The sequence below is a fragment of the Aotus nancymaae genome, unplaced genomic scaffold, assembly GCF_030222135.1.
Source record: "Aotus nancymaae isolate 86718 unplaced genomic scaffold, 86718_ANA_hifiasm-v0.15.2.pri h1tg000002l, whole genome shotgun sequence".
Lineage (NCBI taxonomy): Eukaryota > Metazoa > Chordata > Mammalia > Primates > Aotidae > Aotus > Aotus nancymaae.
The window spans coordinates 4,004,549-4,148,727 of record NW_026988413.1 but is presented as its reverse complement, the minus strand read 5'-3'; the positions used below and the strand labels follow the sequence as shown (position 1 = coordinate 4,148,727).

Sequence of the window (144,179 nt, the reverse complement as noted above, 5' to 3'; positions counted from 1 at the left end):
CGTTTTGCAGACAGGAAATAAAAGGAACAGAGAGACGCAGTCGCCGGCCCCAGATAACAAAGCCAGTCGGCGTGGGAATGAGCGCTGCCACCCCCGCCCCCCTCGAAAGGGAGGCTGATGCCAAGCCCGAGTCTACCCACGTTTGGGCACAGTGGATGAACTGTGTGACCTCTGTGAGTTTGAGTTATAAGCTTGGTCTTGGCAGGTTGATTTGTTTGGACTGGAAGAGAAGAAAGAAAGGCCTTCTGCCCAGGTGCCTGGAGAGGTGAGCAGGGCTCGCTGGTCTGCAAGACGCCCTCCCACAGGAGCTGAAGAACTGGCCTTCTGGGAGACAGAGGGAGGGCTGGCTTGGCCTGGGAGACAGGGAGCACTCTCCACAGCCCATAGGGAGCTCCATGCAGTCGGTCCAGAGAAGCTTTGAGATCTGGGGCCACCTGGGCAGCCCAGGGCCTGCAGCAGCCTCCTGCTGGTCACTACGGCTGGAACCTGGGGGCTGTGGAGGGCTCTGAGGTGGAGGATGGTCCCGTGTGTCTAGGTGGACAGCAGATACCACAGGAGCAGCTGTCTGACCTGAGCCAGTCACACGAAGGAGCTGATTCCCAGCTGTGTGGGAGCCTCTGGGTCCAGGCACACTTGGCAAGGAGCCCTCGGGGCTGGCAGGGGCCTGAGATGGCAGGGGCAAAGTCCATGAAACGTAGGTCATCACCAGTGATGAGACCCACTGGCACCCGAAGGCCGGCAAGTCAGCGAGCAAGGCTCTCCACTGGAGTTGGTTCAGCTGGATTTCACTGCCAGTATTCTCTGTGGGCAAGAGTGGTATTTTCAACTTTTTTTTTTTTTTGAGATGGAATCTCACTCTCTCCCCCAGGCTGGAGTGTAGTGGTGTGATCACAGCTCACTGAAACCTCCACCTCCCAAGTTCAAGTGATTCTCCTGCCTCAGCCTCCTGAGTAGCTGGGATCACAGGTGTGCACCACCATACCCAGCTAATTTTTGTATTTTAGTAGAGACGGGGTTTCACCATGTTGGCCAGGCTGGTCTCAAACTCTGACCTCAAGTGACCCTCCCGCCTCAGCCTCCCAAAGTGCTAGGATTACAGGCGTGAGCCACCACACCTGGCCCATAAATATACAAATATGATGAATTCATTGACTAGTAGTGAAACAGGCCCCACGACTGTCTCCAAATTCTGTTTTCAAATGCACCAAGACTACTGCAGTTTTATGGCTCAGACGTATTAGCAGATGTGTGGTTTTCTAAATAACCATTTTTGTGGAAATCTTAGTATTGTCTAAAAGTCAGAAGGATTGTTCTGTGAATTACATGTGTGCTTGCTGGGCAGAAGGAGGCAGAACCAGGCCACTGGCTGGGGGTGTCTTCTATGACTCCAGCAGCCGAGGGCTTTGATGACCTGCAGCTGGACTTAGATGACCGCCTCAGTGGCATGCTGGCATCTGCCTTCCTAACAGTAAAAAAAGGAGAGAAAAACAAAAGAAAAGAAAACCCCGATCCACAGAGTTTGCGGATCTCCGTGGGGCACATGTTTCCACCATGGCCAGCGTCAAACACCCGGGCTGCCATCACTGAAAACGGAGTTGGGAATCGAGGGCCAAACCCCTTCCCAGATTCTCCATTAGGGCAGCACTAACTGGGGCGAACACGGGTTCGTTGATGGGGCAGGGCTTCCAGAATGCCCAGAGACTGCAGCCCAAGGAGGGAGGAATCCCACACCCTCCATCCCAGACACTGTTTCTTCTGTGGCATTGGGCAGGCATGTCCACAAATAAAAACAGGCTTTTTCCCACCTGAATGACAAGCTCCCGGGGTCAGGGAGAGTGTGCATTTCTCCTGTACCTCACCCCTCCCTCCCCCAACAACAGCACCCGGCTCACGTGGCAGTTCTGAGCACCTAGAGAAACGTGGACAGAATGAGTTGCAGGAGGACGTGGGGTCCTAGCTCCACATTGGGCTGGAACACCCCGCATTTCCTTGCTCCTGGAATCCCACCCTGAGGCTGAGCTCCATGCCCCCACCCCAGAGCACTTTCAGAGACTGTGGCCTCAAGGGGTTCTGTTGAGTTCAGTAGGACTTTCAGAGATTGCAGGCTCAAGGAGTTCCACTGAGTTCGCTGACCGGCAGAAGCTGTCTGGGGAATACATGGAAGCTAAACACCGTGAAGAGCACAGCCAAGGCCCCCAGACTCCGGGGTCAGGAGGCTCACACCGCCACGCAGGCTCACACCGCCACGCAGGCCCACACCGCCACGCAGGCCCACACAGGCCCACACCACCACGTAGGCCCACACTGCCACGCAGGCCCACACCGCCACGCAGGCCCACACCGCCACGCAGGGCCACACCGCCATGCAGGCTCAGGCATCATTTCTCAGGCTTCATACATACCAGAGCAGGCCGCAGCTGCCAGCACTCCCTGCAAACATTTCTTCAATTATCCAGTCACCGGGCACAGGGAGGTAACCCACAGCTTCAAAGTTACATTGTCATAAAGTATTAATTACAGCAGGGTTAGGGCAGAGCTCCCAGGCCTGGACACTCCACACCCACCACCCCGCCACCCCAGTCTTTCTCTCTCCAGTCTCTCTCCTCTCTCTCTTCACTCTCTCTGTCTCTGTCCCCATCTTTCTTCTCCCCTTCTCCCTCTCTTCCTCTCTTTTCTTTTCTCCTCCTCCAGCCCTGGAGAACCCCACTCTCCTCCCTACTTCCATATGCTTGACAGTTTCCGATCTATTGTAGAAGGAGACCGCAGTGTCTGCCTTTCTGCTTCCTTCGTGTAACATAACATCCTCTGGGTTCATCTGTGCTGTCACCAATGGCAGAGTTTCCTCTTTTTCATGGCTGCATAGTGCTCCCTGGTGTGGCGACGGCCCCTACTCTATTCATTCATCTGTTGATGGACATGGAGGTTGCTTCCACAATGGGCTATTGTGAATAGTGCTGCAACGAACTTGGGGTGCAGATACCTCTTCAAAATACTGACTTTAACTCCTTCGGGTCAATACCCAGAATTGGGACTGCTGAGTGGCAGGTAGCTCTATTTGTAGAAGTTTGAGGAGCCTCCACAGCGCTCCCTGTGGTGGCTGCACCGGTCCACATTCTCACCGACAGTGCCCACAGGGCACACCTGACCCCACTCTGGGAGGCTGAGGCGGTGAATCACCTGAGGTCAGGAGTTCAAGACCAGCCTGGCCAACATGGCGAAACCTTGTCTCTACTAAAAGTACAAAAACTATCTGGGCATGGTAGTATACAGCTGTAATCCCAGCTACTCAGGAGGCTGAGGCAGAAGAATCCCTTGAACCCTGGAGGTGGAGTTTGCAGTGAGCCAGAATGGCACCACTGCACTCTAGCCTGGGTGACAGGGCAAGATTCCTTCTCAAAAACAACAAAAAAGAGGGAAACCTGGAGGGGGTGTGAAGATCAACCCCTGCCCCACGAGCAAGGAGGCCAGGATGGCCTGCACAGGTGGAAGAGGAGAGCGGACGGAGCCCAGCCCAGGGCAGAGGTGGGAGTGCACCGAGGTGTGTAGGGACACGGGACCGGCTGGAGTCGCTGTAGTGAGGATGTCGTTATCCAGAGCAGGGTCCTGACGGTCACCCCTGCTGGGTGCTAGGAGACAGGGCGGGGCAACGGTGACAGTGAGTAGGCTGCCTGGCACACACTGCTCGGTCTGAGGCTTCCAGGCCCTGTGGGAGGGGGGCACTCCCTGCCCCTGTGGCTGAGGAACCAGTTCCAGACACTGCGCTGTGATGGGCATCGTGGGACCGGCCCTGAGCTGGAACATCTCGGTGGTCTTGCCACAGCCTCCAGTATCTCTTTCTCTCAGCCACAAAACTGTTGGCCATTCCGATTGTGACTCGGTCGGTCTTTTCCAGAGGAGGCGTGAGCGGAGCCCCAGCCAGCACGCGGGAGCAGGGAGCCCGGGAGAGAAGGAAACAAGCCCGCTTTTGTTAAGGCTCCCAGCCCTGCGGGTCGCTCGTTACTGCAGCATTTGCTAGGTTGTCCTGACTGACACAGCAAGTGTGGGCATGACCTGGGAAGCTGCAGACAGCGGCAGCTGTCAGGTCACCGAGGCATTCCCCAGCGTCGGAAGCAAAGAGAGTTCTGGAATCTCATAATTACTCCGCAGCCCTGCATACTCAGGAACACTTGTTGCCAGGTGAAAACAGCAGCCGGAGACCCCCTGCTGGGATTCTGGGCCACGTGGCATCCTCACCGTGTGCAGCCCAACCTCCTCGTTTTGCTGTGGGAAAGAGCTGAGGATACAATTCAGTGTCCCTTATTGTTCATTCATTGATTCAGCAGATATGCATCGAACATGTGCCCAGAGCACAGCACTGTAACATGAACTAGAAACAGACGGGCAAAGGTGACAGTGGCCTTTGCCACAAGGAGCTCGGAGGCCACTGGAGAAAAATCACACCAACGGGATAACCCTGGACTTCCGGGCAGGAATGAGCCATACAGGCAGGGACAGGGACACAGGCAGAGAACCGGCTCGCTCCGGCCACGCGAGGGCCCAATGGGGCAGTGAGCTGGAGGGCTAGGGGACCAGACCCCACAACCCAGCCACCATGGGACAGCCTGGATTCATTTCTGTTGGAGAAGAAACTTCTTTCTTCCTCCAGAGCAGGACTTTGCCGTCACTGTGGGAAAAGACCCCATCCCTCACTGACCCGCGCTCGTGGAAGGCAGACGTGTAGATGGGAGGAGTGCAGTGCTGGGTGGAGGCTGTGGGGGCTGCTGGCCTAGAGCATCCTCAGGAAGACAGGGTTCTGCGGACGTGTCTCTTTGCAGAAAGGACTCTGTCCAGAGCTCATCCGAGGCAGACACTGATAAATTGGGTTAATCAAGAGTCATAACATTAGCAGAGCTTATCTGGGGCCGTCTCTCTGCTGAGCACGTTCAGAATGTGATGCTTGGTTTGCTAAATGTCTTTCCTGCTTTGTGTAAATTGAAAAAAGAGTCAAGTGATGCCTCTCCCACCCCTTCTCCTCCAAGATTGGAAGGTGTCCAGGGCCCTCGCTCAGGCCGCACCCGGGGTGAGCAGGGCGTGCAGGGCTTGGCCTCTGCAGAGGGACGGTGGCCCCGTGTAAGCTTCTTTCCTCCAGAGACGCCTGGAGGCGGAGTCTTAATGACGCTCTTTGGAAAGGTGCTTTCTCACTTCGCTGGCCTTCATAACTCACCAATCCACCGGCAATCGTGTGGCAAAGGATTTAAACACAGGAACAAAGAGCCGGGCCTGTGGTGCTCCTGGGCCCTACGGCTTCACACAGGAGCCCAGAGAGCCAGCCTCTCCGCTCATGTAATTCTCTGATCTAATCCTCAGAGCAAAGATGGGTCTGGAGCCAGAACGCTAGCCCAGGAGGCCCCAGACCTCTCCCATATGCCCATCCCCATCAGTTCTCAGACGCTGGTCACAGACGCACAGAGGGATGCCATCCATTTTCAGGGAAACTGCAGTTACCCACATAAGACCAATGGCCAGGTTCTTTCCTGAGTCAGCCTTGCTCCTGCCACTGGGGTAGGACCGGAAGACATCACAGGATGCGCAGCCTCAGCCCTGGTCCTGCTGCTACCTGGCGTGGCAGGGGCTGGAGAGGGCCAGCAATGGGAAGGGTCTGTGTCACCTACTCGCACATCCCAGTGGGATGATCACGGGAGGTGGCTCCAGGGAGGCACTGCGTGTCCAGGAGCAAAAGGCCTAGGTGTTTCTCAATGGGTGTTGGGGTCTCTGAGGCCCGGAGCATGTGGAGGTGAGGGGAAGTGGATGAAGAAGGTCCCACAGCTCCGTGTACGGCGGCCATGCTAGGAGTCAGCAGCAAGAGAACCGCTTTTCAAACAGGATCCTGGTGGGGCGCGATGGCTCACGCCTGTAATCCCAGCACTTTGGGAGGCTGAGGCGGGAGTTTGAGACCGGCCTGGCCAACGTGATGAAACCCCATCTCTACTAAAAATACAAAAATTAGCCAGGCATGGTGGCATGAGCCTGTAATCCCAGCTACTCAGGAGGCTGAGTCAGGAGAATCGCTTGAACCCGGGAGGTGGAGGTTGCAGTGAGCCGAGATCATGCCACTGCACTCCAGCCTGGGCAACAAGAGCAAAACTCTGTCTCAAACAAACAAACAAACAAACAAAAACACGAGATCCCTGGCATTGGAAGTCAGACCTCTGCACAGATCCTGGCTCACTGCTTCTCCTGCATGATGGGGTCTGGAGAAGTTGCTTGTGACTTTGTACCTCAGTCTCCTCATTCGGAAAGTGGGACTTATACCCCCTGATGCGCAGGGTTCCTGCTGTGAGAGTTCCTCAAATCATGACTAACCTGAATGTCACCTCTTGCCACTTGTCAGGTGCTTTGGAGCTGGGAGGCCAGCTCTGCCTTCCTGAGAGGGATGATTCTCGCTCTGATGCTAAAAATGGGGTCCCCGAGGCACCATGGAATACCAAGACCTGGGCAGCATGAGGGCCAGACTGGCCCCCCCGCCCACCACATGCCAGTGCCTGTTCACACCCCAGCATCTGTGCCAGGCATGGCCCTGGGCACTGAGTACAGGGTGGCAGCACTCAGCACAGAGAAGCCAGGCCTGGCACAGCGGGATGCCAGTGGGGATGGACTGACAATAAATATGAGAAATCTGCTACCTGAGAGGGTGACTCACAGATGGAGGGCAGAGCGTGAGCAGGGGCTGGGCAGGGCGGGGCGGGGCATTGTTCTCATGGAGGTATCGGAGAGCCCTGCGGAGAAACTGGAGTCTGCACAAAACCCTGCCAGGAGAGAATGAGTGGAGCAGATGCCTCCTGGAAGGGGGCTCCAGGCAGAGGAACCCCAAGTTCAGGGGCCTGAGGGGAGCACATCTCCAGCGCAACCCCAGAATGCCAGGGAGCCCTGTGTGGCCAGAGTGGGGCGGAGGCTTAGGGAGAGGCTCTGTCCACCCGCCCAACCCTCCTGCTGGGCGGGAACCCCTCAGAGGCCACAGGGCCACATGGTCTCCTGGCTCTGTGCTTGTCAACCAGAGTTTCCTGTCGTCTCAAGGGGCCAGCACAGAAGCCCTTGTCCCTGTGGGTTTGCCCAGATGGACGAGTGCTTGGTACCCACAACAGGCAGACAGCAGGACCCAGGTCGAGCAGTGTGGTCAGAGAAGGTCTCTGCCCCTTCTCAGCATGGGCCAGGCTCCGTCTCCAGCCTGTACTCCATCCCTGCCACCCAGGAGGGTGCACCAGCATCCCACCTTCCTCTTGGCCCAGGCCCCGCTGCAGAGCTCGGACTGCTGGACCCTGGATTAGCCACCCAGTCAGGAACTGTCCCGATGAACTTTATAAAATTCATCAGGGACGAGGGAGGAGGAGAAAGAACAGACCAAACTGCAGCACACTCAGCATGGATCACTGGGTCAGCTTGCTCCGTGGCCCCTTCCTCATAGCTGTTTGCTGCCTCTCACCCTAGAATTACATAAAGCCTGTCACAGATTACAGATGCCTTGAACAAGTTGAACACTATGAAGTGTTAAGTTTTCTGAATATTTCTCTGAGCTATCCTTTCAGGTCCTGTGTACCAGTGTAACTACTGACGCCGGCTGGTCTGAAGGACTCCACGAGAAGCTGACTCCCCACCAGAGAATGCAACTTCCACCTCCTGACCTCTTCATCCTCCTCACCCTGACCAATCGACCACCCTAGTTTTCCAGCCCCTCACCCTCCTTAACAACAACCCCAGCCCAGAACTCCTCAGGGAGATGGATTTGAGGGTCTCCTCTCATCTCCTCACTTGGATCCCTGCTGCCGCTAAACTCTTTCTCTGCTGCAAACCCTACCCTCTCGGTGCATTGGCCTCTGACTGCACAGCGGGGCGAGGAACCTGGTGGTCTTGTAACAGTCAGTCCTGAACTTCAGTCCTATCCTGTAGCTTGGCCCAAGATTCCTGTGGTGTCCAGCCTCCAAGCTGGTCCCCTGAGATACCCCTCCTGTTGCTCGCCCTTGGGGAGGCCCCTTCCACACTGCACAAGGGCTGGCTGGTATGACCAGCAGTGACCACACATCAGTGCTGAGATGAGGTAATAAGAGACTGTGCTTCTAAGGCTGCTGCTTGGTCTTCCTCCATCTCCTCTCTTTCTCTCCATCTCTTCTTTTCTTTTCTTTCTCCCAGTCTCTCTGTCTCTCCTTTCTGTGTGTGTCTCTGTCTATCTGTATGTCTCTCTCTCTCTCGTCACTCACTCTGGGGAAACCCAGCTGCCACTCAAGCAGAGGGCCCTGAGCAGTGTGTCTTGTAGAGGCCGGAGACAGCTACAGCCCCTGCTGAGAGCCTGACTGCAGACTCCAAAGAGAGCCTGGGCCAGAGTCACACAACCAAGCCTCAGCCAGATTCCTGGCCTTCAGAAACTGGGAGATAATAAGTGTTTGTGGTTTTAAGCTGCTAAGTATTGAGGTTATTTGTTACACAGCAGTAGGTAACTAATACAATCCCAAATGCTATTCACCTGCCTCCCCTAACACACAGGAAACCATCTGTCTGAATATCCTCATCAGCCCCATGAATTCCCTTGGCCTGGCCCAGAAAGCTGCCCTCAGGAGCTGGAGAACTGAGACCCTTCTGCAGGTCTCTGTGGGCCTAAGCACATCCTTGAAGCTCCAGCTCTCCCTCAAATTCCAGCCCAGGGGTCACACAGGCAACCAAAGGCCTTGACTTTTAATTTTAGAAAATTGCAAAATGCAGCTCAATACCGGCAGGACAGCAGCTTGATACCAGATAATGGAATCTGAGCAGCAGCTGATATTGATCTGATTGTTCCTGACAACCTGGGCAGGGCCAGAGAAACAGGCTGCTGGTCCCTGCACCTTTTATCTGCAACACAGGGTCAAGTTTTGTTCTTGTCACTGAGCCATGTCTTCCCCGTGTCATCTGCTCAGTGCCTCATGGTCAGCATGTAATGACATTTGTTTTTCTTGCTAATTGCTCTTGGAGTGGTTTCTATTTCCCCAGCTAGACTGAAATCTCCTTGTGCCCCCAGAAACAGTGTGTTTCTGTGAGTGTCACACAGAAAGGATTGCACGGTGGGCTGCCTCTCTGTTTCACCCTGTCTTGTCCCTAACCAGCTGTGCACCAGAGTACAATGACCACAGAAAAATAACCTGCCATGTGACAGCAAGTCGCTAGATTCACCAGCAATCAGTCACTCACCCGTTTCCTGCGTAGAGATCTCTGGCTAACAATTCCACCCTGCACACTAGCAGAATGTGGAGCAGGCCAGGCACTTCGGGAGGCTGAGGCAAGTGGATCAGCTGAGGTCAGGAGCTCAAGACCAGCCTGGCCAACATGGTGAAACTCCGTCTCTACTAAAAATACAAAAAATTAGCCGGGCCTGGTGATGGGCTCCTGTAATCCCAGTTACTCAGGAGGCTGAGGCAGGAGAATCGCTTGAACCCGGGAGGTGGAGGTTACAGTGAGCTGAGATCACGACTCCAGTCTGGGCAACAAGAGTGAAACTCTACCTCAAAAAAATAATAGTAAAACATAAAAAAAGAAAAAAGGAGACGAATGTGGAACCATGAGCATAAAGAGTGAAGCTGACACCGGTAAGTGCTGGCATCCTCTCCGGAGGCCAGGTGTGGTTCGTCAGCACCCTCGGGTCTGAGCTTTTGAGCTGAGGCCTTTCCAAGCCTCAAGGGAGCAGATGGTAGAAGAAAAAAATGTTAAATCCCAAGCTGGAGGAAAGCGGGTTTGCCAAGAAAAATCCTCCAAAATTGCGTCTCCAACACGACGCTGCTGTCTTTGACGGTGAAGACATTTCTGTCCAGCTTCCCTCCTGTTTAGACACACAGAGATCTCAGGAACAGCCGAAGTGAACTCGACATCGGAAATATAAAATCAGCGGGGGAGCGGGGCTGAATCACAGGAAAGTTAGTTTTTTGAAGTACCAAGGACAATTGAGAGCCCCTGCTTCTGAACTTGTCAGCTGGTACAAATTGGTTTTTGGCAAAAACAGAAATGGGACAAATTTCTGCAGCTGCGAAAACCACCTCTATGCAGCGGGACGGAGACAGAGGGCGCCCGGCATGCTTGGGTCTGCTCTGAGCCCCGCTCCGCGCTGAGACTGCGCCTGGCTTCACAAGGCCCCTCCTCGCCGCGGTCTCTCCCGACCCGGCATTGCTCTCTGTCTGCCGACTCGCGTTTCTTGAACGGTCTTTGGAGAACATTTCTGGGCTGGAGGAGGGGCATCTCTTCCCAACTATTCAAGAACCAGTTCTGTGACCTTGGACAGGTCACTGGAACCTCTTGGGCTCCAGCCAATGGGAAATGAGACGGTTGGCCAGAGAGTCCCCAAGAGGCCAAAACTGTGAATCCCAGAGCGGGCCATGTGGCCACAGGTTCCCAAGCAGCAGGAACTGTTAGGCCGGCCTCCGCAGTCCAGAGCCGAGCTCAGCGGAACTGTCACTTGGCCAGCACCTGCGCTTCCCCCGGAGCTGGTCGGGAATGCAGAGTTCAGGCGTTGGCCCTCAGGCCTTCAACCTGCCATCTGAGAGCTGCCAGCAGATGGCAGCAAAGGCCAGCTCTGGCCAGGTGGGTACCCACCCCACCGTGGGCTCTGAGGCCTCCCGGCCGGGCTGGACCTAGTTTCCCAGCTCTGCTCGAGGAGCCCCTCGGGGTGAAAACACTCCCCGGGATAACGTGGAGCCGACAGGGACTGCAAACCAACTCTTTAGAGGAGAGATAGAGCAGGGTTGCGGGGTGCGGGACCCACAGACAGGCTTCCAAGGAACCAGCGAGCCGAGGGCAGCGATGAGCTGAGCGAGCTGCGTGCAGCTGGCCGGGAAGGGGGCGCCGGGGTCAGGATGGGGAAACCTCCGGGGTCGGGGGCTGTGCTCCCCGCATTTCCACCATGGTTAGGTGTCAGCTACCCTGCCCAGCACCCTCCACCCAGGCCCGGGCCTGCCTCGGGAACCCCCACGCATTCTCTGGGGACTTTGGTTCCATGGGACCCAGGAGGACAGCAGCTTTTTCTGTGTGGGTCACAGTAATCTTCCCAGACACAGAATCAGTGCCTAGGAGTTGCGGAGTGCCCCCTTGGCACACGTAGAAAAGGTGGCATTTGTGACCTTTGTGCAGCTCGCTCAGGTGGAACAAAGTCAGCTCGGAACCCTGCCCAGCCCCGGCCCCAGCCGCCTCCTCCCAGTAGCTTCCAGGGCTGCAGCTACTGCAAGAAGCCAAAGGGCACCCGTCCCCCGGGGCCTGAGGACCCGCAAGACAAGGCTGGCAAGTGGGGCTGGTGGGCGGCCGCAGGCAGAGCCAGGAAGGACCCCACATGCTCGTCAGCTCGGGTTTGGCTGCCACCACACAGCACCGCTGCCAGAGCTCAGCAGCGGGTCTGTGTCTCCCAGCCGTGGAGGCCACTGCCCGAGACCTCGGTGTGGGCAGGGCTACTCCTGCCTGGGGCCTCTCCCCTCGGCTTGCAGATGCCGTCTTCTCCCTGTGCCCACCTGACTGTCCCTCCATACACGTCTGTGTCCTCATCTCTTGTAAAGACACCAGTCCTGCTGGATCAGGGCCCCCCAGCCACAGGACCTCATTATACCGTAATGACTGCCGTTGAGACCCCAGCTCTGCAGAAAGCTGCATTCTGAGGTCCTGGGAGTTCGGCCTGCAACTTATGAATCTGGAGGACACAGTTCATTCAGCCCACAACCATCGCTGAGGCTTTGCTCCGGGCACAGCCAGCAGTGTGTGAGATGCCGCGCGCCAGCACCACACCGTGGTGGTCGGGGGTAACACCCGGGACTCCAGGGCGGGTGCCGCTGAGAGCTGGAGAATGCTGGGGAGACCGGGCTTCCCAGGCTGGCTGGCTGCACTGGCCGCCCCCCACCAGGAGGCCTGACTTAGCAGGTCTTAGGGGTGTCCAAGAGCCTACTTTTAACCAGCCCCCAGGTACCTTAAGACCAGAAGAAGAATTTGGAAGATCCCACTCTGTGCTAATTTCATCTAATCCTTGCCATAGGCCTATTAGAGCTAAGAAAACGGAGCTATAGAGATTGAAGAAAAATTCTCAAGATCACATTAAAAGCAAATTTACCATTCAAACCCAGGGCCATGTGGCTTCAGAGTCCTCGCTCTGAAATCTGTGCCTGCATTCCATTTCTAGACCGGGGTAGTGAGCACCGAAGCCAAGAGAACCCGTGGGGGTTCCAGAAGGAGGCCCGGCCCTGGGGGGAGAGGCAGTGCTGGGATGCCTGACACTGCACAACCTCAGCTCAGGACACCTGCAGCCCAGCACACCTGCAGCCCAGGACACCTGACACCCCTACAACCTCAGCCCAGGACACCTCCAGCCCAGGACACCTGACATTCACACAACCTCAGCCCAGCACATCTGCAGCCCAGGAGACCTGACACCCCTACAACCTCAGCCCAGGACACCTCCAGCCCAGGACACCTGACATTCACACAACCTCAGCCCAGGACACCTGACACCCACACAACCTCAGCCCAGCACACCTGCAGCCCAGGAGACCTGACACCCCTACAACCTCAGCCCAGGACACCTCCAGCCCAGGACACCTGACATTCACACAACCTCAGCCCAGCACATCTGCAGCCCAGGAGACCTGACACCCCTACAACCTCAGCCCAGGACACCTCCAGCCCAGGACACCTGACATTCACACAACCTCAGCCCAGGACACCTGACACCCACACAACCTCAGCCCAGCACAGCTGCAGCCCAGGACACCTGACATTCACATGGCCGAGCCCAGGATACCTGATGCCCACAACCTATCCCATCACACCTGACACCCACAAGCCTCAGCCCAGGACACCTGCACCAGCACACCTGACATTCACACAGCCTAGCCTGGGACACCTGACAACCACAAACCTCCCTGAAGAACAGCTGCAGCCCAGGACACCTGATACCCACATAACTTCAGCCTAGGACACCTGCAGCCTAGGACACCTGATACCTTACAACCTCAGTCCAGGACATCTGCATGACACCCCTACAACCTCAGCCCAGGACACCCGACACCCTACAACCTCAGCCCAGGATGCCTGCAGCCCAGGACACCTGACACTGCACAACCTCAGCCCAGCACACCTGACACCACATGACCTCAGCCCAGGACACCTCAGCCCAGGACACCTAACATCACACGGCCTCAGCCCAGAACGCCTACAGCCCGGGATGCCTGACACTACACAACCCCAGAGCAGAGGCGATGCTCAGAGCACTAACAACTACAGGGCACAAGTCACCTGCTGGGGCTGCCCACGTTGGGCTGGAACAGCTCCCTCCAAGCTCCCCCGTGCCAGGTGTTTGGCTCCCCTGGTGCCGAATTATGAGGTGTTACTGTTGGGCGGGGACCCCCAAGAGAGGGGCTCATGCAGGGCTGCTACACACTCGTGTGGGAGGGTTTCTGTATTTCAGCAATCAGGGCTCCACAGCCATGCTGCTGCCTCTCAGCCATTCTTATATCATACGTCTTAGGCTCTCAGTGCAATAAAACGCAAGTGACAGAAGTGTCCCCAGCGATCCCCCGCAGGGCACGGCTGGGGTTACGGGTGGATCCCGAGTCTCCTCATCCTCAAAATGCCATTTTACCAGGGCGCCCCCACAGCGGACTGCAGCTTCCCTTCTCCTCTCCTGCACCCTTAGCCTTCCTAGGCCACCCCTTCCTACCACCAATCCACAAAACTACGTGTGGCGCAGGTCCCTGTGTCTTGGCTCAATAGGTGACTCCATAGCCAAAGCGTTGCATCTCTAAAGGTGCCATCATTTCCTCTCCGTGTGTGCCAGTAATCAGGCTGGGAGGCTGGGATCAGGGCCTGGGAGCAGATGGGCCGAGTGGGGGGCAGGTGGGGGCAGGCGGGGCAGGCCCAGCAAGAGCAGGGGACACTTACGTAAGAGGAAAGCTGTCCTGGGCACCCAGGAGGTCCTGGCTCAGGGCCCTGCGTGTCACCGACAGAGAGAGATGGCCGGTGGGTGGGGAGTGTCACCAGAGTCCCTGCTCTGTCCACAGGCCCAAGTAGAGAGAGACCCAGCACCACCTACTGTAACTCACGGTGGCTAAGGGCGCGATGTTGGAGCCTGTGCCTGGGACAGACCCGGGCCACGCTACTGAAACCTCTGTGCTCTGCCTTCCTCCGCTGTGGAAGCGGCGTTCTGAGGGTAAAGTGGGCATGCATATGCGTAGGACTTAGCTCAGTGCCTGGCACAGGCAAACACTCATCTTAACTGTGCACTGTTTTCCATCATTACTATTTATTATTATCACTCCTCTCCTTGGCTAAGCTGGAACAGGGACAGAACGCATCAGAAGAGAAGCGCGCTTGCTCTGGCCTCTGCGTCTGATCGCGAACTGGCGTTTCTGAGATTCGACCTCTGGATAGTGCTCTGTGCACTAACCCATCTCCACGAGTCTAATAACCAACCTTCAGATGACCAGTAACCAGGCGATGACTAGCAACCTCCAGATGAGTACTAGCCAGCCTCCAGGTGAGTAACCAGTCTCCAGGTGGCTAGTAGCTAGTCTCCCCAGATGACTATTAATTAGTCTTCAGATGACTAGTTACTAGCCAGTCTCCAGATAACTAGTAACCAATCTCCAGATGACTAGCAACCAGTCTCCAGATGACTAATAACCAGTGTCCAGATGGCTAGTGACCAGTTTCCCGATGACTAGTAACTAGTCATCAGATATATATATATGTAACTAGTAACTGGTCTCCAGATGGCTCCCCAGAGACCACACCTTCAGTGTCATGCCTGGGAAGTTCCCCCAACACTGAGCTGCCTGTCCCTGTGACATCAGTAGCACCATGGTGGTGATACACGTCGCTTCAGATACTCGGTGATCAGAAGCCCTGAAGCATCCATCTTGGTGTCTGGGAACGCACAGTCCAGCCCACACCAAAGAGAGACGTGGGCAGAGCAACACTGGTCAGCCCCCAGCCCTTCCCGTGCAACCCCGGCCGACACGGAGAGGGGCCAGCTCACATCTTCCAGCCCAGGAGACAGGGCTGGCACGCAGAGGTCATGGCACCCCCTGGGGCCATCTCAGTCACCTCAAGCCAGGGAAGGGACAGAGACTTGTGGAACAGGCTCGGGGAGCCCCAGCTGTGCCCCGCCCACAGGATCCTGAGCACAGCGAAATGGTTCTTGTTTTAGGGAATTGAGTTGTGGAGTATGTGTTCCCTATCTAGCAATAAATATCCCAAAAATATCCTGGTGTTCAGGCCACTGTGCCCGTGGAAGAGGGCAAGCCCTTCACATGGGTATGATTGGAAAAGGAATTTCATTGATTTCTGCCCCGCCCTCTGCAGGCCTGCCCCACAGGTGGCAAGGGGAGGGAGCTGTTGTTTCTCAGCCTCCTCCCCACAGGCTGGCCCTCACCAGGCCTGGTCTCCAGGGGGAGTGCCCAGTCCATGGCACAGCTCTCCACTTCCCCACGTCAGGCTGGGGTACCTCCCCTGAGTGTCCACCTTGGTCCCCGCAATCACACCTTGCCATGGCATGGGCCTGGGACCCTCTGGTTTCTCTCCAGAGTGCTGTGCAGGGACCAGTGGCGCACTGGCAATTGCTGGGGTCCCACCAGACCAATGGGGTCCATTTTAGGACGCCCCCCAGGAGTACAGACGCACATTCAGATTTGAGCTGCATGGCTCTAGAAACTCCCAGAAACTCATTCCAGCTCAGAGTGTGTTCTGGAAACTTTGCACCTTGACAGCCACTGCCAGCTTCTGGGTACCTTGCTGGTGTTTGCTGAAGGAGCGAGGAGCCTCTGAAATCCCCCACAGGGGCTTCTGCTGAGAATGACTGCGGTAACAGCTGACATTTGTGTAGCACCTGTTACAGTCTAGAGTATCTGGATCATTCCACTGGGATTATTATCTCCATTGAGATGAGGAAACCGAGTCACCAAGAAATTAGCCATATCATCCAAGGCCACAAGCAGGAAGTGGCCATCGGAATTCACACCCAGAAGGTCCGATCCTGGAGAACAATCACCCTGCGTCTTGTGAAAATAGGTCATTCAAAATCTAAGCTGTTGGAGCTGGAAGTTATTTTTGTACCTTAAAAGAATGTAAATTGTAGGGCCTGAGTCGCTGTGACAGGCAGCTATAACCTAGAAAGCTGTAAGCTTTTGCTTCGCTGATGACAGAGAAGCCTTTTTCCTTCACCTGCATTGTTTCCTAAAATGTTGTCAATGGCGTAAGGCGGGGGTCCCCCACTTCCAACCCGTAGACCCATACTGGTCATCCCGAAACCATCCCCCACCTCATCCATGGAAAAATTGTCTTCCACAGAATCCATCCCTGCTGCCGAAAAACATTGCAGACCACGGGCCTAAGGGCACCAGGTAACACCTCTTTCCTCTCCACGGTTGGCTTTTATTACAGATGAACCCACCTCTTCCCTTTCTCACCCTGACTTCATGGCTGTCACATGCCTTAAGATAATGCTAAGTACACTCAAACGGGAAAGGAAATGAAAACCAGCTATAAGGAAAAGAAAACAAGCCTCACAGAAAAAAAAAACAAAACTGCAACGCATTCATTTGCTGTAATTTGTAAACCAGCCTTGGGTAGAAATCTTGGGATCCCAAATTCATCAAGCCAAAGGGAAAAGTCAAGCTGGGAACTGGGTCGCACAAGCCTGCCTCCACTTTCTACTTCCTAAAAAGATGGCTACAAGTTGAAAAACTACACATCCTTCCCATATTCTGCCTACAAGGAAGTTCCTAGTGAGCTCCAAGGTGTTTACCCTAAGCAAGTCTGTGAAAATGCACCATGGCAATGTAAATAGACAGCTTATCTTCACAAATACCGTCACCCCTCTGCCCACCTGGCATGAGTGCATGTCTGATTGTCCCCCTGCCCCCTTTCTTATGTAAAAGTGCAGATTTCTTGCTTGATCTGTCCATGTTACTTTCTGTAAAAATGCTGATTTACTGAGCCAGACAAAGGCAAGAATGACTATTTTCTCCCTACCTCCTCTTACCTGAGAATTGTGTGCTTCCCGATGTCCCACCCTTTCCCCTTTAAATTTGAAGCCCTCAAAATCATCTTTGGAGAAAGGCATAGACCTGTCTCCCAGGCCCATGTCCTTAAATTTGGCAAATAAACCTCCTAAAGTGATTGAGGCTTGTCTCGTCATTTTTCCCGATTGACGCCCTCAAGGACTCTAACTGGGGCTGTTAATGGTCAACCTGAAATAATCAAAAGGCTTGGGATCCATTTAAAAGAGTTTATTCAGGTATAAACTGAGGGCAGCTATCTGGGACACATGAACACTGAACAATGGTCACCAGTGCTCCTGGAGTCAGGAATGGTGAGGATTATTTACGTAGGCAAAATGCAGGTGAATTATGTTTTTCGTAGAAAGGCTGACACACAGATAGGAGATTTAGTTGGACACTATTGATGTCCATCTAAATGGACATCAATAAATATTTACTGGCAATCTTTACTTTCCGCAGAAAGGGGGCACCTGTTAGTCATCTTGCTTAACTAGAGTACAGTGAACAAAGGAAAAGCAGGCCTATTCATCCCTTACACATTTGGGGTCAGCCTTACTGCTGTGCCTGATCTCTGTTTGTTGGAGCCAGACCACACAATCTAAACTAAAACCTGATTGGCTAACAACTTAAAACTTTTCTAGACAGGTAAAAGCAATGGAGAACAGAAGAAAAAAAGGAAGTCCAAATAAGGGACAGGAAGTTGCTTGCAAAAGGACTTAAAAAAGTAATAGCATAAATATCTTGGTTAAAGTACAAAGACATAGAATGTGCCACGTGCCTGTGAGCATATCCAGCACAAATAACTTGGTTAAAGCACAAGGACACAGAATGTACTTGTTCCTTTATATCTAATAGCTACATAGGACAGGACTTACCCAAGAGTCACTAGTAAGAAGCAAGAAGGCTTTGAAGAAAGTCAGTCTTTAAAAGAGACTATTATTTCTAACATTTATTATTATTATTCTTTAACAAGAAAGGAGATTTTGAAGAGGAACTTTTCTACTTCCTACACTAGAATTTCTATACATCTCTGGAATGCATGCATGCCAAAACTTATTGTGCAACCCTTGCTGACATTGAGGCACCAAAATGTCTACAAATGTAATAATTTATCATGCAAATCACCCTTCAGCCCCTGCATTGACGTCCATAAATACCCCTAAGGAAAAATCCACCGCAGTGTGCTCAGTGCTCTCCAGCCGAGGCACCCGAGCATTATTTCTTTCTAACAAAACTTTCCTTTGGCTGGGTGTGGTGCCTCACACCTGTAATCCCAGCACTTTGGGAAGCTGAGGGTGACCTTGATCACAAGGTTAGGAAACTGAGACCAACCTGGCCAACATGGTGAAACCCCATCTCTACTAGAAATACAAAAACTAGCCACGTGTGTTGGTGTGTGCCTGTAATCCCAGCTGCTCAGGCTGAGGCAGGAGAATCACTTGAACCCAGGAGGTGGAGGTTGCAGTGAGCAGAAATTGCACCATTACACTCCAGCATGGGTGACACAGCAAGACTCTGTTTCAAAAAGAAATTTTCCTTTTTCAAACGTCTACTGTTGTTGGTAAATTCTTACCAACCCATGAGTTGACCACTTCCCGGTGCCAGGCATTTGTCCTTGTGGCAAAGAACAGGAGCCTGGCTAATGTGTCACATCTCAACACAGCAAGGCCAGACAGCTACAGTCATGTTGCCAAGAAGAAACACAGCTGTTATCTGACTTGGTTTCTGGACCATAACGTTGCCCCTTGGCAAATACATTTAGAAGGTCCTGAAACTTATTTTATGTGCCGTGTCCCACACTGAACAAGTGTTCAAGGACCCAAGAGGAACCAAGGGTTCAAGGACTCCATCAAGGAACAATGGGGGATAAATAAAGACATAGACACAGACGTGGAGAAAGCTGGGCCAGGCAGTCCAGGAGGTGAGGACGTCAGTCTCTCCAGCCCCGACCTGTCTCAATGTACTTTACTTTATATGTTCACAGAGCACATAGCAGAGGGAGGGTGCAGTTACTCAGAACAGCCTGTGGTTATTATTCTCATACTTCAGTTCACATACTTCATCTAAAAACTATCTTGCAGCGAGGTCAGCGAAAGCTGGTTCTTTCTCTAGGTCCGTCTGTTCTTCTCCAAGACATACACATCCTCCTGTTATGGTTTCACTTCCCTGAAGTTCAACCAAAGTTCACAGCAGCCTTGCTGCTGATCCCCCCAGAGGGGCTATGTTACTCCAGCTCCCTACAATTTTACTTTCACATTTCTCCCTTTCCTTCAAAATTGTTCAGAGAAAGCATTTGTCTTAGTCCATTTGTATCAACATAAAGGAATACCTGAGGCTGAGTAATTAATAAAGAGAAGAGGTTTATTTGGCTCATGGTTCTGCAGGCTGTACAGTAAGCATGGTGCCAGCATCTGCTTCTCATGAGGGCCTCAGGAAATTTCTCCTTGTGGTAGATGGGGAAGGTGAGCTGGCACATTGTATGGCAAAAAAGGAGGCAAGAGAGGGAGGAGGAGGTGCCAGCCTCTTTTGAAAAACCAGTTCTGTCGGGAACTCTTGTGGGAAGCCATAGAGCAAGAACTCACTCATTACCTAGAGGACACAAAGCCATTCCTGAGGAATCCACCCTCATGACTCAATCACCTTCCTGTAGTCCCCACCTCCAATATTGGGGAATCAAATCTCAATTTGAGATTTAGAGGGGACAAACATCCAAACCATATTGGCATTGCAGAGGAAGTGTGCTCAGGCCCTGTATTTTATCAAATCCCACATTGCTAGGGGGGCTCAGAAGTCACTTCCCCAGGAGGGAGGACTGGAAGGGACCAAGGTAAAATTTCAAATGAACAAAGGGAGAGTAGTCCTGGAGCCTGAGTCAGGCTGCACAGTTGCCTCTTCAATCACAGCAATTCTCTGAACAATCATGCTTCTAGTTTTCTCAGCTGCACATTGACTCAGTTGCAGACAAACACCATAGCAGTGCTGTGGAAAAGGGCAGGATGAAACACACCATGATGCTGATTCCTAGGGTGAGCAGCCACTTTTGCCAGCAAGTTCCCCAACAGCCAAATCAACTACTTAGCCAGTCCCAGAGGGAGGGTTTTCAATCTGAAATTCTGGTTATTCAGGTTATTGTTGGAAATAAAAGCTCAAAGTTTCAAAGAAAATGAGCACACAAGTAAAGGATTTCTCAGCAAGGCAAATTTACTTCTGCAGAAGGGTGCTGCTCACAGGTCTGGTCGCCACAAGAGGACACTGAACAAAGAAGGGAAGAAGTTTTTATTTCTAATGCAGTTTGACCCTGCTACTGTGTCCTGCCTCCATTGGCTGGAGTTGGACCGCAAATCTAAGCTGAACTCGATTGGCTAACTTGAAGAGTGCAGGGATATGCATGATGAGGAGGGAAGGGCAGTTTGGGTGGGAAGAACCATTGTGGTAGGAGGGATAACCTAGAGTGAATAACAGATGTGGCTCTGTAGATTCAGAATAGCAGGAAAGTTGTTTACCGAAACCAGGGCAGGGAGGCACAAGAGGTAAGTGTCTGGCCTTGAAAGCGGGGAACAAAGAACAAGGGAACAAACCAAACCCTTTGAAGAGGAATTCTTTTTTTGTATTTGACAGTTATCATATGAGTCATGAATTTGTGAGGTTATTTGATTCATCTGAGGGTAGGCACAATATTCAGTTTTTATGATGGCACACACTTCTCCTCGGGCCACGCTGAGTGTGTCTCAGCCACACGGCTCTGTAATACAGCCTTTCTCATGACAGCCACATCATGATTTAATAACAAAATACCCATGCAGCTCTGACTCAGGGTCTTTTGTGCACAACTGGGTAGGGCCTCTATATGCCAAATGACAACTTTGATACCCAGCTGTGGTAGGATGACAGAAGCCAAATGATCACACCAATGGAACACAGAACACAGCCACCGGAATTGTAAATGAGGACAATTTACCAGTTTTGACAGGGTATGAACTACACAGCCTTGTGCCCAAGCATAACCCAGGCAACATCGTCCTTACCATCCTGGGGGCAACAATAGCCATATGTCAGTGCCACATAGCCAAGATGTTCCATCTGGAACTAACCAATAAATACCAGTCCTTGTGTCTAACTGGTGGCAGGGCAATCCATCTTTTGTAAGACAAGGTTGCAGGCACACTGCATTTTTGGTATCCACCCATATTTCTAGCACAGTTGGGCCATTATCTTTGGTGTGATTTTTTTTTGCTCCCAACACAAAAGGGGATGCTGCCTAAGCTGGTCATAACAGGAGAAGAGGCCAGGCACAGTGGCTCACACCTGTAATCCCAGCACTTTGGGAGGCTAAGGCAGGTGGATCATCTGAGGTCAGGAGTTTGAGACCAGCCTTACCAACATGGTGAATCCCCATCTCTACTAAAAATACAAAAAACATAGCTGGGCATGGTGGCACATGCCTATAGTCCCAGCTAATCAGGAGGCTGAGGCAGGAGAATCGCCTGAGTCTGGGAGGTAGAGGTTGCAGTGAGCCAAGATCATGCCACTGCACTCCAGTCTTGGAGACAGAGCGAGACTCCACCTGAAAACAAAAGGAAGTGAGCTAAGTAAACCCACCCCAAATTTGTGTTATACCGTCCTGAAATCCTGTTGTCTATTAGGTATCATTATTGTTTTCCCTTTCAGTTGGGGTGGGGCCTGACTAAAAGCCAATCAACTTCTACCAAGAAGCTCTTCTTGTGTTCCTCATTCTGTAAAGTGTCATCAGTAGGTCCACGGTGTGCCTAGTGAGACAGTGTATCCTTAGACTAGTGTGAAGGACACCAGGCTGATTTCATGTCCTGATAGTTTTGATAAGTTTTCCATCCAGTCTTGCTCTTGGAAGAGAGAAGCCCACCGTGGTAGGCCAGAACCACTGGAAAGAGGTCACATACCCAGCAAGCATCATTTTGTAATCTACCAGCACAGTCTGGGACCCATCACAGAAAGAGGTTGATAGTCATGCCCTCACGTAAGGACTAAGGATACAAGAAGGAAGTTCAGTGGAAGTTTATAAAAGATCTTCTCCATAGATTAACAACTTAGTATTAAATGTCTCGCATTTTGGGTTTCAGCTATGTTAAATGCTATCTTGTTCTCTGCCTGGCATAGACTATTTTGAGCCAGAGATTACCTTCTGGGGAAAGTGTCTAACCTGGAGTCTCAGCCTTTGATATGGCTTGAATTTGTGTCCCCACCCAAATCTCATGTCAAAGTGTAATCCCCAGCTCTGGGGGAGGGACCTGGTGGGAGGTGACTGGATCGTGGCGGTGGACTTCACCGTTGCTGCTCTTGTGATAGTGAGTTCTCACAAGATCCGGTTGTTTAAAAGTGTGTAGCGCCTCCCGCTGTGTTCTCTTCCTCCTGCTGGCCATGTAAGACATACCTGCTTCCCCTTCGCCTTCCACCATGATTGAAAGTTTCCTGAGACCTCCCCAGCCATGCTTCCTGTACAGCCTGCAGAACCAAGAGACAATTAAACCTCTTTTCCTTATAAATTATCCAGTCTCAAGTTGTTCTTCATAGCGATGCGAGAACAAATAGTCTTCTTTAGATGAGAAGTGTGAATCCACAAGCTTTAGCAAGCTATGTTCAATAAGGCCCATACCACTTTGGTTGAAGAGAGTTATTTAAGAAATGTTGTTTCCAATAGAGAAAATCTCATGGGTCAAGTCCATGGTCCTTGAAATTTTCTTCTCCCACAAGCTCAGTGTGAAAAGCTTCTTCTGCCAATTCGTAATTTTTAGTTAATTGCTTCCTGAAGCCATTGCAATAGCTAAATATGTCTCCTTTACTATTAAATGCTGTAGATACACCTGTTGTGACTTTGAATGGTGGTAACTGGTGTTTGCCAAAAGGGATTGACCTCGGATTAAGCAGAAACAGTAGAAAAGCTTTTGGCCAAGGAATTGAAAAACCTCCATACATTTTTCCAGTTGAGCTTTGATTATTCTGTTGGTGTGGTCCACTAACCCAGATGACTTGGGTGGTCAACATAATGGGAATGCTGGAGAATGGGCCAAATTTAACCTACTGGCTGGATTATTTGTCCAGTGAGCCAGGTGCCTCTGCCACTACGAAGCTCCAGAGGAACTCCCCAGGCTGCAATAATTTTTTTCTGAGAGAATTTTGCTCACCCTGAGGTAATTGCTCTTCTGCTTAGAAACCCCTGCACCCAATGAGAAAGCATGAAAACCATTACTGAAACATATTTGTATATTTGTGAGGGCGGCAACTGGATGGAATGAAATTGCCGTACTTTGATAGGCGCCTCCCTGGAGTATCTTGGGGGCAAACGTAACAACTGTACACTTTTTGCGCTACAGTCAGAGAAGGTTTCCAAAGTATCGTTTCCCTCAAGCAATTACTCTGTCAGGCTCCGGGGAGTTACACCCAGAGATGGTGACAGGAGAAGCTGAAAGAAGTGAAACTCATGTGAGGCTCACCTTTAGTAGAATAACACTGAGTGTGGCGCAGGTTTAGCAATGCTTCCACAGAATGAGGGATTAAAATAGTAAGGGGACTTCCCACCACAGTTCCTCCTGCGACTGGCCCTAAACGTTGGCTGTAATGCCTTACGGGTCTATTTTGGCCTTCATGTTTCTCAGTCAGATCATCAAAAGCATTTCCATCGTTTTCATGGACAAACAATGAAAATCTGAGGTCATAATTTACATGCCCCAAAAAAGGAGCCCTGGCAAGGTCATTCTTAGTCATTTCTAATGTTAGTTGATTTTCTTCTCTCCAGTCCAGAGGGTTAGAAGGTCGCTTTTAAGAGGATATATAAAACTGGCCAGTGAGACTGACCATACCATGAGTAACAGTGTAAGGATTGGGCTTTTAAACCAAAATTTGGAATTCAATTTCTACGATATCCTGCCAGTCCCAAAACCTACTCAACCGTCTCTTCGTTCTTGGTGATAAAAAGCCGAGATCCTTTCTAGTGTGTCTGAATTAATAAAAAGTCCTTCCTTGGATATTAGGTGGCCTAAGTATTTCACTTATTTTTGACAAAATTGAAATTTATCTTTAGAGAGTTTATGTTTTCTTAAGGCTGTCTTTTGTAATAAATGTAGCCCATCATTCACAGAAGCCTGTTTGCTCTCCAAGAGGGAAGTCATCTATTTACTGGATGAATGCATGCATTTCAGGAAATTAACATCTGAGAGGCCTACTTTTAGTATTTTTGAAAAGTCAGTCAGGCTTTCAGCATGTCCTTGGGGGCATATGTGACCCAGTGTATTGTCTGTCTTCCCAAGTGAAGGCAAAGAGAAGTTGGCTATTTTTATCTACAAGAATGCTAAAGAATGCACTACATGAGTCCATGACTGTAGGGAACCCACATTAGATGGAAGGGCCGTGAGTGACACAGGCTCTCAGTATAAAGTGCCATGGGATTACCACGCTGTTTATTGCTCTCAAGTCTTGTACAAACCTCCATTCTCTACCATTTGGTTTTCTTACCAGGAGGATTGGGCTATTACAATGGCTTGTACAAGGAATGATTAGTCCTCTTTCTATATAATCTGACATTACAAGCTTTATCCCTTCCAGGGCTTTAGTTCTCAAGGGGTGTTGTATGATACTTGGAAGATGTTTCCACGGGTATATCTGGATCTTTATTGGAGTGGCTGAGATAATAGTTCCTATAGCAATGGAGGACCTTGACCGCAATGGATCAGGTACTGTCTTTAGGACATTTTGTAATTCTTCCTTAAGCAATAATTCATTGTCTTTCATGACAATATAGATTGCAGTTAGATTAGATTCTGAAAATTTATTGAACTATCTGTTGTGTCTGGTGATTGAGTTTTACCATCTAATTTTAAATATATTTCCTTCCTTTGGGAGAAAGAAATGTGGGTATAATATAATTCCAAAAAGTCTCTTCCTATTGAATGGGTGGGGGGGCTGATGGAACAAAGAGGAGGGCACGAATTCCTTGTAAGGAACACAGTTGAAAGGTTACAGGCTGAGATTTACACGCCAATGCAGGAGTATTGTGATGCCCACCATCTGAGTTGTTTGTTCACTGTCCTCTTATGAGGATTCCTAAGAGATTTTTCCAGTGGGCCTTGTCTAGCCAGTCTTTAGCTTTACTTTCGCTATTAACATGTGAATGTGTTGCTAGAAGTCAGAACAACTAGGGTCATGAGTCTGGATATTTAATTCAAATTTCCTAGCAAAACCAATAGGCCCCTGGTGAGGATCTGGGTATTCTTTTAACTATGCCTTTAAGTTGGACCATGATTGATAAACAAAGCAGGTTCCCCCCTGCCAGATGCTGGATGAAATGGAGCCAAGCCAGTGGGAGCAGGAGGAGGGGCCGGGGGAGGAGGAGAAGGTCGATCAGAGCTGGGTGGTTCTGGTAAGAAGGCTTAGAGAGACAGGGACATTTCAGTGAGTTTTGAAATTCAGTAATGGTTTTAGAAAGCTTTTCATTTTCTTCCTGTAAGGGAAGAACTCTGTCAGAACCTCTTCTGGATGCTTCTGGGTCCACTGGAAGTAACTCTCCCAATTATTTTGATTCTATAGCTGGCTTTTAAAAATTGTGCACGCAAATAAACTAATCTAGGCATTTCAAAGACACTCCTCTTTGATCATTGTAATTTAGGATCTTCTTAGGTCAAATAAGACCATTTCTCCAAATATTGGCAGGAGGTGGCGCCATAAGCCTTGTACATAAACCCCGCTGGCGTTTCCAAAGGCGCATCCTTGCTTAATGAGGGCGTGGTTATAGATGGATGATTGCTCATAATTTGGATTCTCTTTTAAAATGCCCAAAGGCTAAAAGGGAAAGATGTATGGAGTCCAGTGTACTGCTCAGTAGGGATTATTCCTGGAGGTGTCAGTACAAGGAGTTTCTTCCCTCGTACCTGGGGGGTTCAAGGCACTGGGTGACCAGCCCCTTATGTGTGCCCCGGGGATTAAGAAACTCTCCCTGTGCGTTCTTCTCCAGGGTTCGTTGTGTGACCTCCGTTGCCTAAGGTGCCTTTCAGCTGGGAGAAAAAGCGCTCTTTGTTTTCAGCTTATCACGTCCCCATTCCAAGCCTTTTACAAATTTTTGGTCACTCAAGAAGACACTTTAAATCTCATTGTTAACAAAGATCCAAAGCCTGGCTAGGATCTTAAAGCCACACACACATTTAGCTTAAGCCACAAACATTCACTTTCTCCTTTTCAAAAGAGAACTGCTTTCTCTTTAACCAAGTGTCAAACGAGAGAAAAGTTTGCAAACCTGAGCAAGATGAGTGAAAACTTAACCTAACAGAAAAGTGGAACCACAAACCTGCCAATGGCAGAATCTTCAGAGAAATAACAAATGAAACTCCTGCCTTAAAGCCCTGAATTACAGCTTCAGTATCAGCCCCGCTGAGAAGGAAATTCGTTTACTTAAATAAAGTCTGAATCCCAGCCCAAACCCAGGAGATCCAAAACCCGAGAGCAGACTTACCAAAGACGCCCGCTACCTCTGGGATGCAAGCAGTGTGTGCGGGAACCAGGGCCCCAGCTGCTGATGAAGTGCCAGGAGTCCGTGGAAGCCTCCTTCAAAGTTCCTGGGGCTTCTAGGGGAGGTGAGAACACAAGTGGTGGGAAAGCCTGGGCAGGGAACGTCTGGTGAGTAAAGGTTGTGCCGTTGTGCAGATCAAATGTCTCCGAGGTCGTAAACGTCTCGTGCCACCCGCACAAGAACAGGTGATAGTCGTCTGGGCTGATGTCAGCCTCCAGGGTCCTCTCCTGTGATCTGTGTTAATCTTCCCAGATTGGTAAGATTCCTTCCTGGTGAGGGGATTCATGACAGCTGAGTTCCTTGTGGAGAATGCGTCTTCAGGCAGATAAGGGGAGCTCAGAGGAAACGCCTGCCTCCATCCGCTGATCGCCAAGTGCCCTCAGCTCACAGGGATCAGCACTCCAAAGTGTCATGGGGGTGGCATTTCCTGAACTCCTTCAAAGCAATAACAACAGGCTGGGTGCGGTAGCTCAGGCCTATAATCCCAACACTTCAGGAGGCGGAGGCGTGAGGATTGCTTGAACCCAGGTGTTCAAGACCAGCCTGGACAACATAGGGAAAACTTGTCTCTACAAAAAATTAAAAGAAAACCTAGCCAGGCATGGCAGCGCACACCTGTGGTCCCAGCTGCTCGGGAGGCTGAGGTGGGAGGAGTGCTCGAGCCAGGGAGGTTGAGGCTGCAGGGAGCTGCCATTGACCACTGCACTCCAGCCTGGGCAACAGAGTGAGACTGTCTCCAAACAACAAAAAGTGAAGCAGTCACAATAACTTGTACAAAATGGACATTTGGGATCTACGTGCCGCACTCCTGAATGTGTTTCTTTAAGAAACAGCTGTCACAGCCTTAAACCTGGTTCTTACCCTCTACGTCCTAGGCACCTGTTTCATTCCAGGTGAGGCTACCTCCTGGTTTCCTAACTCCACAGGTTGAGACGGACAGCAGAGAAGGACACTGCTCACCTCTACAGGGCCCCCTCTCTGGCTCACCAGCTCTCCCTTCTCCAGAGTGAAGACCTCACTGTGTCATCCAGGCAGGAATAATATAGGCAGAAACCCCAGAAGCCCCAGAGCTCTGAGGCCTAAACCACAAGCCCCACGAAGTCCCACAGGGCACAGCTGGGCATAATGGCCTGAACCTTCAGGGTTAGCGTGGTTTTGTGAACTAGGTACGCATTCTTTCTCCTTCCTCCCAGGTAGCACTAAAATACATTCTCAGACTCCCAGTTACATATAGGGGAGAGGGAGAGGGGAGGATATTCCTGACTGGAAAACAAACAAAAAAAACCTGCCTTTACTATTCTCAACATATAAATTAAGCTAATCAGATTAAATAATTCTGAAATTATTCAAAATTTTGTTGTTAGTTTTTTTTATTATTTTAGAGAAGGGGTCTTACTCTGCTGCCCAGGCTGGACTCAAACTTCTGGGCTCAAGCGAACCTCCTGCCTCAGCCTCCCGAGGAGCTGGACCACCATGCCTGACTGAAATTGGTTTTTATTGAGGGTCTTGATAAGAAAAAAAATTTGAATCTTAATGTTAAGTTTTCATTTCTTCTTGGCAACCAAAGCATCCCTATTTTAATTTTTATTTGTTTATTGTTGGTTGGAGAGTACTGTCTTCCTCGGCTGCTATGCATCAAGCCCTCTCCCCAGCCTGAAGAACACCATCTTCATCTTAGCGACCATCAGTAACAAGGCATGCCACTCAAAGAACTACAAAGGTAAGGGTTCGCGGTTTATGCTGGGGGAAGCTCATGACTCTAGCTGCAGAAATAGAGGACTGAGCCTCCCCGGTTCTGGAAAGCAAAGGGAGGATGCCCTGCTCTGATTTCCTCCGCGTCTTTGGCCTGCAGGCCTGACTCACCCTCCTCTGCGCATGAGACGTTCTGCGCTCTGCTCACCTCCTCTCATGTGTACCGATGTGCGGCAGCTTCAGCCCTCCATCCTACGTGACCTCGCAGCTTCGCGCCCTACAACACCTAACCCAGACGGTTTCCATGTTCTACTTCAAAACTGCTGGGAGGAAAAAAAAATTGGCATTCGAGTTTGAGAACGAAAGTTTGAAGAGTCAATCTGAAGAGTGGGAGCATGGCCTGGCTAGAGCAGTGGTCAACAAACTTTTCCTGTCAGAGCCAGGTAGGTATTTTAGGCTTTGCAGGGCATGAAGTCCACTCTGCATTGTAGCGGTGTGCAAGCTGCCATAGTCAATAAGTAAATGAGTGAATGTGGCCGGGTCCCATTCGCGTTTTATTCCCAAAAATAGTGGATGGCCAGATTTTTGGCCCATGGACTAGAATTTTCCATTGCCTGAGATACTAGAAACAGAAGGGTTTTGTTGCTGTTTTAACTAACTCTTTATTGAAGTAAGGCAAACAGACAGAAAAGTGTACACATCATTTTATGAACTATCAGAGTGATTGCACCCACGTAACTACCAACCAAGTGAAGAAAACGTTGCCAGCATCACAGAAACTAGGTTTGTGCCCTTACTAGTCACTAATCTCACCCTCCTCCCCCAAAGTAATTCACCTCTAATTTTTACTGTCACTAATTTCTCCTGTTTTGGGCTTTATAATAATGAAGTCATATTATATGTATATATTTTCTGTCTAACTTCTTTGTACTATATTCTCCCAGTGGAATTCATCTGTACTGTGGTTTGTAGCAGTGGTTCATTTCTTTTTATTGTTATTATAGTATTTTATTGTATTACTATAATACTATTTATTTCATTCTACTGCAGATGGATGTTTGACATTGTTTCTAGTTTGGAGCTACTGCATATCTTTGGATCAATATGTGTGCACATTTTTGTTGGAAGTAGAATTGCGGGTCCAACATACGTGATAGATAGATAGATAGATAGATTTATTATTGAATATATGTAACACAATTTTCTATATTGTTCATCATAATTTCCAAATGACATTTTTTTCTGGTTGGTGAGGAATCACTTTCATACCTTCCATTGATTTTTTAGACATAGTTCTTTTATTTGTTTGAAAGTATTTTTGATACCTTGTTTAACGTCTGTCTAGTAAGTCCAACATGTGGGCTTACTCTGGGACAATTTCTTTTGACAACTTTTTCATGTTTATAGGCCATACTTGCTTGTTCTTCTGTGTGTTTCCTAATTATTTGGGTGAAAACTAGACACTTTAAATAACATATCAACTCTAGAAATCAGAGTTGTTGCTGTTTTCGTGATTGCTGTTATGGTGGGTGGCTTATTTGTTTAGTGATGTTTCTGGATTGGTTTTGTAAAGTCTGTATTCTTTTTTGTGTGCAGCCACTAAAGTATTTACTTGGTTAGCTTAGCGGCCCACTAATGATTGGACAGAGAATTCTCTAAACGTCTTCAACCAATAAGCCTCCCCTTGCTTATGGGCTGGTTATTAGGGTATGTCTTCAATACCCCTACAATTCACAACTCCACCTTAGCCTTCACTCCTGCTTGGGCAGAGCCTCAAGAGCCACTGGAGACAGCACTTAGGGCCTTCCTGGTCTCTCTTGGGCCTGCATGCAGCCCTGCACACAGGAGGCCTTCTAACCCTCCAGGAATAAGTTGAAGCTTTTCAAAGCCCCTAAGAACATCTCTCTCTCTAGACTTGCCTATAAGGTTTTTGTCCAATTTCTTATCTGCCCTAAGTGGCACCACCACCTCAGGCATCCAGGATGTTGAACAGTTAGTGCTGATTGATTTTCACCAACACTCTGGGGATGTGGCTTTCCTTGCTGGGAGATCTGAACCAGGTCAAATAAAGGTGAGCCCTTTGAATGGATAGGAGCCACCAGCCCAGGACAAAGAGTGATGATTCGCTAAGAATGAGGTTTCTGGGACTCCAAAGCTGTTCTGCCCCTCTAGTATCCATTAGGCTATTGTTTTTCACCACTACCACAGTTCCAAGGCTGCTGTTTTTCAAGGCCACTGCAGGGCAGATGGTGGTGGAAGGGGTAGGAGTGGAGAAGAGGCAAAGTTAAAATTCCACAAAGTTTGCTGTTTACTGTGTTGCAGCCACTTTGTGAATAAACACTCTGAACTGTTGGAATCCTATTGTTAATTTCCAGAGTTCTGAAAAAAGTGGATTTTTACAGCTTATGCTGTGTCCCTTTTCTTATGGAGGCACAGATTCTTGGAGGGTCCTCCTCCATCACTCCACACATCCTTCTGTAGCCATTATGGGTGGTGTTTTTTAATTTTTTTACTATTAAAAATATTAAATCTTTTCTAGGCCAAAAACTTTTTGGGGTATAATAAAAGAACAGGAAAAAGAAAAGCATACACACACACAAACACACACACACACACACACACACACAGAGGTACATTGGCCTATTATTTCATTCTACATGTGGATGTTGGGGTTTGTGTTAGTTTGTTCTCCTGCTGTTATAAAGAACTGCCAGAGACTGAGTAATTTATATATATATAAAAAATGTTTAATTAACTGCCAGTTCTACAGGGCTGGGAGGCCTCGCGAAACTTACAATTACGGTGGAAGGTGAAGCAAATACGTTTTTCTTCACATGGTGGCAGGAAGGAGAAGTGCTGAGCAATGGGAAGAAAACCCCTATGATCTCATGAGAACTCAGTATTACAGGAACAGCATGAAGGTAACTGCTCCCATGATTCAATTACTTCCCACTGGATCCTTCCCCCAACATGTGGGGATTACAATTCAAGATGAGATTTGGGTGGGGACACAGAACCAGACCATATTGTCCACCCTGGCCCCTCTTAAATCTTGTCTTTCTCACATTTCAAAACACAATTATGCCTTCCCAACAGTTTCCCAAACTCAACTCATTTCAGCATTAACCCAAAAGTCCAAGTTCATAATCTCTTCTGAGACAAGGCAAGTCCCTTCCACCTGTGAGCCTGTAAAATCAAAAGCAAGTTAGTTGCTTCCTAGATACAATGAAGCTACAAGAAATGGGTAAATATGCCTGTTCCAAATGGGAGAAATTGGCCAAAATGAAGAGGCTACAGGCCCCATGCAACTCTGAAATCAAATAGGGCAGTCATTAAACCTTAATGTACCAAAATGATCTCCTTTGACTCAAGGTCTCACATATGGGTCACACTGATGCAAGAGGTGGGCTCTCATAGCCTTGGGCAGCTCTGCCCCTGTGGCTTTGCAGGGTACAATCCCACTGGCAGCTGCTTTCACAGCTGGCATTGAGTGTCTTTGGCTTTTCCAGGTGCACAGTGCAAGCTATTGGTGGATCTACCATTCTGGGGTCTGGAGGATGGTGACCCCCTTCTCCCAGCTCCACTAGTCAGTGCCCCAGTGGGGACTCTGTGTGGGGGCTCTGATCCCACATTTCCCTTCTGCATTGCCCTAGCAGAGGTTCCCCATGAGGGCTCATGGAGACAACCCCTGCAGCAGACTTCTGCCTGGACATCCAGGTGTTTCCATACATCCTCTGAAATCTAGGTGGAGGTCCCCAAACCTCAATTCTTGTCTTCTGCACACCTGAGGGACCAACACCATGTGGAAGCTGCCAAGACTTGGGGCTTGCGCTCTCTGAAGCAATTGCCTGAGCTTGTATCTTGGCCCCTTTTAGCTGCAGCTGGAGCTGAAGCAGCTGGGATGCATTGCAACAAGTCCTCAGGATGCACACAGCAGCAGGGCCCTGGACCTGGCCCATGACACCATTTTTCCCTCCTAGGCCTCCAGGCCTGTGATAGGAGGGGTTGCTTCAAAGGTCTTGGACATGCCCTGGAGACATTTTCCCTAGTGTCTTGGTGATTAACATTTGGCTCCTTGTTATTTATGCAAATTTCTGCAACTGGTTAAATTTCTCCCCAGAAAATGAATTTTTCTTTTCTACCACATTGTCAGGCTGCAAATATTCTAAACTTTATGCTCTGTCACCTCTTGGATGCTTTGCTTTAGAAAGCAAAATTCTAAAGCGGAATTCTAAAGAAATTTCTGAAATTTAGAAATTTCTTCCACCAGATACCCTAAATCATCTCTCTCAAGTTCAAAGTGCCACAGATCTCTAGGGCAGGGGCAAAATGCCATCAGTCTCTTTGTCAAACTATAGCAAAAGTCACCTTAAGTCTACTTCCCAACAAATTCTTCATCTCCATCAGACACCACCTCAACCTGAACTTCATTGTTCATATCACTATCAGCATTTTGGTCAAAACCAGTTAATAAGTCTCTATGAAGTTTCAAACTTTCCCATATCTCCCTGTCTTCTGAACCTTGCAAATCTCTAGGAAGTTCCAAACCTTTCCACATTTTTCTGTCTTCTTCTGAGCCCTCCAAACTGTTCCAACCTGTGCCTATCACTCAATTCCAAAGTTGTTTCTACATTTTTGGGGTACCCTTATAGCAGCACCCCACTCTCTGTCGTTCCAATTTACTGTATTAGTCTGTTCTTACACTGCTATGATGAACTACTGGAGACTGGGTAATGTATATAGAAAAGAGGTTTAATTTACAGGGCTGGAGAGGTCTCAAGAAACTTACAATCATGGAGGAAGGTGAAGCAAACATGTCCTTCTTCACATGGTGCCCAAAAGGATAAGTGCTGAGCAAAGTGGGAAAAGCCCCTTATAAAACCATCAGATCTCATGAGAACTCACTCACTATCACGAGAACAGCATGAGGGTAACTGCCCCCATGATTCAATTACTTCCCACCGAGTCCCTGCCCCAACACATGGGGATTACAATTCAGGATGAGATTTGGGTGGGGACACAAAGCCAGACCATAGTGGGTTTTTAACATAAGGTTTAAGAGAAGTTCAAAGAAAGTCTTGTGGAAGAGCAAAATATGAATTCACAACAGAATCTCCCCTTGGCCAACCTCCTTGTCACCAATTCACTGGCTAAACTAGTGCTCTGCATTTCCTTGTTTTTAAATTGTGATGAAATATACACAACACAGAACTTAACATCTTAACCATTTTTAAGTGTACATGTTTGTGACTTTTAAGTACTTTCACATTGTTGTGCAGTCATCACCGCCTCATCTCCGTAACTCTTTCCATCTTAAAACTAAAACGCTATGCTCATTAAAAAATTCTCCATGCTTCTCCCAGCCCCTGGAAACCACCATTCTACTTTCTGTGTCTATACATTTGACTACTCTAGGAACCTCATGCAAATGGAATCATACACTATCTGTCTGTTGTATGATTTATTTCACTTAGCATTATATTTTGAAGGTTCATCCATGTTGCAGTGTGTGTCAGAATTTTCTTCCTTTTTAAGGCTGAATGATATTCCCTTGTATGAATATACCACATTTGTTTATTCATTCATCTGATGATAAACACTTGATTTGATTCCACCTTTTGTCTATTGTGAATGTTGCTGCAATAAACGTGGGTGTATAAATATCTTGAGGAACCCCTGCTTTCAATTCTTTTGGGTATATACCCAGAAGTAGGATTGCCAAATCATATGTTAATACTATTTTTAATTTTTTGAGGGCATGCAGTACTATTTTCCATTTTCCATTCCCAACAACAGTGCACAAATTTTCAATTTCTCCAAATCCTCACCTATGTTTTTTTTTTGACAGTAGTCATTCTAATGAGTGTGCAGTGGTATTTTATTGTGACTTTAATTCACATTTCTCTAATGACTGGTGACACTGAGCATTCTTTTCATGTGCTTATGGTCCATTTATGTCTTCTTTGGAGAAATTTCAAGTCTTACCCATTTTTAAATCAGATTCTTAGTTGTTGAGTCATAGGATTTCCTCATATATTCCAGATATTCTCCCTTTATCAGATATATGATTTGCAAACATTCTCTCCCATCTGATGGGTTGCCTTTTCAGTCTGTTGTCTTTTCATATATAAACATTTTACACTTTGGTGTAACCCAATTTATGTTTTCTTTTGTTGCCCATGCATTTGGTGATGTATTGAAGAAGTCATTGCCAAATCCAGTATCATGAAGCTTTTCTATGTTGTCTTCTAACAGTTTTATAGTTTTAGTTCTTAGCTTTAGAACTTTGATTGATTTTGAGTTCATTTTGCATATGGTGAAAAGTAAGGTTCCAGCAACATCCTTTTCCATGTGGATATCCAGTTCTTCCAGTAGCGTTTGTTAGATTCACTGCCCTTTCTCCCATTGAAAAATCTTAGCACCCTTGACAAAAATCCTTTGGCCATATATGCAAAGGTTTATTTGTAGACTCTCTATTTTATTTCAGTGGTCAGTAAGTCTTTATGCCAACATCACACTGTCTTGATTGCTGTCACTTTATAATACTTTGAAATCAGGAAGTGAGACTTCCAAATTTGTTCTCTTTTTTCAAGATTATTTTGGCTGTTCACTCTTGAGATTCCATGTGAATTTTATGGTCAAGTTTTCTATTTCTGAAAACAATGTCATTGAGATTTTGATAGGGATTTCACTGAACCTGTAGAATGCTTTGGATGATATTGACATCATAACAATATCAAGTCTTCCAATCCATAAACATAAGATGTCTGTCCATTTGTTGGTATCTTAATTCCTTTCATCAATATTTGGTAATTTTCAGTATACAGATCTTTCACTTCCTTGGTTATGTTTACTCCCAAGTATTTTATTCTTTTTAATCCTATTGTAAATGGAATTGTTTTAATTGCCTTTTCAGACTGTTCGTTGTTAGCGTATAGAAACACAACCGATTTTTGTGTTGACTTTGTATTTGCTAGTTAACTATTTCTGTCAGGTTGGTTTTTGTTTGTTTTAGTGGTGTTTTTAGGGTTTTCTACATATAAGATCATGTTAACTGTGAACTACCACATTGTTTCATATTTTAATTATATTTTATTTCTACATGTTCCTTTTGAACTTTTTCAAATCTGCTGGGTCACTCTTCACAGTTTCTTATTTCTTGCTAATATTTTAAGCCTGTCTCAAGAGATATTAACTCTGTTGTGTTCTCTCATAATTCCAAATTATGTGGCTCTATTTCCTATTTGTATCTTTGGTGTGTGTCCATTTTTGTTCCTCATACTTTGCTTCCTTGCTACTTTCTCTGGGGCATAAGTATATGTTTAGGCCAAAAGGGGGAGGGGGTTTCTCCAAGGAGGATTTGTAATTTCTTATGCAATTGTTTTAGGGTGCTACTAGCTGAAATTCTGAGCCTGAGGGGTTTGGGGACCATCCATGTATTGTGAGTTAGTGCGGTGGTCCTAAGGCTCAAGACTGGCAGTGACTCCCAGGGTTGTTGGGGGCAGATTTAGGTTTTCTATTTCATATGTATACCTAGGGTATAGCCCTTTTGGGTTGCAGTCTTAGGGAAGGAGGATCTTCTATTTGACTCTTCACTTTGGGCAGGCCCTGAGTACTTACCTTCTCCACGGTGAGGCTGTGAAATCTTCAGCAGCTTGGAAAAATGCTCTCAAGGCACTGCCCTCAGTGCTTAGCTAGTCCCTGAGTTTTCATCTTTACTTAGTTCTTGGCCTGAGTACTCCTGTCTTGCCAGCTCATGGATTTATTTTCCATATCTACCTAAGGTCAGCATTTTTCATTTTCAGAAGGAGGGCTAGTCAAGGTAGCTGCCCACCACATTGCTAGAGATATTTTAAATGTCTCCTCAAATCCTGAGCTCTCATCCCATCAAGATTCTCGTCTCATCTCGCCAACCATTCCTTTGGTATCTTCCACTGACCACTAAGAAGTGGTCTTCAAGCCTCAGCTCTTGGCAGTACAAAGGGCAATTAGGGAGCATTGACCTACAACTATTTAATGCCATTCTCACAATTCCCCAGTAATAGAACTCAGCTTACACCTCTTATCCAAACTGCAGCCTTAATTTCACCAAAAAATTCTCTCTGGTTGCCTTACCAAGCTCCTTGCTTACATCAAAAGCACTACTTTCTTTCTCCAAATGTAAAATTTTTAGCTTAAATCATGAACTAAGTGATATTGTCTTCCTTTGAAACAACCTCTTTTTTTCTAAGTCTGTCCTAACTTCATGTCTTATTACTTCTTACAGAGATGAATCCAACATGTTTTGTTCACTTACCTGCCTTCACTGTGTCTACTTTCAAATTCATCTTTCTGGAATAGTTTTTATTATATTCCCCCAAAACTTAAAAACTATTCCTTACCTTGCCTCGATAATTTTAGTTCAACACATTTTGAGCAAATGCCTATTAACTGCCAAAGAGTCTACAAAAATTTGGGATACTGTCAGTTTTCCATTGCTGCTGTAACAAATTGCCACAATTTTAGTGGCTTAAAAGAACAACAAAAATCTATTGTTTTACAGTTCTGTAGGTCAGGTCTGGTGGGGTCTCATTGGACTAAAATCACTCTTAGTTCCTCACATCTGTGGGACTAAGGTTCCATGCTCCTGCTGGCTGTAACTGAGGGCTATTCTCAGTCCCTTGAAGTGGAGGCATTTCCTTCCCTCATCTTCCAGGCCAGAAATGGTCACATCATTTCATGGCATCTTTCCGATCCACTTTTCTGCCTTCCTGTTTTGCTGTTAGGGGTTCATGTGACTCGATCGGTCCTTCCTGGATAATGCAGGCTAATCTCCCCATCTCGAGGTCACCTTAATCACACCTGCAAAGTTTCTTCTGCCAATGAGCTAACATAGAAGCCACAGGTTCTGGGGATTAGGTCTAGGACAGGGGTCCCCACCTACCAGGTCACTTACCAGTACCAGTTCACGGCCTGTTAGGAATCGGCTGTGATTCACAACACAGCACAGCACAGCACAGCAGGAAGCAAGAGGTGGGCAAGCAAGCATCACCGCCTGAGCTCTGCCTCTTGTCCAATTTCTATTTCTGAAAAAAACATCCTTGAGATTTTGATAGGGATTTCATTGAACCTGTAGATTGCTTTGGATGGTATTGACATCTTAACAATGCCAAGTCTTCCAATCTGTGAACATAGGATGTCTTTCCATGTATTGGTATCTGCCAATTAGTGGCAGCATTAGATTCTCACAGGAGCACGAACTCTATTTTGAACTGCACATGCCAGGCATCTAGCTTGCATACTTCTTATGAGAATCTAATGCCTGATGATCTGAGGTTGAAGTTTCATCCTGAAACACCCCCTAAACCCCCACCCAGTCTATGGGAAAATTGCCTTCCATGAAACTGGTCCCTGGTGCCAAAGAGGTAAGGGACTGCTGGTCTAGAACATCTTTGAGGGCTCTAATTCTGCCTACCAGATACATAGGTGAAGAGGGCCTATATCTGTCTCTGAGGCTTTAAGGCAGGGAGAAACAGATTGCAAACAAGTAACCACTCACCTCTAAGACATCTATTCCACTGTCTCAGAGAGGGTTGAGGACACAGAGGAAACTAGCAAGAATGTCTGCAAAGGTCAGGAAGGCCTTACAGTCTAAATGAGGGGAGAGCTTGCTAGATAGGAATGGGAGTTCTTCTAACAGGAAGAGAGGGCATATAAAGTGTGAAAAGCCTGTGAAGTGTTTGGCAGGCTTACATAATCACAAGTGATTCCATGTGACTAACTGGAGTAAGGCGGTGGATGGTGATGTTACAAAAGATTAAGAAGCTCGCCACTTGGGAAGCTGGGGCATGAGAATCACTTGAGCCCGGGAGGTGGAGGTTGCAGTGAGCCGAGATCACATCACTGCACTCCAGATAGTGCTACAGAGTGAGATTCGATCTCAAAAAAAAAAAAAAAAAAGTGAAACATCTCATCATCTTGGACTCTGTTTTCTTTTCAGCATTAATATCAGAAGCAGAATCTTATTTCAGGAAAATAACTCTTGGAACAGAACAGCGGGCAACCTGAAGGGAAGATACGGGAGAAAAGGAGACAAATTTAAAACCTTGCTAACACTTACAGGAGGAAAAGAAATGAACACCGTGAGCGCAGGGACAGCTCTGCAGTTGGAGGAACAAACCTTGCCAATGAGGAGACGTGACCTGTGTTTAGCTGCACCCCTGGAGGGTGGAAACTGCTGGGGAGCGAGCCCAGCAACACCAGAGTTTAGGGATGAAGGCTGGGCAGTGGGCAAGAGAAACTCTTCGGGGACATGTGGTTCATTTTAGGAGGTAAACTTCCTACAAAGTTTGTACGTAATTACGCACCTATTTCTTAATTCAACAAAAATAAGTAATTTGGGAGAGGTTTATGGGGAGCAGCACTTATTAAAGAGTTGATGATACGATTATCTTCATTTAGCTTATTTCCTATGCTAAAACATTGCTTAAAAATAAAGTTGTGCAGCTATTACTATTCAAATATTTTTAAGTTACCAAATATTTGCTAGATTGACATAAGTTGTTTAACTTTTCCTAGTGAGACTGTAAACTCCTATAGCTAGGATACTCATTATTTCTTCCAAGTTTCCTCTCAATACTTAGCATCTAGATAGGTTAAAAACACACTTGTGACCTATCATATAGATCATTTTAATTATCCTACACAAAGAATCTTGGTCTTCATCTTTGGCGTTCACATTGCCTGCATCCTTACTTGCCCGTGTTACAGAATTCAGTGTAAATTGAGGCAGCAGCACGGTGACAGACGGCTGTTCATATTCTCAATGATCAGCCACCCCGGTCACTGTCCACTGGAAATGTGCATAGTGCAAGGGAGGACCTTGATTTTTAATTGCACTTTATATTAACTTAAAAACTGGCACTAATTCAGTTACTGGAAGACACAACGATGTTTTGAATAACGTGCATATATAAACATATGCAATATATTTTTTCAACTATAAGAGGTATGAAATCTAAATACAGATCAAGTGTTTCCAACGAAAATTTCAGAATGGAGATATCATCTAAGTGTAAAATACACACCAGATTTTAAAGACTGGGTACCCTTCAAATAGTAAAAATACCTCAGTAATTTCTAAGAATATTACTTCTGACAGAAGTAATATGTGAGTGTATTGTCTACATATTAAAAACATTTGTTGTAGCTATTAAAAATTTTCAAATTATACGCAATTTTCCCATTATATTTCTATTAGATGAACTGAGCCAGATGAAAATAGCAGGGTTAAATGAAAGATTTCCTTTGCTTGTAAGAAATAATTTTTCTGATCTAATCATTTTATCTAAGAAGCATTTACTTGAAATCTTTTTATTTTTATATGTTCATCTAAGTCCCTCTTAGTCACCAAACCAATGCTTAACAGCTGTGCAAGCCAGTTGGCTTTAGACAGCTCCTAGAGTTTTAAAGGATTATTTCTTGGCAGCTTTTGAAAAAACAGCAGTAATTGAAAGGTTAATCAAATCAGTCATATTTGTATGTTGGTTATATAAACACCCTGCCTCCACCAAAGATTAAACAGACGCATTATACTCTACCCAGAAGGCCCATTTATTCTGTAATTATCATCACTTTCCTTCAAGCTTCTAAGTAGTAGGGAAGTACTTTGAATACTTTGCAAATGAAAATTCTATTCTGATTTACGAAGCACTTCTGCACTTGCAGGATTCTATAGAATCTAAAATATTTTAGAGCAACCCCAACTCTACCTGTGGTGCATGAGGGGAAAAGGTCAGTTCTACCTCTACTTAGAGATAAGTACGTATCTCTCAGTTTATTTAGGCACAAAAATATAAGCTTAAAAGTAGATACAAAGTTTGTTAAAAACAACTGGCTCTGAATGTTGATGATAGCACTGGCCCGCAGGATCTATAGGTATTAGCAGTTACTGCCCTGCTCATCTTTAATAAACCGGCAGTCTCCCACTATTTCATTAATCTATAATCCAACAAGTGTACCGCAACAGGATCTGGAAAGAAGCGGGATGGATGGAAGTTATGCAGCGTCACTGTCACCGGTTCTCACTGGTTGCGCCTGTGCTTAGTGACTGAAATAATCTGAGCCCACCCCTGCCTGGGATGGAGTTTATTACAGTGACAAAAAATGGCTGGCTTCCAGAAATTATTACTTGAGGTAAAAGTTTACTAGAAAATAGCTTGTCTTGAAATCACTTAAAATGTGATCCAGTTTGATGTAAATTATAAGTTATGCAAAACAATGTGGAATGATAAAGGATTACTCAATTCTAAGTTCAAAAGTACATTTATTTAAAATGTGGGCAAGATATCAATATAAAAGAAAACAGAGTATAAGAAATGAAAATAATCAAAGTACAAAACATTTCAAATCTTATCAACATCCATAATTTAGAGATAGCAAGGTCTTTATTTACACCATTTTATTACTAGTTGAAGTCCTGTAACAGTTTTGTGAAAACATTTAAAAACCTGGCAAATGAATCATAAAACCTAATGTGAGCTCTTAAAGTCATATAATAAAAAACATAATTTATGTTTCCTCAGAATAAAATTGCACATCTTAAAAAGATGCAGTATATTAATTATATCTGTCTTCCTGGCTTTGCAGTCTGATCCCCCAAGAAAGCAGCTGGAAAACAAGAGCATGTGAAGGAAGCACGCAGCTCCTCGCCAGCCAGACAGCCGGCTGCGCACCGCAGGAGTCCACACACACGGCAGTCTAGACACCATCAGTTAAACTTATATGTAGGCTTGTTGAGGAAAACAACTTCCAAACACAAGGCAAAAGACAAATGTGAAACCGAGGGTTCCAACATTCGTCACTCAGGTTCAGGCACACCCTTGTAGGAATGCTACAGCCTCTTTCTTACCCACTCAAACCAGCCGCTCTGCTGCACACCCACATCACAGACGACTTTCAGCCCACTCCCGACAGGCTCACTCAGCCCAGGGACATCAGCCCCTGTGCCAGCTCCCCAGAAGATCCACTATGCGGCTAGAGCTGAGGCCCAGCAATAGCTGCAGTGTCCTTTAAATTAACATGTGCAACACACAACCCCAAGAGCTGACGTCCCCAAAGCCCCACTGCAAATAACTGACTCCTACCTATACCTTCAGGAGCAGATGCTGACCTCTGCAATTCTACACCGTCCACTATGGGCAAAATTAATTGAGCTATAGCTATGAAAAAAGGTCCCCAAGGTAATTAATACTCACAAGTCACCCGTATGACTTTTAAAGCAATTTCTTCTGAAAGTAAAAGTTGTAAAGAATAGGCTTTCACAAATATAAATATGAATGCCAGAAAAAAATCTGAAAAAAATGCAAGGGTATACACTGTATACAAACCAAATGCTTATAGCATATCTAAAAATGTAACAGGCCTCTTACCATTTTTATCAGTAGTGCAAGCAATAATTTCCTAATAGATCGAGGTATGGAATACACTAAGCTCTGGTGTGAATAAGAGGTTTCTGCACCAAGCCTCATTCCAACTAGACAGGTTATTTATGGCTAAACATGACATTGGCTTCTGGAACCGAGGCAAATTTTACTTTTTTTTTTTTTTTTTGTAAGACAGAGTTTCACTCTTGTTGCCCAGGCTGGAGTGCAATGGCACGATTTTGGCTCACTGCAAACCCTGCCTTCCAGGGTCAAGTGATTCTCCTGCCTCAAGTCTTCTGAATAGCTGTGATCACAGGTGCCTGCCACCACACCTGGCTAATTTTTTCTATTTTTAGTAAAGACCGGGTTTCACACTGTTGGCCAGGCTGGTCTTGAACTCCTGATCTCAGGTGATCTATCCGCCTCAGCCTACCATGTAGGGATTACAGGCGTGAGCCACCGCAAGACGTCAAATTTTACTTCTTAAAAGTGCTTTTCTCTCAGTGATAGCATCTTCTATCTGACATTACAACCATAAGCTCTTTAGGGTTAAAAGGAAAATGTTTGACAAATGTAACTGACTGGATGAATGTCAATGTATTTAAATGTAAATATACTTAAATGTAATTACCTGGATGAAATAGGCACATATGAAGAGGAAAAAAAACTCAGCAAGGATGGATGTCATTCTGACCTCTGTGCTTTACTGAAGCAGTCCTACCCCAAACACAAAATTCCCCTGCATAAGCAATGGTTCACTGAGGCTGACGTTGGTCAGGGGTGACAGAAGCTCCTGCTCTCACAGAGAGGAGGAGCTCAGCCCTCCAGCCCTATTGCACCAGCCCCAGGGAGAAGTCCTGAGAAACACCGCCTGAGAGCAGCCCCCTGCAACAGAAAACGGAAGTTGAAACAGAAGTGTTCCCATAAGGACCTGGAAGGCATGTTTTGCTTCACTGATGGGCTGCTCATACATTAAAATAGTAATTCAGAGATTTTTAGTAAGGGCTACACATACAGATGATGAGCTTTATTTTTTCCTGAATGTCTGAAATAGAAAAAACCGTGTGTCATTATTCTAAATACTGACCTTTGCATTTTTCCTAACATGTTAATATTCATTCTGCCGCTTCTATTAAGTAGTTTTTTTATTTTCCATCTCAAAGTTATACGAACTAAATTTCATTTTGAAAACTACAAACTCAGAAATGAACTGATAAAAAGAAACATGTAAGTTTTTTTTGCAATTATTTTCTATTTTATCTAATTGTCAAATACTTTAATGCCTACAGATAAATAGACAGCATAGATTCTAATAAACATCACCTATTAAAACTGAACTCTCAGTAAGTTCAGGGAAAGTTTTTACTTGCAACTCAAATGAATATTCTGAAGAGAAAGAATTGTTCACTGTATAAATCATAATAGCAAAGAAAGGAAAAATGGCTTGTAAAACAGGAAAGGTACTGCCTTATTAATCTGGAAACTCCATTTCATATCCAACCCACTTACTTTTTATTCTCTTTTGAAAAGGATATGATTCGTAGTCCAGTGTTTGTGTGAGCACTCCAGTCAGAACAAACTCCGCATTGTGAACATCTGAACGAGATGGAAGCAGAGACTGTTAGAGGCGCACTGCTGTGTGTACACACACTCACACACACAAGCGGGGAAACGTACCTATGCCTCTGGCAAAATATTCTCGGCATAAATGAAGGTCATTTTCACAGGATATTAAAATTATTTCCGACAAACTCTAAGGAAAAGAAAATGAGCTTCTCAGTGACCAAACACTGAATCTGACATAGGACAATGATGGACTCGCTGGCAGACTCCACTCTACCCACCGAGTTCTGCTTGTGCTCCATGAGCTTCCGGAAAGATGGCTGCTTGGATAACACCTTTCCTCCTGCACACTCTACGATTGACCTCATAGTGGAAAGACTTGGGCAGATTCCAGGTGTGATGTAAAAATACTTTGCCTAAAATTAAATGAAAATGTATGTATTATGTTCTTAAATGCTTTTAACTTTTAGAGTATGTAATTTTTCATAGATTCTGCCCTGAGATTTTTGACAAAATTTCTAATTTTATGAAATGATGAAGGTACTATTTATTCTCCTACTAGCACTCAATCTCAAGTGGAAGAGGAATCCAGCTATGTAAATTTGGAATTTAAGCATTTTCACGTTAAGTATGCCGAAGATGATTTAAAGTAACCAGAACTTAAGTCCCTAAAACAAAGTGTTTTGTGAATAAGCAAGAATATCACAAATATTTTTCACAATTTTTATACAATTTTAAATCAGCATTATATTTCACCACACTTATCTGCCTAGCAATAGCCTCTGGCACGGCGCCTGCCTGCTATCCCTTTTCTTTATTTTCTCTGTATTATTTGGACTCAAACAGAGCAGGAAATGATATTGATGCTTAAGATTGAATTCTCTAACAAGCTTGCTCCTGAGTATACCACAAAATAAGATTGTCTTAAACTGCTCACAGAAAAAAATCAAACATTTAGAAAGACTATTTTAGGTAAAATATATCTTAACTCAGTATTCCAAATCATTTCTAATTCCTCCTGACTCCTTAAGAAGTTTAAAGAACTTCTTAAGATAAAGATTATCTTTATTGATTTACTTCTTTGATACAAAAAGAATTCCTAACTCTTCTAAGAGTTATCTCACATTTAAAAATCTTTTATCTGAAATTATATATATTGAATTAATATTTTCCCAAGTATCTTCTCCAGTTGAATACACATCTATTGACAATAGTATGAAGTAAGCAATGTCCCCTAAAGATTCATTAAAAGCAAAAAAATAAACATGCCTTTTAACCAATTAAATTATTCAAAAACATACTCTTTGAACACCTTATTTCTCCTAAATGTATTTATTAAATTTGTGTACCTATTTTTAAACATTACAGCAAAGAAAGTTCTCTGGAGATGTGCTGTGGTTCATAGGAGGAAGCCCTCCAGTGGTCATGTCCAAGAAGGAAGACAAGTGGTGAATGAGATGCAGGGAGAGCCCAGCTCCCCTGGAGGCGCACTTCCCAGCAAATCACCTGTTCGTTCCCTTCAGTGGGTCCATGTGTTATGCTTACTTGGACTGATTTACTTTTCCCTTAAAGTGTACCTTAAAGAGTGGAGAAATGTGTGCCCGCTTTAAGGATTCTTCCAAGCTGAAAGAGAAAAGGACTTCCGCCTCAGCATCTCGGAGAATGTAGTTCTGCTCATCTGGAAAACAGAACAGTACATACTCTGAAAGTGTGGACAGGTGAAATGTGGCAGGTGTGACCCACAAAATTCTCACCCTTATTCAGTACATAATATTCACGGTTACATTTACCTGTATAGCCTTCGGACATTTAAATCTCACCATTATATTTCATTTACTTTCATGTAAAAGCCAGACCAAAAAAAGACAGGCAGGTATTTTTTTGTCCTTCAGCAGTAGTTAACCATTTGGGGTCATAAACTCTTGAAAAGAACAGGCAGGGTGTGGTGGCTCATGCCTGTAATTCCAGCACTTTGGGAGGCCAAGGAAGAAAAACTGCTTGATGCCAGGAGTTCCAGAACAGCCTGGGCAACATAGTGAGACCTCATCTTTACAAAAAAATTTTAAAATTAGCTTGGCATGGTTGTATGTGCCTATAGTCTCAGCTGCTTGGGAGGCTGAAGTGGGAGGATTGCTTGAGTCTGAGAAGTTTGAGGCTACAGTAACCCGTCACTGTACCTCTGCATTCCAGCCTGGGCAACAAAGTGAGATCCGGTCTCAAAATAATAATAATAATTTTTTTTAACAACAAAAATGTTAAAAAACAGTAAGAAAATTACTGAAAGTTAGGAACCCTCTTCCCATAGCTGCCCCTCCCCTCTTTACTCAACTGTAATCTCATACAAACTTTTAGGGAGCTCACAAACTTTCCAAGCCTGCAGATCTCAGGTTAAAACCTCCAGTCCTAGAAAGACAAGCTTTAAATAATCCCATCCAAGTATTTATTTATATATAATGACTAACTCTGCAAGGACTTATAGGACATTGGAGTTATTTGGCTGATAATTAGGTGAATTTACCAAAGTTTAAAGATTCACCAAGCATACATTCATTTTAAGTATATAAAAGTATACAGCAATTTATAAAGGACAGTTTTATCAATTTTTAAAGACTTCTGACAATTATTATTAATTGACAGATTTTCAGAGTTCTCATAGCAACATTTCAAGAAATGTGTCAAAAGTTAAAGATCACAAAATGTTTCAATCTTCCTATAAATACGTGTCATATTCAGAAAAGCATTTCTTCTCCTCCGTTTCCTACCGACCATACAGCATAATACAGGCAGCTCAAATCCAGTAATATATACATCAAAAACAGAAAACAAGGAAAGTGATTTGGGATTGGCAAACTGAGGTTGACAAGATGACACGTATTTCAGGATTTGTGGGCTATGTATTGTTTCTCTTGCACATTCCTCTTCTCATTTTTAAGCAATATTTTAAAAATGTGAAACCCACTCTCAGCACATGGACCACAGTTTGCTGACTCCTGGGCAGGAGCAACCACACTATGACAAAAATGTGGGCATCTGTTCACCAATGGCTAATCTCTGAGCCAACCAGCAGATAGAAAGGCTGCCTTTTAGGTGAAAGAAGATAAAAATGTCTAAAATTTGGAGAAACAAAAAATGATGAATTAAAAAATGAATAAAACAAGTACTGCCACACATGAGATGGTATATTTGAAGTGTTACTTTCTAGGGGAAAAATGAAGGCTGATATGTCTTCTGAAGAACTTGTGTGAGATCACCAAGAAGTAGTTAATGTTTATGATAGAGAAAATAACACCAGGCATAGTGGCTCACGCCTGTAATCCCAGCACTTTGGGAGGCTGAGGTGGGCGGATCACTTGAGGTCAGGAGTTCAAGACCAGCCTGGCTAACATGGCGAAACCCTGTCTCTACTAAAAAATACAAAAAAATTAGCCAGGTGTGGTGGTGGTGGGTGCCTGTAGTCCCAGCTACTAGGGAGGCTGAGGCAGGAGAATAGCTTGAACCCAGGAGGCGGAGGTTGCAGTGAGTCAATGGCACCACTCCACTCCAGCCTGGGCAACAAAGTAAGACTCAATTAAAAAAAAAAAAGAAAGAAAGTAACATTGAAAAACAAAAGAATATACAGCTAAGATGATCCTGTCACAGATGAGATACTGACATTTTGGTTTTTTCAAATGAAGGAACAGGGTTAACTTAGTAGTAGCTAAATAAAGACTCAACCTGAACATTAAACTTTGCATGGAAGTACAAAAGAAATGAGTATCCCAGAAAGTGATAATAATATCGATATCTCACATTTTATATAAATTACACATAAATATAAAAGTCCCAAAACATGCACCTACCAAAACAGGTGGAGAAGAGAGTCCTTCCAACAAATGATGCTGAACAACTGGACAACCATATGAAAAAAAAAAGGAATCTGGACATAGACCTTACCCTCTTTAAAAAAAAAAAAAAAAAAAAATCAACCCCCAAACGGAACACAGACCTAAATGTGAAATGCAAAACTTTGAAACTCCTACAAGATAACACAGGAGAAAATCTAAGGGACCTTGAGTTTGGCTTTTTAGATACAACACCAAAGACAAAATCCATGAAAGAAATAATGAGTAAGCTGGACTTCACCTATTAGAATGGCCAAAACCCAGAGCACTGACACCAGCACATGCTGAGGAGGATGTGGAGCAACAGGAGCTCCCATTCACTGCTGGTGGGAATGCAAAACAGCACAGGCACTTCAGAAGACAGCCTGGCGGTTCCTCACCAAGCTAAACATACACTTACCATATGATCAAGCAATTGCACACCTTGGTGATTTACCAAAAGGAGTTGAAAACTTGCGTCCACACTAACACCTGCACATGGATGTTTACAGCAGCTTTACTGATAACTGCCAAAATTTACAAACAGCAAGAATGTCCTTCTGTAGGTAAGGGGCCAAACAAACTGACACATTCTGACAATGGAATATTATTTAGTGCTAAAAAGAATGCGCTCTCAAGCCACGAAAAGACATGGAGGAAGCTTGGATGTATATTGCTATGCAAAGGAAGCAGATCTGAAAATCCTATATAATGAATGATTCCCAATGTGTAACATTCTGGAAAGGGCAAGACTACAGAAGGGATAAAAATATCAGTGGTTGCCAGGGGTCAGAAGGCAGGAAGGAATGAGTGGGTGGAGCGCAGAGGATTTTTAGAGCAGTGGAACAACTCTGTATGATGCTGTAATAGCAAAAGCACGTCCTTTGTTAAAACCCAATGACTGTTCAAGGCCAGCAGTAGGCCCTATTCTAACTATGGACTTTGGGTGATTATGACCCAAATGTCAATGTAGCTTCATTAATGGTTAATAAACATTCCACTTTGGTGTGGGATGGTGACTGTAATGGGGGTGGTGGTGTGTGTGCATGGGTGTGGGCTAGGGGTACATGGGAACTCTGTGCCTTCTGTAATTTTGCTGTGAACTTAAAACTGCCCCAAAAAATTGAAGAATCATTACAAACTGGAAAGATTCTCTTAGGAAATCCTAAAATTTGGAAGACAAAATACAAAATGTTTTCTCAATATTAAATGTTTATAACTAAACCACCTCCTGACTCTCACAGAGCAACACAGCAAACATTTATTAACAGTGCTATAAATAAATCAAAGCCAGTCAACCAAACTTCCCATCAAATATGAACCGTAAACTTCATATGCAGATAAAAGAACCAGATTTTCACAAACTGAAACTGGAAAAATTAAGTAAATTGGTCATTCACTAAATTGGCTGCTTGGCAAACTAATTTTCAAAGAATTTGCATGTTCTTGGTTAGAAGAGAAAAGAAATCAGCTAAGTCCAAAAGTAACAGTAAAGATCTCTAAAGCCGGGTGTTGCCCAAAAGCAGCCGATGGGGCCAACAGAGGCTGGAACATGACAGACCGTTTTCCCCACCGCCCAAGCTGGTGTATGCCATGCTCCGACTGCAGAGCCTAAGAAATTACACTATTTCTATTAACGAACAGATCATCTCCTAAATTTTATAATGTTAACATTATACGAAATTGGAAGCTAAAATGTTTGTAGTAATTGTTTCTATGATGTTTTTCTTCTGCCTTCATTAAGTTTTATGTTTCATTAATATTTTTTAGGTTTGAAAAAATTTCAAAATTTCAATTAAAAAAATTTCTAAATACCACTTAATACATGTGAGCCTCATTATTCACAGATTCTGTATTTGCCAATTTTCCTTCCCCCTGAAATTTGTTTATGAACCCACAATCAGTGCCTGTGGCACTTCGGGGGTCATTTGTGGACAGGCATAGACTGGAGAAGAATCAGTCAGCTACATGTACATTACTAGCCAGGAGGAACAAGGCCATGCCCTGCCTTCCGGTTCCAGCAGAAATGGTGAAGAAGCATCCTCTTTGTGATCAATTTAGTGTCACTGTTTTCAAATGTGTGTGCTTTATGTTGGTGATTATGCTGTTTAAAATGTCCCCAGTCCTAAGTGCAAGAAGGCTGTGGTGTGCCTTTTGGAGAAAATATGTATGTTAGGGAAGTTTCATGCAGGCATGAGTTACAGTGCTGTTGATCATGAGCTGAATGTCCATGAATTAACAATATACACTAAATAAGGCGCCTTTAAACAGAAACACACATAAAACAAGGTTATGTATGACTGGCTGATGAAAATGTAGTGAGCAGAGGCTCTCAGGAACCTACCCCCGTGTTTACCCAGAGGCTACAGTACAGTATTCACTCTGTGCAACTTCATGGGCATAACTAACTGAATGACAAGAATTGCCTGAATATCGTAGTTTAGGATTTAGTCTTTTCTTCATATTAATGATTTATTTTTTCCTATGTCTTACTGCCTTAGATACAGAATTGAAAAATTTTAAGTTTGTTTCTAGCTTTGCTATGAACAGCAATCTTAAGTTATCTTTATTTTTCTGGATCTCCTCATCTGTAAAATTAGACTACATGAACTTTAAGACATATATACTTCTAATTTATTTACATAAACATGAATTATATTTAAATGCCAGTGGCCAAAAAAGTGACATGAATCTAAAATATTTTAATTTTAAAAGATGGATTTAATGACAACTTGTGCCCGGAAAGTGGTAAGTAAGGTTTGGTCAGCCAGAAGAGTGTAACGGGGACTAGTAGCTCCTCTGCAGGCCTTGCTTGCCACGGCCACACACCCTGCTCTTCCCTTTGGCAGCTGTATCTTTCTGCTTAAAGGGTGGGGTGCAAGGGAGGCATACGTGAAGAAGTGTGAGAACACGTCAATACAGGGCAAACTACTGGCACAGAAAAATAAGCATGTGGATGCTCTAAATCAGGGGTTGGTGATCAGTATCATCGCTATATGGTGGAGTAGCCGGGGAGTTCAGTTTTACTGCCAGTGTGGCTGGGGCAGAAAGACCACATGAGAAAAAAGACCGAGAATTCAGTGAAGCTTGTCATGGGGCATGTGCCTCTAAACCTTTCAACGCAGACAGGGCCTAGGGGAGGATGGAGGACACAGCTGGGGCAGCTGAGAGGTGCCTGGCTTCGATGATGCAGAGGACACCAACCCCGCAGACAGGGTGACAGCACTGCTATGCAGGACAGGAAGGGCACACAGCTGCCTTGGCTATCCAGTTTCCATGAAGGAAAAAAAATCATTTAGAATTTATAACTTATTTTATACATAGCAAGATTCTAAAAACATTTAGATGTATATCAATCTATCTATCCTTTATATACTATCTCTAAATGTGACTGTTTTTTAAAAAGAAATTCTCTTTTGGAGCTCTGAACAATGGAAGATGGGCAAGAGGACGCAGACCTCTTTCCCTCCTATATAAACCGATATTCAAAGTGTATTTGAGTAGGACATTTGCATACACCTGCTCTCTTTCCAAATAAAGACAAAAATTATACTTTCCTGCACTTTGAAAAATCTCATTTTACAGCCAGATTTCCAAACAAAATATACTAACAGGAAAATAAAAAGAGGGATATAGAGCTTGTTTTCCCCTTAATACTGTCCAAATTACCAAAACCTTCACACTTAGGGTAGAATGCAAAGACATCAATCAAAGGAATCACTGGGGATATGAAATAAATTCATAAATTTAAATAAATAAATATCACATAGTTAAAAAATAAACTAGGTATTTGTTGGGCTGAAAAGAGATGAATTCAAGAAAAAAAAAAAGTGTATTTGGCATTAAAAATAAGGTTACTAGCGCTGCTCCTTACCAATGAACTTCTGGCACCTGAAGCATTCCTCCAGCCACTCTGGTGTCACTATGTGCTTCACGACAGAAATCGCCGTCAGGAACTTCACAGTGCGAGTCACTTTGCTGGCAACGAGGTGTGTGCACTTCTGTGCCGACCCTGCAACCTCCCCACCAAGAATGTAGAGCTTCTGAAGGTCACAAACACAGGTGAGAAATGAAAAAGTTCAGCATTCATAGAGCCACACCGACAGAGCGTAACATAGAGGAATACCTATCTGAAGGTAAGGTTTATGACTGTAATTCTCACCCACAGAAAACAGTGTGACAGGTAAAACAAAACCTACAACTCCAGGAGAAAAATAAAAAGGACAATGTATCATTCACACTTCTGTAGTTCAAATCCACACAAATCAAGATAAAAATATGAATTCTCCATCAAACATCAATAACATCTCCATGAATAAGTTAAATGACATGAGAATGAGGCAGCTCACTTCACAATGAAGAGTAAACAGCCAAGACTTGCTAGGCCGAAACTGGGGTTAATGAGGAACATTTACCTGCCCTTTGTTTTTTGAAATAATGGCATAAAAATTGACTAAGATATGAACATATAAAAAATCAACCTCCTAGTAACTATCTTCACATTTTAAAGGTGGGGAAATTAATTTGTTCTAAATATATAATAGTAGCATTGATAATTGTTTCTTTTCCTTAAAAAGGAAACTAGGAGGAAAATGTATGAATCCACCATAATACAGGTCAACTTACACCCTTAACCCAAACAAAACAAAATCCCGTCGTCTTCTGGGCTGTTATTTCAGAAAGTATATTTAAAATCTGTGCTCATTTATCATCTAAACAAATATACAAACTCCCTTTGGCCTCACTCTACCCAAGAAAACTAATCATGGGTAGACTGTGTTTCAATCAGAGAACTTGAAAAGAGTTTTCCTTCATGCTGGATGTCTTCATGAATATGACACGGAAGGAGACTTGCAAATGTTCACGTGACGATTGGCATGGAACTTGGCCTCTACTAATAAGAAAGCAAGTATCTAAGTATGAAATAATAGCACAGAACAGGGCGGAAAGTCACTAAACATTTAATGACCAGGATTACTATAATGACTACTAAAAATACTTCATAAATATGCACTATAATAACAAGATATTCCTGACTATCTAAACTATGTAAGTTAACTGCTGAAGTAAATATATACTAAAAGGAACATTGCTAAAAATCCTTTTACAAAGTAGATGAAATTTCACCTTAACATACTGTTGAACCTGGACAGGCTCGAATCCAGTGAAAAGCACAAGAGGGGTCAATTCTGGAGTTAGCTTTTTAGTGGGAGGTGGTATGTCTTCAATTCTGTGGAAGAAACACACATAAAACAGTGGTGATTTAATATTCACTTAAAATGAAAATTTTCTTTAGAAAACAGGGATTTCAATAGTTTAACAAGCTTTAACTGCATGTGGTTTTTACTCTTAAAGGAAAAGTACAATGAGCCTATCTGTCCTTCCTTCCTTTCCACCGCTTCCATAAAGTCACCTTCCAAGACTACCTCTGAAGCCTCCAAGGGATGCATCCAATTCACTTTCAGTTAAGATCAATACTTCCTTCTTCATCAGTCCCCTCCGGATTAATTTTTTTAATTGGCTTTAAGAAGAAAGCAAATATCAAAGTTGCTTCTAAATGTCACTGATTTTGTAGCTTAATGGCTTCATTTTTAATCAAATTTTTAAAATAACCTTGTGTGACTCAGGCCACTCCTTGTTTGCCTGTTCACCATCAATATAATTCAGCCAAGAGGAGCGTCCCTAGAGCTTCCAGTGTCCTTTATATTCTAGCCCTCTTCAACCACCAATTATACAAACGCTGCTTTGCTCAGGCACATGTTTTAAGTGAAACCTGTTTTGTTTTTTCCATAACCCTTAAATTTTTTAGGTCTTTTCAGTTTATTATTATTTCCTGAGACAGTCCAAGAAAAATTTACTTTAAAATTTCTTTGTGGCAAGTTGATGACAGCCTCAAAAAATACAATCACATAATTAGGATTTTATTACCAAAGTCAATAGTTCAGCTTGTGTTCTGAAAGTGGGGAACAGAAGGAGGGAAAGATGAGGAGCAGGGAGAGAAAAGATAAGGAACCTGGTAACTGCAAACAATTCAAGCAGTTATATTTCACCATGTACAGTTTGGAAAGAAGACTTTTCTACAATCAAGGAAGAAAATAAAAGCCCTGTTGGTTTGCTCCTGCATTTGCTATGCCTTACTAATTGAATGACTGAGAGGACTTCATTACTGTCATGTTGGCCGACACAACACTAAAATGATATGCATCTCAATCTGCATACTCCAAGCTAAAACCCAACATGCCACGTGCACTGCACATGTCCTTCCAAGGCTTTGGGTCTGGGTCCTCCTTCCCACCGTGGCCAATACTGCTTGGTCCTCATTGAGAACTGGCAGATCCAAGGAGCATACCTGAGATGACATTATGGCCTAGATGCTTTCTAGGCATCTAGAGCAGGTTCTTCAGCTGTGCCCAGGAAGCCTGGGGCTCTGTGGTATACTGCTGAGCTGGGTTCTAGACCTCCCACCCCATTCCCACTGCTGCAGCTTCTGTTTTACATGGTGGAGAGGGGCTTTTCATAGTATATTGCTTAAAAAAAGACTCAATTTTTTAAAAACTAAAAAATATACTGGCCTATGTCATTATTCACCATTTGTCTCCAGCAATAAAATGAAATATATCACAATAAAGTTGAAAAGCAGAAAGCAAACTCTTTCAAATCCTATTTACTGAAAAACATTTTAGAAACTTTCCTCAATTGCCACCAATTTTCCAAAGCAGACCTGTGAAAGCCAACAATAAAAAATTTAAGGCTATTACTCTTACCTGGCTCTTTTGGAAGAAGGCTGGACATTAGCTACTTCATTCTGTTTCAGTTTGGGAGGTAGTCGTACACTCTGCAATTAAAATATCGTCTACTTTACTTCAATCAATCTACTAAGTAATACAGTAGCTTCCAAAAGATTTATGTGTCAAATAATCAAACTACTTAATCATATAATATACAAGAATCATGCTCTTCTTCACATTAGAACTAGTCTTCACCTCAAAAGATCACTCGGACAATGCAAGCCAGGAGAAGCTAACATTCCCGAGGGAACCTCTGTATTGTGTGTGTGTGTGTGTGTGTGTGTGTGTGTGTTTTTTCCTTTTTGCTTTCCCTCTTTATTCGACAAATCCTTTCAGTGCTTTAAGTATCTTTGTTCCTTTCTTTCCTCCATGTTACATATATGCATCCCTCAACGTTGAACTTCTCAGAATGGTTTTCATTTCAAGTATTTTGTCCTGTGTCTCAATTGAGAATGTGAAAAACATGATCAAAATTACACCTCCACCCTAAAAGACTATTCCTATAAGAGATATTTCACCAATGAGATTTCACAAAAGATGTTACATGACAATCAGATCAACATTGCTACCAACAGCCAGACAAGGTGCCAAAACCCACACTCTGCCTCAGCAACATGATGACCTCCACTAGGACCAGCTGCAGCCCTAACCCTGGAGCAGAAGCCATGCCAAGTGAAAAGAGAGCAGGAAGAAGATGGGATTTCCTTGTGGGCTCCCTACCACAGTCAGATCTCCATTCCACCCCTACTCCTTGTTCACTCCTATCTTCACATTTTAAACTCAGAGGTTCTTTGACTTGTGTGGGCCAACCATGTCTTTCCCACGTTTTATTATTTGAAGGAATTGCTCTCAATCTTATTAACTACAACTTATTTTTTCTAAATATTGCTGCCATATCTAGAATAAATATAAGCATATCTACAGAAAGTATTCAAAATCTATTAGCCCTGTCATACATAGAAAATCAAGCTTGATAGTAATTTGCAGGCAAGTTTATACTTTTTCTTATTATAGCCCTTATAAGAAAACAATCTCTCAACTCTCTATTTCCAAAGATTGCAGTTAAGTCTCCAAATTATCATTCATTGGTATCAAGAACAGAAACAAATGGTGGGAAAGGCAAAAATGGCAAACTGGCCTGTCTCTAAGATTTTTAGCTTTTAATTACTGATACAAAGCCACAAGAGAAGTTGACATCTGGAGCCCCTAACAACTTCAGAATTTAAGCCATGTGGTTTGGGAGGAAAACTCTGATGACCACTTTCCCAGTGTGAGCTTAAAAGCTACCATAAAATTCCTTTCAGTTAAATGAACTGGGAGAATATTTGCTTTTGCTGATGTGTCAGAACGGGTCATGTCATATTAAAGTCCTAACTACTAGCGTAAGCTAGTAGGAAAAAAAATATATCTATGATCACATTATCATTAGCATGAAGAAAACAAGACTGTGGCTTGGAAGGGCTTCCTCAGAGACTTGGGATGATTATTAGCAACTTCCAGATGAGATGTGGAAAACGAATAAGTCAGTAGATGAATAACCAGAAACACGAGCCTGGGTGTTAGCTGCTAATCCTTATGAGACTATTCTCCTCAGCTAAATGTTCAAGTGGCACCAACCCTAAATTACCACTGCATACAAAAGAAATGTGGTGAAAACTTGGTGGGTACATGACATATGGAAATCTGTTTTTCAAAACAAAGGTTAATATATAATGACACGAACATAAATCAAAGCCTTTAAATTACACTACTATTGGCCAACAGTAAAAAAAAAACTGCTATTCTCAAAGTGCTGATGTTCAGTCAAACAGTGAGAAATCACAGTAGACAAAGTCTAAAGTGAAAAATTATTAAAGTGGTCCTGTCTGTAGCTTAGTAAATATGAATGTGGGGAAAAGAGAAAACACAACTGATCTTCCACTCATTATGCTTAACTGATGAGAAGGCAGAAAGCACCTCTTTGTCTGGTAAATGACAACCAATGGCCCTCAAATTTCAAGTACGGCCTACCCTGAAAAGCAGAGACCTCAAGCACTGTGATGTGACTCCCAACTCGAGACACTATGAAAATATTTCCCCTCATCACGAGACCTGGGACTCCTTAAGTTCTGATCTGTAGCCCCAAGTAGGTTACATATCCATTGCTTCTTGCCTTTCATTAACCCTACAAAAAACAAGACGTCATCTTTGATTTTACTGTTCTCTATAAGCAATCACACAGCTCTCTGAAGCAAATAAGCCCCTCACATGTATAAATACGAAAATGACAATCATATCCTAACAATTAAGAGAAAAATCAGTCCTAGGGTTTACTGAACAAGTGAGTAGACACAACCTTCATTTGTTATCATGTTGACAAATTACTAAAATAATTTTTAATTTATGAAGACAAATACATCCCTACTGCATTGTAATAATATAGTAATAGCCAAAGGAAGGTTATTAATTTGACATACCATCAACAACTCTGCATTCACTTTTAAGGGAACTCTCCAAGCATCTAAAGAGAGAAACACATTATTTTTTATGGTAGATACTCTGTTTAAATAATAAGTCCTTTTTGTAAAAGTCTTCCCTGATAACTCGACAGGTGGCTTAGCTGACAATACTTAATAAGGATAAATGTAAGTATTCTAATGAAGTTTTAAAAAAAAACTTTCCGGGCAAGGTGAGGGCATGCTGCTGCTCTAGTTTCACATGCTGTCTGCATGAAGTAGCACTAAGACCAGCGGCAGCAAACAAAGCAAATGTTGTGTCAAAACCCATGGCATTCACCCGCTACTGTGGGTTGTCTGGGTAGGTATTTCTAGGCCTGTGTCCAAGTCTGGGTTTCACATAGTCTGGCCTCTAGCAGGCACAAACCTTCCTGCCTATCACAGGAGCCATGATAACATCCAGGATGTAACAGCAAGTCAGTCAAAGCTCAACAGTGACAGAGGACAGACGTCAATTCTAGGAAAGCAGGGAATGTTCTGGAAGGTAGGGAGCAATTTGGACAAAACATTAACTGGCCTGAGAGACAAGACTATCAAAAAGCTTTCAAGTGCTTCTTCCATCTCTAAGAGTTGATCAAAAGCAAACAAAAACATCAAATCATGGCGCACGCCTCAAGTCCCAGCTACTTGGGAGGATGAGGTGGGAGAACCACCCAAGCCCAGGCAGTCAAGGCTGCAGTGAGCCATGATCACACCACTGCTCTCCAGCCTGGGTGACAGAGTGAGACTCTGTCTCAAAAAACCAACAAACAAAAATCCTTAGCAGAGTGGGGAGAAGAAAGGAAGAATATAGAATGGAAATTGAAAATGAGTCAAAAACTGATCAGAAAGTTCAAGCCAAGCCTGATGATTAGTATGAATAAAAAGATGGTAGAAGCAATGTCAGTACTTTTAAGTAAGATTTGCAGCCTGCAGAATTTTACTTACCTAAAAGATTGAAAACTAAATGCTGGGTCGGGGCAAAGGGATCCTGCAGACTGAACGCCGTGTAGCGACTATACTGAATCTGCCTCAGTGCCTCAAAGTTTCCCAGAAGAATGTCACCAAGCCACTGGGCGTTGACACAGGGTATCCTCCACTCTTTGGCTTTTTCATACTTTAAACCAGTTGGTCTTTTTATTTTTTGAGGAGAAAACACATTTATTAAATGTTAGAGATGTCAACTGTCCAAATTTATATTTATTTCCAACAAAGGCAATAAGATATTTCTCCTAATATAAGTGGAAGGCATAGCCTAGCAAACTGAGGGTGACCCTGCATGGCAATAAAATGTCCACCTCAAGGCTCAAGCTGAATTACAGAACCACCTCCGAGTCTTACTTTTACCCTATTCCTATTTTGTTAATTCAAATGTTTTCTAGGTATTTCTATTAAGATTATTATGAATATGATTGTCATACTTTGTTTAACGGACTTTAATTTCCACAAATTTCTACCACAAAACTATGACATACTAAAAAATGCACAATTGACTATACTGTGTATAAATTTTAAAAACGGTTTCAAAAATTTGCTTACTCTTTACAGATGAGGACTGTGTTGCTGCGGCATAGATAACCTGTATATTTGGCGCCTGCCAAATAAGCCATTAATTTTAGGTCATCTCTGTCACTATCAACAAATCCAGTCACAGAAATAATCTAAGAAAAAAAGAGAGAAAATAAGGTAAAAACAAAACAAACAAAAAACCAAAACCAAGTACTATTTCTTCTACTTCTTAATTGACATATATTTTTTCACTATTTCTTTGGCATTATGGAACACATCTGGTAATGTCATTCCTAAAACTGTCAAGACCAGAATTTTATTAAAATACTAAAAAGGTAATACACATAGCCCTTACAGGGAAGAAGAAAAAGAATGAATGTGAGATGCCTTGTTTATGCTACTGCAACACTGCTCAGATGATCCCAACAGTTATGTTATAAAGCGTGTAACCACGAGCCAGCTGAGCCAGCTCCTCCTCCTCGCTGATTCCAATGCAGAGATCATTTGAGTGGAAGGACCCATGACTACTGATTAGTTCCACCCAATAGGGGCTGCCTTTCGTGCAAGACCCCTGATTTATTTTTGGATTTTAAATAGGGTCAAAGACTGAAGAATCCATTTAAATACCTACTATGTACAGAAAGCTGTGATTGTTGCAAGGAACTAAAAGAAAACAAGTTATTTCTTATGAGCAGGCACTTACAAAATGGGCAAAAGTACACAGAGAAGCTCTGACTCGGAAGCCAATGTGGGAGCCTCAGGTAAGTGCTAGCACAAGATTATCTGCCAAGCAGAAGAATGATGTAAACATGGATCATGAGGACTCTGTCTTACATGCTGTGAACACGGCTTTCCTCCTGGTGGGAAGGCCACTGGGAAGTGCAGGGCTCGGTGAGGCGGTACCATTTTCTTCTTCTTTAAGACCGTGTTTAACCAGTGCGCAGTAACACATCTCTTTCTTTCTCTTATTGCCTATCAAACAAAAAATTAGAGGTTTGTTGTTTTTGTTTTTCTGCCGCAGGATTAAAGAAAATTGTAAGGTTGTATAGGTACAATGCCATTTTCACTGGCAGCCCCATAAGAGAATTTCATGACATTTAGCACTTGATTAAAGTAACAAATTAAAACCATGTAGCTGGTTACTTGAAATACAACCTAAAAATGTTACTATCTATCTGCAAACAAGAGTCTACAACTGAAGACAAAAGCAACAAATTCTACAACTTTAAGAATAACTTTAGTGATGAATGAACTAATATGTATGATCACCAAAGTTAAAAGTGCAGCTTAAGAACACAGAGGGCTCCACGTAAGAAAAGTATAAAAAACCCATCTGCCTAAAATGAACCACAGGAAAACAAAAAATGCCTCAGAAGTATTTCCACATTTTTACTGGAGAAGTAGATCCTGTGAATGGCTATCCTCTTTAAGAGGGGTATCTTGGAGGTCATTTGTCACACATATATCAATTGTCTACAAGAAGCACAATTTTATGAAAAGAAATGAAACTTCAGAGAGTACAAGAAGGTAATATTGAGGAGAAAGCTTGCATCCCAGTAGTTTTAGAAAAGCTCTGTAAGGGACCTGGCCTTTGCATGCTTGTGTGGGAGTCACACACCAGTGCACTCAGTGTGGCTAGGATGGTGACTGCAAGGAGTGTCCGCCCTTCTTAACACCACCTGGGAATATCCCTTTGTTTCTCCATTGCTCAAAGACAATGGTGCCCACAAAAGGTATCAATCCCACTAAAGAATCCATCACAGGAAGAAGCAATTTTCCTATCTTTCAAGGCAGAAAAGTCCTTTCCAAAAATAATAATCAATCACTAGCATTTACTGCATGTAAAAAAGGACAGATGTTGCTCCTGGTGGCAGCTAAGGTTGTCTTCCTTACCTGTGCATACACACTGCTGACTTGACTCTCACAGAGAAGGTGCGTGCATCGACTTGTGAACGTGGGGTCAACAGTGCCACCGTGTGCCTGGATTATCTAGACACAAAGACCCGACGACCAATGCGGTCATCAATGTTAATCACTCAGAATAGAGAAGACTTCCAATTTCAAATAAGACAGCTGTCAAAAGACTCTATCATATATTTATATCATGTATTTCCCCAAAGTATCAAGGACATGCAACAGTTATATTTACAGACTTTTCTACCCAGCACCATACAATGAAAATGAACTCCAATACTATAAATTTAATCTGAATTTCCAGGAAACCTAAGAGAACAACACTGGAATGAATGCATCCTGGGGTTTCTCAAGCTCAGCATAACTTCCCTGCTGAATCAGGGGGTTCTGGGATGTGGTGGCTATCCTGAACAGAAGAGGATGCTACCCATCCCATGCCAGCAGCAGCCCCTAGCCACGACTACTTCAGATCTCCAGATATTGCAAAAGGTCTATGGTGGGCAGATCCACCTCCCTTAAAAAGGGAAATAAAAAGCAAATCAGAATGAAATTCATAAAATCCCAACAGTTTCTTCTCAAAACAGATGTGGTTTTCTGGGGGAAGGAACTGTTGTGGGCATTCGTCAGAACTCAAAATACTGTACACGGAAAAAATAGAGTTTGATGGCCTATTAGGTAAAATATAAACTTTAAGAAGACCCACCCCTGGCTGGGCGTGATGGCTCATACCTGTCATCCCAGCACTTTGGGAGGCCAAGGCGGGTGATCATGAGGTCAGAGTTTGAGACCAGCCTGGCAACACAGTAAAACCCCATCTCTACTAAAAATACAAAAATTAGCTAGGCATGGTGGTGCGTGCCTGTAGTCCCAGCTACTTGGGAGTCTGAGGCAGAACTGCCTGAACCCAGTAGGTGGAGAGTATAGTGAGCTGAGATCATACCACTGCACTCAAACTGCACTCAAGCCTGGGCAATGAGAACAAGACTCGGTCTCAAAAAAAAAACACGTGTCTCCTCAAAAAAACAATTGTTTCATTTACTACTTTTAAGATGTAAATGTTTATTTTTCCTATGGCTAAACATCAACATAGTTTAATGAGGTACAGAACAAAATTGCAGCCTCCTTGCCCATCCCTGCTTTTCATTCCCCTGAAACAAGCACATTTAGCACTTTAAAGCTGTTTCCTCTGACAATTACTTTTTTATTTTTTAATATATATACTTTATTGCACTTTAGGTTCTGGGGTACATGTGCAGAACATACAGGATTGTTGCATAGGTACATACATGGCAAAGTGGTTTGCTGCCTCCATCCCCCTGTCACCTATATCTGGCATTTCTCCCCATGTTTTCCCAACACTGGGAAGAGGATTGAGGGAGCCCCCACAGTTCATGGGGACGCCGCCGAGTGTCATCGCTTCTACAATGAGCCGCAAGAGGCTGGCGGGGTGCCCACCCAGCAGGCACAGTAGACCGCAGCCAGCCAGTGCCTGGTGTCCGCCCCCCGCCAACCCTTCTCCAAGCACCGGCAGAAAACAGAGAGTGCTTAGGTGGTGGGTGCTGCAGGTACAGGTTTGGGAAGCGGGGAGAGACATTTTTATTTTTGTTCTGCCACACACATTTGTACTTGGAAAGAGACCAGCACTGAGCTCAGCGCCTCCCCGCCTCTCTCTTCCTAGCCACAGATGCTACGCCTGCCCCTTTTTGCTTCCCCCTGGGGAGGAAGGGAGTCATGGTGGGGGAGCTGGCGTACAGGTTTGGGAAGGGGGGAGAGACATTTTTATTTTTTTAACCCCTGTTTCTCTTTTGCTTATGATTAAAGGAAGGAAAAGTTAAAAAAAAAAAAAAAAGGCAATTATTAATATATTCTAACACATTATATGATTTCCTTTTCTCTAGTTTTATATAACCATCTACTGACAATCCTACTGTGGACACCCTTCCCCCAAATAACACACACACTCCTCAAGTCTTCCTGATTTGGTTATATCAAGACTCTTGTTTAGATCAGTCGTCAGTGACATAACACAATGTATCCTAAGATTAGAGTTCCTTTCTGGTATACACTTTGGTTTTCCCTGGTGCTTATCACTGCCTCATCCCAGCCCCTCCAGAATCTGTCCTTTTCTTAGTTTTCTACATGCCTTTCACTATTTCATTCCCACTATTTGAACAATGTACATGTGGTGGTTTTACAGTATGTCTGCAAATTATTGTATAATCATCCGTCTAAGAGTTGGAGCTTTACTCACTTAGCTTTGAGTATGGACTAGACTTAGTCACTTAATATGGTGGAATTGACAGTGGGAGTCTCCAGGAACTCAGTCACAAAAGACGCTGTAATGCTGTGGCTTTTCTCTCTCTCTATCTTAGGTCATGCCCTCTGGGGAAGGGAGCCAGTTGTCATGCTGTGAAGACATACAAACAGCCCTCACTTGTGATGAGGAGCTGAGGCCTGCAGCCCACAGCCATGTGAGGTAACCATCCTGGAAGCGGCTCCTGCAGCTCCCACTGTCATCCTGACTGCAACCTCAGGAGATGGCTGAGTCACAAGCGCCCTACCAAGCTGCTACAGGATTTCTGACCCATGACCAAACTGAGAGGTAGTTTATTGTTTTAAGTCACTAGGTTTTGAGACAATCTGTTAACACAGCAACAGAAAATGAATGTACTATCACTGATCCTTGAGCAACCCGGGTGCGAACTGCGTGGGTCCACTGATAGCTAGATCTTCTTACACCTCTGCCACTCCTAAGGAGGTAGGACCAGCCCCTCCTGTCCCTCCTCCTAGGCCCACTCATCATGAAGATGACACGGATGAAGACCTCTGTGATGACATACTTCCCCTTAATGAACAGTGCATATATTTTCTCTTATGATTTCCTTAATAACATTTTCTTTTCTTTAGCTTACTTTATTGTAAAAATACAGTACTACATATATAAAATATGCGTTAATTGACTTTATCTCTAAGGCTTCTGATTAACACTAGGCTATTAGTAATTCAGGTTCTGGGGAGTCACAAGTGATGCACAGATCACTGATTGCGTGGGGGTCAGCACCCCTCGGCCCCAGACTGTTCAGGGGTCAACCGTACCTGTCCCTCCTGAATCTACCAGTGTCTTTGTTTGTTTGCTCCCCCAGGAAGCCTCTCTTCTGGTCCCAAGTCTAGTTTTCTCCACAGCTATTTTCTCATCATCTGGCATTTCCCCTCACCTCCATCCTGGCAATTCTCTTTCCATCTCGGAGTCAAATCCCTCATTTCTTGGCTACCACATCTTACTCTCTACTGGCATAGTGGCTTCCTAAGGAAGAATACAAAGGAGGTACATTTTTGACCGTTAGTATACAAATATCCGTATTCCATTTCTTGTGACTAACAGGCTCTATAGATTACTTTAGGTTGGAAATTGTTTCCCCTCAAAAACAAAAGAAGCTGCTCTGTTGGTGGCCCCTGTACACTGCATCGGAGGCTCCTGAAACCACCCTGACTCCTGATCTGTCCAAGTTTCCCTTCCAGGGAACTTGTGTTTGTCTGACAGAAAAGTGTTCTCTCTAGCCTTGTGAACGTTCCCAGATGCCTTATCACAGCTCTCCTTCCATTTCTTTTCAATCTGGGGGCACATGGCCTTCAGCTGCAAAGCTATGTTCTTTCATAACGTTCTTGCCTTCATTTTCTCTATTCCCAAGCTCCTATTTAATGTCAGCCCTCTTAGATAAATCCTTTAACTTGAAAACAAGACAAAAAAACCCAAACTTTTCTCCACTAACTTTCATATCTTTGAGTTTTGTTGTACTTCTCAGGACAGTTTCTCAATGCTGCCTTCGAACATTTCTGACTTTTAAAAAATTTCTGCTGCTGCCCTTCTCAGAACTGCCCCTTCCTCCCTCACCCCAGCACACATCCTCTGCCCAGCCAACCACACAGTCATCTCCCTGGTCGCTCTCAGATTCAACACTTTACTACTTAAAACACACAGCCGATCACTTCACCTGCATCTAAATTCCACCACATGGTACATCAACAAGTTCTTGGAAGACATGGAAGACAGGCCAGCCCTGGCTCCTGTACCCCCTCCTGCCTCGTGGATCCCACTGAGGCACCATCCTTTGCACCCTCCTGTCAGTTTCCCCAATCACATGCCTTTGCCTGTGCTGCACCATTTGGAAAATCCTCCCCGTCTAATTCTCACTCCTAGTCATCCCATAAGCAGTTCAGGATTCACCTCTCTCAGTAGACTTTTCTTAACACATCACTCCACAACACGATGGGTGAAGGTCCTTCTCAGGCTCACAACAGCCTGCACCTGCCAACCTGCCTCTCCCAGGGCTCTTTGGCTTTCTTCGTCTCTGCGATTTCACATACCTTCCCTAGGTCTTGCAGCAGGCTCAGCATATAGCCGGGATTTAAGCACTAGGGATGTTTATGGTGAAGCACATTCAAGATGTATTAGAGGCATATTTAAACTCAGTTTTTATTACAAAAAAAATTTCTTTTGATTCAGTTTTGTTTTGTGGAATGCAAGAAAGAAAAAAGCATTTTTTTTCTTTAAAGGCCACCATGCAAGATAATAAATAGATAAATGAACTACAGTTTCACAATTGGGCTAAAAGACTTTGAGGTTCTAGAGATTCCAGGATTTCCTAACAGTTACCTTTGGAGAAAGAGAAACGACTGAGATGCATACAAATTAATGGTCCTTCTCCCAGGACACCAAAAACCTGAACTTATTTCCATCGTCCCAATTATACACAAATAATTAGTGCCCCTTGGAATTTCCAAGCTGGAAAAAAAAGTCCACCATCTTCATCTAACAGCTGAGAAAACTGATGCCCAGAAAAGCACTGTGCCTGAGGTCAGAGAATGTTAATCAAAATGCCCGTCACACATTAGAACACATGTAGGCGCAGCTCAGCGAATGCAGTCTAATGAACATAGTTACGTCTACGTAAGAAAGAAGCATCTTCAGACAAAGTCATCTTCCTCCAGGCACAATCTTACCCTTTTCCACGTGGCTAGCAGTTGCTTATCAGACATCTGCTCTGGATAATCCGCAATTGCAAACACACATCCCAATAAGAAGGCTTCTTCTGGAACTAGAATAAAATTATATAAGAAAAAGAAAATTAAATCTGATGAATATGCTTGCACAAGTTAAAAAGTGGCACCTTCCAATGTGAACCTGTTATGTTACTCAGTCTTGACCATGTTCCTGCCAGTAATCAGACTGCATGGGGAATACTGCTATAAATATACTAGTTAACTGTCCGCATCAAACAAACATTAAAAACTAAAATGAAAATAAATTATACCTGGCCATTAAATACCCGAATGAGTCCCTGTGGCAACCTAGATGTTCTACGGAACACCAATATTCACTTCAGCATATGATGTACCAAAGTACAAAAGAAAGCATAATTATCCTATGATAACTATATTCTTTGTCAGTTATGAGGCTCACATTCTCCATCTTGTAATAATTGTTTTGATATGAATCCTTACCGACACTCAAACACTCTCAAAGCATTTATGTGGGTACAAGACTTTTAGGAGAGAGGAAAAAAAATCTCCATTACTAACTCTCCACTGCTGGATCATGTCCAAAAAGCTGATGATGCTGAGGTGGTGGTGGCGGTGGTGGCTGCTGCTGCTGCTGCTGCTGCGAGGGCTGCTGAGATGGAACCTGATGCTGCAGCGCCTGCGACGTCTGACTCAAGTGTGGTGCCGTCTGACTTTGCATCTGCTGCTGCTGCTGGTGCATGCGCTGGAGCTGCTGCTGCTGAATCTGCTGTTGCTGCTGGAGCAGGCTGTGCTGCTGCTGGAGCTGGGCGAGCTGCTGCTGCTGGAGCTGGTGCTGCTGCAGCTGATGGAACTGCTGCTGCAGGGCATGCTGCTGCTGAAAGGACTGGAGCTGCTGCTGAGGGCGATGCAACTGCTGTGGAGGATGCAACTGTTGCTGTGGAAACTGTAGCTGTTGCTGTGAAAACTGATGCTGATGGGCTTGCTGCTGCTGCTGCTGCTGCTGTGAAAACGGATGTGACGGCTGCTGGGGGTAAGGCTGCTGAGAAATCTGCTGCTGTTGCTGCTGCTGGAGCTGCATTATCTGCTGGGGCTGAAGGTGTAAAACCGGGTGCTGTGGCTGCTGCTGCTGCTGCTGGGCCTGGTGCTGCTGCTGTAACATGTGTGTCTCTGGAGTCACTTTCACTTGACTGAACAGCACTGCATTGGCATTTGTATGGCCCTGCTGGCTGTGATTCACCTGCTGTTCTAAATTTTTTGTAGGTGCTGAAAGAGTCTGTAAGATCTACAAAACAAAAGTTAGGTCAAACATGATCAATAGTTCCTGAAATGGACGAATGACAGTTTCTTAGTCAAGAGAATAATAGCATATCCTACATATTTATTCTTAATATTCAACCAAGCAGACACAGCAAATGATTAACTTCAAAAACGATACTGCATTTGCTTTTATATTTATTTTGTAACACCAGTATCACAAAGTCAATTCATACATTGAGACCACCAAAATATGAAACTACATCAGTAAAATGGAATAAGCTAACAAATTAAAGTGACAAGGACTCAGAGTTTGCTAGAGCAGGGCGTGTGAGTCTTGTGCACACCTGGAGGCTGAGCCTAGGCGTTCCCTGGGCTGTGCTGCCACACCTCTCCACTGCCCATCAGTCTCCTGTCAGCTCCACAGGCCTTCTCCTGGCCTAGGAATGCACTGGGGAATGACAGGTGGTGAAGGCATCTGGTCATCAGGCTTAGCCTCACCTCAAACCTTCTCGCCACAGCTGCCACTTCCCATTTCCTCCTGTCCTATGGCCCAGAGTCTAGTAAAGAAAGGCTCTCAGTGAATCACCTTCCAGAGGAAAGCAGCCATGACCCAAGCTGTGACTTCAAGAGCCCTTCGCTCCACTGTCAACTTGCTCTGTGCACTGGTACACTACAGAAAAGGAGGCCAGCTCAGATACCACCAGCGCTGTTTAAATGGTGACATTCCCCCAACTAAGAACTCATCATTAGAGCTGGGAAATGACGCTTCCTCAAAAATGACTGAGTTCTTCATGTGGGACAAAAATATTTCAAGCCAGAAAAAAATAATTCAATAGTCAAGCCAGACTATTTCTCTTCTATTTCTTTCTGCTTCACAATGACAGGGAATAAGCTGACAGTTCTGCGTATGCTGAGGGGTAGGAGAAGGATGGTGACCAGCCAATACCCACCAAGCAGAGCAAGTCACTTTTTTAATATCCTATAGGGCACTGAATAAAACAAAAGATACATGTTACACAATGAATTTTGTTCAACATGCTCAAGTTAACAAAAATTTGAAACCAACTTCTTACGGTCATGGAAATCAGTAAAAATAAATTTTACTAAACTCAACCCATACAACTTTTAACCCTATTAAAAGCATTTAAAATTTAAATAAAATTCTAGGAATTCGATTTTAACACATATCAGAACTATACCAAAATCTCAAACATTCTAACATATATCTTTCATTTATACAGACGCTGAAATGCAAAGGTTATATGACCCACAAGGGTAACAGATTTTGGATTTAGTGATAAATAATTGAGTTTAGAAATGAAATAAGTCAAAATTAAGAGCTTGGGCACACCCATCTTTAAAATTGCCTTATGTATGAGATATCTCTATTAAGGAGATTCAAGACTTCAGAGACATCTGAGTGGAGCTCTAAGCAGAAAAATCTCTACAAAATAATAAGATAACTGTTTCATCTCTGTATTTAAAAGTATTTTTAAAAATCCAAAAAGAAGAAGGGAAAATTCATCCTACCACATGCCACCCGCGGAGCCCAGCAGCATCTGGTGCTAGGGAAGTATGGGTGTGCAGGGCACCTGCCTGCCTAGTGGGCACCAGCCATGAGCCCTACACGACAAACTGCTGCAAACAGTGGCTGCCTCCTGAGGGTGAACGGCAATGAGGGATGGGAGGTGGCTGGGAGTTTAACTTTTCACTGTCCTTTGGTATAATTAAAATTTTTGAATTTTGTACACATATTACTTTTTCACCCTCATATGTAAATAGCCCATGGAACTCTGAGGGACAGTAAGGAAATAAACACCCATCTGCACGTGGACAGGGCTGAACCAGTCATTTGCCACATACTGCTCCCTGCCTCTCTGCACCTTCCAACCCCAGGTGGAAGGGAGCTCGGGAAGGGGCAAAGGACCTAGACAAACACAGCAGCAGACATCACGACAGGACACAGGCCAGAGGCCCCGACTTTTCAGATTGGCTAAGAGGACTCAGCAGGGTCAGCCGCCTGCAGAGGGTGCTCCCTCTGATCTCAGAGGGCTGAGGGAGGCCTGGGTAGTACAAGAGGCAATGTACAGCTATTTCTACTACAGGCTTCAGTTAAGATAGGTCCTCGCCCACTGCTGACCCAGCCCGTTAAGGGAAAAGAACAGATGGAGATTCAGGACGACACTGCCAGCTAGGAATGAAGATGGCCATTGGCCTGGAGCCTTCTCCACTTGACGTGGCGAGAGGTGTAGGCTGGAGAGGAGGCATCTGCAAGGCCAGCGATCGAGATGCTGCCCAAAACCCCTACCACATTCAGGTGATCACTTTTTCAACCATCTGATCTGCTTCTGGCTGAATACATGTTAGCCCTGGAGAACGTACGAAAAAGAATCTTAATTGCTCAATTACATAATTGTGCTATACTACAAACAATTCTGATTAAATGTCCAGTTTAAATTTTTCCATTACAACTGTCACAATTCTCCTTTACATTACATTAATACTGAGTTACTGAATGCCACAATATAGAAAGCATCATGCTACACACCACATGGCTTCTAACCAGTACAAATCTGCAATATAAAGAGGATTTTGATGGTAAGTTACAGCCCACCTCCCACAATCTGATGTTCAACTAAATGTCTCATATTTCTAAAGTTTCAAAAAGTCATTTTCTTCATGTCTAGCAGTAAAATGTCCTTATGTTCTCTTGCATTGCTCAAAGTCTCTCAGAAAAATCTCTGCAATTCTTCTCACTAGTGATCAAATCAATTCACTCACTAGAAATGGATGGAGGCTTCTCAGTTTTCCACCTCTAGAGCACACAGCTGAGTATACCGAATTTGTCTCCAATGCAGAGATGTGCCCAAACTCCCTACTGCAGTCAATTATTTCCATTTCAAAGTAAATTATTTTGTCTCTATATCCAAATACAAATGTAAGGAACTTTGTATTTAAACCAACATCCATTTTATTTGAAAAACGAAGTAAGGCCAGGCACAGTGGCTCACACCTGTAATCCCAGCACTTTGGAAGGCCAAGGCAGGTGATCACCTGAGGTCAGGAGTTCGAGACCAGCCTGGCCAACATGTCAAAACCCCATCTCTAACAAAAATAAACACAAATTAGCTGGGTGTGGTGATGGGCACCTGAATCACAGCTACTCAGGAGGCTGAGGCAGGAGAAAACACCTAAGCTCGGGAGGTGGAGGCTCCAGCGAGCAGAGATTGTGCCACTGCACTCCAGCCTGGGTGACAGAGTGAGACTCTTGTCAAAAAAACAACCAAAATATATATATCAGCAATAAGTAGTAACTAACCAGCAGTAACTGATCAACACTTTTTGACACCACAAATAAATGAATAGCTAAGAACATTTCCTATTTCAAATGGATGACTTCTGCCCATAATTTCTCATCTAAAGAAAGGAAGTAATATTTCTCGAAGTACCAGAGGCTTCATCCATGGTTTCGCACACCAGCCCTATGAGAGAGATTTTTTATGGTCCATGTCCTGCATATCCCACTGCTGACAGGACAGGTCTACGGCGTGATCCCAGTCTTCCTGCCAGGACTGGTCAGTTTCTCAATTCCTCCAGCTCAGCAGTATCGTCACTCTTCACATGTGTGAGGTCAAAATTGCTAGAATCCTCTTTGCCTCTAGCCTATCATTCTTTATGGCCTTTACTTTCTACCTGTCATGATGCCCTCTGGCTTTCCAGGACCACTGTGGGACTGTCACTTTGCTGCTCTGTGGCTGAGACTGTACCCTGTGGTTTTATCCCACCCACCTTCCTGGACACGGATGCATGGGGACCAGGGCTGGCACCCTCAGCACTGGGCGATGCTGGAGCTGCTCCTTCTGTGCATCCAAGATTCTCCCTAAACTCAGCTGACCTCCACGTTCACATGGGCACCCATCTGGACAAGCCCTGGCCTTCAGCTCTTGGACCTCCTCATCTTGGTGGCCTTCTCCCCAGTTCCTCAGCCACACATTCCCAACTACTCCCGAGACCCATGGTCAGTCGCAGGCTTGTTTACCTCCAGGACCCAACAAGGCAGCATGGAGCCGTTGGCACCGAAGCACATCCGGGAGCTCCTCTCTAATGGGCAGCTGCTGCTCAGCTTCAAGGCACTGTTGCTACCCAGGACTTGAGGAAGGCCAGCTCGGCATTTTATCAGGTCATTCACCTCTTAAACCAGAAATCCAATGTGTACAAAGAATCTTGTGATTTGGGCAAGTAAATTTTAAAAAATTATCTGGGCCAAACTGAAATGTGTCTGGGTAGAACGTGGCCTGTCAGTTACTGGATTGTGTCTTTCATCACCTAAAACTATTGTGACTCCAAAATGGCTAATTCAAATAGACCAACCAAGCTCCGACCAAACTCTGTCCTGCCAGGCTGCCAGTGACTCCGACATTGGGACTGTCCTGTCTTCACTGCACTTCAATCCCCCTTGCCTTCTCTCTAGGCTAGATTCCATTTTATTCCCTCTTGTTAATATCCTAAGCTATGGTCACCAACCTAAACTGAGTCTTAACCACGTCCAGCAACACTGTCTTCCCTTTCCAGGAATCAACTACTTGAAAATGTATTCTCCTCAAACCCGATGACCTTCTCTCTCTTCTCACCTTGCCCCTCGCCATCTTAACTGTCTGCTGTCTACCATCTAAAGGGAACGTTTGCCTCTGTCTTACTCTGGATGCCAGCCAACCGCTGCAATCATCCCAAGAACTGTGTACTACTAACACCCGTTGTTTAGGTGGAAGGGAGATGAGACAAAGATTTTACCACAGCAACTCTAAACACTTTTTACACCACTGCTATTATCATGCCCAATAAAATGTTGATTCTCAACATCACCTTCTGCCCAGGCCATACTGAATTTCCCCACTTGAGAAACATCAAGCCTTTCCACTGAAAGTGGATGTGGAGAATACTGGATCCCACTTCAGGCTGTTCCTATGTGCTACAGAGCCATTTTTCTGCGACTTTGAGCTGTTATCCAGAAAACAAAAATATGAAATGAAAGTGTCCAGAACAAGGTGAAACAGCAGACCGGGCGTCACCATCAGATGGAATAGCCCATCTGGCTCTCAATGGTGGGGCTCCTCAGAGCCTGGCCCCAGACCCTCCTCTTGCTCTGCCCCGCCTACTACACATCCTCACATCTGCCTCCACAGCATCAGTCAGCCTTGTTTCCTCTGGTTCCACCACTTAGCAGACAGCTCCCCTGCATGTATCAGATACCTCCAACCCAACATATCTGAAAAGAAACTTACATTCTTAAAACCTGCCGCTTTCCCAGTGTTCCTTATCTCTGAAATGGCATCATCTTCTTTCCATTGCCATTGCTAATTTTAAACTAAGTAAAAGTGAAAACCCTTCAAGGGATAGTACTCCATCACAGACATCCTGGTTCTACTCAGCTGTGTTCAATCTTCCACTTAAATGCAAGTGATTATCCTCTTTCAGTAGCCCTTATGAATCTGAAATATATATATGTATATATACAACAGTAAAATAGGTTCTCACACAAATACTGCTTGTAAGTTATTTGGTCTGAAAAAACACAACCGACAAACTACACTCAATAGACTGTGAAAACCAATTCTAAAATCCAATATTAAAATTTTTTTTCTGAAAGAGTGACTTACATGTGCTACATTTGATGGCCGGTTCATCTGCTGAATGTCAGCATTATTAGTAATATTCCTCAATGTCCGTACAGCTGGGCTCCAGGTAGCTATCATTTCTGATCTTTCAGAACTTTGGAGATTTTGTCCAGAAGCCATTAAATTAGCCCGGACCTCAGGGGGCAGAATGTTACCTGGAACGGGTGGGACATTGGCACACAAGTTAATCAACCCAGGCTCCTTTCCCTGAGGCAGCCTGCGTTTTGCTGCAGCTAATTGTGGGACTTCGGCTGGGGTCCAGTTTAAATTTCTCTCTTGTTTTTCTGGTGATGAATCTGAAGAGTCATCAAACATCAATTCCCCTTTAGATTTTTCAGTGTTGGATTTGGGTGAAAACTGCTGGTCACCTGAAGGAGACCCTTCTTGAGAGCTGGCAGGGCTTGACTTCTCATCTGTACTACCCTCATTCTGAGAATCTTGTTCCTCATTTTCTACTTCCTCTTCCTCTTCCTCTTCTTCCTCTTCATAAATAATCAGACGAGGATGATAAGATGCTTCGTCCTTTTTGGTTTTCTCTGATACGCAATCCAGAACCCAGTCAGGAGTCACAATTTTAATACTTGCTCGCTTTAAAGCACATTCGTATTTCTCCTATGAGGAAAGCAGAAACACACACAAAACAAAGCTGTAAATTTCATCACATTTCCTAGAATTACGCGTTTTAGAAAAAAACTCAGGAGAGAAATGCAGTTGAAATGTTGAGCAACTATTATTGCCACTCTAAACATAAGGAAAGTTTGATCTTTTAGACAGTGGACATGAGGCAAAAGTTAAAGCGAACCATATAGCAGTGATTGTAGGAAGGTATGCCTGTAGTAGGAGTCTTAAAATACTTGGGTTAAAATTAACTTTTTTAAATGATATTTTAAGGACAAAAGCAGACCTAGTAATCCTACGGAAAATTATGAAATGAATAATTGCTATCTAAGTTTTTATTGATGGATAATATTTAGAAATCTAGTTTTCCATGACGGTTAAGTAAAGTAAAAGCGTGGCAGAGTGCCGCCAATGTATCTATCACGTGCACTCATGGAGCGTGGCTGACTTGCACAGAACAGCTCTATTCATGATCCAGTATTTACAGGGCTCATGCTATATGCCAAGTAGCACTAAGGGATGGAGACACAAAGAACGCAAGGAGTCTCTGACCTAAAAAGGCTCACAATTTGGTTCTAAAGAGAACTTAAATACGAAATGCAAATACAATGTAAAACCAGTGCTGAATCATGTGGTGAGACATTGGAAGAGGATATCGTCAACATAAGCTGGAGGACACCCGGAAAGCCCCATTGAAAGGTGAGCTTTGGCTGGGGCACGAATGATGACAATTTGCACAAGAAAGCAGAAAATACAGCCCAAAGGAAAATACACATGCCTGGAGTAGGATGTATGTAGGATGCATGTATGGCAAGCTAACAGGGGCCTTTCCTCTGGTAAAGGTTGCAGAATATGGAGGGCCCAGGAGAAGAAATAACAAAGAAAGAGAAAATACATAAAAAATGCTAACTAAGAGTAATACAACAATAAAGCAACTTTAACATAAATGAGTTTGTAAATTTGGCTTTGCTTTAAAAGCCTACACATAACAGCAATTATCTAGCAAACACAAAATCAGGGCCCTAAACTAAACTCCACATCCTGTTGCAGAGCCCCAAGGCAGCACTTGCAATTTATGGGTGGAATAAGAGTCACACGGGATAGGGAAGCACTGTTCACCCAGGGGACACAGATCCTTGCAAACAGTGAGCTGTGCATACAGCTCAGTGACTTAACCTGTTTTTGTGAGGCTGTTCTTTCCGAAACCCTTTTTTTTGAGACGGAGTTTCGCTCTTGTTACCCAGGCTGGAGTGCAATGGCGCGATCTCGGCTCACCACAACCTCCGCCTCCTGGGTTCAAGCAATTCTCCTGCCTCAGCCTCCCGAGTATCTGGGACTACAGGCGAACGCCACCACGCCCAGCAAATTTTTGCATTTTTAGTAGACGGGGTTTCACCATGTTGACCAGGATGGTCTCAATCTCTTGATCTCGCGATCCACCCGCCTCTAGGCGTGAGCCACCACACCCGGCCCTGAAACCTTTTTAAAATACAAGAAAAACCTAATCATGGGAGATACCCATGAATAAGAAGCTAAGCAAAGGAAAATGGATGTAATCATAATCACACTGACTAGAGAGGACCACGATTAACATTTTTAGAGTATAGCTTAAACTATTTTTGTCATAAATATATACGCACATATATTAAAAGGGCAAAGGGAAAAAACATAGTCCTAGTGAACAAATACTTTATGATGTTCCTTTTTCACTTACTATATTGTGAACAACCTCCTCCTATGACAATATGTATACTTTCATGCTCGTCTTTAACTTTTTAACGTACATTTTCAAACACAGACCAAATTAGAGACTAGTGTAATAATTCCCTTGTACTTGTTACCCAGTTTCAATAACCGGCAACCTTTTACAAACCTTGCTTCTCCTTGACTTCGTTTATGAATCTCAAATTGATAAAGGCTTTCTAAACCACCATAATTATCATAGCAGCAAAATGAACTATGATCCACCTCATCCTCAGGTCCTCTTCGCATCTCCCCAGAAGTCTCAAAGGCTCCCCCAGTGTTAGCCACATAGTTATTTCCAGTGTTTCACTACTAGGAAAAACTGGAGTTACATTTCATGACAAATTCTTAGGTTTTGGTGTTGAGGTTTGAAAAGTAATACAGATTTAAGGCTTCATAGCTATAACTACACTTCCCTCCCCAAATAGGCTATACCAATTATACTTCCAACACTATGTGAGATGTAAGAGTGTATCAATTTACCTATACCCTTCATAATATGTTTAATTTTTTTATCCTAAAAACCATGTTGTTCTTAAATATTTAAAAGCATAAAATTTTATAAAGATTTCCCCAGATGATAAATACAGATGATAAATTTCTACTAAAGATTTTCAATTTCTGAACTACCCATCCCAGAAGATACTCAGAGTTATTTTAGGAAAATATAAAGTCCAGGTACACAGCAAAATACTTATGAACTAATTATTGAATACAAAAACATCTGCTTGATTAACATATGATTATATGTAATATGGTTTACATATTACTTTTCCAAGGTAAAAAGATATTTGCTGAAATAATAAAATATGAAGAAAGTTATTTTTAATTCTGTTTTAACAAATACCAACACACACACACACACACCCCAAAACTATTACCATGAAGAGGAGTCACTGAAAATTTTAGATATAAAAGAGAATTTCACACTTAAAATGCTGGGATACAGTAGGCTCTTGAGCTCCTAGTTTGTACAGAATGCTGGCATTTCACATTTCAGAAATGACTATTTTCTAGGGAAATTTAAGTAAAATATTTAGGTAGCCTTACTATATTTTACTCAAGTTTTCTCTCACATTTCACAAGACAGGTAGTTTTTAATAACTGAAAGACAGTAACTGTTTCAACAAAGATGATTTCAGAGCAAAGCAATGTTCAGATGCCTTTGCCTGAGCCAATTTATCAGCTACATTATTTTAAGTTTTGTATCCTCAAAACTTCTAACTCACTAAGGGCCAAGGACCTCGAGAGTCAACCATGTCCCCTCTCCCCAACAACTAATTACCATACCCTGTTTCTGTTGGCTTTAAGTTATAAATTCTTTCATTCTTCTCCGTTTGAAACTTTTAAACTTCAGTAGTGTAAAAGGTAGTTTTATTATGCCATTTGCACAAGCTTTTGCTATGTGCTCATTAAAAAAAAACAAAAACAAACATTTACTTTAAAAAGAAATGTTATTTTTGTGTATAGTCAGCTGGTCTCTAGCACTCGTATAATTTATAAATTAGAAGAAACCATTTAAATTCACCACTATTAGGTTTACAAATTTATGTCTGAATAGATTACAAAATACAATTAATTTAAGAGAATGATAAAAATTCAGTCTTTTTAAAGGGATTTAATTTTTCAAATATTGTGGTTATTTAGTTACATAAGCCACAGATGTAATCAATGAATCAAGAATATAATAGCTAATTATAATTTACATTAACTTAAAACCATTTTAGTTTTATAAATAGACTATGCCAGAATATACAGTTCCTTCAGTTCATTTTATAGACTAGTGCTTCTCAGCCTTTAAGGGGTGAGTGAGAAAGAACCAGGGAAGAGGCGAGGTGAAGCAGCGAACATCAGGCAGAGAAGGGTGCGTGGCCAACCGTGATCCAACAGGAATGAAACACTATTTCTTAAAGACCACAGGCAGACATGAGGACGAAGTCCAATTTGTCTCTTTTTGGTCCTGTGATTTTACCTGAAAGTAACTCAGTGACACTAAAGAGTTGTTACTACTCCCTGAAGTTTTGGAAATTTATGAGAGACTTATTTTATTTGTTACAAAAGCTGGCAGGGAGGAAATGGTTGAGGGAATGCTAAGTCCTACAATGATCAAGACAATGCTGCATAGTTGAGAAATTCTCCTGCAAACATTCTGGTTATGTACCACCACTCATATTAAAAAATACCTGGAGGTATATACTAATCTTCCAGAAAAGCAGCTACCAAAAAAATAAAAATAAAAGGAATTATTTCTTATTCAAAAATTTACTACAAGTTGATCAGTTTTTTTTAATTGAATTTTATTAGAAAATATTACTAAGGGCAATGATCACTTATTACAACAGATATACAACATTAGTCTTTTTCTGTAGCTGCCATATTCATGATTGTAATATATTTTTTAAAAATGCTCATACATGTAAGTTATACATATAAATTTTATTTTTATTTTTTTGAAACAGGATCTCACTCTGCTGCCCAGGCTGGAGTGCAGTGGCGCAATCATGGCTCACTGCAGCCTCAGCCTCCCAGGCTCAAGCAATCCTTCCATCTCAGCCTCCTAAGTAGCTAGGACCACAGGCAGGAGCTACCACGTCCAGTTAATTTTTCATTTTTTGTAAAGCTGGGGTCTCACTTTGTTGCCCAGGCTGGTCTCAAACTTCTGGGCTCAAGAGATCCTTCCACCTTGGCCTCCCAAAGTGCTGGGATTTACAGGTATGAGCCACCACTTCTGGTCCATGTAATGTCTTACTACTTCATTGTCTTCTGCTTGAGCATTAAAAAAATCCTGTATGCTTTTCATTATTAATTGCTTTCTTTCTGTTTCTTTACATGTGGGCATTATGGCTTCTTAAAAATTATCTAAAGCCGGGTGTGATGATCACGCCTGTAATCCTAGCACTTTGGGAGGCCGAGGCAGGCAGATCACTTGAGGTCAGGAGTTCAGGACCAGCCTGGACAACATTTGGTCTCCACTAAAAATACAAAAATTAGCTGGGCATGGTGGCAGGTGCCTGTAATCCCAGCTACTTGGGAGGCTGAGGCAGGAGAATTGCATGAACGGGGGAGGTAGAGGTTGCAGTGAGCTGAGATCGCAACAGTGCACTCCAGCCTGGGCGACAGAGTAAGACTCTGTCTCAAGAAAAAAAAAAATTATCTAGGAACAGTAATGTGTGTAAGAAAGGGGTTAGAGAAAGGAGTGGTGGGTATCTGTGTTTCAGTTTCCTTAAGGGGACAGCAGGACTTCCTTTACGGTATGCCACGAGCAGCACTGTACTGGCACTTAGTAAGTGCTCACTAATGGGTGCCTATTAGTGTTATTTTTATTACCGGCAAATACAAAATCTGCTTTTAACAAATATTTACCAGTGAAGAAGAAACAAAGCAAGCATTACAATAGTAGTTCATTTTTCCCTATGTTGAATTAGTTCATTTAAAACTGGGAAATTAAAATTGGAAAAGCAAAAAAAGACTTATCTTTCTTTTCAAGTCCATAAATGAAATCAAGAATGAAGAACAAATACATTACATAAGACAATATTATAATTCCACTATTGACTTAGATAATCTCTTTATACATGCGTAATATATGTATACATAATATCTTGTTTAATATCAACTTTTAAAATACATGACGTATTTGCTTCATCTAAAAATAATTATAGTAGCATATTTGTTGTCTTATTCACAAGCATGTTTTAGCCAAATAAAATTATTTCTTTTAAGTGCCTCTTTGTTGGGATAAATAAAGCTTAATTAAAGCATTTATACATAGACCTTGCGACTTAGATATGGTTTTCCTTCCAAATAAAAATTTAAAAAGATTCCACTATAAACTTAAAAAATTAGTCTAAAGTCAAGACATACTTTAAAATATATACTATATTGTAAAGCCCAAAGAGTTGCTACGGACTTATCACCAAAATATTTTAGAAGGGGAAAAAACCCTCAATTAAGGCACTAGAATTAAAAAGTCAAAAACAATTCAAAACAGCTTTGACAAACACACTCTGTTCACATATTGCCTCTTAAATTATAATTCTGGCTCAGTTAAAAAGTTAAAGATTTCATTTCCCCTTAAAATTAACTATGTGAAAATCAAATTTGTGCTATAAATCAACATTAATGTAAAAAGAACCCACTATTTTAACCAAAGCATACTGTTTATCACTTAAATTGTTATGCAAAATAGGTTTTTTACTTAAATTTTAAGAGTCACATCATATATTTTCATAAAAAGAGTTTCTGCTTGAATAGTGTGCTTACTAAGTTACTACCGAACTCACCAGCTCAAAATCTCTACTGCTGTTGGGAAACTAGTATAATGAACAGCACACCTTTATGAATCACCTCTGATTAGTTTCAAAGATTGTATAAAATGGAAAGCTCTTGGCAGAGTAAGGCTTCTACCAGCCCTCTACTCTATATCTTTTATCTATATCCAGTGCCTTTGCCAGACACTGCACACTTTTTTCTTCTAGATTTGTGATTGGATACACTCAAATTAAATAATAAGATGAAAATATTAACTCAGACTGAAAGCAATTTAAAAAATGAAGTCAATGACTGATACATGGAAAAAATTAAGTAGTCAAAAGACTTTTCTACTATAAATGTGCTAAACTTGATTCTCAAATGTATAAAAAAAATTGTTCATGAACGAGAAAAATGTTATATTACTTTTTTATAAAAAACTATAGAACAGTGGTTCTGAAACTTGAGTATGCATCAGAATCACCCACCAGAAGACCTGATTACACAGACTGTTGGGCTCATGTGATGAAGACTGGGAAGGGGCTGGACAGGCTGCATTTCTTTTTGTTTTCTGAAACAGAGTCTCGCTCAGTCGCCTAGGCTGGAGTGCAGTGGTGTGATCTCAGCTCACTGCAATTTCCGCTCCCGAGTTCAAGTGATTTTCCTGCCTCAGTTTTCCAAGTAGCTGGGATTACAGGCACCCACCACCATGTCTGGCTAATTTTTGTATTTTTAGTAGAGACGGGGTTTCGCCATGTTGGCCAGGCTGGTCTCGAACTCCTGACCTCAACTGATCCGCCTGCCTTGGCCTCCCAAAGTGCTGGGATTCCAGGCGTGAGCCACCATGCGTGGCCAACAGGATGTATTTCTAACAAGTCCCCAAGGAGGGCAGATGCTGCTGATCCAGGGACCCCACTTGGGGAAACACAATCCATATGACCACACCATTGCTCAGGGATGAGAGCTCTATGCTTATCAAGACAAAAGTCATTTTCATATATTCCAAATGATGAAGAAGGAAATAGATCAAAAACTTCACCAAAGGCATGGTATGAGTTTAAAAAAAAAAAAAATGGTGAAGGGAACTAAAAATACATTTTTTTAACAAATAAAAATGAACCAAAGTTTTACTGGATTTGAAAGGAAATTCTACAGATTAATAAAATTTTCCTATTTTCCCCATGAAATAAAGTCAGATTTCATAGTATTTTGAAACGTTATATTTGGCTTATAATTTACAATCATCTCACATCTTTTGTATCATGAAGCCGGATATAAATAATATAAACCAGTATAATCAGTTTTTGTAAATGAAATATAATAATTTAAAAGAAGCTCAAGAAAGACATGTGATTATTGGAAATTCTTAAATGACACACAAAAAGAAGGTGGCACAAGAAATGCTTACCCCCTTCGGCTCTGGAACAATCAAATGCGTGCATTTCTTATTGAGGGTTAGCTGGCAATTCCCCCCATAGAACGTAACCAAAGCCCACAGGGCATTTCTGTCTTCAGATGACACCTGATAGAAAGGTAGAAAGAAGGCTTTTACCATAAATCTCAACCTGTGCATGACTATATTTTCATTTTAGCAATACACTGCAACAATTCTGTTTCTCCCTTAATAAAATTAACCTAAGAATATTTGTGGAAAAAATAGAGATGCTCTTAGCTATCTGCTTATTATAATAAAAACTTCTATCACAATAGCTTTACAGATATAAATTACTTATTTTGCCTTGTCACCAAATGAATTTAAAAATATTTATATCCACATTCCAAAAAGCGGAATGGAGGATTATTTCAGTCTATTAACAAAAATAGACAGGGGAAAAAAAGCAGGAAGAAGTAGTACGCCATTCCAGCTTTCATTTGTGTCACTTTTGAAAATGTTTAAATACAACAGCAATACCAAAATCGTATTTAGAAATGCCTTTATGCTAATGGTAACAAATACCAATTATGAAATGAATAAAATAAAAACAAAGATAAAAATACGGTGGCTTATAAGTTCAGGGGAAAATGTAAATGTTACTTAACACAGGAAAGAAAGAAGGCAAGCATAAAAGGAAAAATTCTTATGCTTGCACGGTGATGAAGTAAGACTCCAGATACAATGGCTCATGTGGTCAAACAGGCTTTCACTGTAACAATAGAAACAGCTACCATTTATTGCCTGCCTACTATGTGCCAGGAACTGTGCCAAGTGCTTTATCTATGCATCTAACCCTTATAACCACCATGTGAAACAGGAATCATCAGCCCCATTTAAAGATAAGGAAACACTAAATCACACCTAATAATTGTAAAAGCTGGCTTTTAAAACCCAGGTCTGTCTATACCCAGGTCTAACTCCAAACTGGATCTTTCCATTGTTTTCTAGCGCTTCTCTAAGGGCAGTTACTGATGGGAAAGTCAAAAATCACTTCTTAAAAAATGAAATTTTAGAGTCTGAAAAGCAAAAGCACATTTAAGAAAAATAAAGATATGAGCATTATTTTCTAAGATAACCATTTAACCAAGAAAATTTTTCTGGATAAATTTATTGTAAGTTGAGGATTATAGTTGTTGAAGAATCCTGAACTTTGTCTCAAGTTAATTTTTTAACAGTACTGATAATAGCATGTTAATCTCTTTTTAACTGCCGGTATGCAGCTTGACAATAATTTAGCATTCTTCATCTACTCTCATCCATTTTACAAACATTTCTAGAAATTACTTTGTATTACACACTACTCTATGAATATTAACAAGAACATGTTAGCTTTCTAAAATCACCTTTCAGATCATTATTTTATATCTTGTTAATTTAGAGTAAGTCAATGTCACATTTCAGAAGACCGGACCAGGTTATTTTTATTAGAGGCTTTCACAAAAACACTTATATCCTGCAGCTTTTGGAGAGCTGAGATTTAATTATATGATAATACAGATTAATCCAATGAGTCATTATATAATCTTTATTAAAAATGAAATTAAAAAACATAATCTAGAGATGCCTTTATTACCAAGATTTGGCTATGCGTTCAGCTAAAGATTCTGTTTATTTCAGACTGAAGTAGATCTAGTCCTATACCCTATTTGGCCTGTATCACAGGCGTATACCTCAACAGGGTGCAGTATATTGCTGTGGAAAGAACATCACATAGGGAGGAATGGAGGAGACCTGGAATTAATACAATGCCTCCAATAACTAGCTTATGTCAACTTGGAAAACTTCCATAACCCAGCTTCTTCACTGATGTACGTTTGGATTAAATGACTTTGAACATCCATACCAGCTCATTTAATGAATCACCATCAGCACCATTAATAATCAAGAATGCTCTTTCCACACCAAAATGTTAACAATAGTTACTTAGTGGTGACAGGATTATGGGGACATTTTTATTTTCATTTTTATACTTTTCTGTATTTTCCAAATTTTCAAAAGCATTAATTTTATAATTGGGGAAACTGCTTTTCTTTTTTAAAATCCATCTTTCCAAAATACCAATCTTATAATGTTGGCCAAGAAACCTTTGATGTCTCCTCAGTGCTATAAGGCTAAACCCCAAAGACTCCCCTGTGGTGTCCGGGTCCTTCCTGTCTGGCTGGCTCCTAACCGCCTCCTCCTGCCCATTGGCACTGCCCCCACATGCACCTGCAGTCCTCACCATGTTCTGCTTTCCCTGTGCCCCGGCCGTGCCCGCCCTCAGTCCTCCTCCTCTAAGACTCAGCTCAGGTAGCATTACCACTGTACTCTCACAGCAAGCTGGACAGAAATCTAAATACTTCTTACACTCTACAACTATCTGCTTGCTTGTCTGTCCTCCCAACTATACTCCAAAGCAACCAGGAGCAGAGGACTAGAATTTCAAGTCTGTGCCCCCAGGAATAAAAGCTTTCCTTTAAACCAATCAGGAACACTCCCTTCTCCTTCAGGCCTCACCACCCCCAATAAAACACTCCTTGATTCTAGCTTCCAGGATTTTCTCCTTGTCCAGTCTTAATTATGAACTCTAACACTCCTTATTAAAGAGTCTTACGTGATGTCCTAAACTTCTCTGAGATTTGTCAGTACCTAGTACAGTGCAAGGCACATGGGTAGGCAGTCAAGAAATACTGTTGATTGAGATACAGAATGGAAAGGACTTTTCAGTCTTCTAGATTTAAATCATGACCTGGCCAGGCTCTCCATTACACTCTTGACCTATTCCCCAAAACCTACCCAGCACATTACAACAGAGGCCTCAGCCTGCATCAATACCGGGTCAGAAGAAGGCAGATGATCTCTGTGCTTCCCAACTTCTGCTGGACAAGCTCCCTTCCCTACCTCTCCCTGGGAGAGCTCTGGAAGACTCCAACAAAGAGCTCCAGCTTGTATCAACACCCTGACGGGGAAAAGACAGAAGGTCACTGAGAACCACCAAGCAAACAGTCCTTTTGTAAAGCTGGGGTCCTGCCTGGTGTGTGCATGTGAGCATGTGTGCGCATGGGTGTCCCAGTGTGCAGAAAAGGTGCAGATCCCTCTGACAGTCTCCAATCAGTTCAGGATAACCACCGTGAGCACTCCCTGTTTCTGTGCCTGGTGCCTACTTTCTTTTTTGTGTATGTTGCAGCATAACATATTTGCCCAAGGTGTGTCCCCTCCTAGACTGTATGTTTACTGAGAGAGGAATTGCATCTTAATTAATGTGTACCCCTTTGCACTGCTCCTGTCGCAAAGGAAGTGCCCATCAAGGATTTGTTGGACCAAAGTCCCTTAGTTGCACACTGTACATATGTTTGTTAACATATCTTAAAACCAAAATAACATTTTTTTTTTTTTAGCAACCACAAAATATTCGTGCTCCCAATGCACTTTTCTTAAACTATTTCCAGGGTTTCTTCATAGAAGTGACTAATTATTAAAGTCTTCCCCATCCCTATTTGCACAATCTTTCTCAACTTAAAAGAAATGCATTTATTTTACCCCATGACACACTGGGGACGTCAATTAATCACGCTAAGTGATGAACTGCGGTAAGTATAGTAAGCCCATAAAGATCATACTAATTCTGGATGGTGAATTTTCTTATCCACTGAATTTGCTAAAAGGATATAAAACACTATAAAATATCTTGCTAACAAATTAACCTTTTTGTCCACCATTGACCCAGCCACTCCCCTTGATAAGTTTAGCACCAAGGTAAAACTGGACCTTTCATCTGACAGTGGGTGAGCAGTGCCTCTGCCCAGTTTGTCACCAGCAAGGCCCCTTCCCAGACCACACAATCAAATGACACTATTCCACTGCTAAGAATCGAGCTATTCATGTTCTCTGACCAGTTTGCTCACCCAGTTGTTTCTTTATGGATATCCATCTTCCTATTCCCACAGTGACTACACCGGTGACTTCATCGTGAGAACTCAACATCTACTTAGACCCCTCAGCCTGCGACTGAGCCAGCTGATATTCCTGTGTCACTTTCTATCATCCTTTTCCTCCTCTTCCTGGGTCACAGAATAGGACTGAGGATACACACAAACCTATGTACAACTACCTCCTACCAATTTATGTTCTAAATCTTTACCTAGGTTGTTGTTATTTCCCAGCAATAAAAATAAAAATGATTAAGTCTGATTTTATCTTGGCTTCTAAAAATAATATCCTGTTCCTCCAGTATCATCTGTTTTCAAGCTCCTCCTTTTATTCCTCCCCAAATCTCTCTAATAATGCATGCTATCCAAGGCTCGATTCCCAGTTATCTGCTCCTCTCTCTATTACGCTCTGCAGGAATTTCCTTCATGCCACAGGATCTCCAAGTTCCTACACTTCCATACCTGGTCAACAGCCCAAAGTGTGTTTCAAACCAACGTCATCATCTCTCCTCGCCAATCAGGCTCCTCTCTATTTCCCAGCTCCATCAGTGATGCTGCCACTTTACTGGTGCTCCCCGCCTGAAACAATGACATAATCTTTGGCTCCTGATCCCCATGTGAAGGCATCCGCCATGAGATCTGGCACAGGGAGGTATACAGTAAACATTGGCTTCTCATTCTTTTCACCACAGCATCCCACGTCCCCAATACCTGCTGAGTGCCATCTGTTGCTAAGTCCCATGTTGTACTTGCTACCCCAAATCCAATCTCCATTTGTTAAAACTCCAGCCTCTGTCCTGCCCTGCAAGTCATACCCAGAGCTCCTAAACCAGTTTACCTGCAATGATCACAAATGATTCTCATTTTGTTTGCTTTTTTGTTTCCCAAGTTTTCTGAGGTAAATATTTATAATTCAAAATTAAATAACGAGAAAAAAAGAGTGATGAAACATCCTGCTACCTACTTTACCCACTTCAAACTCATATACCTTGGTTTCCCATCATCTCTACCCATCTACCTGCCTGACCACTTTTTCTTCTACATGCCAATGCATACCCTTGGCTGACACTGATATCTTCTTACCCAGCCTCTTGTGCACTGCTAACTTCTCCTTCCACCTTGCTCTATGCAGAATGCCTTCCTCCCTTCCCCGTTTCCTCCAATCCTGCCGATTCTTTCTGGTCCGCTCAGACCTGCCATCCTCTCTATCAAGGCTCCTCGCCTCACAATCCAGACCAATGCCCTCTTTCCTAAGCTCATACAGTCATACCTGTGCCCCTTGAGTTGTCATGCATGTATCATGTATGTATGTCTATACTATAACCTAATTTATTATGTCTATTATATTACAATCTATTACAAATATAAACTCTGTTAAACATAACTATTAGTTCTTTGGAAGACTAATAATATTCTCTGGTGCTAAACTCATAGTTAATATTTAACAATGTCTAATTACCTCATTTGAAACTCTATAATCAACTTATACTCACATACTTTTGATTTTCTTATTTATTTCACCAAATCAAGTCTTCAAAATCCCAAGTCATTGTGAACTTCATCTCTGAAAAATGCCCACAGGACTCCCTGTCCCTGTCCCAAACTCAGCGTGGCCCTTCTTCCTCTCTCCCTTTCTTACTCAATTGGAATCTTTTCTGGATAGTTGGCTCTGAGGCTCTGAAGCCCAGAAATCCAACCAATGCAAATAAAATTAAATTTAAAAATTCAATTTTAGCCAAAGTACACTGTGTTTATACATAAGTAGTAATGTTTTCATTTTTAAAACTTTCCTGATACGTTGTTTGTAAATTTGGAACATACAGAGAAGTGGAGGAAAACAATAAAAATTACATGTAACCATAGCACCCAGCATTTAAAAGCTTTTCTCATTACAGCCAACTTTAAAGATCATTCATGTAAACATACATTTATAACAGATATGAAAAAACATTGCAAAATACAAATACCAACAAAATTCCTGTTAAAGAGATTTTTAAAAAGCCAATTTTGCTATTTGAAGGATCTCCATCAAATTGATGTCACAAAAACAAAAACAGGATTTTAGAGAACTTCCAGAATACAAGAGACACAAACAAAAACACAGTAACCACAGATAAGTTTACTTATTGCTTGGACAGAGGAGCGGGATCAAGTTTAGACTGATGATACCCTTTGTATTAACTGTTGAGCCTGGCCAACAACCTAACAATGCTAAATCAAATACTACCCAGCTCCATAATCGTCTATCACAAAAGCATAAGGAAAAGCAAGATTATGACCAAATTTCTTTCCATCTCACCTAATAACTTGGTTGGATGTGCCCCTGTCTCGAAGGTGTGTATAGAGAAAGATGACGAAATACTTTCTCAAAAGTACCACCTATGAGCACCAAAATGACAGCCTTGGATGAGGACTGTCAGGTCAAGTGAGATGGGATATTCTACGGTGAACTTTTACCTTCCTAAGGACCACTGATTTTAAATAAATTACTCCAAGTAATTTTAAAAAGACTTTAAACAATAACAACTTGATTTTTTCCTAATAGTTTTGTATTATGATTTGAGGTTTTTTTTAGCTGGGGGTTACAAAAACAAAATACAATAAAGAAATATTAAATATTCAGATACCCAGAACTAACCACTGTTAACATTTTGGTTCCTCATTTCAGATATCTCTTATACACTTTATTTGGTTGGTGTAATATTGTACATACCTATGCTATGCCCTGTTTTTGCCACTTAAAACATTTCCCATGTCTTTACATGTTTTCATAAAACAGAATTCAAAAATAGCTAAGCAGCTAGACTACGGTATATGTATATATAATAGGTTTCTCAAACATTCTCAAATAGTAGATGATCTGATTGTTTCCAATTTTACCATCTTATAAAAAATGCTTATAAGTAAGTGTGAGCACCTTTATGTGTCAGTCTGTCTTTACTTCTATCAACTTGGGATAAGTTTCTAAGCATAACAGAAATGCAGGTGAAAATGAAATAAGTATTTTAAGGCTCCTGACACTGTTCCCCTTTGCTAGGAAGCTGCTGCACTGACTCCCCTTCCTGCATGAGTGTCTGTCCTCAGCATCTCCACCAGCACTGAACACACTGTTACAAATTCGATGAGCAAAAATTCTTATCTCATTGCTATTAAAATATTCTTATCTTTGATTATAAAGTGTATCAAATATTTCGTTATAGTATTAGTAGTTCCTCTTTATACCTTCTAAATTCATTTCTCTGCCTTATCTGTTAAGGTCTTTTTTATTCTTATTGATCTGTATGATCCCTTTATTTATTAAGAAAATTCTTTGCCTGTATTTCTAACTGAATTGTCTTTGTTATCTTTTAATTTCATTTTTAATATTTTTTCATATTGAAGTTTTAAACCTTTGTAATTTTTTAAATAAGAAAGACCATTTTCACCCATCAGAAACTTTAAATCTTAAAAGCAAGCATGAATATTTAAATAATTTTAAGTGTCATGAGTTCATATTAAATATAAAGTCAGCTTAGGAAACAGCTTCTCTAAAACAGGTTAACAAACAGCTCATAAATCCAATCATACAAAAACTCAGAAGTGTCACATATAACTCAAGACTAACTGTAACCATGCTTACCTGAGAAAGGCAGGCAGTGATTCCAAAAAAAATTTGACATGATTCTGGAGAAAAACCATTTACTCTGTTTGACAGTTATTAAGATTACAATGAAACAAGATCAGTGCAACCTGTACTTCACTAACAGATATTACCCACCCCCTCCGTCCCCACTCAGTCCATTTAGGAAAGAGACAGACTTAAAATAGCCAAAGAAGAGTACAGGGCAGAATGGAATCCAAGAGAAGTGGCTGAGTGCTCTTCTGTAAAGTACATTTTGAAATCTCATCTGTCCACTTATATCATAAATCACTTAACAGGGGGAAGCCTTTAGACCTCTGATAGCTAGCTAACTATATACACATGTATAAAAACACACATGCATATACACATACATACACACATATGGCATAGCAGTTATTTTAAAAGCAAAATTAAAAAGTCTTAAGTTTCTTTTAGAATGAAACATTGTGACTGCTTCTGTTGCACAGTAGGAAGAATCCTTCATAAAAGAGCTTGATTGAGCTCTAATTTTATTATCTCTGCTAACTTTGTGAACTTAGGCAAGACAACTGTGAGCTTCAATTTCCCCTTTTTTAGAACAAAAGTTGGAACGTATAATTCCAAAGATCCTTCCTATTTCTAAAGCTGATCTTAAAAATTCATTCAAAATCACTAATGAGCACTTACTACACATCACACACTGGAAATTTAACAAGAAACAAGGCAGTTATGATCTATATGTGCCTGTAATTCATAGTCTATTCAGAGCAAACAATGACTGTTTTTGAATAATTTGGAATGTGTAGAATTCAAAATGGGTCAAAGTATTACTTCTCTTTCCCTATAGTAGAAAAATATACATATTGAGATAGGTGAATCAAGAAAAATACCAGCTTAAAAATTCTATTCCAATTTTGAAGTCTCCTATAGAGGTATACAGATGACTCATAAATACTTGAGACGTCCCTGACTATAAAAAACTCTGTAGACTGCAATCTGATGCCTTCAGCCCCATTATCCAAGATCTGTTTCCATCCTCTTCCTACGTTAGTTCATGGATTTTCTTCTTCCAAAGATTTGGGGAAACATTAACAAAGGCAAATCTCAGAGCACACTGACTACCAGTAAGTCTCTGGGGCTCCCTTGTTTGTTCTTTTGGATAAGGCAAGTAAGAGCTCAAAGAAGATCCCAGCAGCCAGGTGCGGTGTCTCACCCTTGTAATCCCAGCACTTTGGGATGTTGAGGTGGGCAGAGCACGAGGTCTAGAGATCAAGACTATTCTGGCCAACATGGTGAAACCCCATCTCTAGTACTAATATAAAAATCAGCTGGGCATGGTGGCGCGCACCTGTCGTCCCAGCTACTCGGGAGGCTGAGGCCAGGAGAATCTCTTGAACCCCGGAGACGGAGGTTGTGGTGAGCCGAAATCGCACCACTGTACTACAGCCTGGGCAACAGAACAAGAATCCATCTCAAAAAAAAAAAAAAAAAGAATGAGTCTTGTACAGAGAGTAAATGATCTAGTACAGCAAAATTAGCCTCTTAGCTCTATTCCCAATCTTTTTCACTTATAAAAATAATAACAAAATAAAAACAGGAATTAATTTCCTTCAACTCTTTAAGCTACGTACAAGAAATATCAGAACCTCTGAGGTGGAGTTGCTAAAGTTCCACACATCCTCCAAGAACTGCTTGTAGAGGGATGTTTTCTGTCTCTCTGTGGTTCTCTATGAATATTTCATTATAATAAGTTTCCTTCCATCTGCATTGATTCAATGGTAATAAGTGCATTCAATAGAACTGCCTGGCATAGCTGCAAAATAAAATATAGCACATGACATAGTATCTTGCCAGGTCTAAAATTTTAGCAACTGTATGGGTATCAGGTACTTGCAAAAGAAATAATTTCCACAAGCAGTTACACTTGGAATAACAGTCCAGTAAAGCATCATCCTTGCAGGATGAAAAAGGAGCCACCAGGCCTAGAAGAGTAAACAGCAGGGCTGTAGAATGCCTCATTTCTGACTCCTGACACAATGCCAGGGCAGGCGCACATCCAAGAAATTCTCCACGAGCGAAGAAGGCAAGCAAGGAAGCTCCCTGAGGGCAGAAATGTTCTTCTGCACCACTCTATTTTCAGTACTCAACCCACAGCACATGTGCGCTGAATTAACACTCCTTCTACCCATGCAATTAAAAGGATTAACAATGTATAAAACTAAAAATTTTTTTCTCATGTTTTCTTCCCCAGTTTACTCTTCAAACAATTCGTGATTTGATTCACATAGACTTAGAATTTTAGTCACATTCCTCATCTAGCTATCACCTCAAAAGCTGAAGAGAACCAGAACTCCTGCCTCCAGCTCCGGCCTAAAGCTACTTGTCACAGCTGAGCCCCCTTTCAGCGTGAGTAATGACAAGGATCAGGTACATAAAATTTGAAACAGGATGGAAAATAGTAGGAATATAAGATGCAGACAAAACAATCTGTCCTAACAAATGAATCCACTTTTCACTCCGTAACTATCATTTCTTTCAGTCCTAAACCCAGTTACCCTTTCTCTCCTCCCCGCTCCACAAAAAGGATACGGCAAAAGAGCTCCACATTGAACGGACAGAATCACCCAAGAAGGCTGAAAAAGAAAAGATTAAATCAAAAAGTATTCTCAATTTACAAGTGGCATGTTATTATTTTACTAGTGGTGTCCTTAGAAATTAAAAGGCTCTGTTATAATGTATTTTAAAACATCCAGATTACAAATATGTATATTCAAACAGAAATATTATAGTCAAAGATTAGTTACTAATGCCCAAGATGAAAAACCCAATCATAGAATGAAGTACTACCATATTTAAAAAAATATATATATGTATAAACATTTAAGTTTCAGGTTTACACACTTATTACTGCTGACCTCACAACTAGAAGGACAGGGGAACTGCCACCCATCCTGCCCCACCACCGCCTCCACCTCATCCAGAGCATAGACAGCCCCTCATCTGCTCCTTTTTTGAATCCCAAATTCAATCAAGTCCAAACTCACGAGGTTTTTGTTTGTTTTAGTGAAGTCAAATGAATACAATGTTTGTAAGCCATAAAAATTATTTCTCACTGCCTGAGAATCTTTTTATAAACTCTAAAACTAAGATTAATTATAAAACAGATTAATTACTACCTTTCTGGGTAATTTATGTTTTTCAAAAAATATCTTGTTTTTCTGTTTAATTTTTATAATTATACAAATCATTATCCTGATAGCTCTACTTCACAAAATTACTATCTAGAAATTTTGTAATGCCCCCATTACCACATTCTGGAAGGCAGCTCGTTTCCAGAAACTTCAGCCAACTGAAATATACATATATACTCATTACCCACCCATCAATTCATTCATCAAATATTTATTGAGAATCTATTTTATGCAGAGATGGTGCAAGGCACTGGGGATATAAAAATGAAAAAGAGAAAAGCAGTCTTTGCTCTCCTGCAACTCATTTTCCAAGCTAATGATCTTCAAGCTATTTTTGTTATGTACACCTTAAATAAATTTCAGACAATGAATTGCCCCCTTATCATTTTTTAGATGACATCTACAATTTTTCAGCGTAACTTTAAATAAGCAGATTTTCTATGAGAAGAGGAATGTTAAACAATTTATGAAATAAAATCAAGATTGGCAGCTATACCTGGGATAATTATTTCACGATGATTTGACATTTTACCAGAGGTTTTAACTAAGTTATTGGATTAGTTAACCGAAACCTGAAAGAAGGCACTTAATCCTCATCCAACATATCTTCACATTTTTTGATAGTCCTAGAAAAATTCCAGTTAAATTTTAAAAAATGGGCCAGCATCAGGAATCTGTATTGGCCTTGACACTTCTGAATTCAGGACATCTTCACGTAGGCCAAGCTTTCCTCTCAACAGCGACTCCCAGAAGCCCCTCTCTGCTCATGCTCCCATGTTTGAGCGCTAAGGGAAGAGTCCCGAAAACCAGTCTTGCTAGTCCTTTTGTCTGCTGAATTTTCAGAGCCTGGGGCAATGCACTGTAAGATTAGGATGGGTGAAGGTCTGATCATTCCTGTGTAAAGTGGGATGGGGCCACTGTGACCACAGGTTATGTTCTCAGGCAGCTTTAGGAAGGGCCAGTCTGGAAAAGTATCACATTACAACCATCCATCCACTCAGCATACATGCTGAAAATCTCCCCCAAGGGGGCTTGGTAGGGTATCCCAGTTTAAAGACTGCTGGCTATCATAAAGTCCCATCCAAGCAGAATAGAATCACTCTGAGGCCCTACTTTAGACAAGTTTAGATAAAGTAATGCAAAGATAGGAAGTAGGCCACAGTATAAAGCAGAAATGGAGAACTATAAAAGCAAAGTAATAAAGAACTGTTTATCCCAAAGGCAAAGAACAATAATAAAAATAAGCCTGGCCAATCCCAGCACTTTGGGAGGCCAAGGAGGACAGATCACTTGAGGTGAGAGGTTTGAGACCAGCCTGGCCAACATGGTGAAACCCTGTCTCTACTAAAAATGCACAAATTAGCCGGGCATGGTGGCATAGGCCTGTAGTCCCAGCTACTCAGGACGATGAGAGAGGAGAATCACTTGAACCCAGGAGGCAGAGGTTGCAGTGAGCCAAGAACACGCCATTGCAGTTCAGCCTGGGAGATTCTGACTCAAAAAAAATTACATAAAATAAGCCCACTACAAGTCAGCAAAATTAACATTTCCAATGATGCCCAAAGGCCACTGAGAAAAATACCTCAATTAAAAAAATAATTTAAAAAGTTTTAGTGCCTAAAGAAGCAAGGCACCAAGGTTTTAAACATTTATAAAATTCAAATATGTAAATGATAGGTAAACTGTCACTGTGCATAAAAATGCCTTATTTTTAAAATGTATTGTCAAACTTAATATCAAGGTAAAGGCCAAGGGACATGCCTTAGGGAACCAGGTCTCAGCCTTCAGTCAGCTGAATTCAGACTCAACTATTAGCAGCAGGATCCAAAATAAGACAGGCCCATAAGGCTCAAACTAAGAATATTAGGATCTACTCAAACTATCTTAGAGTGAAGGCAAACTGTTGGATCAGCTCCGAAATACTCTACCACCTTGTAATGTAACACAGTAGTCCCTGGACAATACAGGTGCTGCCACAAATTACAAGCAGGCTGGAATGCTACTGGGTACAGATGAAATATGTCTGTCACTCATTTTAAAATACTATAGCCAGAGGGGGGAAAAGTTGGGTTCGAATACAGAAAACTACCTTGGCAAAATGATGATAATCCTAGAAGCTAACTGCTAATTGTACAAGTAATGATATTTTTACTTAGCCTTATTATATACTGACTTTCGCAGGAATGTGAATACTGTGTAAAATGAAGGAAGAGTCTTTGTTTAGCTCAGAACTTTACAGGAATTGATGACCATTCTGAAATGTCACCTCACAGCAGCGACCCCACTTGTAGGGTATGAGATCAATCTGCAATTGCAGCAGCTACAGGCAGTGACTCTACATATGCAGCAGCTATGCCCAAGTGTTTACACGATGAAATATATACTTATTATTTACTTTCATTTTTCCTTCACATTTCAGTTTGGACAATTTATATATACATATTTTAAAGGTTGGCTTACTTATCAATTAATTTCTAGATAATAAGGGGGGTGCTAATAAAGTATTTATTACAAAAAGGGGGTTTGGGGCCAGGTAGGTTTAAGAACTACCTTAGATAGTTGGCCTGGCAACAATAACCTAGGCCCCAAGGATGTGTTAGTAAGATTGCCCTTTCACATAAAATCTGCATGAGGTATGCAAAGCCACTTTAATGAGATAATAGCTCCAGGCTATTGTCTGAGAGAAAGAAAGTCTGTAGGAAGGGGAAGGGACAGGGATACTGTCCCTACAACCAGGACAATGAAGTAAGCCAGGGACAAAAACATGTTCCAAAGAAGAGGGCGCCTCAGCTCAGGACCTCATCCCTGTGGTAAGTCACACAAAGGGGCATTGGGTAAAGGAACCAGGAAACCTGCTGATACTCTCAGTCTTCACAAAGCAGCCTGCATCCAGTGTGTCTGAGCTGGCCACGCTGAAACAAGCCCATGAGTGCATGAGCGTGACTGTTACCACCACAAATTCAGAGTCATTCTGACTTCTACAGCAGCCTCGAGAGTGGTTTATAAACAGCTTCTCTTGAGATAGAGTCACTTTCACATTTATTTTCAAAATTCAAGTTTGTGGCCAGGCGTGGTGGCTCACACCTGTAGTCCCAGCACTTTGGGAGGTTGAGGTGGGCAGATCACTTGGGGTCAAGAGTTCGAGACCAGCCTGGCCAACATGGTGAAACCCCGTCTTTAATAAAAATACAAAAATTAGCTGGGTGTGGTGGCGTATGCCAGTAATCTCGGCAATCCCAGCTACTTAGGAGGCTGAAAGCCAAGAATAGCTTTAACCTGAGAATAGTTTTAACCTGGTTGGTGGTTGTTGCAGTGAGCAAAGATCATACCACTGCACTCCAAACTGGGGCAACAAAGTGAGATTTCATCTGGAAAAAAAAAAAAAGAAAAGAAAAGAAAAGAAATTCAAGTTTGTAAGCCTACAAGGCAGTTTCCAATCCTGGGTACTGGGGAGGTCACCACTTCCCAGAAGCCAGGTGGCTTCTCTAGCCCTGCAATTTGATTTAATGGCAATCTTTGTTTTTTTATCCTATTTCTTTTTTTTAAAAAAGCTGGTGTCTCACTGTGTTGCCCAGACTGGAGTCCAGTAGCTATTCACATGTGTGATCACAGTGCATGGCAGCCTTGAACTGCTGGCCTCAAGCAATCCTTCCACTTCAGCCTACCAAGTAGCTGGGACTATAGGTGAGTGCCACTGCACCAGGCTGGCAATCTTTCTTAATTCCTAACACTGTTATTATTAAACCATAGTAACTTTCATACTGATTTCTTTTTAAGGCAAAGCATTTAATAACATGAAGAGGGAATAACATGGTAGTGGTATAGAACTATTTTAAAACAAATACTTAATAGAGAAGATTTGAAAAACGGAAGCATCAGAATTACAAAATTTAACACATTTTTAAAATATACATTTCAAGAGAAGTCAACTAACTTATTAGCCCTAACAGACTAGTACAGCAGGTAAACAACATCTGAACAATTCTCCCACCAGCTGAATCCCCCATTTGCTGTAATAAATTACCCATAGGTCAAGTTGGATACAGTCGAGTCGACTATTGGGTAGACAATGTGACTAAAGGTCACTGTGACCCTTGTTAGAAAGGAGGTCAGCAACACAGTTAATGGGGGACTCCCTTTAGCTAACTGAAAATCAGCACCACCTGCCACAGTGGGGATGGAAAGTAACTTGGTCCTAAATGTCACCTCCTGACAGGCCTTAGCCCACTTTTTGAATCAAATACACTCTAACAATAATTCAAACACCCATGTGATTGAAGGCATCAGATCTGTTTCCCATGACAGACTGCCTTGGCTTAGAAAACTTCCAGGCAGTGGTAATATGGTGAGTTCTGTAGCAGGCATAAAGGATGACCTAGAATTACTTATGACATACAGAAACCGTGGGCTCTACCTTGGTTTAGCGGAAAGAGCCTGAAAGTAAGTAAGTTACTGAGATGTTAAACATGGCAACAGTTATCTGGCAACTTTCCACATAAAACGAGACTTTAGGTCTGGGCACAGTGGCTCATGCCTGTAATCCCAGCACTTTGGGAGGACAAGGTCGGATCACTTGAGATCAGGAGTTCAAGACGAGCCTGGCCAACATGGCAAAACCCTGTCTCTACTAAAAATACAAATATTAGCCGGGCATGGTGGCAGGAGCCTATAAGTCCAGCTACTCAGGAGGCCGAGGCATGAGAATTGCTTGAACCCCGGAGGCGGCGGTTGCAGTAAGCCAAGATCACACTATTGCACTCCAGCCTGGGCAACAGAGTGAGACTCTGTCTCAAAAAAAGTAAAAAAATAAAAAGTAAAACAGAACTTTGGCAAAGACCCTGAAAAGAGCTATACTGAAACTTCAATGTAGTGCTTGCATGATACATGAGGAAAAGAAATAAAACAAATTGTATTTACTACTGACCTTTACAACAGGTAAATCAAAGACTTCCCGAGCTTCTCCAACCTCTGGATTGTCCCCATCCTCTGAGATTATGTGTGAGGCTAGTGCATTGTAGGAAACTTCCTTCGCTTTTCCAGCTTTCAGAAGCTGAATAACCTAAAAAGCAAGAAAACCCACACAAGTTAAAATGAACAGTACTGTACTGCACTCTTGATTTATATAAATAATTATTGGGCATAATGGAAATTTTTAATAAAATACACCGTATTTCCCACATTAAAAACTAAAAGCCTTTTACTCTAATAATAATATGCCAATGAAACTTTTGGGGACAATAAAAGGCAGCAAATCTTGATTCACTGACCAAGTAATGGAGGCTATTGCGAGTCAAGTACTGGACATGGTGTGTCCTCCAACAGATGGGCTGGACAGACAGGACACAGCACAGTCACTGCCGTAGTGCGGCCACGCACATGGCACTCCTGGGCTTCCAGCTTAAAGGCTGGGCATGGGGAGCTTCACCACAATTAAGGAAAGATTCTGAAAGAGGAGATCATGAGCAGAACCCTTGTGAACGTCTGGGTGTCAGGCAAAACTCCATACACCGAGGAGGGGGCAGTGTTGAAGGCATCAAACAGGTGAATACATACCAGACCATAAATGGGCTTTCTAACACCCTATGCAAAAAAGTCTGCTTCATTCTGGGGTATCTGCAGGGACACTGAAGGATTTGACACAGGAAAAGTAGCACAGATTTCACAGAAAGATGACTGTGTGAAAAGAACGGATTGGGTTGGCTGGCTGGGTTTGGCTGGCTGGCTGACTAAAGAGGCCGGTTAAGAAACAAGTGCAATAACCCAGGTCAAAGAGGCATCCACCAAAGGGGGAAGATGAGAAAGAACTGGCAAGCCTTGGTGTCTAGAAGAGGTACAAGCACAAGAGCAAAGTCCAGACTGAAATGGTGGGGGAGTAAGAGGACCACTCGCTGAGGAAGATATTAGAAGGGTGGCGGGTGGGGGATGCAAGACGTGCTTTAGTGTGGGCACACTGTTCTGCAGGGGCCACGTGTAATATCCAGCCAAAGGCATCCAGGTGCAGCTAGGAAAAGAAGTGGATCTCACCCAACAAAAAGCTAGAGTGGACACCACAACTGATACTTCAGGGCCAGGTGGGAAAGTACATATTACAGGAGAGGAGCGTCCACAGAAGCCAAGGAAGCGAGGGTGAAGGAACAGTTGAGTCAAGTGCTTCAGAGGAGGTGGCTAGTGTCTAAGCTGACAATGTATACCAAGTGTGAAAGTGATATGGTGCCCAAAAAGCTGAAGTGACCCAGAAGAGCAACGCTCTTTGGGTCCCCTCTCTGCAGCAGACAGCTTTCTTCTTTCACTTATTAAACTTTTGTTCTGCCAGGTGTGGTGGCTCACACCTGTAATCCCAGCACTTTGGGAGGCTGAAGCAGGTGGATCACTTGAGGTCAGGAGTTCGAGACCCACCTGGCCAACATGGTGAAACCCCGTCTCTACGAAAATACAAAAATTAGCCAGGCGTGGCGGTGGGTGCCTGTAATCGCAGCTACTCCAGAGGTTGAGGCAGGAGAATCGCCTGCACCCAGGGGGTGGAGATTGCACTGAGCTGAGATCGTGCCACTGCACTGCAGCCTGGGCGACAGAGCCATACTCCATCTCAAAAAACAAACAAAACTTTTGTTCCAACCTCAAAATAATAATAATAAAGTGACCCTCAAGCTAGGAAACCTCTTCACAATACTATACTGACCACTAACAGATATGAACTAGGGCAGAGGCTCAATATTTAATAAGTGAAAAACAACGATCGCTGGCCATGGGCCACTTTACCTTTACTCCTTCCCTTGACCTCTAAGCATCTTTAGTTTCACGCACCCATTTGACTTGTCTCTAGAAAAGGCACCCTCCTTTTCCTATCCTCCAGTCCTTCTGATCCTACCGCCTTCTTCATGAGTCTTGATATTCCAGTCTGTCCCTGTCCACAGCTACGCTCCCTCCACCTGTAAACGGTGAAGTCTCCCACATCCTCCCATGTGCTTGTGATGCAACATAGATCCCTCCCAGCCCTCTCTTCCTCGGGCACCTTCTGTTTCCTTCTCAGGGCAAATTTCCTGAAAGAGCCTAACCTTTCTGTTCTCAGTTTCCATTCACTCTTCAGCTCCCTGCAAACCAGCTCCTTCCACCGACACTCTACCAAAAATACTTATTCAGTTTTCACAGACTTTAAGGATGCCAAAACCAAGCGCTTCTTTCAATCCCCACACTACTGAATATCTTCATAGATTTATCTCATGTCATTCTGTTCCACATATAGTGATCATCCTGATGTATTCCAAATGCATGAATGCCTTCATTCCTCAGCACACACGTGAAAATATTCCTTCATGCTCCCAACTTCTGCCTATCTCAAAACCCAACTGAAATGACATCTATTTAGTGACATTTCAGTGGTGTCTGCTCCGCACCCCAGTGGAGAAATCTGCTACCCCTTGTACTGTGATGTGTCCAAGTGCGTTCCCTCCCTGAACAATGAGGGATGCTCAAGGGCAGGTACCATGTCCTCTTCACCTTTATGTTGTATCTTCCACCCAGTCCATGCCTGCCTCATACTAGATGGTCAACATGTGAACTTATAATCCACAGTAGGAAGAGTCAGAGAATCAGATGTCCAGGCTCTAAACTTTTCAGAAAATACACTCTTTCAGATGAAAGTGGTTTGCCAAGGACATTTTTAAGCACTTAGATTTAATTCATAGTTGAGTAAATATGATTCCATTTCAACTTGTTCCAGGTTTTAAGTAAAATTTGGTTCAAGTGCCTTATAAGAGCCAAAGTCCTAAAATCAAACAGGAAGGGTAGGAAGGAGGGGGCAGAGAAAAATGGTGGATAGCAAAAAAAAAAAAAAAAGTTGGGGGGGACGGGGAATCATCATCAATACCGGAAAAAGCTAACACTGTTATAACACTGTTACAGGCACTCATTTTGATCACTCTGTGTTCAGCAACCGTTTTACTCTTTAAATGAAAAGCAAGAAGTTTCTCTTTCTTTTTTTTTTTTTTTTTTTGTGAGATAGATTCTCGCTATTGTCGCCTAGGCAGGAGTGCAATGGCGCCATCTCGGCTCACTGCAACCTTAGGCTCCCGGGTTCCAGCAATTCTCCTGCCTCAGCCTCCCGAGTAGCTACGACTACAGGCGCCCACCACATCTGGCTAATTTATGTATTTTTAGTTGAGATGGGTTTCTACCATGTTGGCCGGGCTAGTCTCGAAGTCTTGACCTCAGGTGATCTACCTATCTCGGCCTCCCAAAGTGCTGGGATTACAAGCGTTGAGCAACCACGCCAGGCCTAAAGTTACAGTGCAAAAAGGTCCAAGAAAGTTGTTACTAAGATACAAAGACGAACCTCAAGAAGGTCAAGACCAATCAGTCTTGTACACCATCCAAGTTCATTTGCTAAATAGTAGTCTCCGACCTTCCAGGCCTAACTGATCACTCGGCATCCCCATCCTGCAAGGTGGGCGCCACTGATGTCACACCCAACGCAACAACAACAAAAATGTACAGTTAAACTTTTACTAAGCAAATATTTTGAAGATTAACCTGAAGAGGATATTCAACTAAGATGCATTCCTATCACGGACTGATAACTGTGTGACATCAAACAGATGTATTATTACAGGAATACGAAGGAAAACCCACAATATCCTTTGGCATGAGCCCAAACTACACAAAATTAAATGTGTAATGTGATGGTGTTACCAGGGTACCGTAAAATTAATCATCCAACTGGGAAAATCAAGGAAGACGAATGCCAGCCCCCACGTGCAAGGACACAGGCTGGAGGGGAGCGCTCCTCAGCCTCGCAGAGAACCGCAACTGCCCGGGCGGCGGAGGCGGCCACGCCGGGGCAAGGACACGGCCCCCGCAGGTCAAGCGAGCCTGGGAGCCCCGCGCGAGCTGCCCGGGCCGGGGATCCCCGCAACATCTCGTTCGTCCTCGGAGCCGCGACGCCCGGCGCGGGGCAGAGGAGATGCGACCCCGCGCCAGTCACGCTCAAGAAAGGAGCAGAGAGCTAGGGGGCCGCTGGGTGGGAGGCGACGACCTCAGGGCCTCAGGCCCGGGGCTCAGGGCGCGCACCATGGGCCGAGGCACAGAGCCCCCGCCGCCCCGGCCGCCCTCCCCTCCCGCCCTTCCCCGGGCCCCGGCCTCCCGCGCCCACCCCGCGGCCGCCCCTGCCCTCGGCGCAGTCAGGCCGGCGGCCTCGGCGGACCCAACGCTCTGCGCCCGGCGCGCGCCCGCGGCGGGAGCGGGAACGGGAACGGGGACGGACGGTGACGCGGACGCGGGGGGAAGCCGCGGCGGGCGCGGGCGCGGTACCTGCGGGTCGATGTCGCCCACCGCGTAATACTTGACCTCCCTGAACATCTCCTCAGGAACTTTGGGCGACTGGTCCGACATGATCGCGGCGGCCCGGGAGGCTCCGCGGCGGCGCCCGGCCCCGCCCACCCCCCGCCCCCAGCCCCCGCGGCGCCCGGCGCCCCCGCTCGCCCCGCCAACGGCCCTGCCCGCACGGCCCGGGCCGGGACCTGCGAATCGGGGTCCGCTCCCCCGCCCTCCGCGCCCCCGCCCGCGCCCGCGCCGAGCACCCGAAGCGCGGGAGCCGCGCGCGCCCTGCGGGACGCACCATCCCGCCCCGGCCGCCGAGGGGGAGCGCCGAGGAGCCGCCCGGCCGCCGGTGACGCCCTGCGCCTGTGCCGCCGCCCACGGCCCCCGGGGAACTGACAGCCGTGAGCTAGCTTCGAACCTCGCGGTTCCGTGGCCACCGCTCTGCAATGATGGGGATCTTGGGACGAGGGGAAACCCGCGCCCCCCTCGGCGGGGCCGGAGTGAGCCGGTCCCGGGAAGGAGGGGAGCAGGCAGGCCCCTCCCGTCACCACACGCGGCTGCTCTAGAGCGGCGCATGCGCGCGGTGGAGGGGGCGGGGCCTCGGGAACGGGCGCTGGAGCGGGAGCGGGAGCGGGAGCGGGATCCGGATACGGATCCGGGCTGCGGCCTCCTTGGGCTCATTGGCCCGGGGCAGAGTGGGATTGGGTGTCGCAGGCTGTTCGCAGTGGCCGAGAGCGCGGCCGGACCTGGAGTAGTGCCTCGGCGCCCCGTACTGAGGACGCGCTGGGGGGACGCCCGGCCCCGCCACTGCCTGAGGCCCCGCTGTCCCGAAGGGCCGGGCCTCGTCCCTGGAGTCGCGTCCTGTCCGTGCTGGAGGAGAGTCCCAGACGGCAGAGCCCGCGGTGCACCTCCAGCCCCGGGAAGCCCCGCTCGACGGGTTAATACTACACGGCGGCGATTCTAGTGCTCATGCTTTTATTTACACCTCGCCTCCCTTCCGCCAAAATTCCCAAAACACGGCAGAGTGGCCTCGGGGTCACCTGCCCGAGACACCTGCGCGACCGAAAGTTGGGAGAAGAAATAAGGCCTTCATGATGAACGCGGCCGTTCACGACGTTTATTTCCAATCTCACAACAAACCGGAGACCAGAAACTCACGGGTGATTATCGGAATATTACCTAGTCCTAAAACTGTGGAGCGCTGGTTGTTAAATTAATCTGAACCAGGCCCGCGGTGTCTTCCCCACAGACCTGAAGTCACTACTGCCAAGCAGAAAACCATTTTTAAGTAAATGTTAGTGAAATTGGTTTTAAAAAAGAGAAGGGGCCGGGCGCGGTGGCTCACACCTGTAATCCTAGCACTTTGGAAGGCCCAGGCGGGCGGATCACGAGGCCAGGAGATCGAGACCAGGCTGGGCAACCCGGGAAAACCCCGTCTCTACTAAATATAGCCTGGCATGGTGGTGGGCGCCTGTAATCCCAGCTTCTCCGGAGGCTGAGGCAGGAGAAATGCTCGAACCCGGAAGGGGGAAGTTGCAATGAGTGGAGATGGCGGCACAGCACTCCAGCTTGGGCGACAGCTAGACTCCGACTCAAAAACAAAAAAGAGAAGGCTTTCAAAATTCCTCTGTGGTACACTAATGTAACAGATTAGATCACTTTCCAGGCTTTAAGTTGGCCTTTGTTCTACCATTTTTTTAACGTATGATAAAGGTTGTGTCGGTTCATTGATCAACATGCAATCTGTTGTTAATCAAGTGAATACAGTTTTGTCTTTAAATTTGTGTGTATGTCATGAGTGGTTTTGTACAGGCAGAAGGTAAACCACACATTTAAATATACTTAATGATTTATCATTCCAATGTTTGCTGTTTTTATTTAGTCTTTCTCATTTGTCTCTTGAACAATCTGAAATTCTAAGGCTCAAAAATTTCTTTTACAAATTTAGATTGAGCATTCCTAATCTGAAAATCTGAAATCTAAAATGCTCTAAAATTCGAAATTTTTTGAGTGCTGACATGACCCCACAAATGGAAAATTTCACACGTGCCATCCTGTCACACTGGTTCACAGTCAAATCACAATCAAGCCAGGTGTGGTGGGCACCTGTAGTGCCAGCTCCTCGGGAGGTTGAGGCAGGAGGATTGGTTAAGCCCAGGAGTTTGAGTCCAGCCTGGGCAATATAGCGAGACCCTTTCTAAAAAAAAAAAAAACAGTGAAAACACTTTTTTAAGAAATGCCATCAAAACTTTGTTTCATGCACAAAATTATTTAAAATATATAACCTTACCTTCTGGCTATGTGGGTAAGGTAAGGTGTATGTGAAACAAATGAATTTCCCATTTAGACTTGAGTCCCATCCCCAAGATATCTTATTACATATATGCAAATATTCCAAATCAAAAATACCTGAAATGCTTTTGTCCCAGGCATTTCAGATAAAGGTTACTCAACCTGTAATTAAAAACACTGAGTGCTTGCCTGAAGGAAAAACCAAGAATTTATCATCCATCCTTAAATTTGTATGACATCCTTTGTAATCAGGAAACCTTCTATTACCTAAGAATATATTTGATATATTCGGTATATATTTTCATTATGATGTTTTATGTTCTAGGAACATATCAGTGTAATAAATACTGTAGGTCCAAATACAGATCATGGCTTTTTATTGACCTGTGTGAGAAAATTTATTTATCCTTTTGGTTTTTCTTTTGTCTTTTGTTTTTTGAGACAGAGTCTCACTCTGTCACCCATGGAGTGCAATGGTGTGGTCTTGGCCCACTGTAACCTCCACCTCCCAGGATCAAGCAATTCTCCTGCCTCAGCCTCCCGAGTAGCTGGGACTACAGGTGCGTGCCACCACACCCAGCTAATTTTTGTATTTTTAGTAGAGATGGAGGTTCACTATGTTGGCCAGTCTGGTCTCGAACTCCTGACTCATGATCTGCCGACCTCATTCATGATCCGCCTGCCTCAGCCTTCCAAAGTGCTGGGGTTGCAGGCGTGAGCCATGGTGCCTGGTTGTCCTTTTGTTTTTCTTGGTTAAACACAAACTAAGTAGGTGATTTTATGTTAAAAGGCCTGAAGTGGACTTCAACTAGGTATTTTATTTTGTGAATTAAGAAAGCAATTTGTAACGTTCAAAAGAACAAGCTTACCCTACCTCAGTTTCTGATAGTCAATAAGGCAAATTGTGGGATTAAGAAATCTGCTATTTAAGGGCAGAACAGTGGCTTACACCTATAATCCCAGCACTCTAGGAGGCCGAGGTGGGCAGATCACCTGAGATCAGGAGTTCAAGACCAGCCTGGCCAACATGGTGAAACTAAAAATGCAAGTCTCTACTAAAAATGCAAAAATTAGCTGAGTATGGTGGCATATGCCTGTAATCCCAGCTACTTGGGAAACTGAGGCAGGAGAATTGCTTGAACCCGGGAGGCAGAGGTTGCAGTGAGTCAAGATCACACTGCTGCACTCCAGCTTGGGTGGCAGAGTGAAACTGCATCTCTAAATAAATAAGTCTATTTAAAACCCCATCAACCTGTCAGAAATTGTAAAATACCACATGTGAACTGTGCAAAGCGGTCCACACAAGTGGATCTTACAGCAGCAGCACCCAGAAGGGCTGGAGGCAGTGTCACACAAAATATACCTCAGAAAGTCTCAAATACTACTGCTTGACCAATAATGAAAAATAACAATGTTTAAGTTAATGTCATGTGGATAAAGGATGTTCTGAGGAAGTCTAAAAATCTGGCACCCTGACATCATGAAGAATAAGCCATCTAGCAGAGGACATAAAGATGGCAAGTCAATGTTTAAAGACAAGTGGTAAACTCACAGAAATTATCTTCCCCAAAATGGCCATTTTGCTTATGGAACAAAATGTTATGTTGCCACTGTTGTATCTTATTCACAGTTAAATAAAATTCTAATTACTGGTTTTGTGACACATAAAGGATGATCCATTTGTAGGGTAATAACTATCAGTTTATTAAACAGAAGCTTTGTATTTGTTTTCTATAATTTGAAGCATATACCACTTCCAGATATGACACTGAGCATTATTATTTTTAGACTTCCCCCAAGTAAATTCAAAGCATGATCGTTTTGTTGATTGTCAGCCTTTGGAGAATTAAACAGCTTGCTTACTGCCAATACTAGTTCAGTAAATATGGTAATATGTTTCTCATTTTCTATTTCGCAAAATTAGATAACCTGAGCCTAGGAAAAATATAAGTGAGAAATTTAAAAAAAAAGTAGAGTTGGGGATATTTAACTCAAATTGAACCTACTGGTGGAAACTCTAGGCAGTTATTTAGATTATTTCCAAGTGGCTTTTTAAAAATGTATTTCTGTATTATATACAGCAGTCTCAGTCTCAATCTCTCCTGTGCAGTTCAGCTAGCTGTACATCCCTTAAATTATATTATTAATGTTTAGTAAACCTTTAGTTTGGGTTTATAGACAACATTTAACTTTCTCATGAAAGGGTCAGAATACTTAAGTTGCAGGCACAAACAGGTCATGCTTTAATCGCAGGAGAACCTAAACTCAAAATCTGAGCATTGCTTCTCTGTAGGAAAGATTCCATCAGTGAACCTACATGGCACAGTTGGCACCAGTGTCATGTAGCTATTCCATGTTGGAAAACTAGAAGTCACAAGTTACGAAAAAGTGTAAATTACCCCAAATCCTATACCCAGAAGCAACCACTATTGAAATCCTTCTATACATTGTCCCATATAAATATTTTTTCCCTAAAAGAAATTATACGCCATACTCTGCCACTTAAAAAAAATCAAGACCGTCTTTCCATGTCAATAAGTAATAGATGTATATCATTTAATGGACACGTAATACTCCCTTGTTTGAATGTACAGTATTTAATTCTATATTGTTCCATGTTTGTTGTTTTCAGTTTAGCAATTACAATACTCCAATGAAGCAATCATCTCAAAATACGAATGCATGTATAATGTATTATAATGTTCCATCCTTTAAGGTCAGAAACAATGTCCCAGACCTGTCTCCCATCACACTGAGAACAGGGCAGTAGCATTCTTCTTAAAAAGCAAACACAAGGTGCTTCTCCGAGGCCTGTGAGGGATGTGTTGGATATCTTCCATTTGTCCCACTCGCCATGTCAGATCTGTACTCCATCATGCTCCGCCTTTTTCTCTGCCCCAGGAGCTGACCTGAGCGTATTATACAAGTAGAATCCCTTGCACATTGGCTTCTAGTTGAATTTGATCAATGGGGAGTCTCAGCAGAAAGCTGGGAAGTGAGGAGGGGAGGAGAGAGGATAGGGTGTTGATTTCCCAGGTTCCTCATCAGCTTGCCTTGAGCTGGCAGAGGAGCCCATTCTATACAAGTCTCTCCTTCCAGGTTCTGGGAATCTTTCCTGCCTCTCATCCCTTGGACCTGGGGGTGGTGAAGGCTCACCTGCTTCTCCCTGCAGGCCCCTTCACTCTCCATACCTTTGTAAGTAGTCCTTTGATAAACCTTCTCAGATGATCCTAATTTGGGTGTGTTGCTCCCGGTGGTGACCCTGCTGTAATGGACAGGAAAACCTTATAGGGACAATGAGAAATTATTAAAATCATGTGTCTGCTCTCAAGAAACTAACAAATACTTGCATGCACAAGCTGAACACTAGTGGAATTCTGTAGAAATGCAGCAGAAATTCAGAAACGAGGTCCCTGTGTGCCAGAATAGCTGGGGAAAACCTCTTGGATGGAGTGGGTGTGAAGGGAACAGCTGCTGAAGGGAGAGGAGAAACCACTGAAAAGAGGTCAGAACACTGATACTGCCAGATAAATGGGTGAACATTTTGGATATTACATAACTGATGATTTAAGATAGAAATGGAGAATAATAAAAAATAATATTCTGTGTCTAGCACATGAAGATCTTGGGACCTCGCCAGAGGGGGTTGTTACATTTGAGACTTAGCATAATTCTGTGGCTATGATAACAGAAAAGAAAATTGCTTACCAGCTATTTAAAGTTAAGTACTTTGTGACAAGCTAGGCATGGGATTGACTGTTTACTCATGTTGTGGGTAAGCAGACATATTGAATCTTAACTGAGATTTTAACTCTTGGTACCTGAGAGCGTGACCTTATTTGGAAATGGGGTCTTTGCCCACATAATTAAGATGAGGTCCTATCGGATGAGGATGGACCTAAATCCAGTCACTGGTGTTCATATAAGAAGAAGAAAATTTGAACACAGACACCCAGGAGAGCGCCAAGTGGTGACCACGACAAGGGCTGGAGTGATGCTTCTAGAAGCCGAGGAACACCAAAGTTGCAGCAGACACCAGAAGCTGGAAGAGGCCAGGAAGGACCCTCCCCTAATGCCTTCAGAGGAAGCATGGCCCAGCCATCATGTTGATCTTGGATTAACGGAGAGAATGAATGTCTATTGTTTAAGCTGTCCAGTATGTGGCTCTTTGTTACAGTAGCCCTGGCAAACCAACATTCAACACATCTGTAGGGTAGTCAAGACGAAGCCAGAAGTTAAGAGGTCTGACCACCTTTGGAATTGATTTAAGCCAAACAGTGTACTATGTGTGCCTTGCTAAAAATTATAATAACAAGAATTGTTACAGCCTGAGAGTGACCCTAGGATTTATAACTGACTTTGAGTGCCCAAGAACTGTGTGATGAGTCTATTAAGATAAAATTATTTCAATTCCTCGCTTTAGTTTCTTTACATGTCTTCTCTTTTTTCCTATTAACATACACACATCCAGTGGTCATTTGAAGCCTGGGTGGGTCTATTGGTAAGCTTTCGCTACTAGGTTATGCTGTGGAAACTAACTCCCAAAGTACAGAGGCTTAAACAAAGCTCAATTGTCACTCATGTGTTGGGCAGGCATGGCTCTGCTGCTCTTCTTTCTGGAACCTCTGCAGAAGGCCCTGGCGGTTCTGTGACCAAGGGAAAGCAGAATGGCAGAACCGTGCAATAGTTAATACAACTTCTCTTTGGAATTCACCCACATTCCAGTTGAAAGTCAGTCTTGTTGCCAAGCCTGATGTCAACGTGGAAGTGAATCTGTCCCTCCCACAGGGAGGCACCGCCAGTCATGGCACAGTGGGCGGGGGTGTGTGATCCTCCTCCTGGGAAGACAGCAGTACGCCCTACCAATGCTCCCTCTCAGTCACAAATGTAAACATATGGCCCTTCTGTACTCCACATGCGTGTCTTTTAAGAAGAAATTGCAAAAATTCCACTCAACTCTAGCATCAGGCCAAAAGTGCAGCCATCGTGGGGGCCTCTACAGCCACTCTAGATGTGTCTTCTCTCAGTCTAGTAACAGGTGGATGCCCGTCTTCCCGGACATACAGAAGAGCTGGGAAAGATCACTCCACTGAGAACAGGGAGGATGCAGGCTAACGCCGTCACTGGTCCAGCGCGCTACGGGCATCCCTGCGGGTGGATGTGGAGAGGGCTCCCCACCTCAACTGTCACTACCTGTTAACCTTCATGAAATTACGTTGCAGCTACACACAACGTTCGAATCTCATGACTTTATGCTCACAGGCACCAGGGGGAGGTTGGAGGAGTTGGCCTGTGGAGGTACTTACTTGATCACTTCGGGGTGAGAACCCATTGGTGAATTCTCTCCTTTCTTTGCCCCATTTTTGAGACATTTCACCAGGCTCCTCAGAAGGCCCCCATTGATCTTGTACCGAGTCCCATTGGGTGGCCAGTTTGGTCACACATCCCTCCCGCGCTGTTTCACCCCCTGCACCACACCCCTGCTCCCTGGGGTCACTTTCCCAATCAAGCAATTTGCACCCAAGCCCTTGCCCAGGCCCTGCTTGAGAGGGGCAATTTGGAGAACCCATGCCAGGACCAAAGCAAGGCACAAGACCAAGCCCGCCGTGAACAGGGCAGGAACTATAATTCTACAGGAAAGCAAGCAGTGGTGGGGAACGACACACAGCGTCCGACTGCGGTGGAAGTGGCGTCGTGCTTCTGGTTTCTTTTGTTTGGTTGGGTTTTGGTTGCGGTTAAAGGCATGGTTCACAATCCTCAGAGAGCATCGTAAGAGTTAGGATAATGCCATGGTTTCTAGTACATCACAGTGGACTTTTCATTATTCAGAACTGTTCAATCTGCCCAGCAAGTAATTTCCTACAGTTTTCCAGGAAGTATTAATATGCTCCCCAATTGCTGCTGCTTTAAAGTTAGTGATTCTTCACACTGTGGCATCTATATTTATCTGGGGCAGCTAAATTCTTCCCAGTAATTTTGCACACACGACTGAGCACGAGCTTAAGTGGCATTATTAGGTGGCGTCTAGAAGCTATACTCGTTCAGATTCTGTGAATTAGCAGGGACACAGCCCAGCATGGGACTCACACCTGTATCTTATCATAAAGACATGTGCGTACAGAGAGGAACTGCTTCTTCTACAAAATAGTTTATTTAGACCCAAGCTTTGTAGGTCTAGCCTAGAGAGTGTCAGGTCCTCAGACTAAAACCAAAATACAAGTCTAGGAAATAACCAAATATGTTCTAAGTCAGAAGCAGCCAGGCTGGAGGGTGATTGAAGACTTCTATTGTTTCATTTATTGCCTTTGAAGCATGTGAAAATAAAACTGTCGTCATGAATCGTATTGGTCATTTGACTAAAAATACCCAGTAGCATTAACATGTCAATTGAGCACATTTGTTTACAGTAATTTAAAAAGTAAATGAATTAAGCATTCAAGTTTTGGGAAGGAATTGTGCCCCATCAGCTTCTGCCAGTGCTCCCTAAAGCCTTGATTAGACGGGCTACACTCAATTCCTGTGGGTGCTCATAGGTCCCAGGTATAGGAAATACATACTGAAGCAAGAGAGTCCTGACATTTGGGAGAATCCCTACAAAGTGGGGCTACTCACCTTCCTGTGGGCAAGACCAAGTGTCTGTTGAAGATATTCTCTGCTGGCAAATGATTTTTGGCATTGGCTTTTGGGAATCCGTATTCATTTGCCCACTCCCACCCCGCAGAGTGTCCTATGTGCTTGTCAATTGCATGGAGCCTGAAAACAATGTAAAAAAATATTCCTGCCAGGATACATGCTGAGATATTTTCAAGCTTAGAAAAATCATTTTTTCACACCTGTAATCCCAGCACTTTGGGAGGTGGAGGTAGACGGATCACTTGAGGTCAGGAGTTTGAGACTAGCCTGGCCAACATGGTGCAACCCCGTCTCTACTAAAAATACAAAAATTAGCCAGGTATGGTGGTGAGTGCCTGTAATCCCAGCTATTTGGGAGGCTGAGGCACTAGAATCACTTAAAGCCAGGAGGTGGAGGTTGGAGTGAACCAAGAATGCACCACTGCACTCCAGCCTGGGCAACAGAGTGAGACTCCATCTTAATAAGAAAAAAAGAAAGAAAGAAAAATTATTTTTAATGGCACCCAGCAAAACAATCTTATTCTTTATTTAGTTGTTGCTCTGGACGTTTCCCAGAGGTTAGGAATTTATATTCAAAAATAATGTTGACAGGCATGACAGTTTGGGGTTGAAGAGAGAGTTGGGCTTGTTTGCAAAATATATCTTTAATTTTATCTCAGACATTTCACCAGCTAATTAATGAAGATCCTAAGCCAAGATCTGGTTCTGTATCATACCACCCTGCAAGGATTTTAACAACTCCAGCTCCAACTGCCTGGTCTGTTACTCCTGTTTAAGACTCTGTCCATCTCCAAGATGATGGGAGTCAATCTCACTTCTTTCAGAGACCACAGTAAGGATGAGAAAGGTGAGGCCCAAGGAATTCCGGTGACTTGCTCAATGTCCCAGTTACTGGCAGAGTTTGGGTTACACTCCTCTTTTTAGACTTATTCTAATTCATTCTTTACAAACATTGAAAGAAAAGAGTTTTAATTTCATATACAATAGAAAGAGAAAACAGGTAAACTCTCAAAAAGTAATGTTTATACTACAGAAAAGTCTAACTTTCTTTAGGTTGGAAAGAATACACAGACGGATATTTTTCGTAGCTAATATATATTCCTCTTTTGGAATTGGTGAAGTGGAAGAGACAATTTTATGTTTAATGTCTCGTGTCAGTTTCAATTTTCTGATTTAATTAGTTTCCTAATTAGAAGGGGTTAAATTAATTAACCTCATTATTTACTATATATTTAATGATTTCTCCTCTATGGGGAGTTACTTAATTTTCAGTAATTGGAAAGCTTATGACAAGAGGGAATATTGCCAAGCCTTACACTTACTGTTCGATGATCAGTGGCAGGAATAAGACAGATGAAGGGGAACTTTAGGTGAGATGTCAGATACTTGCAAAGGTATTTCCTACTGGCTTTGCATCATGATGCATGTAAAAACTTGAACTGAGATTCCGTACTTTCTGTCTGATTTGAACTCAATGGATATGTCCTTGATTTAAGGATAAAATACATCCTAGAACATAGAATTCTATAGGAAATAGCCCTGTCACATGACCTCAGTTATAGACTATAAAACAATCATGACGCATCGAATAGTACTAAAAATGAAAAGGAGAGTTTCTGAAACTATCATCTGGTATCAATGGCATAATAAAACACAGTTTTTTCTCAGACTTGTCATGGACTAAATGGATGACATTTTGCGAAGACCTAATAGAATGATAAGCCTAACAGCTATATGGCTTGAGGAAATCAATAAGTTATCTTACTCCGTGTTTATAAATATAAACAATTGGCGGATAACTGTGTTTTTGTGTAGTGATGTGTTTTCAGAGAGCAAAAATGAGGCTGCATCTACAAAACGGCCGAGTCTGCCTTCTCTTCCCACTTTTGACGGGCGTCTGTGTGGAGATTTGAGCAGCCAGCCCTCCGCAGGCAGACACGGACAGAAACAGGACACCGTTGCCCATTCCTCCCTGTCTCTGCGTTGCCACTTGTCCATAGCACCACTACCTGGGGGACACCCCGATCCACCAAGAGGTTACATGAAGAAAGCTTGGGTACTGGTGACAGTTTAAAACACAAGCCCAACGCATATAGTACAGTGAAGTGGACTGATGATAGGGAATCCACTGTAGTTGAACAAGCCGTTACGGAGCACGTGGGTGCATTGCAGACAGGCTTTGTGTTGCAGTTAAGGCCTATCCATAGAATGAATGAGTTCCAGCCCGTAAGCAGCGCATCAAACGCCAACGTGAGTTGTATAGGGTAATGGAATTCAAAGTGATGAGATGCCATGGAGACGGGGATGTTTCAGGAGGTCCGTTTAGAGGAGATCTCTTGAGAGACCTTCAAAGATCAACAGGAAGAGGGGGATGCCTGTTCCCTTTGGAAGAGAAGCCTGAGCAGAGGCCTGGGCTTGGGAATGAACACGCTGGGGCGGCAGAACTAACAGTCAGCTCCTGCCTGGAGGAAGATGCTGCGGGGTGGAGCTTGGGAGACACGTACAAAGGAGTAGGTTGGAGACCTTCAGGGAAAAGCTTTATATGAAGAAATGACTGTCCAAATTTCTCATAGATTAGAATCCTACTATTTTAAATTCCTATCAAAAAATCTACAGGCTGAAACTGAGACACTGAAAACTGATATTCCGTTTGATTCCACTTGAAAAACATCTGCCCTATTCAGTTTTTTTTTTTTTTTTTGAGACAGGGTCTCACTCTGTCGCCCACGCTGGAGTGCAGTGGTGCAATCTCAGCTCACTGCAACCTCCGCCTCCCAGGTTCAAGCCATTCTCCTGCCTCAGCCTCCCAAGTAGCTGGGAGTACAGGCATGTGCCACCATGCCTGGCTAATTTTTGTATTTTTAGTAGAGGCAGGGTTTCACCATGTTGGCCAGGCTGGTCTCGAACTCCTGACCTCAAGTGATCCGCTGGCCTCGGCCTCCCAAAGAGCTGGGATTATAGGTGTGAACCACCACATGTGGCCTGCCCCTATTCAGTTTATAATAACAGGCAAAGTAGTGCTACTAGTTCCATAATATCCAAAAAAGTACTAGACAATGCTGACTCACTGCTCTGGTTCCAAAACTTCCCACAGTTTCCCACCACTTGTAGGCTGAAGTTCAATCCCCTTGGCCTGCCTTTCAGTGAACTCCCTAAGATGTGGCTTTCCACCACACACCCCACCTTTGCACGCTATAGCCGAGCACACCAAGCCTGTGCGCTCCCACTCTCAGCAGGCTGGACTACTGTCCTTGACTCTCCAAACACATCCAGAACTTTCCCACCCCAGCCATGGCTGTGTTCCATCACCAACAACCCTCTGCACACACGCACCTGCACAAATCTCACCTCCTCTTCCTATGGCCAACCTCAGATGCCCCATTTCGTGAAACATCTCTGATGCCTTGAGAAAGAATTTATTTGGTCTCTTCTACTTGTGATTTACATAAATATAAATAAATTTTATAACTGGCGGCTCTTTGGCATGGATCAAGGATGACTACCTCAGCCACATGTGAGAGAGTTCATCCTACCCAGCGTAATGGCTGCTGTGGTGCTGCTAAGAACCATTTTCAGGGCAAGGAGTACGAACAGGGCTGGAGGGAGCCTCAAATGTGAGAGCTTGCCTTCATCCCAATACTTATATTTAAAGTATAAAAAAGACTTATCCTAAAACACATTGCCATCTCATCACCACCACCACCCCACTCCCAACCCCTCCACTACTAAAACGAGTTTTTGTTTTTGTTTTAAGACAAGGTCACTCTGTTGCCCAGGCTGAAGTGCAATGGCACAATCACAGCTCATTCCAGTGTCGTCTTCATGGGGCCCGAGCGATCCTCCCATCTCAGCCTCCCAAGTAGCTGAGATCACAGGCATACACCACCAGCAACTTTTTAAATTTTGTGTAGAAATGGGGTCTCAGGCCGGGTATGGTGGCTCACACCTGTAATCCTAGCACTCTGGGAGGGTGAGGTCCGCGAATCACTTGAGGACAGGAATTTGGGACCAGCCTGGCCAGCATGGTGAAACCTCAACTCTACTAAAAGTACAAAAATTAGTCAGGCATGGTAGCAGGTGCCTGTAATCCCAGCTACTCAAGAGGCTGAGGCAGAAGAGAAGAATTGCTTGAACCTGGGAGCTGAAGTTTGCAGTAGGCTGGGATCATGCCACTGCACTCCAGCCTGGGTGACAGAGCAAGACTCCATCTCAAAAAAGAAAAAAAGATCCCCCCAAAAACAATAAAGGAAATGGGGTCCACTGTGTTGCCCAGGCTAGTCTTGAACTCCTGAGCTTGGCCTCCTGCCTTGGCCTCCCAAGGTGCTGGGATATCAGGTATAAGCCACTGTACCTGGCCTAAAGCAAGCTTTCTTTTCTCTTAACACATAATCTCTTTCATATTAAGTATGAGGCCTGATGTCAAATGGATGATGAGTAAATATTTAAGGAGTGGATGGATGCATTTTGAATGAATTAACATCACCGCCCGGGATTTTTCACCTTTTAAGGGCTCTTCAAAGATAATCATCATAATACAAATTTAAAACTTGTTCTAATAAGGTTTCCTTGTTCTTGGGATGCTTAGATTAGGAGTCAGCAAACATTTTTCTTTAAAGGTTCAGATGGAAAATATTTTAGGCATTGTGGTTTATAGAATCTCTCTTTTGACTTCTCAGCTCTGCTATTGCAGTGCAAAAGCAGCCCCAGACACTCTGTGTATACACCAGCAAGACTGCGTTCCAATGAAACTTTATGTACAAAAACCAGGCAGCTGGCCAGAGTTAGCCTGTGGGCCCTGGTTTGCCGAGCCTGTGTTGCAGTTTCCAAGGTCACGCACTAAGAAGTGAAAGAAACAAAGAAAGACTAAAACCCAACAGGTGTTCACTAACTAATGAGCCTCTTGACCCCCACACAGCACTCATTCTGCTTCACTGTGATAACTCTGTGGTCTCAGGAGGTCTGTCTGAATGCTTGACCATCAGGAAAACAAGGGAATTAGGGCTAATTAATTAGTCAAGACTTTGAAATCCATTGAGAAATGGGGCCTCATATTAAGTGCAAACTATCATCCTAAGTAATATATTTGTGGCACTTTCATTAAATTTTCTCTCAAATCTTGAAAAATAAGTATCTCCTAGCTGCCAAGATTTTCATCTTAGTATAATTATGAAGCCTCCCCAAATAATCATTTTCCAGTTTGCGATACTCAGTGGGGTACAGTGCCAGCTGCGGAGCCTGGATGGAGCTGTTTAATTTGAGACTTATCAGCACAGCACAGGTAAAATGAAGAGTCTTAGTGAAATTTGCTCATCGTATGTTAAATATAAATGCTTATTGTTTAGTGAAGCTCATGGAACAAGAAAAGAGCACCGATCTAAATGGAGTTAATTCAATGTCTCTCAAGATAAATATAGGAATTTTAGGGACGCTTTTCACAGGTATTAATAGAAACCATTTTATTAGGAAAAAGGCAGATATTCCAACATGTTATAATCATTTGGGGGGTGGTTCTCTTGTTTGTTTTGTTTTGCTTTGCTTTGTTTGAGACGAAGTCTTACTCTGTTGTCCAGGCTGTAATGCAGTGGCATGGTCTCAGCTCACTGCAACCTCTGCCTCCCAGGTTCAAGCGATCCTCATGCCTCAGCCTCCCGAGTAACTGGGACTACAGGTGCCCATCACCAAGCCCAGCTGATTTTTGTGTTTTTAGTAGAGATGGGGTTTCACCATATTGGCCAGATGGGGCTCGAACTCCTGACCTCAGGTGATCCACCTGCCTGGGCCTCCCAAAGTGCTGGGGTTATAGGCATGAGCCACCATGCCGGGCCGGTTTTGGTTTTTTGAGACAATCTCACTCTGTCACCCAGACTAGAGCTCAGTGGCATGATCACGGCTCACTTCAGTCTCAACCTCCTGTGCTCAGGTGATCCTCCCACTTCAGCCTCCCAAGTAGCTAGGACTGCAGGTGCATGCCACCATGCCCATCTAGTTGTTCGTATTTTTTGTCAGAGATGGGATTTCACCATGTTGCCCAGCTGGTCTCAAACTCTGGGGCTCAAGCCATCTGTCCACCTTGGCCTCCCAAAGTACTGGGATTATAGGCATGAGCCACCATGCCTGGCCTATTTTAACCATTTTAATGAACACAGTCACTAAAGAGAAAATGGTCACAAAATGAGATGTGTGGTTCCTTAAATAAATTGAAATACTTATTCACTTATGTGAATAAGTATTTGAGCTTTAGCTTAGAGCAAATTTAGAAACTGCAAATCTAAGAGGGCTTCTGTGGGTCACTTCTTGTTATGAACTTTCTATTCCCAGTTAATTCTCAAGACACATTTTCAAAGATGTTAAAAACTCCACCACACAGAGGTTCACACATAATTCCCTCCTCGGTGGTAAATCTGTTCATTGTTTTCACTTAAAAACATACGACTCCTTAGAAAGACAAAGACCATAGTAAGAATATTATTAGTTGGCCAGGCGCGGTGGCTCACGCCTGTAATCCCAGCACTTTGGGGGGTCGAGTGGGCAGATCACTTGAGGTCAGGAGTTTGAGACCAGCCTGGCCAACATAGTGAAACCCTGTTTCTACTAAAAATACAAAAATTAGCCAGGCGTGGTAACCCCGTCTCTACTAAAAATACAAAAATTAGCCAGATGTGGTGGCAGATGCCTGTAATCCCAGCTACTCTGGAGGCTGAGGCAGGAGAATTATTTGAATCCAGGAAGTGGAGGTTGCAGTGAGCTGAGATTGCACCATTGCGCTCCAACCTGGGTGACAGAGTGAGACTCCATCTCAAAAAAAGAAAAAAAGAATATTATTAGTAAAGAGTATGGAGCAGAAAGGATGAGTCAAAAAGAAGCTCAAAGGAAAGAAGCATGCTTTCACTGGGTAACCTTGACTTTCCGCTATTTCCACAGGCAGGTAAGAAACCCTCGTGGGCGCGTGTGAAGAATACTGGTGTATCCTCTTGCCCCTGTTACTCACGCGCTCGCATAGAGGAGAGCATCTGCATCACACCTGTGGAGGGAAAGGAAAATAAGACCATGAAGAGCAAAGACAAAAACACTTACTTTTAGAACGCTTTGTCCAGGCAACTTTTCAGTGACTCAGTGATTTATAGAGTCCTGAATAATTCCGGCACCTTTCTAAGTGAGAGAATTTACTTAATCCATTTACCTATGTGAGGCAACAACTATGTGAACTTTAGAAGAAGTATTAAAACAATCAGGGGAATATGCAGATCATGTTGAATTGACTTGTACGTTCTATTCCTACAAAAATTTTCAATGTATTGATATGTGTTGTAGGGGAGGAAAAACACCTTTCCTTCTCCCTTTCTAAGTTTTCACGTGGGCTCCTGTAGCAAAAGACAGATTAAATACAGACAAGTACATAAATGTTAAAAGTCTTACGTGACACAGGGTCCTTCATAAGGAAATGAAAACCCAAAAAAATGGTGGCATCTGATTATTTTTATACTAGGTTTGATGAAGAGCAGACAGAGGGGAGAAGTGAGAGGACAAAGGATCCAAGCTAAGCACCGTGAACTCGACAGTGAGAGTGATCTTTTCCTCGAGGTCGAGGAGGGCGCCTCTCACGTGAGGACCTGATGCCCTTCAGGGGAGAAGAGGGACTGTCAGAGTCCTTCCAGCCATTTCTCAAATGCCTGCAGGCTCAAGTATTCACTATATCAAGCTGCCCTATTTTGGGGCAGCAGGTCTTAAACACCACTGTAGAGAAACATCATAAAAACTGGGACTAGGGCCGGATATGGCGGCTCACGCTTGTAATCCCAGCACTTTGGGAGGTCCAGGCAAGTGAATCACATATATATTTCCATTTTTTTGTGTGTTCTCTTCAATTTCTTTCATAAACATTTTATGGTTTTCATTGTAGAGATCTTCCATTTCTTTGGTTAATTCTTAGGTGTTTTATTTGTAGCTATTATAAATGGGATTACTTTCTTGATTTATTTTCAGATTGTTTGCTGTTGGCATGTATAAATGCCACTGATTTTCATATGTTGATTTTGTATCCTGCAATTTTAATGAATTACTTTATCAGTTCTTACAGTTTGTTGGTAGACTAGGTTTTTCCAAATATAAGATCATATCATCTGCAGACAAGGGCAATATGACTTCCTTTTCCGATTCGGACGCCCTTTATTTCTTCCTCTTGTCTGATTGCTCTAGCTAGTAATTCCAGTACTACCATGAATAACAGTGGTAAAGCTGGGCATTCTTGTTGTGTTCCAGAACTTGGAGGAAAGGCTTTCGGTTTTCTCCCGTTCAGTAGGATACTAGCTGTGGGTCTGTCATTATACAGCTTTTACTGTGTTGAGGTTTTTGCCTTCCATACTGTCTTTTTAGAGTTTTTGTCATGAAGGGATGTTGAATTTTATCAAATGCTTTTTAGCATCAGTTGAAATGATCATATGATTTTTGTCCTTCGTTTAGTTGATATATCACACTAATTGATTTGCATGTGTTGAACCATTCTTGCATCTGTGGGATAAATTCCACTTGGTCGTGATGATCTTTTCTTTTTCTTTTATTTTGGGACATGGTCTCACTCGGTCGCCCAGTCTGTAGTGCGGCGGATCACTACACTACATGGATCACTGCAGCCTCAATGTCCCCGGGCTCTGGTGATCCTCCCACCTCAGTCTCCCAAGTAGCTGGGACCACAGGCGTGTGCCACCACACCTGGCTAATTTTTTTCTATTTTTGTAGAGACAGGCCTTTGCCGTGTTGCCAAAGCTGGTCTTGAACTCCTAAGCTCAAGCAATTTGCCCACCTCAGCCTCCCAAAGTACTGGGATTACAGACATGAGCCACCATGCCCAGCAAATAATCTTTTTAAAGTGCTGTTGAATTTGGTTTGCTAACACTTTGTTGAGGCTTTTTCCATCAATGTTCATCAGGGATATTGGCCTGTAGTTTTCTTTTTGTGATGTGTGTTTGTCTCATTTTGGTATCAAGGTAATACTGGCCTCATAGAATGAGCTTGGAAGTACTCCCTGCTCTATTTTTCAGAATAGTAGAAGTGCATTAGTTCTTTTTTAAAATTCTGGTAAAATTCATCAGCGAAGCCATCGGGCTCCAGGCTTTTCTTTGCTGGGAGGCTTTTTATTATGGCTTCGGTCTTGTTACCTGTTATTGCATGGTTCAGGTTTTGGAGTTCTTCATGGTTCAATCTTGGTAGGTTGTGTCTAGGAATTTATCCACTTATTCCAGCTTTTCCAATTTATTGGCATATAGTTGCTCATAGTAGCCTCTAATGAGGCTTTGAATAACAATTTTTTGCATTTCAGTGGTATCAGTTGTAATGCCTCTCTTTTCATCTCTGCTTTTATTTACTTGGGTTTTATCTCCTTTTGTTTTCTTAGTCTGGCTAAAGGTTTATTGATTTTGTTTATCTTTTTAAAAAACCACCTTTCGTTTTGTTGATCTTTTGTATTGTTTTCTTCATTCCAATTTTATTTATTTCTGCTCTGATCTTTATTATTTCTTCTCTTCTACCAATTTTAGGTTTGGTTTGCTCTTGATTTTCTATTCTTTAAATTGCATCATTAGGTTGCTTATTTGAACTGTTTCTAATTTTTTGATGTTGGTGCTTATAGCTATCAAGTTTCCTCTTTGTACTGCGTTTACCATATTCCACAGGTTTTGGTACGTTGTGTTTCTATTATCATTTGTAACATGGTTTGGCTGTGTTCCCACCCAAGTCTCATCTTGAATTGTGGTTCCCATAATCCCCACATGTCATGGGAGGGACCCAGTGGGAGGCAACTGAATCATGGGGGCAGTTTCTCCCTTGCTATTCTCTTGACAGTAACTTCTCATGGGATCTGAAGGCTTTCCCTGCTTTGTTCTGCTCTCCTTCTTCTCCTTCCTGCCACCATGTGAAGAAGGATGCATTTGCTTCCCCTTTCACCATCATTGTAAGTTTCCTCAGGCCTCTCCTGCCCTGTGGAGTTGTGAGTCAATTAAACTACTTTCTTTTGTAAGTTACCCAGTCTTGGGTATGTCCTTATAGCAGTGTGAGAATGAACTAATACAATTTGTTTCAGGAAATTTCTTCATTGACCCATTGGTCATCCAGGAGCACATTATTTAATTTCCATGAGTTTGTATCGTTCCCGAAATTCCTCTTATTATTGATTTCTAATTTTATTCTATTGTTGTCCAAGAAGATACTTGATTTCATTTTAAAAAAATGTTTTAAGACTTGTTTTGTGGCCTAACGGCTGGTCTGTCATTGAGAATGATTCATGTGCTAAGGAGAAGAATGTGTATTCTGGAACCATTGGATGAAATGTTCTCTAAATATGTTTTAGATCCCTGTGGTCTGTAGTGCTGATTAAGTCTTTGTTGAGTTTCTGTCTGGGAGCTCTGTCCAATGCTGAAAGTGGGGCGCTGGAGTCTCCAGCTGTTTTTGTATTAGGATCTATCTCTGTTTTAGCTCTAATAATATTTGCTTTATATATCTAGGTGCTCCACTGTTGGGTGCATACATTTACAATTGTTATATTCTGTTGCTGAATTGACCCCTTTATTATTACATAATAACCTTCTTTTGTCTCCTTTTATAGTTTTTGTCTTGAAATCTATTTTATCTGATATCAATATAGCTACTCCTGCTCTTTTTTGGTTTCCATTTTCATGGAATACCTAAAAAATAAAAAATTTTGAGCTGGAAAATGCAATACCACTGGAGTAGCAACAGATTAGACAGTGCAAAAGAAAAGGTCAGTGGACTTTAAGACACAACAATGGAAATTATTCCAACAGGAACATGGATTTAAACACAGCTGAACAACAATGGTCATCAGAACCTTAGTTCCTGTCAGGCAAAATCAAGAAGCCTCACATACATGTAGTTGGAGTCCCAGAAAGAGAGAAAACCATTTGTAGAAATGATAGCTATTTTCCATGTCTGCTCTCTAATGTGAACCCACCAGAAGCCAAGCACACACCTCAAGAAGAATAAACCAAAGAAGATAACTCCAAGGCACATCGTCATCCAATTCCCACCAACTGGGAAGAAATAGTCATGATTCATGTATCTGACAAAGGACTTGTAGTGAGAAAATATGAAGAACTCCTAAACTCAACAATAAGAAGACAACAAACTGAAAGCTATAAAAATGGACAAAAGAATAGAACACGTATTTCACAAGAGAAGACATGTAAGCGTCTCAATGAACACATGGACACTTGTCCAACGCCTTTATTCATTAGGGAAATGCAAATTGAAGTTATAAGATGCTACACAGCATGTCCAACAAAATAGCTAATATTAAGATAACACCAAATGTGGTAAGGTGTGGATCAACTGGAACTCTCACACATTGCTGGAGTCAGTGGAAAACAGCACAACCAACCACTTTGGAGAGGGATCTGAGAGTTTCTTATGCAGTTAAGTGTTTACCATATGACCCATCAATTCCACTCCTATGTATGTTTTCCCAAAAGAAATAAAATCATATGTCCACAAAATCGCTTGTACATGGATGTTCACAGTCTATTTAGTCCTCATAACTGCAAGATGAAAACAGCATGAAATCCACCAACAGATGAATGATAAACATGTTGTGATATATCCATACAACAGAAAGACTACAAACTGTGTGACTTTACTTACGTGAATTTTTGGAATAGGCAAAAAATGAATCTGTAGTTATGGAAATAAGGTCAACAATGGCCTGAGTTCAGGGGCAACTTTCTGGGGTGATAGAAATATTCTATATTGTGATTGGAGGCTGTTAATGAAAGATGACACTCGTCTGAACTTAACAAACTAGGCATTTAAAAGGAGCACATTTTGCTGTGTTTCAGTTATATCTTGATAAAGTTTATTTATTTATGTATTTTTGAGATGGAGTCTCACTCTTGTCACCCAGGTTGGAGTGCAGAGGTGTGATCTCAGCTCACTGCAACCTCTGCCTCCTGGGTTCAAGTGATTCTTTTGCCTCAGCCTCTGGATTAGCTGGGACTACAGGTGCCCACCTCTACCCTGGCTAATTTTTGTATTTTTAGTAGAGACGGGGTTTCATTGGCCAGGCTAGTCTTGAATTCCTGACCTCAGGTGATCTGCCCACCTTGGCCTCCCAGAGTGCTGGGATTACAGGCATGAGCCACTGCACCCAGTCAATAAAGTTGATTTTTAAAAGTGATGAAAAGATTCAGTTTTTACTGTGAACAAGTTACCTGAAAAACAAAGCTATTGCTTTTCTAATCTCCATATATAGTTTCTACTAATTAACATTTCTTATGTTTTAAGAAATAACAGATACGATTTGGATTTCTTTGGAAGACATTGAGCAAGGGAGTCATGTGGTCTGATTTATATTTGTTTAATAGATTTTATTTTGTAGAGCAGTTTTAGGATCACAGCAAAATTGAGAGGGAGGTAAGAAGAGATCACATATACCTCCTGCCCCCACAAATGTACAGCCTCCCCCATTCTCAACATCCCCAACAGAACAGTGCATTTGTTACAAGCAGTGAACCTACATTGAGACATCATTATCACCCGACGTTTATAGCTTTTATTAGGGTGCACTTCTGGTGTTGTACATTCTATGGGTTTGGACAAATGTATAATAACATGTCTGATTTGTGTTTTCAAATGGTCTGTTTTAATGATGACTAAATGTGATACGGTTTCTAGAAAAGAAAAAGAGGGTTGGGTTTTTGCGTAGACACCTAAATGTTTGGCTTTTCTTGAACTGGGACATCTGAGGACATTGTTGTATGCACTTGTACGGAGCTGAGCAACTGCTGCCCCTCTACGTGGAAGCAGCACTCTCTCCAGCTCACAACAGTCAACACTCACCTGCTTCCCTCTTTATGTTACCTGATGGTGCCCTGTGACACACCAACTTTATCAGAAGGAACAGGGTAGCAGAGCTCATTGTGCTTTTGTCAGTTTCTTAGGACACTATGATGAGATTTTGCTGCATTCAGGCCACGATGCTTATTCTTGACCCCAGGAACATTTGATCCTTACTCCCATGCTGACTCCAGCAACGCATGAGAGTTCCAGTTGATTCACACCTTACCACATTTGGCATTATCTTAATATTAGCTATTTTGTTGGACATGCTGTGTAGCATCTTACTGCCTGCTGAGGCAGGGTGGACACGATTGTCCAGTTTTATAATTGAGAGGAGAGCATTTAGCAGTGGTCACAGAGCTAATCTGTTGGGACTGGAATCCAGACAGCAGGGTTGATGCTCCGTCCATGCTTCAGTGCTGACTTCCTGAGGAATCAGCGCCATGGCTTCGATACAGAGAGCAGAAGTGGAGAAGTCATCCAGGGAGGGATTGGAAAACTCAGCTCACAGTTGCGCCCTCTCAATTGAGTGGAGATGACTCATGACATTCATACGGCAATCCTCTAACGAAGCCCTACAGGCTTGGCCCCTTCAAGAGTAATGTGTGCCTTGGAATTAAGCCGTGCTCATTCAGAGCTCTTATGGAACCGTGATTAATCACTCTCTCCACATTCACCACCTACGTGATCTGAACTATGCCCATTTTTAAAGCCGTTGATCCTGCATGGACTCCATGCCTGTTTGCACAGCGCCAGCCTGCTGCCTTTCCTCCCGCTCATCACTGTCCTGTCTTCCCGTCCGTTAGTTGCCTCTCCCTAGCTGCCAGTCCCAATTCTCTGCCAACATGCTGCTGCTTCTTCTCTTTTTTTTTCCTTTTTTGAGGCAGGGTCTCACTCTGTCGCCCAGGCTAGAGTATAGTGCAGTGGTGCCATCATGGCTCCCTGCAGCCTCGGCCTCCTCTGGCTCAGGAGATCCTCCTACCTCAACCTCTCCAGTGACTGGGACTACAGGTGCACGTCACATTCCTGGCTAATTTTGGTATTTTTTGCAGAGATAGGGTCTCACTGTGTTGCCCAGGCTGGTCTCAAACTCTTGCATGGAGTGATCTGCCCATCTCAGCCTCTCAAAGTGCTGGGATTACAGGCAAAAGCCACCATGCCGGGTGCTGTGACTGACCTGAGAAGTGAGTTAAGTAACTATTGGAAATCTGGCCCAAGAAGACTTTGAGTAAGAGTTCAAAGAGTCAGCTTTCTCCTGATCCCGGCAATGTTTTGGTGTTACCCCTTCCAAATAAGTCACGTGCTGAGCTACGATTTGCTGGACACACATGTCACAGACAATACAGGTCACTCCAGAGCACTCTGCGGCTTACATTTGTGGTTGCAGATTTTGCTTTGAAACTTCAAGGCTATCAAGGTATTTGATTCACTCTGATTTCCAACTTTGATTTTAAGTTCTGGGGTACATGTGCAGGATGTGCAGGTTTGTTACATAGTGAAATGTGTGCCATGGTGGTTTGCTGCACAGATCATCACCTAGGTATTAAGGTGTTAGCTCTTCTTCCTGATACTCTCCCTCCTCCCACCCTCACCCTCCTGCAGGCTCCAGTGCGTGTTGTACCCCCACGTGCCTCTGTGTTCTCATCACTCTGAATTGGTGATGTGTCTTGGTAGCACCAAGTCTCGTCTTAGGGCAATGCCATCTTCTGGCTGTGGAAGGAGAAAAATTTTGCCCAGATTTGTGGTCATGCCACGTGGAGCTTTGTCCCATCAAGACTATTTCTGCCACTTTCCCAGTGTGTGTTATATATGCCTGAACCTTGTTCAAGGGAGATGATGACAAGAATCAATGAGAACAAGTCCCCATGGACTACGTGTCTCTGTTCCTTTGAATCTTTTATCTAAAAAGTTTTCATGTGAGCTGGGCGTGGTGGCTCACGCCTGTAATCCCAGCACTTTGGGAGACTGAGGCGGTGGATCACGAGGTCAAGAGATCGAGACCATCCTGGTCAACATGCTGAAACCCCATCTCTACTAAAAATACAAAAATGGTGGTGCGTGCTTGTAATCCCAGCTACTCAAGAGGCTGAGGCAGGAGAATTGCTTAAACCCCGGAGGCGGAGGTTGTGGTGAGCCGAGATTGTGCCATTGCATTCCAGCCTGGGCAACAAGAGTGAAACTCCGTCTCAAAAAAAAAAAAGTTTTCATGTGTTGATACCAAATATATTAAAATATATTTTAATTAAGAAGTGTTTTTGAAGGAAGCGATATGGAAAAGAGAATTACTAAGAACAGAATGAGTCCTAGATATAACCACAATATCTGTGCTTAGAAGAACCACAGGTCTTCTGTCCACTGGGGCCCAGGGACAAATGTCACCTCCTAATGTCTGTAGTCTTTCACAAACCAGCAATTTTTCCAAAGAATAAGAGAACAAATATGAAAATAAGTTATGAGTCTTGCCCCTGAGAAGGTGTCATCTGAAGGGAACCACATGTCATGATGATGAGTATGTATAATTGTGTTATGCCAGTCGATTTGGTTTTATGTACGTTTGAAATTTTCCAAAATAGAAAAGTTCAAAAAAATCAGAAATGCCTTGTTAAAGAGAGCAGAAACATTCATGAAAAGCTTTTTTTTCCTTTTTTTTGAGACAGGGTCCTGCTCTGTTACCCAGGCTGGAGTGCAGTGGCGTGATCTTGGCTAATTGCAACTCTCTGCCTCCTGGGCTCAAATGATCCTCCTGCCTCAGCCTGCTAAGTAGCTGGACTACAGGCATGCACCACCACGCCTGGCTGATTTTTTTTGTGTGTGTGTATATTTTTTGTAGAGACAGGGTTTCACCACATTGTCCAGGCTAGTTTTGAACTCTTGGGCTCAAGCATTCCACCAGCCTCCACCTCCCAAAGTGTGAGATTACAGGTGTGAGTCACCGCACCCAGCCCATCCTTGAAAAGTTGGAAGCTGTCATAGGTAGGATAGAGAGGATGAAAGAAAAATGACATATTGAATTGGACTCCTGCTTTGAATGGAAACAATGGGGTCCCAGAAAGGAAACAACTGTCAGAGACATGGTTGACAAAATCTGTGTAATAGACTCCAGGGAAAGAGACAATCAAAGCATTTTGATCCCAGTATCCCAGGAGGTACTTGTCAATTATGGAACTTTAGGAATAGAATATATGGACAATCTAATAAGATGTTACCTTAATAATAATAATAATAACCTTTCTGGGTCTGGTGGGCAGAAATTAGACTTAAGTTGCCACAGCTGAATTGTATTGTTTTATTTTGCTTTGATGGAATTTTGCTTTTGTCACCCAGACTGGAGTGCAGTGGTGTGATCTCAGCTCACTGCAACCTCCACCTCCCTGGTTCTAGCGATTCTCCTGCCTCAGCTTCCCAAGTAGCTGGGATTACAGGAGCATGCTACCATGCCTGGCTAATTTTTGTATTTCTGGTAGAGATGGGGTTTCACCATGTTGGCCAGGCTGATCTTGAACTCCTGATCTCAGGTGATCTGCCCGCCTTGGTCTCCCAAAGTGCTGGGATTACAGGTGGGAGCCACAGTGCCCAGGCTACAGCTGAGTTTCAAAGCCCCTCACTGGACTCCCGGACCTGGGACCTCTTGATTGAAGAGAAGGCTGGGGAAATTCCTCACAATGTGGCCATACCTGCAAACTACACACCTCCCTTCAAATGTCTTCAGGGAAACCCTTGGCCCCTTACCCCCATGCAAGGGAAATGCGCACCCCTGCAGGACATTTTAGGCACTGGCTGTGGGGAAGCTCCCCTTCCCTGGGGTCTGATTCTGACTTCAGCTGCAGCTCAACAGGACGGTTTCACGTCCACAACGTGGCACTCCACACTCTCCACTCTCCTGCCTCAGGGCTTGCTTCACAACCATGAGGACTTAGCCTGCACACAGAACCCTCCCAGAAATGGGAGTGGTGAGGCTGATGCCTTGGGGGCAAACATCAACCAATGGGGTGTAGGAGTCAGTGGATGAGCGTCGTGGCCTCTTGCTCTTCTGGGATGGACTTTAGGTGGAGCTCACCTCACGTGCCCACAGTGGACACCAGCTCTCCGGTGTCTTTTCATTGGCTTCTCCTTCCTCACACCCACTCTCTGCTTCCCTTCTCCTGCTTTCAGAGATCACCTCCCAAACAAATTCCTTATACCCAATGTCCTGTCTTATACTTTGCTGGGGGCAGGGTGACTCAAATAAGAAACTGTATCTGCACTCACGTGGATCTCTGGGGCCTCCGCCCACCACCACAGTCTACCAGTCAGAGCAGGGATTATGGAGGTCAGGAGAGAAAATTCCGGCCAAAGTCCTTCCTGCTGTGGGTCCAGCGAGCACACAGACTGAAATCGTGGCTGCCCACCTCTGTTCCCGAATGAGACACTTCATCAGCTACAGAATGTCGACATCAGCTCCCTCATCTGTGAAGTAAAACTGGTGTGGAAAAGAAGGGCTAAGTAAAATCCTGTGAAACTGCTCCCTGTAGCACCCCGGTAATCGTGATCCTGTGAAACTGCTCCCTGTAGCACCCCGGTAATCCTGAGGGAATTTCGGAGATTAGAATGCAAGGGGTCAGTTCCTACTGTGTCATTATTTAAATCATCTGCATGGCTAGTATAAAAGATGAGTGAATGGGTTTTGGGTAATGAATGTGGATTATGGTGATTACAGCTGTAGTCTCAGATGCCATATTTTTGGTGGAGTAAATAAACATGAACCCTGGAACCTGGTATGCAGTAATCAAGCTGGCAAAAACAAACAAACAAACAGAAATGACCCACTTTGACCTTCATTTTGTTATGTTATGGGTTTGTCAATTCTTCTGCTCTCCCTATTATATTTTCTTGAAGGAACTTGACATCCCAAATAATACCAGATGGTCATTATATGGATAATGTGATTCTAAGTGCACCTGCTGAGGAGGAATCAGCATATACAACAGAAATCCCAGTCAAATATATACCTGCTAGAAGATGGGACATAAGCCCCAAGAGATGTTCCTGGGAGGACATCTAGTAGCATGGGATATGTTAGAATATCCCCTCTAAAGTGAAAGGATACCAAAACGAAGAAAGTGGTACAATGCTTGTCCTGTTGGATTTGGGGCTACATTTCTCCAGTCCATTTTGCAGGTAACTGTTGCACCAGGCTGTTAGAATTGTTAGAATTAAGTTCTCTGTGCCACAGAGGAAGAAAATCAGCACTAAGAAGAAAAGTTTCTCAGCAAGGCAAAGTTTCAGTCTGCAGAAGGGTGCTGCCCACGCCTGTAGCAGTCACAAGAGCACACGTAACAGAGGAGAGCAGGGGTATTTAACCCTAACGCAGTTCCTGTCTGTGTCTTTGCCCCTTTGGCTGGGGTTGGACAGCACAATCTAAGCTGATCCCGACTGTGGATCAGCTAAGATTTAGACTTTTCCAAATAGGATAAACACACGATTTGTGAAAAACAGAAGGGGGTAGGATTGATTTACAACTTTTGACCAGAAAGTTGAGTCTTTGAAGAGGAATTTAGTTGTCCCGACACTTTTAACTCCAATAGGGATGGCACCAAGTTCAAGAGGCCAAAGACTAGACCCAGAGCCAGCAAAGGAGAGTTGGGGTTACTGAGGGGAACCTATATACAGGGTGGCCCATGGTTGCAGGCAGGGAGAACTGCTACTGCCCCCAGAAAGCATGCAGCTTATAGAACATTTTCACAACACGCTCTGTGAACCCCCCAATAGTTGAGATGGTCTCAGTTGATTTAGCAAGTTTATTTTGCCAAGGTTGAGGATGCCTCCCAGTGACACAGCCTCAGGAAGTCCTGATGACAGGTACACAAGGTGGTCAGGCACCGCTTGGCTTTGTACATTCCAGGGAGACATGAGACACCAAACAACTTATATAAGAGGTACAATGGTTCCATCCAGAAAGATGGGGACAGCTCAAAGCAGGGAGGGGGCTTCCAGGTCACAGGTAGGCGAAAGACAAATGGTTGCATCCTTTTGAGTTTCTAATTAGGCTTTCCAAAGGAGGCAATCAGATGTGCCTCTTCATCAGTGAGCAGAGGGATGACTTCGAACAGAAGAGGAGGCAGATTAGGCCGAGCGCGATGGCTCACACCTATAATCTCAGCACTTTGGGAGGCCGAGGTGGGCGGATCACCTGAGATAGGGAGTTCGAGACCAGCCTGACCACCATAGAGGAATCCCATCTCCACTAAAAATACAAAATTAGCCAGGCGTGGTTGTGCATACCTGTAATCCTAGCTACTAGGGAAGCTGAGGCAGGAGAATTGCTTGAACCTGGGAGGCAGAGGTTGCCGTGACCCAAGATTGCACCATTGCACTCTAGCCTGGGTGACAGAGCAAAACTCTGTCTCAAAAAAAAAAAAAAGAAGAATAGGAGGCAGATTTGCCCTGAGCAGTTTCCAGCTTGACTATTCCCTTTAGCTTAGTAATTTTGGGGCCCCAAGATTTTTCTTCCATACCTCCTTCTAGCAACCTCCACCTGGAAACCTTCATTTAACCCAAAACAAAGGGGCTTGAACCCCTGTGTTGCCTGCATTTTGTGGGACAGGCCTGGTGCTCAGATAGTCCTCATAGCCAAGGAATGAATCTCCAGATTGTCCTCACTCACCACTCTGAACACACATTCAGGTGTGTCTGCCATACGGGGTCATTCTTAGGGTCTGCTTAGGTTACATTATTGCTATCAGGTTCATCCACCATAATTAACTAATAAGGGTGCCAGTTTTAAGGGAAGGAGAGAGTAAGAGAGTTCTTCAGTAAGTCCAAGTTGCACTGAAAGCAACCTAACGAATCACTGCAAACAGGGCGGATCAGTCAAAGGCCAGAATCATTAAGGTGGCAGGCACAGCAGCAATCAATTATTAAACAGAAATAGCGTGGGGCACTGGGCACTGAGCACATCAGGATGCTCAGCAAATGCCACGGGCAGGTGGCTCAGGGCCTCTGCTGCCTGCTCCTGCCACCCGCTGCCTCTCCCTCCACTCACACCCATTGCCTCATGGCATGTTCACTATTGATCAGTTAATAGAAGAAAGGTGCAGCCTCTTCCCCGTGGGGTCTGTGGACTGTTGGCACCTGCTGGCAGAGCACCCTTGCTGCATTAAAGCCCCAATTAGGGGTGATTCTGAAACACAGGAATCAATGACCATCTTCCCATGGGACAAAATTTCCAGGAGTAAATCTGTGTGTTGGCTTTGCCTAAAAGAAAAGGTAGCCTGTGGTATAGACCCACAAATAGCTCCAGGAGCCTGACTGCATGAGCGGGTATCCCAAAGCCCCTCGTCGCCCAGCACAGTTTCACCAGAGCCACCGCCCCAGTTCCTACTACAGCCTTGTTGGAGCTCCGGTATGACAGTGAAGGAGGAGGAGAAACCTGAGCCTGGTTGATGATTCCGTTGGCTCATTACAGGGATGCGAATTCGTGACAGCTGTGTTACAGCCACATTCGAGGATGCCCTTGCAAGAATGCAGAGAGGGGAATTTTCCCCAATGGTCGAAGCTATTTAAGTAGGGCACCTGGTCCATTGTAGGACCTAAAATTTCAAGAGCTGCCTTGACACCTTTGGGCCTGCAGGGCTCTGAGGTCTAACCTTTGAGGTCCTCTTCTCTCCCCAGATACACACTGCCTCCCCACCACCACCACCCAGTGGGAAAGACTCCTACCCGGGGAGTTCTCCCATCAGGTGGGTAGGCTGCATCCCACCTGACTCGCAACCTAATGGGTTCCACCTCCCGGCCAACTCTTGGAATTATTCAAACAGGCTCTTCACATTCTGCTGCTGGAATGAGTCACCACACTTCCCCTAAGCCGCCTGCCCCCTGTCACTACAAAGTCTGCTTCCCTCTCCCCCGACCAGTGCTCTGTTCCCAAGTGCAGCCTCGTTTGGCACACGGTCCTCCTCCCTGGGCTGTGAGTCTATGTGACCGAGAAATTGCCATTGATCATGTCTGTCCAAGGCCAGGTGTCACGTGTTCTTCCATCTTATACTTTTAGGGCAGGGTATCCCTCCCTCATCAATGGGGTGAATAAGAGGTAACCAAAGCACCCAGCAATCCCCTGAGTGTGGCCTGATGTGAGAATGTGTAGATTGGTGGTCTCTGGTCACGGGACTGGAAAGAAAAAGACTCCACTTCCGGGTCCTCATTGTACTGGGAACGGGTAGGTGCTGCTGGCTGAGACAGGTATGATTCCCAAGGGTCCAGACCCCTCAGGAAACAAGGTTCAACGGACACCACCAGGTAACCTGCTAAGGTGAGAGCTGAGGGTGAGAGGCATTTAGAAAGCTTTAATAACGTTGGGTGATCCTGGGTCCAATAATCCTCAGCCTGAGTGGGCATTCTGCTTTTGGTTGTTTTCAGCCGCTTAAGGAGATGGCTGTGGGTCTCTCTGGGAAAGGACCAGGGGATGTCATGCCGATGCTAGATGTGATATCGCAGGGTCCTTCCCGCCAGGAGCCAGGCTCCTCTTCAGTCAGTGGGTTCTAGATCTGGAAACTGGTCTCAGTCTGCAAGGGATTGTGGCTTTTAGGTCTTTCTGATTTGGGTGGTAGAAGTGAAAGCAGCACCCTGGCTGGCGGCCTGCCTATTTTGCCGCTGGGTGCCGTGCTCTCTAATCCTCTCCCCAAACCCCGGGGGGTCCAGCACCCTTGGCCACACCTCCTCGGCATATAGTCACTCTGAGCTTCTAGCTTTTGGTGACCAAATGCCTCTGCCTGGCCCCTGTCACTGGGCAACTAAACACCACCCAGTGTAACCAAACACCACCTGTTCCCCAATAACCCATGGAAAAATCATCTGCATGGATATGAGTGGACTCACGTGTGTGTGTGTGTGATCCACCTTTTGCCATCCTTCCTGGCCCCCAAGATCTGCCACTGAGCTTTTCATTAGTTCATTCTTGACGGCCTCGGTGAAGGGGGCTTCCTCTGGGCCCCCCAGGAACATAATCCTCTTTATCTTCCAGCCTTACATAATCTATCTGTCCCAGCAAGCCCACTTCCCTTTTATTCCTCTCCCATCTGCCAAGGCAGCTCAGGATTTCCACAGCTAATTACCCATCACTTTCCCAGGCTGCTGATGGCCACACTGGTGGTGGGTGCCCCATCCCATGGCGTCCTTGCAGGGGCATTGAGACCCATGTCCTGAGAGAGTGCCCCCAAATCTACAAGTTCTTCCTTGTTTAGGTTTATTTATTTTATTTGTCCATAGGTTTTTGGGGTACGGGTGGTGTTTGGTTACATAAGTTCTTTAGTGGTGATTTGTGAGACTTTGGTGCACCCATCACCCAAGCAGTACGCGCTGGCACCTTATTTGTAGTCTTTCATCCCTCACCCCCTCCCACTCTTCCCTCAGCCCCCAAAGTCCATTGTATCATTCTTATGCCTTTGAGTCCTGATAGCTTAGCTCCCACATATCATGAGAACATACGATGTTTGGTTTTCCATTCCTGAGTTACTTCACTTAGAATGATGGTCTCCAGGTCTGGTGCAGTGGCTCACACCTGTAATCCCAGCACTTTGGGAGGTTGAGGCAGGTGGATCATCTGAGGTCAAGAGTTCGAAACCAGCCTGGCCAGCATAGTGAAACTCTGTCTCTACTAAAAATACAAAAATTAGCCGGGTGTGGTGGCAGGTGCCTGTAATCCCAGCTATTCAGGAGGCTGAAGCAGAAGAATCACCTGAACCTGGGAGGCGGAAGTTGCAGTGAGCCCGAGATAGTGCCATTGCACTCCAGCCTGGGCAACAGAGCAAAACTCCATCTCAAGCAAATGAAAAAAGAACAATATTCTTCAATCTCATCCAGGTCGCTGAGAATGCCACTAATTCGTTCCTTTTTATGGGTGAGTAGTATTTCGTTGTTTATATATACACCATGGTTTTTTCATCCACTCTTTGATTGATAGGCATTTGGGTTGGTTCCATGATATTGCAATTGTGAATTGTGCTGCCATAAATATGTCCTGAGAGAGCACTCCCAAATCTACAAGTTCTTCCTTATTCAGTTTTATATCTGCACTAGCAGAAGACATTTGCTCCCTCAAGATCTAGTCCCCAGGGTCCTCCCCTCATTCTTGCTGGAATGTTGTACACCCTCCTTGTAATTTCTTCAGTTATAGACATTTTCCTGCTTGTTAGGCCTAGCCAGGTAATGCTGCAACTTAAGCCTGGTTTTAGCCCTGAAGCCAGGAGAAGGGGAGAGAGCAGAGCCTGAGGGAGTGGCTGTTGCCTGAGGTGGAGTCGGGTAGAGGCACCTGCCACGGCCCCCAGACTGGTGGAAGAGCTAGGGAAGGGGTGGGGGCAACTTCTGTAAGCTCTGGGCTTCAGGGTGTCCTCAAGGACTTCATTGTTTTCTTTGTAAGGAAGACCTGTATGTAAAATGTGTTTCTCTGTATGGCTTTCCCTCAACAGTAGACTCAGCCATTTGAGTATTGGGGCTATCCTCCAAAAAGCCAGATGGTTCTAGTAGCTGAAGACAGAGCTGACCTCACAAAATGCCAAACTTGTTCTTGCTTTCGCCCCACTGCCAAAGAGAAGGAAATGCCTATTATAAAAGTAGCTTTCTGAAATATGCCTGGTAAACTGCAGATGCATCTTACTGGCCTGGTTAAAGAAGAGTCAGGAGAAAAAGGGCCTTGGTTATTCCCCAGCCCTCTCCCACGCATTGCTGTTTCCTTTCACTTTAATTCAGATACCTGAGGAATGCGAGGGGTGAAAGCAAACCGAGAATAACCGTGGCTTTTGTACTTGGTCTATGAGTAAAAGATACTGGGCTATTAACAAGAAGGGTTACACATCCCGCTGTTAGACACTTCCCAAGATAATAATTTAATGTTATGAATATAATGACCATTTTAAGACTCATGTTTAGCCTCTTATATTATGGGACATTTCTAAGTGAGACAGATAAGAATGTAGAGACAAATAATTTCTATTCTAGAATAAGATACTTCAAGTTATCTCATCTCAAAAATTTACTCACTTTAAGCTAGTAACTTTATCCAATAAATAGGTACAGTCATGTGTCACTTAACAATAGGGATATGTTCTGAGAAATGCACTGTTAAGCAATTTTGTTGTTTTGCAAACATCATAGAGGGTATTTATGCAAATCCATATGGGATACCTACTACACCTTAGGCTATATGGGATAACCTATTGCTCCTACGCCACAAAGGTGTAAAATGTCACTATTTACATCAGGATTACAGGTGAGTAATACGTTGTGCTATTATGACTCATTAGGTGATGATAGGAATTTTTTTTAGCTGCATCATAATCTTATGGGACTGTCATTGTATATGTGGTCTGCTGTTCACTGAAACGTTATTTCGTGGCACATGCATTTTGATTTTTTTTTTCTTCAGAAGATGAGCTCTCCTAGGCTATGAATTTTCTGTTCATCTAAGCATTTGCACTTGCTGAATACTGTAATAGGTGTTCAGTGTGTTTACAATTGAGACCTCGACCGATCCTTCAGGGGCTTTGAGCAGGAATTGCCTATCAGAACTGTCCCAGATCGAGGCAAGGGAGCTGGGACTGTCTATTCCTGCATCAGTCAATCCCTGGTTTCAGGTCACCTTCTGGGATGGGACAACATTGGGACAACATTGGGAAGGTTGTTTTATGCAGCAGAGCTCAATTCCCAATGAGGGATGTAGCTATGAGCCAACAATAGCTGATACCCAGAATCCAGGGCAGGAGGAATCGGTACAGAGGAAGGGACCTAGACAAAATACCATAGTGTCCGCTGCAGTCCACTTCTTATACCCTCAAGCCTACTTGCTTCTCAGTGAGTTCTTTCCATCCAGGGTTCTTGTTGGTGGATCAGGCATTACCCTCACTGTTGCAGCTGGTCTCAAGGCTGTCACAGATACTCATCATCTCCCTTCTCCACTACCTGCCTGTGTTTCTCTGCACCTATGCTAGCATCTCTGTTGACCTTGGTGTCAGAATCATCCCTCAGGTAAGGCCCTCATCCCTGAGGGATCCTACCCACTGGTCATCGAGCTCTTCTCATGCCCTGACTGCCACATCTATGTATTTACATTCTGGAGAATGGCATGTCCACACTAATCACCTGGCTGCCAGACACATCTGATATGGTTTGGCCATGTCTCTACCCAAACCTCATCTTGAATTGTAGTTCCCATCATAGCCACATGTCATGGGAGGAACCTAGCAGGAAGTAATTGGATCATGGGGGAGGTTTCCCCCATGCTGTTCCCGTGATAGTGATGGTTTTATAACCATCTGGCATTTTCCCTGCTGGCACTTCTCTCTCCTGCCTCCTGGTTATGAAGGTTGTGCTTGCTTTCCCTTCTGCCACGATTGTAAGTTTCCTGAGGCCTCCCCAGCCATGTGGAACTGTGAGTCAATTAAACCTCTTTTCTTTATAAATTACCTAGTCTCGGATATTTCTTCACAGCAGCGTGAGAATGGACTAATGCTGCATCCTTCTCTGCCCCCTCCATAGCTGCACCCTGCCACCTCCTCACAATCGGTTACCCCTGTCAGGTTGATGACCCTTGTCCTTGCCTGCTAGTCTTTTGGCATGAGCAGCCCAAAGCGAAAACGTTACAGTGAATTACTCCTGTGGCACCTGATGGAAGCTCTGTCTCTCTAGGAACCAGAACCTCTAGACCCACAGAGCCTAAAGTCACATGGAGAAGAAGGACAGCTTTGCCAGGTGGTCGCTGATTGTGATGGGAAGCAGGACGATGTGCTTCTATTCTGTGATTTCCAGGCCTGTCTGTATCGTCCACCTTAAAGGCACAGTCCCATAAAATGACATTGATGTATGGTATTACTATCTGTAGAGGCATGGTGCTGCAGAGTAGTATCTCCTAGTAGTATCTCCCTAGAACATTTGAGAGGCTGTCCCCCTACTCCATCAGGCTGGCAGTTTCTGGGTAAAATAGTGTGTTAATTTTCTAGGGTGGCTACAACCATGTGCCGCAAACTGTGGGGCTTAAAACAACACAAATAAATTTTCCCACGGTGTGAAGGCTGTAGATCTGGAATCGAGGTTTCAGCAGACAGGGCTATGCTCCCTGAGGGGTCCAGGGAAGAGTCCTTCCTTGCCTTGCTGGCTCTTGGTGTTGCTGCCAATCCTCGGTGTTCATTGGTGTGTGGCAGATCACTCAGCTATGTCTTCACGTGGCCTTTTCTCTCTGTGTCTGTGTCTTCACATCTCCCTCTCCTTATGAGGTTACTGTCATTGGATTTGGGGCCCACGTTAATCCAGAACAATCTTAACTTTAGTCAAGACCTTATTTCCAAAGAAGGTCACATTTGTGGATACCAGTGGTGAGGACTTCAACACTTCTTTTTTGTCAGTCGGGGGAAGTGCAGCTCAACTTGCAACAAGTGGTCTGTGTGGGACCCGAGGCCAAGTGCTTATTGCTGTAAAGTGGGGCCATAGGTTCCAAGGATGCTAAATGCAATCCTGTATTAGAAGATGGAAACTTACAGAGGTCCTTGCAGAGTGATCTGCTTGAGACCCTGCAGGCAGGAGAGGCAGATCCATCCCTGCTGATGAACAGCTACCCTTCAAGGTGGCTGGTGATCTCCTTAGGAGATGTGCCAATTTGGGGGTTCAGCATTGGTCTCTATGACTGGCAGGTTGGATGTTAGGCAGCAGTAACTAGACCAGGCTTGCTGAGAGACACCACGCTGCTTCAGCCATGCACAGCTTCCCTCCCTGCCGCCATGGTTACTCCACTCAACTATTGTGCTGAACCGGGGTGGACAAGTGACAGGTTGTCATGGGTGGGCTGAGCCATCCTGTTGCCAGTGTTCTAATCTGTGGTGGATGCTCTCTGGAGGATGTGAAAAGTGATAAAAAGATATCCACACTTTGTCCTTATTCCCTTTGGTTCATCTACATGCCTCTTTCACAGACCTCCTTCCTTCCAGTTGTTCGCCTTCCGGACCTTTAGCCACTGCTCATGGGTCTGTATCCAGTCTTGCTTCAGGCCACAACTTTTTTCATACAAAATGGAAGATCAGGTGCGGTACCTGGAGCTCTGCCCCTTGAAAGGATGTCCCCTGACTGCTGTCTCCAAGGCCATCCAGAGTAGAGCCATGAGACAGCAGCAGTCTTCTTTCTGACTTGCACCAACGCAGCAGGCTGACCCATCTTTGAATCCCGCTTGGCCCTGCGGGTATCCCATTAGCTGGCCATGCAGCCAGGGCTTTGAGCTGAGGAGTAGGTGCTCGCACAGTGATGACAGATGGCAGGGTGGTCTGGGCCACCTCTTGTGGAGCTGGCTTGTGCCCTCCATGCAGCTCTGCTCTGCACCACTTCGTTTTATGCTATGTTGCTGCTGAGCCCGCCCAGTCTTGTGTGTGGGTCTGCACAATTCCACAACACGATGGTTATAGTTTGCTCCAGCATCACTTAATGTCTCATTTCAGATGCTCTATTTCTGCCGGAGCCCCGGCTCACACAAACTGCTTTCCCAACAGTGTAATGTTTCCTGTTGATGAGGTGACTTTGCTCTGGAACCCTCAGGGTCTATATTGTGACTCTTTTACTGGTGTTTGTCATCAAATCGTCATGGCGTTTTTCCCATTACAGGTACTCCAAGTAACGTAACGTTTGCAAGTTGTAAAGCCCCAGCAGTAGGCTGCTTTCACTGCAGCTAGGACTTCTCCTAGAGCTGTTTCCTGCTCTTAGCCCCAGCCAAACCTGGCAGCCTTTCCACGTCACCAGGATGTGAGTCAGAGCAGCTGCCTATGGCATTGAAAGGGCTGACCAAACCTGAGGTTTCCTTTCCAGCAGGGGGAGGCACCAGGTGCAACATGTATATTTTTATAATGAAAGGAATGCCCTGTCATGCTCCAGGGCACTGAAGCCCTGACATCTTCCATGATGCAGTGGGCATCTGATTCTTCAAAGACAAAGTTATTTCTCACAGTTTGGAGCACACGTATTTTACAGGGGTCTCTAGTAAACTTGAGACTTCTTTTCTCGCTTGTCCTGTCTCATGAACATCCCACATTGACACGGTGGACTAGTGTGATGTTCTGGTGACAGCAATTTTCAAACATGGTGGTCTCAGGACCCCTGCATATTCTTTAAAATCGAGTACCCCAAAGACCTTTTGTTTACATGGGTTATAGATATTTTAATATATACTGGAAAACAAACTGGAGACATTTTGAACATATTTGTGTATTTATTAAAAATAAAATAAACCCATTACATGTTTACATAAATGATACCTCATTATGAAAAATAACTATTTTCCAAAAGATACTTGTGAATGGCATTAACATTTTTGCAAATCTCTTCAAGACAGCTAGAACATCATATGTTTCTCTGTTCCATCTGTTATGTTATTTTGGTTTAAGATTGTGAAGAACATCCGCTTCCATATAGATATACAGCTGAAAAGAGTGTATTTTAATACTCTTCAGATAATTATGGATTTTTTTTCTGTGAAGTCAGTGGTAGCACCTTAAAGGTTTGTTGTGATGTGGAATCTGAAATCGTACCATGCATGTTTTATACCCTGTTAGAATAAAAATCATTAGTCTTGGCCATGCGCAGTGGCTTAGGCCTGTATTCCCAACACTTTGGGAGGCAGAGGTGGGTGGATCACTTGAGATCAGGAGTTTGAGACCAGCCTTGTCAACATAGTGAAAGCTCATGTCTACTAAAAATACAAAAAAAAAAAAAAAATACCCAGGAATCGCTTGAACCCAGAAGGTAGAGGTTGCAGTGAGCCGAGATCGTGCCAATGCACTCCAGCCTGGATGACAGAGAGAGACTCTGTCTCAAAAAACAAAAGCAAAAATAACAAATGATCAGCTCTTACTTGCATTAAATAGATTAATACCTTCCCATTACAGAAAATCTAAAATAAGCATTTTTCTACATGTGAATGACATGACTTGATTACAAAGTATAAGTAACCTCAATAGACAACCCAGTCTTCACTCTAAATGATTGTTAGATGGCTGCAAAAGACATTTTGTAAAGGAAAGCTTTTAGTAGACATTCCATGATTTTTTGATATGTCTATAATTTCCTCTGCCCCCAGTATAGCACCTTGTTCAGTTATGTGGTTGTATCTTTTGCCAGTATCTTTTGTCAAATGGTATATTAGCTTTCTAGGGCTGCCATAACAAAATACCACAGACTGAGTGGCTTACACTAGAAATTTATTTGTTCATAGTTCTGGCAGCTGGAAATCCAAAATTAAAACGTTGGCTGGGCTGGTATCTTCTAACGTCTCTCTCCTTGGCTTGCAGATGGCCACCTTCAAACTTTATTCTCACGTGGTCTATCCTATGCACACACATCCCTAGTGTCTATTTGCATGTCTAAATTTCCTCTTTTCATAAGGATATCAGTCAGATTGAATGAGGTCCTATCTATGGCCTCATTTTAACTTAATCATCTCTTTAAAGACCTTTTTTCCAAATATAGTCACACTATGAGGTTCTAGGGGTTAGGACCTCCATTTATAAATCTGGCAGGGTGTAAGGGAGGAAGAAGAGAAACAATTTAACCCAACAGGTGACAACCCAGGAAATTATATTTCCCAATGCTGCCATTTCAGAGGTACCGTATGGCAGATGGGAGTTTTATACCTTTTCAGACTTTTTTTTCTTTTCAGTGTTTTTCAAGATAGAATTGGGGCTATGCTTTAAGAGAAAACTGAAATATTATGATTTTTCATTTGTGTATTTTTGAGATAAACCAGACTTTCTGAACAGGGTTTGTCCCTTCTGGAAATGCTCTATTGACTCTCTCCTTTGTGGGAATATTCTATTCAGTCCCTTACTTTATGACACTCTAATTTTAACAAATTATCCTCAGTTATCCTTGGCTTTGTCTCTATTAGACTGTTCTGTTGATCACTTGACTATCAATACAGACAGCTGTGGCCTGGGGAATCAGTAGGGAATATAATTGCAAGCCCACAATGCCTTTCAAGATTTATATGAAGAGGTCCATCGCAGCCTGCCTGTGGGGAACACAGCTCATCCATTCCTCCAGGTCTAGATGCAGAACTTTTTTCAAAGAATACAATTCATAGTTTACATCTCATTCCAATTAGTTCCATGACCTCAAGAAGGTGATGTGCACTAAACAAGCACAAGCTTGCTTCTTGATTGGGACCAGGCACAGTTGCTGCATGCAGGCAGTCATCATCAGCTGTTTTTATGTGGTGTCTGAAACAGCCCTGTGAATAATCCTGTATTTAATGATTTTATCCTCTCCTCTGGGTTCCAGTGGAGGAGTTTCTCTTTTCTCAGTGCATTCTCCTGACACTTGTTTTACTCTGCAAGAAACAAAATCTTATACCAAAACATGTTGCTAACCTTTAAATAGTTAAAATGTTTCTGATCAAATTTACTTGTAAATGCACTCATTTTATTTTCATGACATTTTATATACTTAAAAACAAAGCTTATTACCACCTTACTTTCATTAATGTCATTTCTGTCACGCCATTTAAAAAATTTTATTTATTTTTTTATTATTATACTTTAAGTTCTAGGGTACATGTGAAGAATGTGCAGGTTTGTTACATAGGTATACACGTACCATGGTGGTTTGCTGTAAAATTTTAACTTCTTTTATATTGCTATATCATGTGCCTCTTTATAAGGTGCTTTAAATCTTAACTTCTGGTTAGAAGCTTTTGATATTTTCTCAATTTATATGGATGTGTTTGTGGGATTTGTGTTCATGTGTGAGGGGAGAGTTACATTCCCTCTTTCTTTTGTGTGAGATGGAGCTCTTATAATAACTTGTATCCCACTTTTTCCTTCTCAGGAAGCAAATTTAGTAGGAACCACTGGGGACTACACAGCTGCTATATGACTCTGAGGAGGTAAAGCGTTCTTCAGTCATTCCTGTTGGAGCCAGGTGAAGCATTCTAGCTCCAACACCTCGGCCATCTCTAGGCACAGCAGCACCTACTATCTCAGAGTCTCTTCTCCTTTAAGGAAAACAACCCTTAAGGGAAGCAACTGAGCTGGGTAAGAAGAAAGCAATCATGTGCTGAAATCTTCCAGAGAACAAAAGTTAGTGAAACGATCTTAGACCCCTAACTTGGAGCTCTTATAGGAACAGCAGATACTTATGGAAAGCTGAGAAAGCAGTGTTCAAAGTCTCCAGACCACCCCTAGAGGGATGCGTGTGAGTGGCTAGGGGAACGATTTGAGGAAAGTTCATTGGTCAACTCGTTCCACGTGGGAACCCATTTCAGGCAAGAGCGACAGCACCGTGGACAGCGCCAACCCTCCTGCATCCGGGCAGGGTGAGGCGGCAGCACCGCGGACAGCACCGCGCGAGGGGGCGCGCGCTGGGAGCCGCCCGGCGAGGGGAGCGCAGGAGCGCAGCAGCACCGCGGACAGCCCCAAAGCCGTGCGCTCTGAGCCAGGAGCGGAGAGGAGGCCTTATCAGCTGATGGCTTACGTAGGGCTAGATCTCAACTTGGATAAGGCAGGTCTCGGTGGGCGCGACAGCATTCGCTCTGCGGAGACGCAGCCTCAGACAGGGTGGCGGGGACAACCGGGACAGAAGGCAGGTCCCAGAAAGCAGGTCTCCCCCGAAATTGGCTTCCCTAGCACGGAGTTAAAGCTGCAGCCGGCTGCCTAGAGAGAAGGGTAGGCAGGGAGGCAAAGCGGTGAGAGGGACTGCTCTGACGCACCAGCCCCTCTCCCGCACCCACACGCTGTGGGCCGCCCTGCTTCTCCCCCATCGGGGAGATGCTCGGTTCTGGGCCGCCAGACAGCCTTTTCCGCCAAGGCAAGGAGCCCGGGGCTCCTGACAGCTTAGGCGGGCCCTGGCTGGAGACGCAGCCCCTCGCCTCTGCTTCCTTAGCCTCTCAGGGTTTCAGACCTGCAGCACTTGCAGCCACGCCGTCTCCCACGGATGCTCACTAGTAGGAGATTGGGGCCAAATTCACAGGCGCTTTCCAGAAACCCCACCACTGGCCAGAGGTTGCAAACATCCAGGTTGGCTCTGGGCGCAGTGGCCACCTTAAGTCCTCCTGAACACCCTTTCTGCAAGCACCCCAGGCCGGTCTCCTGACCCAGAGATGGATTTACCTGCGAACCTAACCTCCTTTTCCCTCTCCACCCCCTCCCCTTTGGAGACCAACCGCAGCCTCGGCAAAGATGACCTGCGCCCCAACCCGCCCCTGCGCTCAGTCTTCGGAGTGCTTATTCTCACCTTGCTGGGCTTTCTGGTGGCAGCGACGTTCGCCTGGAACCTGCTGGTGCTGGCGACCATCCTCCGTGTACGCACCTTCCACCGCGTGCCCCACAACCTGGTGGCGTCCATGGCCATCTCGGACGTCCTGGTGGCCGCGCTGGTCATGCCGCTGAGCCTGGTGCACGAGCTGTCCGGGCGCCGCTGGCAGCTGGGCCGGCGGCTGTGCCAGCTGTGGATTGCGTGCGACGTGCTCTGCTGCACGGCCAGCATCTGGAACGTGACAGCCATCGCCCTGGACCGCTACTGGTCCATCACGCGCCACCTGGAATACACGCTCCGTACCCGCAAGTGCGTCTCCAACGTCATGATCGCGCTCACCTGGGCGCTGTCCGCTGTCATCTCTCTGGCCCCGCTGCTTTTTGGCTGGGGAGAGACTTACTCTGAGGGCAGCGAGGAGTGCCAGGTCAGCCGTGAGCCTTCCTACGCCGTGTTCTCCACCGTGGGCGCCTTCTACCTGCCGCTCTGCGTGGTGCTCTTCGTGTACTGGAAGATCTACAAGGCTGCCAAGCTCCGCGTGGGCTCCAGGAAAACCAATAGCGTCTCACCCGTATCCGAAGCTGTGGAGGTAGGTATTGCAGCAATCCTTAAAAATACTCGACTTGCATTTGTACAGGCTGTATTTCCAGGCCACCTGCCCCACCCCCCACACTTGTAGAAAGTGAAACTTTTTGGGTTTGGGAGTGGGGAAGTACGCTGGGAGAGTGGAAGAAGGCATCAGAGAGGTACTTTGCTCTGACATGTTCCCTCTCACAGAGCTCATCACGCTATTTTCCTTCTCTCATGGGTTATTTGTTAAATATACAGAACATGAGGAATTCCAATGGCATCATTCTACAGGGTCCCCTTAGGCCCCCAAATTCTATGGATCTATAACACCCTTTAGAACACCTGGATAAGCTAGTATCTGGTGTACACTGATTCAGTACACTGGAAGAATTAACAGCTTCTTGCACTTAGAAGGAGGGTGTTCCAGGAGGAGGGGATCCAGGGGTGGGAGCATGATTTGATAAGAAGACTGCCATGTGTCAGGCAATGCAGCTTAGTGTTTCATCCTAGTCTATTTTTTTTGCTTTGCAAATTACAGCAACTGATTTATTAAAAATATGGTATCACCTAGGTTACTGTCCTTCTGTGGCATCCTCCCATCCTGATGTAGGATTGAAGATGTTGTCTGCATTAATCCCAGAGCCTGCATTTGTTATCTGCTTCCACTGCCTTGGGGTGTTACTTTCTGGGTCTATCCTCCACAGCCCTATTAGGTTGTAGGTGTGACTGAGGACCACTTGTCTGCCTTCCTGAAAGTGAGTACAGCTGCAGAAGGAAATTAAAAATTCAGGAAAGAGAATTCCCCAGTTCTCTACAAGAGGCATTTATTGCATGACCATCACTACAGCAACAGCAAGGGAGCTTTTCTTCCTCTCCCACGCCTGCTTTTTGTTAACTCTTAATAATCTGACCCTATGACTCACAATTCTGAAGCCCATTCCCCCCTCATTACCAAGGATGACTCCTTGAATCTAATTTACACATTCAGGTTAGACCAGAAGTCTACAGTCCCCATTTTCTGTCATTGGCTCTGGAACAATAATGTAATCTAATTAAGCATATGGAGTGCTTACTATAGGCTTGGGGCAAGAGGTAAGAGAATGATAGAGATGTTGTCTTTGCCCATGAAGACTTTGGTCTAGGGAGGGAGATGGGCACCCACCCTGGGCTCTGCAGGTGCTTTCTAGAGTCAGTAGCTAATTCTAACCATCCCCAGTCAGTCAAGCTTAGAGGGACCAGAGATGTAGCTAGGGAAAAAGGGGAGACAGCATCATCCTAGAGCAAAGAAGAAAACAAGGGGTCAGAGGCTACCTGTCCTTTTATCTATATCAGCACTTCTCAGCGAAGCGTGATATTGTCCCTGAGGAAATATATGGGCTGTCTGGAGACAGTTCGGATGATCAAGACTTGAGGATGGGGTACTAATAGCATGTAGTATAGAGAGGTCAGGAATGCTGCTAAATATTGTACAATGCACGGGACAGCCCCTCAACAGAGAATTATTGAGACCAAAATGTCAATCGTACTGAATTTGGGAAACTCTGATCTATTTGATTTCTAAGCAGAACAAAGACTGCTGTTGGGTAAGAACTTCCATCAAACTACCTGAAGCTGTGTTCCATGCATATGAGCGTCCACTCAAATTCCAAGCCAGGAATAAGAAGACTGGTCACCCCAAGGGCCCTCCTTTATAAATTCTCCTCTCCTCTGATGTTTATCCAGGCAAATATGATTTACAGTCAACCCCAAACACGGTTTTAGAAGGAGAAAGTTAATTACAATTCTATCCCAAGGCTTGTTGTGAAAGGATGAGGGGCACTCTCATTTCTCTGCTTCAGTGATAGCAGAAGCAAAGCATTATAACATCTTTGTGCTTTTTATATAGATACACACACACACACACACACTCTCACACTCTCTCTTCTCTTCTCTCTCCCTCAACCCCCCTGCCAGATTAGTTTTGAAAATGGGTCCCTTGGTTTGGCAAGTCCTCTAAATAATCCAGTTCTCTAAATATGATGTGGGGCTGCCTCTGTCCTTATGTTATGTTGAAGGGTTAATTACAAACCAGGCCACCTGATTGCTCTGTGTAGTGGGAGTGGGTGTCAGAGTTTCTAAATGCAGTTCTACCACCAGCTAGCTGTTACCTGGGGAAACCACAACACTTCTCTCTCATTTCGTTCTCTGCTGAGTTTTATTTAAATACATGCCATGAAACCCTAATCCAGGTCAGACATTGAGCTGGGATCTGGCAACCACAAGACAGATAAGCCTTGTCCTTGTCAAAGGATGAGGAAGCCACTGCTAGAGATCTGAAATAAAATGACAAAGAAAAATGCCTTGCTTACTAGAGTGAGCTGGGGCTGTGCTGTCCAGGCACGATTTCCCTGAGCAGAGCAGAATGTGGGAAGACCTGAAACAGCACTTTTGGGAGGTATGGGGCCTTCGGGATTGGTGGATTGTTGAGTTGTGGGTAGATGACATCCTCTGTGTGAGACGCTGTTGTTCACTGGTTGTTCCTCCAATGGGTATTTACTGGAGTGAGTCCATCGTTGGTGGCCTGACTTTCAGAACTGAGGGGCTAACACCAATAATCTACACAGGTGCTATAGACACCCAGGAGGTAGAGACAGTGTGAACTACTTTACCTTCTTTTATTCTAACCCTAATTGCCCTCCCATCCTTATTCATTCTCTATATAATAGACAAAATTAATAATGCTCTGACTTTCAAAATTACAGGTCACCAATGGTACCAAAGCAATGCATATACAGACTTTGCAGACTCCTGTATGATCCCTGCAGCAGACCTACAC

At 44.0% G+C, this 144,179-nt stretch overlaps 2 protein-coding genes and 1 long non-coding RNA gene across 4 annotated transcripts in view; 1 reads left to right on the top strand and 2 right to left on the bottom strand.

Annotated features, from left to right (window-relative positions):
* Window positions 1-40,535: 40,535 nt before the first annotated feature.
* PAXIP1 (PAX interacting protein 1) lies at window positions 40,536-100,045 on the bottom strand. Of its 2 annotated transcripts, none has more exons than XM_064368585.1 (21): window positions 99,770-100,045; window positions 95,388-95,522; window positions 89,862-89,905; window positions 87,291-87,354; window positions 79,737-79,850; window positions 71,699-72,328; window positions 65,343-66,066; window positions 64,764-64,858; window positions 59,742-59,837; window positions 58,683-58,820; window positions 57,879-58,000; window positions 57,288-57,472; window positions 56,322-56,365; window positions 53,842-53,912; window positions 52,205-52,307; window positions 50,952-51,120; window positions 44,795-44,895; window positions 43,499-43,633; window positions 43,332-43,407; window positions 43,164-43,250; window positions 40,536-42,539 (listed from the first exon to the last, which is right to left on the bottom strand). In XM_064368585.1, the coding sequence occupies exons 1-21, from the start codon at window positions 99,848-99,850 to the stop codon at window positions 42,454-42,456; spliced, it is 3,300 nt and encodes a 1,099-aa protein (XP_064224655.1). In that variant the 5' UTR covers window positions 99,851-100,045; the 3' UTR covers window positions 40,536-42,453. The 2 variants fall into 2 exon arrangements, with proteins under 2 accessions (XP_064224655.1, XP_064224679.1); XM_064368609.1 differs by having other exon boundaries at window positions 40,536-41,016; window positions 43,191-43,250; window positions 99,770-99,861.
* Window positions 100,046-136,736: 36,691 nt separating this feature from the next.
* On the bottom strand, window positions 136,737-141,426 carry LOC135271398 (uncharacterized). Its single transcript, XR_010339532.1, has 2 exons — window positions 140,777-141,426; window positions 136,737-138,875 (listed from the first exon to the last, which is right to left on the bottom strand). It is a non-coding gene; the product is annotated as an uncharacterized LOC135271398 (long non-coding RNA).
* Window positions 139,940-144,179, top strand: part of HTR5A (5-hydroxytryptamine receptor 5A) — a 14,085-nt gene continuing 9,845 nt past the window's right edge. Inside the window, exon 1 of the mRNA XM_012445328.2 lies at window positions 139,940-141,383. Within this exon, the coding sequence (XP_012300751.1) occupies window positions 140,643-141,383 (741 nt within the window). The 5' untranslated portion in view covers window positions 139,940-140,642. The remainder of the gene's footprint in view (window positions 141,384-144,179) is intronic.

Coding starts and splice junctions, on each gene's coding strand:
- PAXIP1 (XM_064368585.1), bottom strand. CDS start 99,850: ATGTCGGACCAGTCGCCCAAAGTTCCTGAGGAGATGTTCAGGGAGGTC. Junction 72,329..79,736: donor TTGTTCCAGAGCCGAAGGGG/GTAAGCATTTCT, acceptor CTTTCCTCATAG/GAGAAATACGAATGTGCTTT. Junction 43,634..44,794: donor ACATTTCTCCACTCTTTAAG/GTACACTTTAAG, acceptor ATTTAATTTTAG/GCAAAGTATTTTTACATCAC.